Below are 144,179 nucleotides of genomic sequence, written 5' to 3'. Positions count from 1 at the left end.
CCGTGTATGACTTCATTTATATATAAAGTTCAAGAACAGCCGAACAAATACACGGTCATAGAAATCGCAACAGCAGTATGATTTTTTGCATGGTGACTGACAGGGACACAAAGGAAATTTCTGTAGTAATGGAACTTCTCTATATTTTGAATGGATGTAAATATCAAAACACACTGGAGTGTACATTACGAACTTACTTTTCACAGAATGCAGATTTTACTATAATTATCTTTTATAAAAGGAATCCAGAAACGGAGAGACGATATGCGTAATACATATATTCCATGATACTAATATCCAAAATATATAAAGAACTCCTAGAAATCAATTTAAAAAGACAGATACCCAAATAAAAATACACAAAATACTTGAAAATCTATTTCACAAAAGAGGATATCTGCATGTACACTAATCATATAAAAAAGTCCTCAACATCATTAGTCACCTGATAAATGTAAATAAAACAATAATGCCACTATACACCTACCATAATGTCTCAAATTTAAAACGCCTAAAATACTGAGTTTGGCAAGAATTTGGATCAACTGGAACTGTCTCACATTGTTGGTAAAAGGATAAATTGTTTGAGTCCCTTATAAAATATTCTGGCAGTTCCTGCTAAAGATAAACCCACACACAAATATACACACATACGTGCACATCTTATGACCTAGCAAATCACTCTTAGGCGTACACTGAAAGGAAGTGGGTACTTATGTCCAAGAGTCATGAACAATAATGTTCACAGTAGAGATATTCACAATAGCCCAAACCCCAGAATTATCAAATGCCTATCAAATCTAGAACAGGTATATGCATATTGGGATATTCATACAACAGAATACTACACAGCAATAAAAATGAAGTACAGTGACATGCATCAAATGTCACCAAGGGCTTCCAGTTTCAATTAGAATACAAGAGATTCCTTGAGCACAACAAAGCCTGGTCGCGCCACCCCTCTCCTTCCTCTGTTCTGCTCCTGCACTCTAGCGACACTGTGCTTCCTACCCTCTCTTGAACAAAGGAAGATGTGCTGCTCAGAGACTAGTTTCTGAAAGGTCCTTTCCTGGACTTCTGACATGTCTGATTTTTCTCTCCTGAAACTCATCTTTGCCTCAAGTACCCAATAATCCACCTCCCTAGTCACTCCATATCCTTACTCTAATTTCCCACATCAATTGTTATGCACTGGATTATTTTGTTAATCTATTTATTAATTTGTTTACTTATTAACTCCTTCCCTCAACTAGAATGTAAGCTATTTGAAGAAAGGAGTCTTTTCTTTTCTTTCTTTCTTTTTTTTTTTTTTTTTTGAGAGAAAGTTTCCCTCCATTGCCCAGGCTGGAGGGCAGTTGCTCACTGCAACCTCCTCTTCCTGGGTTCAAGCGATTCTTGTGCCTCAGCCTCCACAGTAGCTGGGATTATAAGTGCTCGCCACCACACCCAGCTAATTTTTTTGTCTTTTTAGTAGAGACGGGGTTTCACCATGTTGGCTAGGCTGGTCTCAAACTCCTGACCTCAAGTGATCCGCCTGCCTCGGCCTCCCAAAGTGCTGGGATTACAGTCATGAGCCACTGCACCCAGCAAAGAAAGGAGTCTTATATGTGTCTTTAATTACCCAAAATAGTCCCAGCTAGATTCAAAGCCTATTAAATATTTGCTCAATAAATCTATGGTTCAAGGGCTTACTCATTATATCAGTAGAATATTAGTTATAATAGAATATTATATATCCATCGAGAGTGATTTTAAATATTTAGTTAATATGAATAAATTTTCTTCTGAGAAAATAAAGTTAAAATGAAAATTTTAAATTGTATACTTAGCATTAGAAAAACTGTGCTGGACAAGGTAATGTATACAGAGCAGTTGCTGTAGTGCAGATATTGTACAAATTTCTTGAAATATGTGCATATTTGTCCAGCATTGTGTTAGGTCCTGAATAATTAGTTTAAAAAATCCCTGTCTCTACGTAGTTAGTATTTTATTAGGGGGGAGTGAAAAGATAGACTACTAACAAGTAAGGAAACATAGAATAAAGTTGTGATAAATATGAAAATATTATATGAAGCAATGGAAAGGACTAGAAGAATCCACTTTAGACAAGGGCCCGGGGAAAACCTCTCTGAGTGGGTAATATTTGAGCTGACTCCTGAAAACCGAGGACAATTCCACGATGTGTGTGAATTTCTGGGCGGAAATCTGAGCGGTCCATGCCTGAAAGGGACCAGAAACAACACAGCAAAATGTGTGAGAATTTAGCACTGGTCTGAACTCACGCAGGTGTGAGATGAGGCTCTGGGAAGCAGGCAAGTGGGGAAAGCGTGAGCATCACTGCAAAGCATTTAAAGATCAAGGGAGAGCTGAACCACAGCCCAAAAAGCGCACTGAGCTGTATTATGAACCTAAGCACTCTCTGTTGTTGTCTGAGGACTCTCTGTTGAAATAACAGGTGTGAAGAGTATCCAGTCTCATGATGTATAATAATACTCAGCACATTCAGGATACACTCCAAAGCTATTCATTATACCAAGGACTATAAACAATAAACTTGCACAAGAAAATACAATCTTTAGGCACCAACATTGAGATGAGACAGATGTTGGTATTATATGATGAGGATTTTAAAGCAACGATCACAGCAGTGCTCCAACAAGCAATTACAGGCATACTTGGAACAAGGGGAAAATATGAATTCATGGCAAAGAAATGAAAGATACCAGGAAGAACTAAATGAAAATTTTAGAAGTGAAAAAAGTAATAGAAATAAATTGCACTGGACAGACTCAAGAGAATGGAGATGACAGAGGAAAGATCAGGGATCTTGAAGACAAGTTTAATAGAAATTGTCCTGTTAGAATAGAGGAGACAAAACACAATGGAGAAAAGTGAATATAGCCTCAGAGACCTGTGGGAAAATAATGAAAGGTCTAACTTTCAAATGATTGGCTCCCAGATGGAGAAAAGAAAGGAGTACCTGCCGGGCGCGGTGGCTCATGCCTGTAATCCCAGCACTTTGGGAGGCCAAGGCAGGTGGATCGCTTGAGGTCAGGAGTTTGAGACCAGCCTGGCCAACATGGTGGAAACCCCCTCTCTACTAAAAATACAAAAATCAGCCAAGCGTGGTGGCGCACACCTGTAATCCCAGCTACTCAGGAGGCTAAGGCAGGAGAATTGCTTGAACCCGGAAAGCAGAGGCTACAGTGAGCCAAGATTGAGCCACTGAACTCCAGCCTGGGCAATAGAGCAAGACTCTGTCTCAAAAAAATAAAAAACAATAAAAAATAACATAAAAATAAATAAAATGCTCCTTCAAAGATCAAAGCACAACAGGCACTCCCATCACTGAGGAACAAAGAAGTAGGGAAGAAGTGTTCATGCTAATGATTAGGGAATATTCAGAGGAAGGATTCTACCCAAATAGCAATTTAACTATGATGTTTTAGAAACAGAGATAAATATATATAAACCAGATAAAAGAACCCATGAACTTAGGAAATGACATAAAGAAAACTTTAAAATCCTAGAAAAAATATGAGAGTGATGAAAAAAGATTAAGTATTCAAAAGCTGCTATATGTTACAAATTCAATTTATTGATAGAATTGTAATCAAGGAACAAATATGCTATAAAAAAGATATTCTGAAATTCATTTAGAGTAATAAATAGGAAAGTATCATCAATAAGTGATGTTGGAAAAGTTCATCATGAAAAGATGAAAAGTTCATTCATGAACTTTTGTATATGCAATGCATTTCATGTAGTAATAAGAAAGATAAATAATTAAGTTACGAGCATAGAAATAACCTGATAAATAAAAGAAATAGAACACAGAGAAAAGAAAATCATTATATTATAAAGAAAAATAAAGTACCTGATAATTTGATGCTATAAATTTGGTGGAAAATTTAGAATAATTTACTGAACGGTGTTGTGGAAACTAGGTAATTATTTGGAGGCTATAAAGTTGTTTGACAACTTTTACACACAAACAAAATAAGTTCTAAACAGCTGGACAATTAATTACATTATAATAGAAATTTCATGTTTTTTGAGAGGTCTTAGGATTTCTTAAGCAAATCAAAAAAGAAAAGAAAGAGGCCGGGCATGGTGGCTCATGCCTATAATCCCAGCACTTTGGGAGGCTGAGTCAGGCAGATCACTTGAGGCCAGGAGTTCGAGACCAGCCTGATCAACATGGTGAAACCTGGTCTCCACTAAAAATACAAAAATTAACCAGGCATGGTGGTGCACATCTGTAATCCCAGCTACTCTTGAGGCTGAGGCAGGAGAATTGCTTGAACCTAGGAGGCAGAGGTTGCAGTGAGCTGAGATCGTGCCACTGCACTCAGGCCTGGGAAACAGTAAGACTCTCTCAAATTAAAAAAAAAAAAAAGAAAAATTAAATGGATTAAATTAAAATAATTAGAAACTCTTCATGCATAGCACAGCATAATTAAAAAATAGACAAACTAGAAAAATATTGAAAAATACATGAGAAATACAAGGTTAAATTATTACATGGACCATTTATAAATCAATGGCTAAAGACAGAATGCACAGAAATACAAAATGAGGAATATATGAAATTACTTGCAACTTCATGTTGAAATGAGAACATTTTGTAACACTTTATGCCTATCAAACTGGCGAGGTAACATTTTAATTTACAAATCTGCTGTTGTAAAAATATAGCAATAAAATTATCCTTTTTTCTTTTACTATTGGTGATTCACTTGTTGTGGAGTGCAACTTGGCTACCGGCTTCAATATTCTTAAAGTGTTTTATATCCGCTGATCCCCCAAATTCAAGTACTAAAATGTAATTGCCAATGTGATAGAATTAAGAAGTTGCGCCTTCAGGGAGTGATTAAGTCATGAGGGTGGAGCCCTCATGGATGGGTTTTGGGCCTTTATAAAAAGACTTGAAAGGGTGAGTTTGTCCCGTTCCATCCTTTCCACCATGTGAGGACACAGTGTTATGCTCCTCTGGAGGATGGAGCAACAAGGCATCATCTTGGAAACAGAGAACAGCCCTCACCAGACATCAGTCCTGTTGGTACCTTGATCTTGGACGTCCCAGCCTTTAGAACCATGAGAAATCAATTTCTATTGTTTATAAATTGCCCGGTCTGTGGTATTTCGTTTTGGCAGCAGAAATGGACTAAGACAATCCCCCAAATTGTTTTTTAATATTCCAAGAAATAATCAGAAGCACAAATAATGACTTAAAATAACTTCATAATTCTATTTTGATGAATATAATAGGCAACACACAAAATGGGGACATGGTGTAATGAGCTATAATAGTATATTATGTTGCTATTATTTTTTGTTATTGTTGATGATGACGATGATATATTAGCTTGCAAATTTTGTTCAGTGCCGGGAATTGTTTTCAGCATTTTATACACAATAGGATATCAATTCTCATACACCCAATGAAGTAGATATAATCCCCTTTAAGGATGAAGGAAATGAAACTCAGGGTGCTTAAGACTATTCCTTAAAATCACATAGAATGTAAAATGATAGAGGCTGGATACAATCACAATCATTTTGACTGTTGTTTGTTGAATGTTTTTTGTATAAAATTTTTCAAAAACCAGAAATGCATTAAAAATAAGAGGGTATGAACCAGGCGGCGGCTCGCGGAGGCGCTTCTCTGAGCATGACGCCTGGACTCCGCTCCCGCAGCCCGCCCGCCCGCCGGTCCAGCAGGCGCCTCCCTCGCTCCCTGAGCCCGCCGAGCGAAGGCCAGAGGCCGCAGCGACGCGGCGCGGAGACGGCGGGCGGGCGGTGGGAGCGCGGGCCTCTGTATGGCGGCGGATCTGTCGGGCCTGGCTGTCCGGCTGTAGGGCTCGGCCGCCGCCCGCCCCTGTGGGGTCTTCTGCAAGGGGCTGACTCGCAAGCTGCTGTCTTCTTCCATCTGGCCTGGCGGCTGCGCATCAACTTCCCCTACCTCTACATCGCGGCTTCCATGATGCTCAACGTCCGCCTGCAGGTTCATACTGAGATCCATTGAAGGCCCTCCCGGACTGACGAAGGCGTGACCTCAGGCCCACCGCATCCAAGGACACGAAGCATGAGGGACAGGAGAGGGCCCCACGGCACCTGCCTGGCACAAGTGCAGTGGGCCGGAGGAGGTGACTCGGACAAACTATCATACAGCCTTAAGAAAAGAATGCGGACGGAGGGCCCTTGGCCTGCAGATGCACCCTCCTGGATGAATAAGCCTGCGGTTGATGATGGAAATTCACAGAGTGAGGCATTATCACTGGAAATGAGAAAGGATCCGAGCGGGGCTGGCCTCTTGCTTTCCGGTGGCGGCCCAGTTCTTCCATATGTGAAAGAATCAGTAAGAAGAAATCCAGCCTCAGCAGCCACTCTGAGCGCAGCCGTGGGTTTGTTCCCTGCTCCAACAGAGTATTTTGCTCGGGTGTCCTGCAGTGGTGTTGAAGCTCTGGCGGGGGACTGGCTGGGAGGAGGGCCCAGGGCCGCCCACGGCCACAAAGGAGAGCCTCGGGTGTCACGACTGCCATGCCATCAAAAACTGCCGGAAATGGGAAGTTTTCAGGATGACCCAACAAGTGCTTTTCCCAGTGGTCTGGGCTCGGAGTTGGAACCCTCTTGCCTGCATTCCATCCTGTCTGCAACACTGCACGCGTGTCCTGAAGTGCTCCTGAATGATGAGACGAAACGCATTTTCCTTGACCGTTTAAACCCCATGTTTTCAAAGCAAACAATAGAATTCAAGAAAATGTTTAAAAGCACCTCACGTGGTCTGCAGATAACACTGGGGTTACTGGCGCTGCAACATTTTGAATTAGCAAATTCATTATGCCATAGTTTAAAGTACAAGCAGAACAATGCAAGTAGATTAATTTTAAGAGTTGTCTTAGAATGATTTCTTTCGCATTAAGTCTGGATGCAAACTATCCAGCCCTTAGGTTCCTGGTGTGGTTTGTACGACCTGGCAGACTTAGGTGAGTTTTAAATTCAAAGCTGGTTGATGCCGAAGGAAATTTTTTAGCATGTGTTAAATTGTGCTTTAAAAGACATATAAAGAATTGGGAAACATTTCAGGAGACCATCATAGCCTGTATAAATATCAGATTAGAACATATGGATTTACCATGAAGTTCTGTCTTCAACACCCAACACTGTCTAAAAGGCCACTGTCCCAAATCCTGTGTGTCCCTTCGGCTTGTCTGATCACCCAGTGGAAGTGGATACTTGTGAGGTCTACACCGCTGTACTTGGCGTTAAATCTTGCTGAATTCATGGTAAGCTATTATCATTTCTACATTTTGTAGAATGATTTTGGTCTGCAGCAAAATTCTATTTCACTTCTCACACCCCTTTCCTTCCACTTGAAATACAATTTAGACAGAGGCCTTGTGGTGAAAGTTGCAATATTAAGCTTACCTTTAGAAGATCCCTTCTCAAACTCGGAACCCTAGCAGTGTTACCTTAAAAATGAGCTAGAGAAAAAAGTAGCTCAGTTACAGAGAAGCAAATCAAGTTATTTCCCACATAAAAATTTTCCCACATTCCAGGAATTGCAGTATCTTGTACCCTAAAATTTTTCCAGATGACTCCTTTTGTTGTCTGTTGATAACTTTGATAAAGGTCATTTAAGAGCATAAGATTTTAAAGACTTCCAAAGTGAGACTTAACCATTTTTGGGATTAGTGATTGCATATATCAGTTTATGCTGTGTGCTGAATTACTATGCCATGTGCTATTTTAGTGTTTGGGGAAAATGAAAAATAAAATTTGTTCTTTAGCTTAATAAATATGTCTTATTAAAAAATACAATGAACTGAATGACAATGAAAATGCAACACATCAACATTTGTGGGCATGTATAAAGCAGGGCTGAGAGAGAAATTCATAGAACTAAATGCATAAATTAGATGATAAGAAAATTATCAAGCCAATAATTTAAGCTCCCACTTGAAGTACATAGAAAATAAGAGAAAAAAAAAACACTCAAAATAAGAAGGGAGGAAATAATGACTATAATAGCAGAAATCAATAAAATTTAAAACTGAAAAACAATAAAGAAAACCAATGAAACAAAGAGCTAGTTCTTTAAAAAGATCTATAAAATTCACAAACATCTAGCAAGAGTGACAAAGCAAAAAGGAGAGAATTATAGATCATAAATATTAGGCATGAAACAGAAGGTATCACTAAAGACCTTGTAGATGTTGAAAGGATAATAAATGAATACTACAAACAACTCTAAACACATACATTTGTCAACTTAAATGAAATAGACCACTTTCTTGAAAAGCATAAACTACCACAACTTATCAATATAAAACAAATAATGCAAAGAGCCCCACATAAGATCTCCAGGCTCAGATGGTTTCACTGGAAAATACTGCCCAAAGCTTAAAGAATAATAAATACCAATTCTATATGTCCTCTTCCAGAAAAAAGAAATACAAGGGGCTACTTTTCAAGTGATTTTATTTATTTATTTATTTATTTTTACCACTATCAGAATAATCACATTTATTTACTTACTGTCTTATTCCACCATTTATATGTAAATTCTGTGGGTAAGGGCCTGCTCTTACATCCCACACCTCTAGGTCTACAGAGCCTAGAGACACGAGGTGTAAGGAAAGCACTCCGTAACCCTCCCTGGCCAGGCCAAATTAGTTCTGGATCTGAATTTAGAGCCACAGACTTTAAGCACTAAAATAAACCTGAGATTTTCTAGAGGCATTTAACTTTCTCCTTTTATAGACAAGAATGCGCCTAAGAATGGAGAGTGGCTTCCTGTAGTAACCCGGCCACTCAATAGAGACTAAGCCCACAATGACCTGAGTCAAAAAGTCTGCAACCTTTCCCCCCAAATCCCACCTTCTCCTTCTCTCAATTCGTTTTTAAAAGCTAGTATTACCTTGATACCAAAAACAAAGAGAGTTAAAAAAAAAACAAAACAAAACAGGAACTACAGACCAATATCCCTCATAAATATAGACACAGAATTAAGCGATATGTAAAAAGAATTATATGCTATGAGCAAGTAGAGTTTATTCCTGGAAAGCAAGGCTTGTTCCATATGTGAAAATCAATGTAACCTACCATATTAACAAGATGAAGAAGAGAATCACATAATCATATCAATTGATGCAGAAAAATCATTTGACAAAATGCATGATAAAAACTCTGAGAAACGCCAGGTGTGGTGGCTCACACCTGTAATCTGAGCACTTTGGGAGGTGAGGCGGGTAGAACACATGAGGCCAGGAGTTTGAGACCTGCCTGGCCAACGTGGCGATACCCTGTCTCTACTAAAAATACAAAAAAATTAGCCAGGTGTGGTGATGCATGCCAGCTACTTGGGAGGCTGAGGTATGAGAATCACTTGCACTTGGGAGGTGGAGGTTGCATTGAGCTGAGATTGAGCCACTGCACTCCAGCCTGGGTGACAGAGTGAGACTCCATCTGGAAAAAAAAAAAAAAAAAAACTCTGAGAAAAATAATAGAGAGGAACTTCCTTAATTTGATAAAGAGCTTTTACAAAAACTCCAACATTCAACATTATACTTAATGGTCAAAGAAAGTATGTTTTTCTCCTAAGAAAGGGAATAAAGCAAAGATATCTGCTCTTACTACTCTAATTCAATATAGCACTGGAAGTTTTAGTCAGTTTAGTAAAGCATTTTAAAAAAGGCATATTGATTGGAAAGGAAGAAATAAAACTGCTCACTTTTGCCAATAACATGATGGCTATGTGGAAAATCCAAAGAAATCTATTTGAAACCACCAAAATCAACAACTCCTAGAACTAGTAAGTGAATTCAGCAAGGCTGCAGGATACAACATAAACATACAAAAAAGTCAAGTGTGCTTTGAGTGATGAACACTTGGATATAAAAATTAAAAATACAATAAGTACCATTTATAATTGCTCAAAAAAGGAAATACTCATTTCAAATTCTAACAAAATATTCATAAGATTTGAATGCTAAACATTAGAAATTCTGATGAAAGAAATCAAAGATCTAAACAAATGACGAGACACACCATGTTCTTCAACTTGGAGACTCAAAATAGCAAAGATGTTAATCCTTCCCAAACTCATATATACAATTCCTATAAAAATTTCAGCAATATTTTTTTGTAGATGAATACAAGATTATTTTAAAATTGTCATGGAGATGCAAAGAACTAAAATAGCTAAAACATTTTTGAAAAAGGATTAGCAAGTTGGAAGAATCAATCTATCCCATTACAAGACTTATTGTGTAGCTATTGTAATCAACAGCACGTGGTATTGGTAGAGTGAAAGATACACAGACAAATTAAACAGAACAGAGAACTCATACCCACATAAATATAACTGACAGGTTATTGACAAAAGCATAAAAGTAATGCAGTGTGGGGAAAGGAAGTTTTTTCAACAAATATTGCTGGAGCATTTGCATATCCATGAGCAAAGTTTAATGGTGACATGAACCTAACACTCCATACATGAATTAATTCAAAATAGACCACGGACTTAAATGTAAAACTACAAATCTTTTAGAAAAATACATTAAAACCCTTCAGGACCTAGGGCCACGCAAAGAATATTTTAAACTTTACAACAAAAACATCATCAATAAAAGCAAAAATTGATAAACTGGATGCTATCAAAATTAAAGAAAAAAATTTTGTTCTGTGAATGACCTTGCTAAGAGTATGAAAAAACGAACTACCGACTAGGACAAAATGTTTTGAAAGCATTTAGTAGACAAAGGATTAGTATCTAAATAACATAAAGAACTCTCAAAACTCAATAGTAAAATAAACAAACAAAAAATGGGCAAATGATATGAACACGCATTTCACCAAAAAGCACAGACAGAAGTCAAGGAAGGACATTTAACATCATTTGCTATTATGAAAATTAAAATTAAAATTATGATGAGCTATTACTATACACATATGACAATGGTTAAATAAAAAATAGTGACAACTCCAAATGCTAGTGAGGATGAAGGGAAACTCTTTCCCTTATTTACTGTTAATGGGAATGTAAAATGGTACAGCCACTCTGGAAAAAAGTTTGGCAATTAAAAAAAAATGAAACTGGCAGTGCCACACAACTCAGCAACTGCATCCTTGGGCATTTTTCCCAGAGAAATGAAGACTTGGGTTCACACAAAAACCTGCACATAAATGTTTAGAGCAAGTTTATTTGTAGTGGTCCCAACTGGAAACAACCTACATGTCCTTCAGTTCGTGAATGATTAAACAGTCTGTGGTACATCCACAGCACAGAATACTATTCAAAATAAAAAGGAATACACTATTGATATGCACAACATCCTGGATGAATCTTCAGAGAATTACAGAGTGAAAAAAGCCAATGCCGAAAGGCTACAGAATGCATAATTCTGTTGATATAACATTCTTGACATGACAAAACTATAGAAATGGAGAATAGATTCAGTGGTTGTCAGAGATGAAGGAGGGACTGGGGGCAGGAGGGAACGGGGTGTAGCTAGAAAAGGAAAACTTGAGGGGGCTTTTACAGTGAAGGCAATGCATCTTGACTGCATCAATGCTAATATCCTGGTTGTGATATTGCAATATAGCTTTGCAAGATATTATTGTTGGTAGAAACTGAGTAAATGGAATGCAGATCTGTGTAAATAATATATTAAAATTGTTTGTGAATCTACGAGTATCTCAAAATTAAAATTTTAATTAACAATACATATGTTCTACCTCTATCCACTGAATATTCCAGGAAACAGAAATCTAGAAGCAACAAGCACTCCTGTTGTCTCATTGCGGACTCTAAATGTCACTTCCATCTAAAAGGAACTAGGGATCCTTAGAGAAATGGCTTGTTCCCTACCTGGTGCAGGAAATGTATCAGATGAGCCTGGAGCATCTTGTTATAACAGATGCCAAGGAGCCATCAAGGACTACTGGGCACACGTGTAAAGGGTCAAGACGCCAACATGAATAGGCTCTCACTGGCCAAATATGGGATAATTTGAGCTATAAAAATAAGAATTGGAATGTTTTGAAACACATCAAATATTTGAAAAACTCAAGACTTTATAATAATATTAAGAATGCTCATTAAGCAGGATGTGGTGGCTCGCACCTGTAATCCCAGCACTTTGGGAGGCCAAGGCTGGAGGATTGCTTGAGGCCAGGAGTTTGAGACCAGACTGGGCAACATGGTGAGACTTTGACTCTAGAAAAAATAAAAAAGTCAGCTGGGCATGGTGGCACATGCCTGTAATACCAGCTACTTGGCTGAGGTGGGAGGATAATTTGAGCCCAAAACTTCGAGGCTGCAGTAAGCAGTAATTGCGCCACTGCACTCCAGCCTGGGCGACAGAGCCAGACCCTGTCTCTCTAAAAAAAAAGCCCCATTTGTTTCCTTTGGAGGATGCTAGGGAACCAACTGATTGCTATGACAATTGGTAAATGAAGGAAAAGAATCAAGCAGTGATCCTACATTTCCTGCACAAACAATACTGAAGACTCAAGTGATGAGGGGAGGCTGCTGCACATACAGTCACCTCTTCCCTGACCTCCACACTTTGGCTGTTCAATCTATTCTCAGCGCTTCAGGAGATGTTCCTGTTAAACAAAAGTCAGATCATGTGACTCCTCCACTCAAACCTGCCAACGGCATCCCGGTTCACTCATGACATGGACCCAAGCCCTTCCATGAGATAAAGGGTCAACACCATCTGTCCCCACTGCCTCCTAACATGGGCCCCTCCCTCATTCTCATCAGCCATCCTGGCCTCTTGCTCTTTCTCACACTCAGCACATGCGGGCCCCAGGGCCTGTGCACTTGCAGAGCCTTTCCCAGATTCCCCTGTGGCTATGCCTTCCTCACTTACTCAACGCTTGGCTCAAGGGTATCCTTATTAGAGAGGATTCCTGTTTTGTGTATCCACCTGTGGTCCCAAACCTCACATGGTTCCATCTGATTCTACAGACCGCATGCTTCTCCACTAAGCTGGACTGTGTCAGGGACCAAGTGGAGAGCAAAAAGTCAAGGGGCTAAGTGGAGGGCAAAAAGAAGAAAAAGACATAGTCCCTGCCCTCCACGATCTTCAATTTATAGCAGAAAGCCAGGAACACACACACACACACACACACACACACAGCCTGCTCAAAGTGAGTCTGCCCTGGAACATGTGGGAAGCTGGCCTAGCTCTGCACAAGAAGGGAACCCTGTATAAACTGACTTAGCGGAGAAGGTCATCTGAGAGGAAATGAACCCTGTGCACTGAGCTCTGAAGAGCAGGAGGGCTGAGGTGGTGCAGGGGATGGTGGTGTTTGTGGGACTGAAAGTAAGATTATCTGGAATTATCTGGGTGGGTCCAATCCAATTCCAGAAGCCCTTAAAAGCAAAGAACTTAGCCCGGAAGCAGAAGACAGTTGCATGCATGTACTATAGTTTGGTTATTCACTTCCCAGTAGATGGACATTTGGGTTTCTTCTAGTTTGGGGCTGCTGTAAACACTTTTGTGCAAGGCTTTTTGTGGACAGGTGTTTGCATTTCTGTAGATGCTGTGGTTAAATGGAAGAGGTATGTATAAATGTTTTAAGAAACTTGCAAACAGTTTTCCAAAATGGTTGTATCATTTTACACCATACAGTAATGTATGAGAGTTGCTGTTGCATTAGCAGTGATTAACCTTTTTCATTTTAGCAATTCTGGTAGGTCTGTATTCGTGTCAGGGGGCAATTTTGATCTGCACTTCCTTGATGACTAATGATGCTGGGCATCTTTTAATGTGCTGATCTGCCATGTATCTTATTTTGTAAATTGTCAGTTCAAAGCTTTTATACATTTTAAAATTTGGATGTTAGTCTTTTTATTATTGAATTGTAGCAACTTTTAGAAAATATATTCTTAACATAAGTCCCTTGACAGATACATATGAATATTTTCTGTCAGTCTGAGATTGCCTGTTTCTTAAGAATGTCTTTTGATGGTCAGAAGATTTAAATTTTAATGAACTCAAATTTTTCAAAACAATGTGGCCAGTGCTTTCTGTCAATTCCTTAACAAATTTATGTCCACCCCCAAAGTCATAAAGATATTCTCCTACTTTTTCTTCTAAAAGCTTTCTAGTTTTACTTTATTTATGAGTAGGCCTGTGATCCCTTCTGGAATAATTTTTATATAGGGTGTGAAGTAAGGGTTGAGGTTTGTTTCCCCCTCATGTGGATATCTACTTGTTTCCACATCATTTTTTGAAAAAAATTGTTTTCTTTTCATATTGAATTGCTTTTGGGTTTTTGTTGAACAAATCATTTGACCATATACATGGGTTTATTCCTGGAATCTTTTTTATTGTCTTCACCACTACATTATATTGTCTTCACCACTACATTATAATCTTGAAGATTGTGAGTTTATTCTAAATCTTGAAGTCAGGTAGTTTAAGTCTTCTAAATTTCTTCATTTTCAAAATTCTTTGGGCTATTCTAGGTTGCTTTTCCATATATATCTTATATATTCTAGATTGAATTTCCATATATATTTTTAAATCAGCTTGTTAGTTTCTATTTTTAACAACCAACTAGAATTTGGAATGGTATTCCATTGCATCTATAGATATATTTGGAAAGAAGTCATCTGTTAACAGTAGTTTTATTTTTCTCAGCAAAGTTTTAGTTTTCATTAGTTTTCTTACACACTTTTGTTAAATGTATCCCTATGATTTTAGATGCTATTCTAAAAGGTATTTAAAATGTTTAATCTTCAAATGCTACATAATTATGCATGAATGTACTATGGGTAACTTTGGGTTTAACCAACATGGATTCACAGAACTTTTTGGATTTGTATATTTACATCTTTCCTCCAATTTGAGAAGTTTTTGGCCACTACGTCTTCAAATAATTTTTCTGCCCTTTTCTCTTTCTTTTGTCTGGGGACTTCCATAATGTATATGTGTTTGGTATATGGTGTCCCATAGTCTCTTAGGCTCTGTTTGCTTTTCCTCACTCTTTTCTTTTGCTCCTTAACTTGATAGTTTCAATGGACTTATCTTCAAGTTTGCTAATTCCTTCTTCTGCCTTTTCAAGTCTGCTTTTGTATCCTTCTAGTAAATTTTTCTATTAGGTTACTCTATTTTTCAGCTCCAGAGTTTCCATTTGGTTCTCTTTACAATTCCAATCTCTTTGTTGATATTCTTATTTGTTTATATATTGTTTTCCTGATTTCCTTTACTTCCTTATCTGTGTTCTCCTTTAGCCCTTTAAGCTTATTTAAGACAGCTGTTTTGAAATCTTGATCTAGTAAGTCTGAGACCTGTGTTTTTTCAAAGATGAGTCTGGATATTAATTTTCTTCCTTTGAATGGGCTATGCATGTTTTCCTATTTGCTTACACACCTTCTAAGTTTTTGTTGAAAACTGCAATTTGGATTAAATGGCCACCTCTCCCAATCTTTGAAGAACGGCTCTGCGCAGAGGAAGATCTTTGTTAATCACTGTAGTGTAAAGACTTAAGGTCTTTTGGACATACATCTTCCATGGGCCTATGTGTGTGCTATTTTTCCAAATACCCCACATAGACAGCTGTTATTAATGTCTTAATTTCCCTAGGAGATTCACTCCTGCCTCTTCTAGAGGCCTCAGCATTCTTCTTTAATCAAAAACCTCTTTCCGCTGGCATCTCTGGTTCTGTAGTTTGGTACATTTTTCACAAGCCATACTCACTGCTTCCTGCAGATTCCACTACCCTGAGATTTGAGCTAGTCACTTTTGCCATCTGAGTTCTGATTTAGGCCACACAAAGACCAACTCCTCAGCCACCCTCAACAGGTGAGAGTGTTATTTATCTGGTCTTCTCTGCATTTTATAAGTTGAGGTTTCATGGCTGCTAGGTATATTTCATAACTTATTTTATTGTATTTTATTTATTTATTTACTCCAGTATTTACTATTAAAACTTCCTAAGCCTACAGATATTTCCAAAGAAGGTCTTGGAGAAAATTAAGTAGAGGCAGTAAAAAGCTGACATAGAGATCCACATGGAGATTTGCAGGAAGTCATGGCATTATGATAGTAAAATAAAAGTTTCTTTGTCCTCATGCAATTCAATCATTCTTTTAACAGGCGTTTACTATGTGCTCACTCTGTAAAAGTCATTGGAGATAAAGCAGCAACAAAGTGGAAAAAAATCCTGCCCTCATGAAACTTACAATCTAGCGATGAAGGAGAGAAATACACAAATAATGATGGTATTTGGCATACTGAATGATAGTGAGAGCTACAAGAGAAATGGGGCAGGAAGTTAATAGGGGGTGGTGGTTTGGGGGTGGGTGTCAACACTGTTCCTAATGGATGATCACTACAAGTGATCTGGGGAGACATCATTGACAAGGTGGCATTTCAGCAGAGATTGGAACAGAAGAGAGACCATCATTTGGGTATCAGGGGTAGCAATTCGAGGCAGAGGGAAGAGCAAATGCCAAGCCCTGGGGCAGGTGCATCTTCATGCATTCAAGGAGCAGCAAGGTGACCTTTTAGACTGCAGCAGAGTGAGCAAAGGCCCAGCTCTGGAGTTAGATCAGAGAGATAACCAGTGGCCAGCTCAGCCTGGACTTCATGGGTGATGGGCATATTTTGGCTTCTACTCTGATGAGTGGAAATATGTTGGGGTTTTGAGCTGAGGAGTCACCTGGGAGGCTATTCTGGTGCTGGCTGGAGCACAGACTGGGTGCAAGGGCAGGAGAAGGAATATTGTTAGTAGGCAGCCACAGTCATCCTGTCAAGAGGTGATGGTGTCAAGAACAGATGAAGGCAAAGACGTGGTAAGACACAGGCATATCCTGAAGGTAGGGATAGAGGCTTTGCTGATGGGATGGAGAAGAGGCAACAGGGGAATAAGTCAAGAAATACCACAAAGCTGGATTCTGAACACCTGTCAGGATGATATTGCTTTCACAGCAAAGGGGTACTGAGGGACAGTAAGTTTGGAGGATAAGTCTAAGATTTGGTTCTGACATGTCAATTGTCCACATGAACAGTTAGTTTGAGAGGAGTTAGTTTTCAGGGGCCTTTTCAATATCAAAGTAGAAATAACCAGTGCTCAGGAGGATATAAGGGTCTGAGGCTCAAGAGAAAGGTCATAGCTGCAGTTACAAATGTGATGGCTCATCAGGGAGTGAGCTGTCCAAGTTCTGTGCAGATTTCAAGGGGTAAATTCAATGAGCCTGTTTGTGGCCACAGCCTTCCTCAGGCTTCCCAGTATCCAAATTACCACAAAAAGCCTCAATGGTGATCTACTTGATTCTGTCCCCACATGTTGGGGCTTGAGTTGTGCAGAATCCCCATCTTGCTCTCTTTCTCCAACATGACAAGAAGACCTCAGTTAGCCAAAATGTCCTGAAGAGGGCTGAGGAATTTGGTCTGAATCATCCCACAAATTCATGGTACAGGAAATAAGTGCTGCTCTTGTCGTTGACTCTAGAAAGATGATATCGGCCGGGCGCAGTGGCTGATGCCTGTAATCCCAGCACTTAGGGAGGCCGAGGTGGGCGGATCATGAGGTCAGGAGATCGAGACCATCCTGGCTAATACGGTGAAATCCCGTCTCTACTAAAAATACAAAAAATTAGCCGGGCATGGTGGTGGGTGCCTGTAGTCCCAGCTACTCGGGAGGCTGAGGCAGGAGGAGAATGGCGTGAACCCAGGAGGCAGAGCTTGCAGTGAGCTGAGATGGTGCCATTGTACTCCAGCCTGGGTGACAGAGCGAGACTCTGTCTCAAAAAAAAAAAAAAGAAAAAAAGAAAGAAAGATGATATCAACCAATGTTTTACCATAAGACTTTGCTTTGTATTGGGATTTTAACTCTGGAATCCGGCTCCAGGTCTCTTGCCTTCCTCTTTACCAGGTTAACTTGGGATGGTTAGCCATCCAACAAAGTCCTCATGTTTCTGAGAGTCACTCCCAGCCATATCATCCTATTAACCATTGAATCCACTGTCTACCACTGCCCAAGGCTGGGATGCAGTTTTATTTTTTGTTTGTTTTTGTTTTTGTTTTTGTTTTGGCTAGCTTCATTGAGATATAATTGACAAATAAAAATTATGTCTTTAAGGTGTACAATATATTTTGATATGTGTATACATTGTGAAATGATTACCACAACCAAGCTAATTAACATTCCCATCAACATACATAGCATTTTTTTTTTTTTTTTTTTTTTTTTTTTTGAGATGGAGTCTCACTCTGTCACGCAGGCTGGGAGTGCAGTGGCACAATCTTGGCTGACTGCAACCTCTGCTTCCCAGGTTCATGCGATTCTCCTGCCTCAGCCTCCTGAGTTTTTTGTGGTGAGAATATTTAAGATCCACTCTCTTAGCATATTTCAAGTATACAATACATTATTATTAACTAGAGTCTCTATGTTCTACATTAGGCTTCCAGAAAGTTACTCATTTTATGTTTAAAAATTTGTACCCTTGAACCAACATCTCTCCATTTTCCTCACCCCCTGACTGCTGGTAACCACTCTTCTACTTTTGGTTTCCATGAGTTCTTTTTCAGATTCCATGTATAAGTGAGACCATGTAGTATTTATCTTTCTGTGTGGCTTATTCATTTCACTTAGCATGTCTTCCACGTTCATCCACATTGTCACAAATAGTAGGATTTCCTACTATTGCTTGAACCCAGAAGGTGGAGGTTGCAGTGAGCCGAGATCGTACCATTGCACTCCAGCCTGGGTGACAAAAGTGAGACTTCATCTCAAAAAAACCCAAAAAAACAAAAAACAAAATTTGAAAAGAAGTGAGGATTTGAGGCTTGGCACAGTGGCTCATGCCTGTAATCCCAGCACTTTGGGAGGCTGAGGTGGGTGGATCATTTGAGGTCAGGAGTTCAAGACTAGCCTGGCCAACATGGTGAAAGTCCATCTCTACTAAAAGTACAAAAATTAGCTGGGCATACATCTGTAGTCCCAGCTACTCAGGGACTGAGGCAGGAGAATAGCTTGAACCCAAGAGGTAGAGGTTGCAGTGAGCTGAGATCACATCACTGCACTTCAGCCTGGGGAACAGAGTGAGACATTATCTCAAAATAAACTAAATGAATAAAAGAATAAAAAGAAATGCAGATTTGGGACAATGGGGACACTTAGCTGATGCACAGCACAGGTGAGCAGTCCTTCTTTTGTGACCATGAAGACACAATTCCCAGGAGCCCACCTTGGGGTCTCCTAGAAAAAGCATGTGGGCTGCTCACCAGCTGCATGTCCATCTTTCCTTTCCTGCACTCTCAGGAAGACGGGAGTTCTGGATTCAGCTGAACTGAGTTCAAGTTCAGACTCTGTGACTCACTGGCTGTGTAATTCTGGGTAAGTTACTTGCTCTTCTTGAGTCCCGTATCCTCCATGGTAAAATGGAGAAGTGGAGTTATTGTAAGGATTTGAAGGCAAGGCAAGAGTTAAAGAAAGACACACACACACACACACACACACACACACACACAGGCACACACAGAGATTGGCCGCTTCAACAGCAACACAGGTTTATTACTAGCAAAACCCTGCGGAAGGAGAAACCAGCTTAGTGTCAGCACCCACTGCCGCTCACAGGCTGGGGTAATCATGGGGCTGGGAGGGAGCACTCTGGACAGTATAGCTTGCTGCCCAGTAGAAGATGATAAGGATGTTCCTGAAGTCAGGCTGTTGGGCCTTTGCCCAGCAGGATGTGATAAGGATGTTTCTGCAGTCAGGTGGTTAGGATGCTTCTCACAGCCCGAGTTCCCATGGAATGTTTTACTCTGACCAGGATCTGCAAAACAGCAAGGGGTTTACCAAATAGTGCAGCTTAGATTAACAGTAACCTCTCCCAGGTAGACAGTTCTTCAACAGTAAACTTCCCTTGAGCACCTACACTGTACCAGACATGGTGCTAGGACCCAGGCCACAGGAGGAACGGGACAGATGAGGCCCCTGCCATCCTGGTGCTCATGTCTGATGAAGGAAGCTAACAGGTCGTAAGACCAGGTCAGATGGTGGTGGTAATGAAAGACATTACCAGAGTGAGATGAGCTAGAAAGAAACTGAGGGAGCTGTTCCAAACACAGTGACAGGGAGAGACCCCTCCAAGAGGTGACCTTTGAGCAGCAACCTGAGAGATGTGGGGTGGGGGGAGGCATGGAAAAGGAGCTGCCCCTGAAGCCATGCCAGGAGTAAAGACCCAGCACGAGGTGGGCAACAGAATGGCCTGAGCTGTGCGTCCTTCATGCTTCCTTCCTCAGTGGTGCCCAAACAGAAACATGGCGCAATTCCACGCAGGGTCCATGGAGGGAGCAGAAAGCAGCTGCAATGAAGAGCCACGGTGGGGATGAAATCTGGCCAAACAGTGAAGCTAGAAGCAGGTGCTGCCTACCACTCCCCACAACACAGGTCGTGAAGCATAACCAGCCCCTGAAGACACATCCTGGGCCAGACCAGCTGGCTGGGCTGCCAGCATCCTAGTAGAGATCCCAGGAGATCAGATAAGCTGGTTGAAGGTGGGGGAGAAAAGGAAAGCTTCAGAAAATTCCATAAGACCCATGACACTTAACATGAACTTCCCCTGAGTGGGATCTGTTTGGCATTGCTGGTTCTAAAGAGTTGGTCCCACCACCCGCACCTGCCCGGTGCCCGACCAGGGGAAAACCTGGGGTAAGGTCCACAGAAACAATCCCTGTGGAACGGGAAAGGGTGTTCTCATCCAAAACCAAGGGAGGAATCCCATAAAACACCACTCATAAGGAGCAGAGGGGCCTGCAGGGAGAAACAGGATTCTGCGGCTCATTGGGGAATCTGCTTTTCAGCAGGAAAGGGGAACATGCAGGATACAGAAGCAAAGTGGACCCTGAGCTGTGGGGTTAGGGGAGCTGGTGCTGACACTGTCAGGGATGAGCCACAATAGGAGGCTTAGAACCCCTTACTTAGAACACACTAACTCAGAGGGCACCTGAGTGTAACCTGAGATGGTCCCTGAAGACTTTTCATCCAAGCAGGATCCCTCCTTTGCCATCTCCAGACCTGCCCCACAGGCTCCCTCCCTGGTCTCCTGGCTCTTGTTCACTCCTTCCAGGAAGCCTTCCACAGTCATCTCTAAAACACAGCTGACTGTCCCTTTATCCAGAACCTTCCATGGTTCCCCAGAGCCCTCCAGATCAAGTTCAAGTTCTTTGATCAGACACTTGATCTGAAGCTGCATTCTACCTCCTGAATTAAGATCCCAGAGATGCCCACCTTGCTCGGCACAAGTGCATCAGTGAAGTCCAAAGTCTTGAATGTGGCCTTGGCCTTGAGGCCATCGACACCCTGGCTAGTGAGGGTGTAGCGCTGCTCCAGGACGATGGTGGCTAAAGTTGTGCACCAGTTCATAGGCCCTGCAGAAGCATCTCCCCTCATGAGTGAGGTAGTACAGGAAGTCCATGCACAGGCAGATCTGCTGATGCCACTATACTATGAGGTCATGGAGCTCCAAGATGGTGGCAACATAGTCACTAGAATTCCTACAGGGTAAGGCTGGGGAGAGGAAGTAGCTGCATAACACATAGGATAACCTGGAAGCACTTCCCAGCCAGAGTCTCAGGACCACATTACATCCAGATACAGGTGCCCTCTGAGCATACTTCTCTCTCTGCCTCCCACTCTGAGCTGCCTCCTGGCCCCACACGGGCAGCCTGGCCCAGGGCTTGGAGCCCAGCAGGTGTTCAGTCCATGGTGTTGACTGCTCCCTGGGCCAGGTGAGCCCTTGGTGACTCTGTGACTTCTCCCGTGGAACCTCTGACTCTGCCTTGGGACCTCCCAATTCCCATGGGAAGCCCCCATGGCTCTGGATTGCCCCACCTTGCCTGGGATCCTCCAGCCCCATAGGCCTTACTTGATGCCTTAGCCCTCCCACAACATGACGTTTCTCAGAATGTGGCTGATGTCCAGGGCCATCTGTGGGTGTTTGCTGGGGGCCTCTTGCTGTTCTCCTTTATGGTCTGTAGGGCAGGGCAAGGCCAAAAGGAGAAACCAGTCCAACCTCAGAATGGACAAAATGCTCACTGCTACAAATGGCAGCCACTTACAGTCAGCAGTGCTTCTGGAAAGAAAGGTTTCATTCTGCAAAACGCTCCTTGTTGGCTTCTTTCTGAAGCCAGGGAAGGGTACAAAGCCCAGCTTACCTGCGGTGCCTACATTAGCATCTGTGCCTAGGATGTGCGATGGGCCCCTGCTCCCACTGCAGGGTTGACGTTCCCTCCAGCTGGAGACCTGGGCTCCTGACACCACCTGGCCTGTTTGTCCTGCTCTGGATGAGGGTGGAAAGGCTGTATCTGGTATTTTCCTAGGTCCTTAATTTCCACCTTCTAGACATCCAGCAGGAGTGACCATGCCTAGCCCCACACCTGAAATGGGACTCCCTTGTAGAGCAGCTGAGACATCTACAGACAGAAGAGTGCTCTGGTGAGACAGGCCACAGGGGTCCCCAGGGAGGGTTGGGGGCCAGAAGATTCTGAAGGTTTCCAGTCTTGGGCTCTGTGGTTCCTCAAAGAGGTTAGGTTTACCTAAAACCAGGCCTCCCCTCCCACGATTCAAAGAGTGGATGAGTGCTCTTCGTCAGGAACTCTGATCTGGACTTATTTTTTCATTTAGGTCACCAAGAGACAACCCCTAACCTCTGAGCTAGGGATGGTCCAAGCTCTGGCATGAGATTTTCTTCTAGCAACGTGATGCTTACAGGGACATGTAGAAAAGCTGGTGATCAGGCCTGCTGTCCTCCGGGTAAGGACAGTGTGCCACCCACCCTCTGAGAGGCCGGTGGTGCCAGGCCACAACAGTGTGTGCCTGTACCCCTGGCTCTGCAGACACCGGTCATGGAGGCCCTCCCCTCTTCACATTACATTCTAGCTGCTCCTATATTTCTTCTAGTCATTAAACAATTTGGGCCATTTTTCTGTGCATCCGATCTGACATTTTTGCTCTCAGATGAAACATGATAAAGGAAGCCAAACCGCCAGCATTCCTGGAGGGGACCTTGGGTGCTGGGTCTTGGGCTCCAGGGTCCTAATGGGACTGAACCAGAAGGAGCCAGCGAAGGACAAACACCGAGGCTGAGGCCCTAGGACCCAATGGCCATTGGCGGCCAGGCCTTATGGCCCCAACACACCCTGTCCTCAGGCCACACACACCATGGGCTTCAGTCAGGTCCCAGCCTCCCAGTAGTGTCCTGGTACTAGCAGGTGCTGACCCCTGAGCCACAACCACAGTTCTGGGTTTTGGGTTTTGGTGAAACGACCTCAGGGACAGAGTTCTAGGGTTGGGTTTGGCAGGAACCATGGTGCCTCCCAGGGATGGTGTCACTCCTACTTGCCATAAAATGTGCACACAGGCTGTCCCACTGTCCAGCCCATCCTGCTGGACAGGATGGAGGAAGTCAGGGAACAGGTAGGGTGGACATCTGGGGTGCAGGGAGAGGCAGGTGCATGCTGGGAGGTCAGACCCTGAGAGGGCTGTGGGGGCATCAGGTGGAGTGGGCTCCAGGTGCACCCTCAATGCACTGGGCGGGTCTCAGGCCAGGCTCCCTGGACCCCGGCTGGGTGACGTTATCACTCCCTGGGGGACTGCTGTCAGGCCCTGGCCACCCACCCTGGGCAGCACCGTCCCATCTCAGGACTGGACTTTCTGAGTCCTGAGACAAAACAGTACTGTCCAGGCCTGACAGACTGGGAGGACCTGTTAAGTCCTCCATCCCTAGACCAGCCTCACACAGCAAGGAGAGTCTCTTAGCTCTACCTTCAGGGCACTGACTGATCCTGCTCACTCTAAGGCAACCAAGGCAGAGCTGAGGACCTGTGCCAGGCTGGGAGCCAGTCTCCTCCCTAAATGGGCCTGAGGGAAGCACCATCCCTGTCCCATTCCACTGCAAGTTTCAGCCCAGGAGACACATAGGGAAGGGAGGACGGAGCCCCTCTGCTTGCTGACACTGGAAAAGCGGGACCCGGGAGAAGAGGGAGCAGAAGGCTGGCAGGGGACACTCCAGGCCAATGGAGAGCTCCGGCTGCACCAAGGGGCTGCCCCTCCTGGGCTGGAGGCTGTGTCCTCTGCAGGATCTGAGAAAGTCCAGTCCTGAGATGGGACAGTGCTGCCCATGGTGGGTGCCCGGTGCCTGACAGCAGTCCCCCAGGGAGTGACCACATCACCCGACCAGGGTCCAGGGAGCCTGGCCTGAGACCCACCCAGTGCATTGAAGGTGCACCTGGAGCCCACTCCACCTGATGCCCCCACAGCCCTCTCAGGGTCTGACCTCCCAGCATGCACCAGCCTCTCCCTGCACCCCTGCTGCTCACCCTGCCTGTTCCCTGGCTTCCTCCATCCTGTGCAGCCCATAGACTGTGACCATCTATCTGGCCACTCCAGCCCTTCCTTTACCTTTGTCCTGTTGGAATCTCTGAGCAAGATCTCCCAGGTCCATCCAAACACCTGCTTTGTCCAGTTTTGACTGGGCCTTTGGGCACTACTGGGCCATCCCGACTGTCCACAGGGCCCTCGATAACGTGCATCGCACCTGACATCTCCCAGCAGTGCTCAGCAGCCCCCGCTGACCAGGTCCCTGCTGGCCATATCCCGCACATCAGGTCCTCCCTGTCCACACCCTCACTGATTAGAACCCCATGACCAGGCCCCACTAACCAGACCCTTGCTGCTAGGCCCACAGTGTCCAGGACCCCACTGACCAGGACCTTACTGACCAGGGCCTCGCTGACCAGGTCCTTACTGACTAGGCCTCATTGATCAGGTTCCACTGATCATGACCCCATTGCCTGGCACCACAGATGAGGCCCCACTGACCAGGCCTCCAGGGAACAGGCTGCCACTGACCAGGCCCCTATTAACCAGGCCTTAGGTGACCAGATGCCCCTGACTGTGACCCTAGCGAGTAGGCCCCACTGAATAGGCACCCACTGCTCAGATCCCCGCTGACCAGGTCACCCACAGACCAGTGCTACAAAAGCCACCACTGAATGCACTCGCTCTGAACAGGCCCCCACTGATTAGGTCCCACTGACCAGGCTGCGCTGACCAGGGCCCCACTCACAAGGGCCTCACTGATGAGGACATGGCCAGGAGGCCCTGCTGACTAGGTCCCATGTGACCAGGCCTCCACTGAATAGCACCCCTTGAGCTGGTCACCAGTGACCCAGCCCATGCTGACAAGGCCACCACGAAGCCCCAGCTGACCAGGTCTCCATTGACAAAGTCCCGCAGCCTAGTTTTACACTGACCAGACACCAAACAAGTGGCTGCCACTAGGTCTCCACTCACCAAGACCCCACTACTAGATCCCCCTAATGAGACCCTCTCTAAGCAGACCCCTGCTGACCACGCCCCCAGTAAATAGGCCTTACTGACCAAGTCCCAACTGACTAGGTCCACTGATGAGGCCCACACTGATCAGGGCCCTCATAACCATACCAGAAGGCCAAGCGACAATGAGATATTTCATATGGCAGGAGTAGGAGCAAGACAGAGAGAGAAAGGAGGTGCCACATCCTGTTATACAACCAGATCTCATAAGAACTCACTATCAGGAGATCAGCTTCAAGAAGATTAACCATTGGTGAAGGAACCACCACCCACACCACCGCCCACTGTTTGCGGGCAGAAGCCTCCTGCAGAGGCAGAGCCTCTTGGGAAACTTCTACCATGGCAGTGCAGAAGGGAAATATGGGCTTGGAGCCCCCACACAGGAGGCCACCATCCTCCAGACCCCAGATTCATAAGCCCACCAACAGTTCACACCCTCAGTATGGAAAAGCTACAGGCACTCCACACCAGCCTAGCCCATGACAGCAGACATGGGGGCTGAAGCCTGCAAAGCTGCAGGTGCACTGCCCTAGCAGAGGTTTCCCATGAGCCTCTGCCTCTGAAGCAGACTACTCCCCCTTCCTACTACCCACCACCCTCCCACCACCCTACTGCCAACCTACTTCCCACCCTACCCACCCCTTTTCCTTCCAACCCCAACCCCCTCCTGCCATGATTAAATCACCTCCCACCAGGCCCCACCTCCAACATTAAGGAGTGCAATTCACAGGAGTTTTGGTAAAGAAACACAGCCAAACCATATTATTCTGACCCTGATACCCCAGAATTTCATGTCCTTCTCACAGAGCAAAATACATTTATGCCTTTTCAAAAGTTTCCAAAAGTCTTAACTCATTCCAGCATTAACTCAAATGTAAAAAGTTCAACATCTCATCTGAGACAAGTCTACAGTCCCTTTCACCTATGAGTCCCTAATTGAAAAGGATGTTCTTTTCTTTCAGGGTACAATGATGGTACAGGCATTGGGTAAGCTTTCTCAATTCAAAGGGAAGAAATTTCCCAGGAAAAAACCACAAATAGAATCACAAGCCCAGTGCAAGTCCAAATCCCAGGAGGCCAGTATCCATTCAATCTCACAGCTCCAAAATCATGAAGAGAACTCACTATCATAAGCACAGCAATAAGGAGATGGTGTTTAATCATTTGTGAAGGATCCGCCCCCCACCACCACTTTTCACCCCTCACCCCCACCATAATCCCCTCATTCTCCCTACCCCCCACCTTCCAACCCCCACTCTCCACCATGATTAAATCACCCTCCACCAGGCTCCACTTTTAACTTTATTATTCTGTCCCTGGCTCCCAAATCTCATGTCCTTCTCACATTGCAAAATACAATGATGCCTTCCCTACAGTCCACCCAAATCTTGTATCATTCCAGCATTTATACAAATGTCCAAAGCTTAAAGTCTCATCTGACACAAGGCTACAGTCCCTTAGGCACATGAGCCTCTGAACTATAAAGCAACTTAACTACTTCCAAGGTACAATGCTTCTGCAGGCAATGGGTAAGCATTCTCAACTGAAAGGAAAAATTTTGCCAGAAAGAACAAAACACATACAGGACTTACAGGCCCCATGAAACTCCAAACCCAGAAGGCCAGTCATTCACTCCTACAGTTCCAAAATCACCCTTTTTGAAACCTCGTCCCACATCCAGGGCACAGGGACATGAGGGCTGGGCTCCCAAGGCCTTGGGCAGCCCTGCACCTGTGGCTTTGCAGGGTTTATGCCCCACAGCTGCCCCCATGGGCTGGGCGGGTGTTGAGTGCCTATAGCTTTTCCTGACTGATGGTACAAGCTGTTGGTGGGTCTATGAATCTGGGGTCTGCATGACGGTGGCCTCCAGTGTGGGGGCTCCAACCCCATATTTTCCTTCTGCACTGCCCTGGTAGAGGTTTCCTATGAGGCTCTGCGTTTTTGGGATGCTTTTGTCTGGTCACCCAGGCATTTCTGTACATCTTCCAAAGTCTACAGAGAGGCTCCCAAGCCTCTAGTCTCATGATCCATCCACCTAGTGGCTTAACACTATGAGGAAGTTACCAAGGCTTCTAGCCTGCACCCTCTGAAGCAGTGACCCAAGCTGCATCTGTGCATTTTCAGCCATGGCTGGAGCTGGAGCTGCAGGGACGCAGGCAGCAGTGCCCTGAGGCTGCACATAGAGGCGGGTCACAGGACTGGCCCAGGAAACCATGCTTCTCTCCTAGGCCCCAGGGCCTGTGACAGCAAGGGCTGCTGCAAAGGTCTCTGAAATGCCTTCAAGGGCTTTTCCCTATTATCTTGGCTATTAGCACTGGGCTCCTTTTCATGCAAATTTCTGAAGCCTTCCTGAATTTTCCCCCTGAAAATCAGCTTTTCTTTTTGACCACTTGGCCAGGCTGCAAATTTTCCAAACTTTTGAGTCCTGTTTCTCATTTAATATAAGAGTTGGGACTCATTTAATATAAATCCCATCCAGAGGTCATTTTCTCAATCACACATCAGAGCACAGGCTGTTAGATGCAGACAGGACACCTCTTGAGCTTTGCTTCCTAGAAGTTAGTCCACCAGATATGCACTAAGTCATCACCCTCAAGTTTAAAGTTTCACAGATCTCCAGGGCAGGGTCACTGTGCAGCCATGTTCTTTGCTACAGCAAAACAAAAGTAACCTTGGCTTCTGTTCCCAGTAAGTTCCTCATTTTTATCTGAGACCTTCCAAGTCTGGTTTTCACTGACCATTTTCCTGTCAGCCTTCTGATCACAAGTAGTTAACAATTCTTTACAAAGATCCAAACTTTTCCTCATTTTCCTGTCTTCAAAGCCCTCCAAACTCTCCTCATCTCTGCCTGCCATCCCCTTCTGAGCCTGCTTCTACATTATCAGCTATCTTTGTTGCAGCCTGGCAATGTGGTAAAGGAAGACAAGTCCATTTTCAGGGAGAAAATTCAAGAAGGCCTCAGATACTTGAATGAAAAGAAGCTGAGTGCTGATTGCCAAGACAATAGGGAAAAAGCCTTGAAGACATTTCATACATCCACTTCCCAGTACTAATTTTCTCTATGATCATAAAGAACCTCATGATTCTGCAGGCTGTAAGGAAACATACTGGCTTCTGAATCTGGGAGGACTCAGGAAGCCTCCCAATCATACCAGAATGTCAAGGGGCAATGAGATGATTCACGTGGCAGGAGTAGGAGCAAGACAGAGAGAGGAAAGAGGTGTCATGCCCTATGATAAAGCAGATCTCGTGGGAACTCACAAGGTCAGCATCAAAAAGATGGTGCTTAACCATTGCTGAAAGATTTGCCCCCCACCCCCAACTCCCACTGTTTCCAGGCAGAAGCCTGATGCAGAGGCAGATCCTCTTGGAAAACCTCTACTAGGGAAGTGTGGAAGGAAAATATGGGCTTGGAGACCCCATGCAGAGGGCCACCAACCTCCAGACCCCAGATTCATAGACCCACCAACAGCTCACACCCTCAGTGTGAAAAAGCTATGGGTAGTCAACACCGGCCCACCCCATGAGAGCAGCCACAGGGGCTAAACCCTGTAAAGTCACAGGTGCACTGTCCTAGTAGAGGTTTTCCATGAGTCACTGCGTCTGCAGCAGGTTACTCCCCCTTCCTACCACCCACCACCCTCCCACCACCCTACAGCCAATCCATTCCTCCCCACCCTATCCACCCTTTCTCCTTCCACCCCCAACCCCCTCCCATCCATGATTAAATCCCCTCCCCCAGGCCCCACCTTCAGCATTTGGGATTACAATTCCACATGAGTTTCACAGGGACACACAGCCAAACCATATTATTCTGACCCTGATACCCCAGAATCTCATGTTTTTCTCACAGAGCAAAATGCAATCATGCCTTTTCAAAATTTTCCAGAAGTCTTAACTCATTCCAAATGTAAAAACTTCAAAGTCTCATCTGAGACAGGGCTACATTCTCTTCTGCCTATGAGTCCCTGAATTCAAAAGGGATTTCTTTTCTTTCAAGGTACAATGATGGTACAGGCATTGGGTAAGATTTCTCAATCCAAAGGGAATAAATTTCCCAGAAAAATAACACAAATGCAAGTCCAAACCCAGGAGGACAGTATTCACTCAATCTTAAAGCTCCATAATCATCAAGAGAACTCACTGTCATGTGGACAGCATTAAGGAGATAGTGTTTAACCATTTGTGAAGGATCCGCCCCCCATCCTCATCTTTCAATGCCACCCCCAAAATAATCTCCACCATTCTCCCCACACCGCTACCTCCAACCCCCATGCTTCACTGTGATTAAATCACCTTCCACCAGGTCCCAACTTTCACATTCCCCATTACAATTCCACATGAGTATCGGTAGGGACACAGAACCAAATCATATTATTCTGACCCTAGTTCCCCCAAATCTCATATCTTTGACACACTGCAAGATACAATGATGCCTTCTCTACAGTCCCCCAAAGTCTTAAGTCATTCCAGCATTTACTGAAGTATCCAAAGCCCAAAGTCTTATCTGACACAAGACTGCAGTCTCTTCTGCCCCTGAGCCTCTGAAATACAAAGTAAGTTAACTACTTTCAAGGTACAAAGATTGTACAGGTATTGCATATGAATTCCCAGCCAAAAGAAAAAACTTTGCCAGAAAGAAGCACAAAATACAGATGAGACTTACAGATCTGATGCAAGTCAAAAACCCAGCAGGCCAGTCATTCCATTGTACAGCTCCAAATAATCTCTTTTCAATCCAAATCCCACATCCAGAGCATAGGGGTGTGATGGCTGGGCTCCCAAGGCCTTGGGTAGCTCTGCACCTGTGGCTTTGCAGGGTCTTTCCCCCACAGCTGCCCTCATGGGCTGGGCTAGTGCTGAGCTCTTGTAGCTTTCCACACTGAAGGTGCAAGCTGTTGGTAGGTCTATGAATCTGGAGTTTGCAGAATGGTGCCTCCATGTGTGGGGGTTCCAACTCTATATGTTCCTTCTGTAATGTCCTAGAAGTTTTCCCATGAGGGTCTGCCTCTTGGAAAAGCTTCTGCCTGGAAACCCAGGTTTTTCTGTACATGCTCTGGAGTCTAGATGAAGGCTCCCAAGGCTCTTGCCTTTTGCTCTGTGCACCTGCTGGCTTAACACTATGTAGAAGCCACCAAGGCTTGCATCTTGTACCCCTGAAGCAGTGACCCAAGCCATACCTGTGCATCTTTCAGCCATGGCTGGAGCTGCAGGGATGCAGGCAGCAGTGTGCTGTGGCTGAGCACAGCAGTGGGGCCTTGCAGCTGACCCAGGAAAACATTCTTCTCTCTCAGGCCTTAGGGCCTGTGACAGCAAGGGCTGCTGCAAAGGTCTCTGAAATGCCTTCAAGGCCTTTTCCCCATTGTCTTGGCTATTAGCACTGGACTCCATTTTATACAAATTTCTGAAGCTGTCTTGGATTTTCCCACTGAAAATCCACTTTTCTTTTTGACCATTTGGCCAGGCTGCAAATTTTCCAAACTTTTAAGCTCTGCTTCTCATTTAAATATAAGTTTCTACTTGAGGTCATTTATTTGGTCACACCGAAGACCACAGGCTTTTGGACACAGACAGGATACCTCTTGAGCTTTGCTGCCAAAAGTTCATGCCTATGATTTAGATACACCCTATGATTTAGATACACCCTAAATCATCACCCTCAAGTTCAAAGTTTCATAGGTCTCCAGGTTAGGGGCATCGTGCAGCGACGTTCTTTGCTAAGGCAAAACCAAAGTAACCTTGGCTCCTCTTTTCAGTAAATTCCTCATTTTCATCTGAGATCTTGTAAGCCTGGCCTTCACTGTCCATCCTTCTGTCACCCTTTTAATTATAACTATTTAACAAGTCTCTACAATGGTCAAAACTTTCCTTCATCTTCCTGACTTCTTCCAAGGCCTCCAAACTTTCCAACCTCTGGCTCTTACCCTCTTGTGAACCTGCTTTTACATTTTCATCCATCCTTATTGCAGCCTATCAATGTGGTAAAAAGAAGAAATGTCCATTTTCAGGGGAAAAATTCACAAAGAGATCCAATATCTGCATGAAGAGAAGCTGAGTGCTGATTGCCAAGACAATAAGAAAAAGGCTTTGAAGGCATTTCATAGCTCCACTTCCAAGCACTAATTTTCTGTAAGATCATAAAGAAAAGAGGTTGAACTGGCTCATGGTTCTGCAGGCTTTAAAGGAATCATAGAGGTCTCTGCTTCTGGGAGGAATCAGGAAGCCTCCCAATCATACCAGAAGCCCAAGCGGCAACGGGATGTTTCATATGGTAGAAGCAGGAGCAAGACAGAAGGAGGAAAGAGGTATCACACCCTGTTATATATCTCCTGACAACTCACTATGACAAAATCAGCATCAAGAAGATGACGCTTAATCATTGGTGAAAGATCTGTCCCCCCCCAACACCGCCACCCCACCACTGTTTCCATGTAGAAGCCTGTTGCAGAGCCAGAGCCTCTTGGAAAACCACTGCTAGGGCAGTGCAGAAGGGAAATATGGGCTTGGAGCCCCCACACAGGAGGTTACCATCCTCCAGACCCCAGATTCATAGACCCACCAACAGCTCGCACCCTCAGTATGGAAAAGCTACAGGCACTCAACACCAGCCCAACCCATGAGAGCCGCCATGGGACTAAACCGTGCAAAGCCACGGGTGCACCGCCCTAGTAGAGGTTTTCCATGAGGCTCTGCCTCTGCAGGAGGCTACTCCCACATCCTACTACCCACCACCCTCTCACCACTTTACTGCCAACCTACTCCTCCCCACTCTACCCACTTCTTTTTCCTTCTACCCACAACCCCCTCCCATCCATGATTCAATCACCTCCCACCAGGCCCCACCTCCAACATTCAGGAATACAATTTCCCATCATCTTTTGTAGGAAAACACACCAAATCATGTTACTCTGCCCCTGACACCCTGAATCTCATGTACTTCTCACAGAGTAAAATACAAACAAGCCTTTTCAGAGGTTTCCAAAAGTCTTAACTCATTCCAGCAGTAACTCAAATGTAAGATTAAAGTCTCATCCAACAAGAGGCTGCAGTCCCTTCTGCCTCTGAGTCCCTGAATGTAAAAGGGAGTGCTTCTCTTTCAAGATACAATGATGGTACAGGCATTGGGTAAGCTTTCTCAGTCCAATGGGAAGAAATTTTCCAGAAAAATAAAACAATTGAGACACAGGTCCAATGCAAGCCCCAAAGTCAGGAGAGTATGTATGCATTCATCATGAGAACTCACTTTCACGTAGACGGCATTAAGGAGATACTGTTTAACCATTTGTGAAAGATCTGCCCCCACCCAGCCCCATCTTTCACCCCCACCCCCAGCATAAACCCCCCAAACTTACCACACCCTCACTTCCAATCCCAACTGTCCACCATGATTAAATCACCATCTACCAAGCACCACTTTTAACATTCCCCATCACAATTCTACATGAGTTTTTGTTGGGACACAGAGCCAAATCATATTGTTCTGCCCCTGGCCTTCCAAATCTCACGTCACTCTCACTTTGCAAAATACAACGATGCCTTCTCTACAGTCCCCCAAAGTCTTAACTCATTCCAGTATTTACTCAAATATCCAAAGCCCAAAGTCTCATCTGAGACAAGGCTGCAGTCCCTTCTATCCCTAAGCCTCTGAAATACAAAGCAAGTTAACTACTTTCAAGGTACAATGCTTGTCCAGGCATTGGGTAAGCATTCCCAGCCAAAAGGAAGAAATTTGCCAGAAAGAAGCACAAAACACAGATGGGACTTACAGACCCCATGCAAGTCAAAAACCCAGCAGGCCAGTCATTCCAACATAGAGCTCCAAGTCATATTCTTTGAATCTACATCCCACATCCAGAGCAGAGGGTGGTTTGATGGCTAGTGTCCCAAAGCCTTGGGCAGCTCAGCACCTGTGGTATGGCAGGGTCTTTCCCCAAAGCTGCCCTCATAGGCTGGGCTGCTGTTGAGTGCCAGTAGCTTTTCAACACTAAGGGTGCAAGCTGTTGGTGGGTCTATGAATCTGGGGTCTGGAGAATGGTGCCTCCCAGTGTGGGGGATCCCACCCTATATGTTCTTTCTATACCATCCTTGTAGAGGTTTACCATGAGGCTCTGCCTGTTGGAAAAGCTTCTGCCTGGAAACCCAGGATTTTCCATACATACTCTGGAGTCTAGAAGATGAAGACTCTGAAGTTTCCAGTCTTGTGCTCTGTGCACCTGCTGGCTTAACACTATGTGGAAGCCACCAAGGCTTGGAGCTTGCACCCCTGAAGCAGTGACCCAAGCTGTAAATGTGCATCTTTCAGCCATGGCTGCAGCAGGAGCTACAGGGATGTAGGCAGCAGTGTCCTGAGGCTGCACACAGCAGGGGACCATGGGGCTGGGCCAGGAAACCATTCTGTCCTAGAAAACCATTTTTCTGTCCTAGGCTTCAGGGCCTGTACAGCAACGGCTGCTGCAAAGGTCTCTGAAATGCCTTCAAGGCCTTTTCCCTGTTGTCTTGGCTATTAGCACTGGGCTCCATTTTATGCAAGCTTCTAAAACTGTCTTGAATTTTCCCACTGAAAATCAGCTTTTCTTTTTGACCACTTGGCCAGGCTGAAAATTTTTCAAACTTTTAAGCTCTGCTTCTCATTTAAATATAAGTTTCTAATTGAGGTCATTGATTTGGTCACACAGAAGACCAGGACACAGACAGGACACCTCTTGAGCTTTGCTGCCAAAAGTTCATTCTGCCAGATACACCCAAAACCATCACCCTCAAGTTCAAAGTTTCACAGATCTCCAGGTTAGGGGCATCATGCAGCGACATTCTTTGCTAAAGCAAAACAAATGTAACCTTGGCTCCTGTTCCCAGTAAACTCCTCATTTTCATCTGAGACCTTCTAAGCCTGGCCTTCACTGTCCATCCTTCTGTCACCCTTTTAATTATAACTATTTAACAAGTCTCTACAGTGGTCCACACTTTCCCTCATCTTCCTGTCTTCTTCCAAGTCCTCCAAACTCTCCAACCTCTGGCCATTACACAATTCTCAACCTGCTTCTACATTTTCAGCTCTCTTTGTTGCAGCCTGTCGGTGTGGTAAAGGAAGAAAAGGCCATTTACAGGGGGAAAATTCATGCAGGCTACAGATATTTGCATGAAAAGAAGCTGAGTGCTGATTACCAAGACAAGAAGGAAAAGACCTTGAAGGCATTTCATACCTCCACTTCAGAGCACTAATTTTCTGTAAGATCATAAAGAAAAGATGTTGAACTGGCTCATGGCTCTGCAGGCTTTAAAGGAATCATAGAGGTTCCTGCTCCTAGGAGGAATCAGGAAGCCTCCCAATCATACCAAAAGACCAAGCAGCAATGGGATATTTTATATGGCAGAAGTAGGAGCAAGACAGAGAGAGGAGAAAGTTCCACACTGTTATACAATGAGATCTCATTAGAACTCAGTATCACAAGGTCAGCATCAAGAAAATGGTGTTTAACCATTGGTGAAAGATCCGCCCCCTATCACCCCCCACCCCCCACTGCTTCCAGGCAGAAGCCTGTTGCAGAGGCAGAGCCTCTTGGAAAACCTTATGAGGGCAGTGCAGAAGGAAAATATGGGCTTGGAGCCCTCATGCAGGAGGCCACCATCCTCCAGACCCCAGATTCATAGACCCACCAACACCTCACATTCTCAGTGTGGAAAAGCTACAGGCACTCAAGAACAGACCAGCCCATGAGACCAGCCATGGGGCTAAATCCTGCAAAGCCACAGGTGCACTGTCCTAGTAGAGGTTTTCCATGAGCCTCTGCCTCTGCAGGAGGCTACTCCGCCTTCCTACTACCCACCACCCTCCCACAACCCTACTGCCAGCCTACACCTCCCGACCCTACACACTTGTTTTTACTTCCCCCCCACCAACTTCCCATTTATGATTCAATCACCTCCCACCAGGCTGCACCTCCAACATTCGGGAACACAATTCCCCATGAGTTTTTGTAGGTAAACACAGCCAAACCATATTATTCTGACCCTGAGACCCCCTAATCTCATGTCTTTCTCACAGAACAAACTACAAAAATGCCTTTTGAAAAGTTTCCAAAAGTCTTAACTCATTCCAGCAGTAACTCAAATGTAATAAGTTCAAGTTTCATCCAGGACAACGCTGCAGTCCCTTCTGCCTATGAGTCCCTGAAGGGAAATGGGAGTTCCTTTCTTTCAAGTTACTTTCAAGTTATGATGATGGGTAAGCTTTCTCAATCCAAAGGGAAGATTTTCCCAGAAAAATAACACAATTGGGACACAGGCCCAATGTAAGCCCAGAAGCCAGCAGGAGAGTATTCATTTATCATGAGAACTCACTTTCACACAGACAGCATTAAGGATATAGTGTTTAACCATTTGTGAAGGATCTGCCCCCTCTCCCCATGTTTCACGACCACCCCCACCATGAACCCCCATTCTTCTCACACCCACACTTCCAACCCCCCACTATCCACCATGAATAAATCACCTTCCACCAAGCCCCAGCTTTAACATTCCCCATTACAATTACACATGAGTTTTGGTAGGGGCGCAGAGCCAAATCATATTATTCTGCCCCTGGCCCCCCAAATCTCATGTCCTTCTCACACTGCAAGATACAATGATGCCTTCTCTACAGTCCCCCAAAGTCTTAACTCATTCCAGCATTTACTCAAATGTCCAAAGCCTAAAGTCTCATCTGAGACAAGGCTACAGTCCCTTCTATCCCTGAGCCTCTGAAATACAAAGCAAGTTAACTACTTCCAAGGTACAATGCTTGTCCAGGCATTGGGTAAGCATTCCCAGACAAAAAGAAGAAATTTGCCAGAAAGAAGCGCAAAACACAGATGGGACTTACAGACTCCATGCAAGTCAAAAACCTAGCAGGCCATTCATTCTATCCTACAGCTCTAAATAATCTTTTCTGAAACTACATCTCACATCCAGAGCACAGGGTGGTGAGATGGCTGGGCTCCCAAGGCTTTGGGCAGCTCAGCACCTGTGGCATGGCAGGGTCTTTCCCCAAAGTTGCCCCCAATGGCTGGGCTGCTGTTGAGTGCCAATAGCTTTTCAACACTAAGGGTGCAAGCTGTTGGTGGGTCTATGAATCTGGGGTCTGGAAAATGGCGCCTCCCTCTATGGGGGCTCCAACCCTATATGCTGGTTCTGCAATGCCTGAGTAGAGGTTTACCATGAGGCTCTGCCTGTTGGAAAAGCTTCTGCCTGGACACCCAGGCTTTCCCATACATGCTCTGGAGTCTAGACAAAGGCTCCGAAGCCTCTAGTTTTGTGCTGTGTGCACCTGCTGGCTTAACACTATGTGGAAGCCACCAAGGCTTGGAGCTTGCACCGCTGAAGCAGTGACAGAAGATGTACCTGTGCATCTTTCAGCCATGGCTGGAGCTGGAGATGAAGGTGTAGGGGTGCACACAGCAGTGTCCTGAGGCTGCATATAGCAGTGGGGCCATAGGGCTGGCCCAGAAAAAACATTCTTTTTCGTAAGCCCCAGGGCCAGTGACAAGGGCTGCTACAAAGGTCTTTGAAATGCCTTCAAGGCCTTTTTTCCCATTGTCTCAAATTATTAGCACTGGGCTCCTTTTTTATGCAAATATCCAAAGTCTTCTGGAATTTTCTCCCTGAAATTCAGCTTTTCTTTTTGACCACTTTACCAGGTTGCAAATTTTCCAAAGGATTGAGCTCTGCTTCTCATTTAAATATAAGTTTCAACTTAAGGTCATTTCTTTGGTCACACATAATACCACAGGCTGTTCGATGTAGGCAGGACAACTCTTGAGCTTTGCTGCTTAGAAGTTCATTCCACCAGATAGACCCTAAATCTTCACCCTCAAGTTCAAAGTTTCCCAGATCTCCAGAGCAGGGACACGGTGAAGCCAAATTCTTTCCTAAGGCAAAACAACAAAACCTTGGCCCCTGTTCCCAGTAAGTTTCTCATTTTCATTTGAGACCTTCTAAGCCTGGCCTTCACTGTCCATCCTTCTGTCAGCCTTTTAATCACAACTAACAAGTCATTACAATGGTCCAAACTTCCCTCATCTTCCTGTCTTCTTCCAAGCTCTCCAAACGCTCTAACCTCTGGCCATTACCGAATTCTGAACCTGCTTCTACATTTTCAGCTATCTTTGTTGCAGCCTGGCAATGTGGTAAAAGAAGAAAAGTCCATTACCAGGGGAAAACTTCAAGAAGGCTTCAGATATTAGCATCAAAGAAGCCCAGTGCTAACAGCCAAAAGATTGGGGAAAAGGCCTTGAAGGCATTTCGTAGCTTCACTTCACAGCATTGATTTTCTGAATGTACATAAAGAAAAGAGGTTGAATTGACTCACAGTTCTGGAGGCTGTAAGGAAAGCATAGTGGTTTCTGCTTTTAGGAGGACTCAGGAAGCCTCCTATTCATACCAGAAGGCCAAGCAGCAATGAAATGTTTCATATTCCAGGAGTAGAAGCAAGTCAGAGGAAAGATGCCACATCCTGTTATACAACCAGATCTCACGAGTACTCAGTATCAGGAGATCAGCATCAAGAAGATGGTGCTTAACTATTGGTGAAGGATCCACCCAATACCCCACATCCACCCCCCAGTGTTTCCAAGCAGAAGCCTGAGGCAGAGGCAGAGCCTCTTGGAAAACCTCTACTAGGGCAGTGCAGAAGGAAATATGGGCTTGGAGCCCCCATGCGGGATACCACCATCCTCCAGACCCTAGAGTCATAGACCCACCAAAAGCTCCCACCCTCAGTATGGAAAAGCTACAGGCACTCAACACCAGCCCAGTCCATGAGAGCAGCCATGGGGGCTAAAGCCTACAAAGCCACAGGTGCACTGCCCTAGTAGAGGTTTTCCATGAGCTCTGCCTCTGTAGCAGGCTACTCCCCCTTCCTACTATCCACCACCCTCACACCACCCTACAGCCAACCTACTCCTCCGACCTTACCCACTTCTTTTTACTTCCAACTCCAGCCCTCTCAAGTACAGGAATAAATCACCTCCCACCAGGCCACACCTGCAACATTTGGAATTACAATTTCCCATGTGTTTTGGTAGAGACACACAGCCAAACCATATTATTCTGACCCTGATCCCCTGAATATCATATCCTTCTCAATGAGTAAAATACAATCTTGCCTATTCAAAAGTCGCCAAAAGCCTTAATTCATTCCAGCATTAACACAAATGTAAAAGGTTCAACATCTCATCTGAGAAAAGTCTACAGTCCCTTTTGCCTATGAGTCCCTGAATTTAAAAGGGAGTTCTTTTTTTCAAGGTATGATGATGGTACAGGCATTGGGTAAATTTTCTTAATCCAAAGGGAAGAGATTTTTCAGGAAAGTAACACAAATGGGATCACAGGCCCAGTGCAAGTCCAAAACCAAGCGGGACAGTATCCATTTAATCTTACAGCTCCAGAATCATCGCGAGAACTCACCATCATGAGGAAAGCATTAAGGAGACAGTGTTTAACCATTTGTGAAGGATCCTCCCCAACACCCACCTTTCACCCCTCACCCCCACCATAATCCCCCCATCCTCCCCAATCCCCACCTTCCAACTCCCACTGCCCTCCATGATTAAATCACCTTCCACCTGGCCCCACTTTTAACATTTCCAATTACAATTCCACATGAGTTTCTGTAGGGACACACAGCCAAATCTTATTCCGTCCCTGCCTCCCCTAATCTCATGTACTTCTCACTTTGCAAAATACAATGATGCCTTATCTACAGTCCCACAAGGTCTTAACTCATTCCAGCATTTACTCAAATGTCCAAAGCCCAAAGTCTCATCTGAGACAAGGCAGTCTCTTCTGCCCCTGAGCCTCTGAAATACAAACAAGTTAACTGCTTCCAAGGTACAATGATTGTCCAGGCATTTAGAGTTCCAAGCCAAAAGGAAGATTTTTGCCTGAGAGAACAAAACACAAATGGGACTTACAGGCTCCATGAAAAGTCCAAAACCCAGCAGGCCAGTTATTCAAACCCACAGCTCAAAAGTCATCCTTTTTAAATCCTTGTCCCACATCCAGGGCACAAGGGCGTGAGGGCTGGGCTCCCAAGGCCATGGGCAGCTCTGCACCTGTGGCTTTGCAGTGTTCAGCCCATGCAGCTGCCCTTATGGGCTGTGCTGGTGTTGAGTGCCTGGGGTTTTTAACCCATGGAGGGTGCAAACTCTTGGTGGGTCTATGAATCTGGGGTCTGCACGATGGTGGCCTCCAGTGTGGGGGCTCCAACCCCATATTTTCCGTCTGCACTGCCCTAGTAGAGGTTTCCCATGAGGCTCTGCCTTTTTGGCAGCTTTCTGTCTGGACACCCAGGCACTTTCATACATCTTCCAAAATATATATGGAGGATCTCAAGCCTCTGAACTAGTGCTCTGTGCACCCACTGGCTTAACACTATGTGGAAGCCACCAAGGCTTATAGCTTGCACCTTCTGAAGCGGTGTCCCAAGCTGTACGTGTGCATCTTTGAGACAAGGCTGGAGCAGGAGCTGGGGCTGCAGGGATGCAGGCAGCAGTATCCTGAGGGTGCACACAACAGCAGGGCCATGGGGATGGCCCAGGAAACCATTCTTCTCTCCTAGGTCCCAGGGCCTGTGACAGCAAGGACTACTGCAAACATCTCTGAAATGCCTCCAAGGCTTTCTCCCCCATTGCCTTGGCTATTAGCACTGGCCTTCATTTGATTCAAATTTTTGAAGCCATCATGAATTTTCCCCCTGAAAATCAGCTTTTGTTTTGACCACTTGGCCAGGTTGCAAATGTTCCAAACTTTTGAGCTCTGCTTGTCATTTAAATACAAGTTACAACTTGAGGTCATTTTCTCGGTCACACACAAGGGCACAGGCTGTTTGACACAGAGAGGACACGTCTTGAGATTTGCTGCCTAGATGTTCATTCCACCAGATATACCCTGAATCATCAACCTCAAGTTTAAAGTTTCACAGATCTCCAGGGCAAGGTCACCCTGCAGCCACGTTCTTTGTTACAGCAAAACAAAAGTAACCTTGGCTCCTGTTCCCAGTAAGTTCCTCATTTTCATCTGAGACCTCATAAGCCTGGCCTTCACTGTCCCTCTTTCTGTCAGCATTTTAATCACAAGTATTTAACAAGTCTCTACAATGGTCCAAACTTTCCTTCATCTTCCTGTCTTCTTGCAAGTCTTCCAAACTCTCCAATCTCTGGCTGTTAGCCACTTCTGAACCTGCTTTTACATTTTCAGCTATCTTTGTCACAGCCTGGCAGTGTAGAAGGAAAAAAAAGTCCATTTTCAGGGGCAAACTTCAAGAAGGCTTCAGATATTTGCATTAAAAAGAAGACCAGTATTAATAGCCAATGTGATGGGGAAAAGTCATTGAAGACATTTCATAGCTTCAATTCACAGTACCAATTTTCTGTATGATCATAACAAAAAGGGGTTTAATTGGCTCATAGTTCTTCAGTAGGCTGTAAAGAAAGCATAGTAACTTCTGCTTCTGGGAGGACTCAGGAAGCCTCTCAATTATACCAGAAGGACAAGCAGCAATAAAATGTTGCATATGGCCAGAGTAGGAGCAAGACAGAGAGAGGAAAGTGGTGTCACACCCTGTTATGCAACCAGATCTCATGAGAACTCAGTATCACAAGGTCAGCACCAAGAAGATGGTGCTTAAGCATTGGTGAAGGATCCACCCCCCAACACACTTCCACCCCGCACTGTTTCCAGGCAGAAGCCTGCTGCAGAGGCAGAGCCTCTTGGAAAACCTCTACTCGGGCAGTACAGAAGGAAAATATGGGCTTGGAGCCCCTATGCAGGAGGCCACCATCCTCCAGACCCCAGATTCATAGACCCAACAACAGCTCACACCCTCAGTATGGAAAAGGTACAGGCACTAAACAACAGCCCAGCCCATGAGAGCAGCCACGGGGCTAAAGTCTGCAAAGCCACAGGTGCACTGTCCTAGTAGAGGTTTTCCATGAGCCTCTGCCTCTGCAGCAGGCTACCCTCCCTTCTTACTACCCCCCACCCTATGCCCAGCCTACTCCTCCCCACTCTCCCCAGCCCTTTTTCCTTACACCCCCACCCTCCTCCCATCCAGGATTAAATCACCTCCCACCAGGCTTCACCTCCACAATTCAGGATTACACTTCCACATGAGTTTTTCTAGGGAAACACAGCCAAACCATAGTATTCCGAACTTGACCCTTCCAAATCTCATGTCCTTCTCACAGGGTAAAATACAATCATGCCTTTTCAACAGTTTCCAAAATCCTTAACTCCTTCCAGCATTAACTCAAATATAAAAAGTTCAAAGTCTCATCCGAGACAAGGCTACAGTTTCTTATGCCTATGAGTCCCTGAAGTTAAAACAGAGTTCATTTCTTTAAAGGTACAATGATGACACAGGTATTGGGTAAGCTGTCTTAATCCAAAGGGAAGAGATTTCCCAGAAAAATAACACAAATGGGACCACAGGTCCAATGCACATCCAAAACCCAGCAGAACAGTATTCATTCAATCTCACAGCCACAAAATCATGAAGAGAACTATCACAAGGACAGTATTAAGGAGATAGTGTTTAACCATTTGTGAAGGATCTGCCCCCCACCCCTGCCTTTCACCCCCAACCCTGCCATAATTTCCCCCAATTCGCCCCACCACCCCCACCTTCCAACCTCCACTCTCCACCATGATTAAATCACCTTCCACCTGCCCCCACCTTTAACATTTCCCATTACAATTCCACATCAGTGGGACACAGAGCCAAATCGTATTATTCTGTCCCTGCCCCTGCAAATCTGTCTTTCTCACATTGCAAAATACCATGATGCCTCTCCTACAGTCCCCCAAATCTTAACTCATCCCAGCATTTACTCAAATGTGTAAAGCCCAAAGTTTCATCTGAGACAAGGATACAGTCCCTTCTGCCCATGAGTCTCTGAATTATAAAGCAAGTTAACTACTTCCAAGGTACAATGATTGTACAGGCAATGGGTAAGCATTCCCAGCCAACAGAAGAAAAATTGCCAAAAACAAAAACAAAACACCGATGGGACTCACAGGATACATGAATGTCCAAAACCCAGTAGGCCAGTCATTCAATCCTACAGCTCCAAAATAATCCTTTTGGAATCCTTGTCCCACATCCATGGCACAGGATTGTGAGGGCTGGGCTCCCAAGGCTTTGGGCAGATCTCCACCTGTGGGTTTGCAGTGATCAGTCCCCGCAGCTGCCCTCATGGATGGGGCTGGTGTTGAGTGTCTGTAGCTTTCCCACATTGAGGGGGCAAGCTGTTGGAGGGTCTATGAATCTGGGGTTTGAAGGATGGTGCCTCCCTGTGTGAGGGCTTCAACCTGATACGTCCCTTCTTTCCTGCCCTAGTAAAGGTTTCCCATGAGGCTCTGCCTCTTGGAAAGGCTTCTGCCTGGACACCCAGGCTTTTCTGTACATCCTCTGGAGTCTAGACAGAGGCTCCCAAGCCTCTAGTCTCTTGCTCTGTGCACCTCCTGGCTTAACACTATGTGGAAGCCATCAAGGCTTGGAGCCACCTCTGAAGCAGTGACCCAAGCTGTACCTGTGCATCTTTCAGCCATGGCTGGAGCTGGAGCTGCAGGGATGCAGGCAGCAGTGTCCTGAGGATGCACACAGCAGCCAGGCCATGGAGCTGGCCCAGGAAACAATTCTCTCCTCATCCCCAGGGCCTGTGACAGCAAGGGCTGCTGCAAAGGTCTCTGAAATGCCTTCAAGGCCTTTTCCCCATAGTCTTGGCTATTTGCACTGGGCTCTTTTTTTATGCAAATACTTTAAGTGCTCTTGAATTTTCCCCCTGAAAATCAGCTTTCCTTTTTGACCACTTGGCTAGGCTGCAAATTTTTCAAATTTTTGAGCTCTACTTCTCATTTAAATAGAAGTTGCAACTTGAGGTCATTTCTTAGGTCACACATAAGAACACAGGCTGCTGGACGTAGAGAGGACACCTCTTGAGCTATGCTGCCTAGATGCTCATTCCACCAGATACATCCTAAATCGTCACCCCCGTGTTCACAGTTTCAGAGGTCTCCAGGGCTAAGGCCAATCAAATGTAACTTTGGCTCCTGTTCACAAGATGTTCCTCATTTTCATCTGAGACCTTTTAATTCTGGCCTTCACTGTCCATCTTTCTGTCAGCCTTCTGATCAAAAGTATTTAACAATTATTTTCAGTGGTCCAAACTTTTCCTCATCATGCTGTCTTCTAAGCGTTCCCAACTCTCCTGACCTCTCTCTTTTACCCACTTCTGAACCTGCTTCTACATTCTCAGATATCTTTGTCACAGCCTGGTAATGTGATAAAAGAAGAAAAGTCAATTTTCAGGGGGAAAATTTACAAAGGCTTCAGATATCTTCATGAAAAGAAGCTGAGTACTGATTGCCAACACAATGGGGAAAAGGTCTTGAAGGCATTTCATAGCTCCACTTCACAGCACTAATTTTGTGTACAATCATAAAGAAAAGAGGTGTAATTGGCTCACGGTTCTGCAGGCTGTAAAGGAAGCATAGTGGCTTCTGCTTCTGGGAGGACTCAGGAAGCCTCCCAATCATACCAGAAGGCCAAGGGGCAAGGAAATGCTTCATAAGGCAGCAGTAGAAGCAAGAATGAAAGAGGAAAGAGGTGCCCATCCTGTTATACAACCAGATCTCATGAGAACTCAGTATCACAAGGTCAGCATCAAGAAGATGGTGCTTAACCACTGGTGAAGGATCTGCCCCCCGCAACCCCCACCTCCACCTCCACCTCACACTGTTTCCAGGCAGAAGCCTGCTGCAGAGGCAGAGCCAGATTCATAGACCCACCAACAGCTTGCACCCCCACTGTGGAAAAGCTACAGGCACTCAACAGTAGCCCAGTTCATGAGAGCAGCCGTGGGGGCTAAAACTTGGAAAGCCACAGGTGCACTGCCCTAGTAGAGGTTGTCCATGAGGCTGTGCCTCTGCAGCAGGCGACTCCCCACTCCCACTACACCCCACCCTTCCACCACCCTACAGCCAGCCTCCTCCTCCGCACCCTGCCCACCTTTTTCCTTCCACCCCACCTGCCTCCCATCCGTGATTAAATCACTCCCATCAGGCCCTCATCTTTTTGTCATTTTCCAATCCCTCCAAACCCTCCCAATCTTTGTTAGCCACTTCTGAACCTGCTTCTACTTTTTCAGGTCTCTCTATAGCAGGTTGGCTATGTAGTAATAACACAAAACCCGATTTAAGGTGGAACATTCAGGAAGACTTCAGAAATTTGCATATAAAGAAGCCCTGTGCTAATGGCCAAGACGAATGGAAAAAGGCCTTGAAGACATTTCACAGCTCCTCTCTGCAGTTCTAATTTTCTGTATTATCCTAAGTAAAAGAGGTTTCATTGACTCAGGGTTCTGCAGGCTGTGAAAGAAGCATAGTGTCTTTTGTTTCTGGGAGGAGTCAGGGAGCCTCCTAATTATACCAGAAGGCCAAGGGACAATGAGCTGTCTCCTATGGCAGGAGTAGGAGGAAGACAGAGTGAGGAAAGAGGTTCCACAGCCTGTTAAACAACCAGATCACATGAAAACTCACTCACTGTCAGGAGGACAGCATCAAGGGGATGGTGCCTTATCATTCGTGAAAGATCTACCTGCACCATTTTATGACTAAATCTTTTTCCACCTAGGCCCACCTCTAACGTTAGGGAGTATAATTCCACATGGGTTTTGATAGGGATATAGAGACAAACCATATTATTCTGTCCCTGACCTCACGAATCTCTTGTCCTTCTCACATTGCAAAATACAATCATGCCTTGCCAGCATGAGTCTTAACTCATTTCAGCATTAACTCAAAGTTACAAAGTCCAAAGTCTCATCTGAGTCAAGGCTACAGCCTCTTTTGCCTATCAGCCTCTAAAATAAAATGCAAGATCACCGCTTCTAAGGTACAATGGTGGTACAGGCATTGTGTAAGCTTTCCAAATCCAAAAGGAAGACATTTTCCAGAAAGCTTCTTATTTCTATCTGAGACCTCCTCAGCCTAGCCTTCATGGTCCATGTTTCTGTCAGGATTTTGGTCACAACCATTTAACCAGTCTCTAAGATGGTCCAAACTTTCTCATCCATCTGTCTTCTTTTGAGCCCTCCAAACTCTTCCAACCTCTGTCCATTACCCAGTTCCAAAGCTGCTTCCACATTTTGAGGTATCTTTATAGCAATGCTCCAGTCCTCATTTGCCATTCTCTGTATGATTCATTTTGAAAAAGAGGTTTAATTGGCTCATGGTTCTGCAGGGTGGACAGGAAGCACAGGGCTTCTGCTTCTGGGAGGCCTCAGAAATCATTCAATCTTTGTGCAAGGCAAAGAAAGAGTGAGTTGTCTCAAACAGCAAGAGGAAAATGTGCAGAGTAGGGAGGTGACATAGAGTTTTCAATGACCAAGTCTCATGAGAAGTCACTCATGATTGTGAGGACAGTAGCAAAGGGATGGTGCTAAACCATTCATGACAGATTTGCCTTCAGGATTCAATCACCTTAGACCAGGATCCACCTTCAACATTAGGAAATATAATCCAACGTGAGATTGGGTGGGGACACATACTCAAATTGCATCATCAATCTTTGAATATAGACATCCAAAGCAGGCTTTATCCAGCCAGCTTATTTGAGATTCTTCACAGGGTTTGAGGTCTACAGCATATACACTAAAATATTCATACTTCAAAAAGCAATAAAGTTAAGTGGTATCATTCTTTCAAAAGTTACAATTGTAGTGTAGGAATTCATAGCATGGTTTAGGTCATGTTTGCTACTGTTTCTATTCTATTGCCATATTAACTGTTTCCTACACAATTCTATATTCAGCCTAGTTTCAATTGAGAACAAAGCCATCCTTGTACTACTGTCAATACCTGGCATCAGCTCTTTGCTAGTGTTATTATTCTGCTGTAGAAAGCATCCTTGAACTGGAAACAGTGCACAATCGAGTATCTAGTCATTCAACACTATCAATTCCTGGGTGACCTTTTGAAAAGATAGTATCTCTTGTTGCAAGAAATGCTGCAACTGTGAGTCCACGTTTCTCACTGGAATTGGATGGAAGTGGTGAATTTCAGCCACAGTGTCCAAAGAAATCCTGTTCCTGTGATTCTGACATCATCAGCCTCTGCACCTCTGTCTTCCCTTCTGCCACATGTTGCCTGCTCTCCATGACTTTGGTAAGAGCTTCCTTGTGTATGTGGATGATGTCTGGGATGTTGACCTGGTGTCCCTGAGACAGCACTAACAGGTCCATGACTGGGTCCAGTTCCTGGATGGGCTGATTGGCAAAGAACTCACCGACGGTGTTGAAGGCATCTCTGGTGAAGTGATGGCCTGGTCCAGCTCCAAGACCTGGCTGAGGCTGAAGAACTGGCCACCTTCTGATGCTCTTAAAGCCTGTCACCATAATCTGCTTGCATGTCAACTCATTGGCTGAGAAGTTGAGCTGAGTGCCCTGTGGTCCATCTTCTTGGTGAAGCACTCGAAGCCATCAATTTTGCTCTCCCACTCTTAAAGGTTGAGGGCCACCTCGGGGGTGGGCTCAGGGTCAGGAAGAAGCTGGAATTCACCATCTCATCCTTCTCAGCCTTCCTCTTGCCCTGTCTCCAGGCTGTCTCTTCAGTGCTGGTGTGACACATCAGGAAGTGATGGAAGATGTGGCACTGTGCCCGCACCCAGAAGCTGGCAGTGTGGTTCATCCACCAGATTGGGCCCTTTCTGCACTTGAACATGGAGTCCTTCTCAACATGGCCTGTGGTCTGCCTCGTGGCACCCAAGAAGCCCACAGTGCTGTAGGAGCCCTCATGCATGGACTGGAGCCCCAAAGGCGGTGCACACCCTGCTCCTGAGCCTGCTGCTCATTTCCTCTATGTGTCTCTATCTGCAGCACAGTGGTTGCACTGAGGCCTGTGCATGCCAGGCAAGGCCAAGCTGGCTCAAAGAGCAACCAGCCACCTCTGCAAGGGTGTGCCAGGAGCAGGTGGGCCAGCCACCAACCTCACTCGCTGCCAGTCAGGGTAAATCAGTTATTCTGCCCTGGAGGTAGGACCCCAGTGCCATCTGCTTTTCCTCAGGCCTCTGCTCCATCAGCCGTCAAGTGGCAGCCCCTCAGGCTGTGGGAACCTGGTCACCCCTGCTTCCTTGAGTGGGTGAGGCTGGTGGCTGGTCCATCTGCTCCAGGCACACCCTTGCAGAGGTGGCTGGTTGCTCTTTGAGCCAGCTTGGCCTTGCCTGGCATGCACAGGTCCCGGGTACCGACACCCTGCTCTGAGTGAGCTTGTCCTGTCTTGGGCCAAATTCTAACTCTGGCCAGGGCCACAGAAGGCTGAGTTCCCTGGGTGGTAATGCTGACTGCTGCTGGGGGGCCCATAGTGCCCCTCCCCTCCCAGGGCCACAGAAGGCTGAGTCCCCTGGGTGGTAATGCTGACTGCTGCTGGGGGGCCCATAGTGCCCCTCCCCTCCCAGGGCCACAGAAGGCTGAGTCCCCTGGGTGGTAATGCTGACTGCTGCTGGGGGGCCCATAGTGCCTCTCCCCTCCCAGGGCCCAGGACGAGGCCCGACTGGGCCAGGACCCTTTAGGTATGGATCTCGTTCCCCAGCAGGGGGCCTCTGTCCAACAGGTTGGATGAGAAGATGCTGCTGGTTGCCAGGGTTGTTCGGATGCCACGTTCACCCTTCCCTCCAGGGACATCAAAGTTTCCAGCTTCCCCTTTGAGAATGACTTCCCAAGGCCCAGGTGCCATCTGGGGCTGCAGGGCAGCTGGCTGCATGCTGCTCTGGCTTCTTCCATGTTGTGCTGGTCACTACCCACCAAGGGGGGTCAGATGCAGGCACCAAGTAGGGTGGTTGTCTCTGGACCTGCTTCTTGATTATCATGGAGCCAGACTGGGCCTGGTGACAGGGCCATGATGGGGTTGTCCTGGTGGTCCTGGGGGTGTCCAGAAGAGATGCAGAATGGAATTGCTGCAAGGATGAATGAGATGACTGTCAGCACAGAACAGGCACCCAGTGAATGCTCAGGGATTACCCTCAATAGCTGCCCAGAGGCCAAAATCACCCACTTGATAGTGACTGTCCCCAAGCCAGGAGGAAGAGAAGAGAGCAGGTCCCACTCACCTGAGTCTGATCAGTCAGCTATGTTGAGATGTGCCTCTCACCTAGAAAACAATCCTTCATGCAGAGCCACTCACAGAGACTGCTGTGTGTCTCTAACTGCTCCAAAACACAGAGGCGATGGGAACTCAGCAAGAGTGACATCGTGGGGTGACACAACCCACCACAACGGGAGCCTGCTTGGGTCAAGAGGGCCCAGTGTCAGTGTCCTCTATCCCCTGAACTGACATGTGTGCATGCATTGTGTTTATGTATGCGTGTGTGTGTGTGTGTACATATGGGTGTGTTTGTCTTGCTTCTCTGGCCGGGCCTAGCTGCTCCACTCACAGGTGCACCCAGGTCCTCATCACTGTCACCACCAGGGCCCAGGGCCAGGATTAGAGCCTCCCACAGGTGCTCCCCAATTTCTGCCCTCCCCACCGAGGGTGGTCTTGGGGATGCAGAGAGAGGAGGGGCGCCAAGCAGAGCAGAGAGGGCTGGCACCCTCTCTAGGTGGAACCCAGGTCGTGTGTAAAGTTGGAGGTCTGCCAAGCAGCGCTGAATTCAACACATCTTCTCACATTCTCTTTCCAGCCACCCTCCAGGGTGCCCTGACTCACCTTCCCTACAGATGGAGGCAAGGAGACTCCACAGACAAACCCCCTGCCTGAGGTCACACATCAGCTAACTGGCCAGGTTCCTGCTGACCAGGTGCCCCCAACGAGGCCCCTAATGAGCACTCCTCCATTGACCAGGTCCCACTCACCAAGTCCCCACTGACCATGTCTCCCTAACCAGGCCCCCATTAGTAGGCCTCATGGACCAGACCCCACTGACCAATTTCCCACTGACCTGGTCCCCACTGACTGGGTTCCCACTGACAAGATCACAATTTATCAGGTTGCTGCTCACCTCACCCCCACTGAATAATTCTCCATGGATCAGTCCCCAGCTGACTGAGCCCCCTCTGACCAGGCTCTCACTGACCAGGCTCCAAGCCACTAAGGCCCCACACTGACCAGACCCCTAATATACTGAATACACCCCACCGACCAGTTTTTTATTGTTTATATTCCAATCAATCAGGCCCTACTAATAAGACCACCACTGACCAGCTCCCCACTGACTAGGCTTCCAATGACTAGGTCACAAGGTACCCACTGGGTGAGGCCTTCACTGAGGAGGCCACCGCTAACCAGGTCCCTGTGATCAGGTCTCAACTGACCAGGTCCTGATGGCTAGGTCATCTCTGACCATGGTCCACTGATGAGGCCCTCGAGCAGCTGTGTTCAAAGTCTCATTACAATGCCGCCATCAGCTCACAGACCCTCCCTCCCTGCATGTGTGCCCAGGGTTCAGGCCCTGGGGGTTTTCTTGGGCCGCAAGGCCTCTCCTCCAAGACACAGGGAGGGAGTCAGCTTCAGGCTCCAGGTACCCAGCTTCACACTCACCCCGCAAGGCCCTCTGGGCCCATCTCAGAGGAGACAATGAGGTGGCCTGGCTCTGCCTGGACATGCCATCTTCCCTATTCCTGAGTGTCAGAGTGGGAAGAAGGGAGGGACATTTGGCAGACAAGACACGCTGTGCTGCTGGGTCTCCCAGGGCCCTTCCTGCAGAGCCCTGATCTAGAGACACAGCACAGAGGCTGCAGGGAGACAAATCAAGAACCCTTGAGGCTGAGCCAGGGACCACATGAGGACTGTCCCCAGACAGCTAGAAGGCCCTTTGCTAGTTTCTTGGTACTTCAGTGGATGTGGCAGTGGTTCTTCTGTTGGGGACTAGTGAGCGCGTGATGAGAAGGGCTCGCCTGTGCTTCCTCGGTGGTTCCAACTCTGCTTCTAAGAAAAATTACTCATTCTCGGGCTGCTGCAGAGAAAATACAACATTAGTTTAGAACACCTTGTGCCAGAAAGTCAAAAAGTGCTGACAGAGTAATGGGGACAAATCAAAAAGACATAAAGTCAGCTTGAAATGTCTACCACTGGCCTAATCTTGGGGAACTGGAGCACCAGAATCATGAGCTTTCCCTTCTCCTTTATTTATTGGTTTTATTTCTCCATGTAGAACAAAGAAGAGAATAAGAAAAATAATCATCTGGCAACCATCACAGTAATACTTGTTCAAACACAAGTCATCCATGAAATGCTTAATCTAGTGGGTTTTGAGGAGTAACCAGATATTTACAGAGCTTCAAAGTATCTCCACACAAAATACTATTGAACTACAAAAAGAAAATCGTAACATTAGTATGGACAAACCTGGCAGATACTCTTTAAGTCTCCTACTATATATGGTAATAAAAACTGTAAAATGCAAAGAAGCCTTCGATGACCTTTACTAAAGGATCAATGATGACTTGGTTGTTTGGCTGTTTAAACAGCTGACATTCAGGCAATTTGAATAGGCCAAACTCAATAATACTGGTGTTCATTTGCAAGATCCACTTAAAACTTAAGGAGGCTAAAAAACATCATTTAAAATAACATATAAATATACATCATATATGATATGAAAATATTCTACTTTAGTAAAGACTGTGATGTTTTATATTTTATGAGAAACAATTAAAATTTCATGTAAATAGCCCAGTAATAAAGTTTTATGATCTTTTAAATCATACAACTTTTCCTTAAGATTTTATGGTTAAATATTCTCTTCATTAGATGTGGCTTACCAGCGGATTCTAGAGAAGAAAGTAGACGGGAGCAAGTGCCCATCACAGCAAAAGCTGGAAAGAAAAAGAAAGGATTATGTTCTTTACCTAAAACATTTCAGTTAACGAAGTGTAAGTTTAAAATGTAGAGTTGAGAACGTTATCAGAGTTAATAAGAATGAGAAATATGTACGTGCAATTACAATACAAAATTACTATTAAATCATTTAAACATGGCATTAATTCCAATTGTGGTTAAATATCACAGCTTTTTCATTCTTCATTCATGTATTCAACAGCCACGTGCTAAGGTACTAGAGCCAGCACTGGAATTACAAGATGAAGATGGCACGGTCCACCTCCCAATAGTCATATGCTATAACCTAAAAGACAGGCAGGTAATGTCCATATAGAGTCATAGATACCATGACAGGTATACAGCAGGGCACTACTGGAACATGCAGAAGGGACATCTATCCCACTTTTGTGTCAATATCATGGGCTTTCTGGTGGAGGGGATACATAGGTTGATGACTGAAGGATGAGGAAAATCTTGCCAGATAGACAGAAGAGGCAAAGGCAAAGATCCTGAGGTAACAAAGAGCCCTGCGGAGTTCTACTCTGTCCACTTTGGTGCTAGAGCAAAGGGCAGAATGCAGTAAGTGGCGAGAGACAAGGCTGAGTAACCTGACAAGAATTACACTGACGTGGGTGTTTTTATTTCATGGTGAAATTTTTGGAACTTTTCCTGAGAACAGATGTAAGCCAATTGATGCCTTTGTTTTTGGAGAATCGTTTCAGTGTGCTGGCTGACAGTTCCATGAGGATGGCAAAAGTAAACAAATTGTAGAGCCAATAAAAAAGAGATAGATCCACTTCTTGGAAATTTTTTAAGCTATGGAACATGATGAATTAATGGTGCATAAGTATACTCTTCACTGTGAAAGTTTTTGTTTTCATATCTTTCATTAGATGTGTGTAAGAAAGATACTGAACGTAGTATCTACTAACCCAACAATGAAAAGGAATGCCATTTGCTATTTACACTTTATTACTAAAATAAACCTAAATTTAATTAATACATTTTGGCAACATACTTTTCTTTGTGTCTGTAATTATTTGTTCTACACAGTCCAGCTCCATCTAAAACAAGTAAAAAATAATAATAATAATGTTTAAGTTAAACAAGAGACATTATCATAAGATTAATATATCACTTACAAAATGTGGCCTTTAGTATTTTTAGTGACTAGACATAACACGAAGTTTGCTTAAATAGAAAAATAATCACATAAGTAAAATTTCTACTTATTCTAAGTTTAGATAATAGAGGATGTATGTGTGTAATGCTGTTTAGAGTAATCTGACAAAAATAGATAATATTGGTCTATTGGATATACATAATTTTAGAAAGGTGGTGTTTTATTAGTACAAAGGTTAAACAATGGCCGGGCACGGCAGCTCATGCCTGTAATCCCAGCACTTTGGGAGGCAAATGTGGGCAGATCACGAGGTCAAGAGATCGAGACCATCCTGGCCAACATGATGAAACCCTATCTCTACTAAAAATACAAAAATTAGCTGGGTGTGGTGGTGCATGCCTCTAGTCCCAGCTACTCAGGAGGCTGAGGCAGGAAAATGGCTTGAACCCAGGAGGTGGAGGTTGCAGTGAGCCGAGATCATGCCAACGGCACTCCAGCCTAGTGACAGAGTGAAATGCCATCTCAAAAAAAAAAAAAGAAAAAAAAAGGTTAAACAATTAAAGTCATATTTTGCAATGAATGCATTGCTTTGAAATTCTTAGCAAAACTCTGTCCTTTATAAAAGTTTAATCCATGGTTTACTTCAACAAATTTTTTCTTAAAAAGAAATTTATATCCTTTACTTACTGAAAAAAATATGTAAAGTTTTCTTTTTTTTTTTTTTTTTCTAGTTTGTGTTCTAAATTAAAGTGGTACCTGTGTAAATTTCTTCCAAAAGTCTATTGAGGAATGCTGAGGTTTGGAGTACAATTGAACCCATCACACAGGCAGTGAGCATAGGACCCAAGAAGCAGTTTTTCAACCCTGGCCCACTCTGTCCCTCCCCATTCTTATTTCCCAGAGTCTATTGTTCCCATGTTTATGTCAATGGGCACCTAATGTGTAGCTCCCACATATGAGTGCAAATGAGATATTTGGTTTCTGTTTCTGTGTTAGTTTGCTTAGGATAGTGGATTCCAGCTGTATCCATGTTGCTGCAAAGGACATGATTTTGTTCTTTTCATGGCTGCATAGTATTTGGTATATATGGAATTTTCCAATCTACCTTGGATTTTCAATCTACCTTGGGTGCACCTGCCTTGACTCCATGTCTTTGCTATTGTGAATAGTGCTGCAATGAACATACATGTGCATGCATCTTTTTGTTACAATGATTTATTTTCCTTTAGGTATACCCCTAGTATAGTAATGGGGTTGCTGCATGTGGGATTACAGGTGCCTGCCACCACGCCTGGCTAATTTTTGTAGTTTTAGTAGAGACGGAGTTTCATCATGTTGGCCAGGCTGGTATCAAACTCCTGTCCTCAGGTGATCCGCCTGCCTCGGCCTCCCAAAATGCTGGGATTACAGGTGTGAGCCACCACATCTGGCCAAGCACAAAGCTTTTAACGGAAAAATGGAAATGAACCTTTCAGTATTTTGTTTATTTAATTCATAAAATGCACTTATTTTGGGTTCTATTAAATAATAAATATCTATATGTTGTCAAGTGTTTGGTTGCCTGTCATTCACTTGTGATTATGGGTGGAAAGAGTTAAGTTGGTGCAAAGAAACTTTAAAAGTGGTATGGGCTGGGCACAGAGGCTCACCCCTGTAATCCCAGCACTTTGGGAGGCTGAGGTGGGTGGATAACAAGGTCAGGAGTTCGAGACCTGCCTGGCCAATATGGTGAAATCCCATCTCTACTAAAAATACAAAAATTACCCAGCTGTAGTCCCAGCTACTTGGGAGGCTGAGGCAGGAGAATCACTTGAACCCAGGAGGTGGAGGTTGCAATGAGCTGAGATCATGCCACTGCACTCTAGCCTAGGCAACAGAGCGAGACTCCAGCTCAAAAAAAAAAAAAAAAAGAAAGAAAGTGATATGAACCACAGACAAACTACAATCAAGTAGAGAAAGACAAAGCATTTCAAAGTATACCATCAGTTATTAGGCAATAACATGCATTTTCTAAAACCTAACTTAAATGCAGCTTTTAAAGAAATTTTAAATGTGTCAGTTTAACCACATTTATTGAATAAAGTTAGCAAATGTGTGTCTCTTGAAAATGAGAGCTCCAGGGAATTAAAAAATGTAAAGTTTCCATTTCCTTTCTGTGTTAACACAGCTAATTATAATCTTTACTTAACATGCATAAGTCAACAGAACAACTCAGTATTTCACCAAATTATAAACAAGAATTATATTAGAGAAATGAAACCCAAAAGAGAAATGGTCATATAACTAACCTCATTCAAGGAGTTCTTGCAGGTATTTGAAGTCTGTGGGTTTGAAGTAGGAATTCTTATGGCCGTTTTGGGAATGTATTTTCTGTCAAGTCCTATACTATTAAGATTTTCAACACAAGGTAACTCTGGGTCTGGCTTTGTACGAAGAGTGCTGAGAAAATATTTCATCCGCTGTTTCTCCATAAAGAGCTTGGTGCTGATCACTGCTATTTTCTTATCCGATCTGTAAAGAGAGCAAAGACAAATGCTTAGTATTTCATTTTTCCTTGAACGATTCTTAATGACTTGCATTTTTAAAAAAGTTGCCCTGAGAGTAAACCAAATTACCCGTTAAACAGTGTTTTCACACGAAGATGTGTGAGAGCATACCTCTTGTAAGTAGCGGTAATTTTAAAATCATTCTAAATAAGTATATGTGTTTCTAAGGTGATTTCTACTGAACAAGCAGTTCATAGTAGACAGGCAAGAGAAATGGCTATCAGTGATGTACGGCTCAACAGATAACCTAGCTGCCTTCTAAAATAGCTCTACTTATGAGATTCTAAAGATTCCTTTAGAAATACCTGTATTTAAAGGGTAACTATGTGGGAAAATGATTATGTTAATTTGCTTGACTATAAGAACTACTTCACTATAAATAATTATATGAAAACATCATGTTGTACTCCTTAAATAATGTAGATTAAGAAAATTAAAATGAACAAAAATAATCTAGAAATACTTGTGTTTAGTAAACCAGTTTCAGGTTTCACCCTTGTACATTTCATCCATTATCTAAGAACACTTAAGTATTTGGCACTGAGGAATAACTCAGAGCAACAACTCCTGGGGGAGAACTAGACTGGTTGGTTGGTGATCAAAAAGAACTAAAGCATCTCTGAAGGCAATTAGCCCCCAGCACTGTGACCAAGGCACTGGAGGTGGGGCTTGTTCTTTCTGCTTCCACACACCCCTTCAGGCTGAACAAGGTGTTATTTTTGAACCACCTTGTGGATTACACTTCTTTTCATTCCTGTGATAATTATTCCCTCTTTCACAAGGATGCCTTTATGTAACACCTTGAAAATGTTACACAAAGAGTCTTTCTTGAGGCACCCTCTAGTGATAACACCTAAAGATCACAATCAAAAACAGTCCCTGCCTGAGTGCCAGGATGTGCCCAGAGTAGCAGTATCACTTGATACTTTGGGTTTAGGTTGTGATCTATGAAAAAATAAATTAAACTCATTAATATTCCCATTTAGGGAAATTCTGACAAGTAATTTTATAACAAGATCACTTTATTAATCATAAAGCTTCAAAAATACTTAGTGAAAAAACTAACAGGTCAGGTTAACTACATGAGACTTTTCAGGGGAAAAAAAGCCACACAAAAACAAAAAAAGAGAAGAGAGACAGAAACTATCCTTGATGAACATTTTAAAGGTAGGATTATTTACTAACATTATTTTCCAAATTACATTATCAAATTAGCATTCACTTCCTACTGATCTCCTGAAGCCATCTCACTAAAAATTATGATTTCAAAACAAATTAATGGGCCTAATTCATTCTCTATGAGTATATGTTTTGACTTACTTCGTTAATTTTTTTGACATGGAATTGTTAGCTTTCAATGTTACTGCAAAGGCTTCCTTATATTCTTCTAATTCAGTTGTAACCTCTTCATAAGCAGTTTTCATTTTGGAGAATTTACATTCCACATCTTTAAGTGTGAGTTCCTTCTTTTTTAGTGAAGCTGTATTATCCTTGTTTAACTGCTCTAATTGTTTTTCATATTCTGCTTTTTCCTAAAACAAATGAAAAGAATACACTTTTAAAACAATTATAAGTTAATTACCATATGTTTGTTGCCTTTCATTTTGAATCAGTGATTCGAAGAGCAATTTTGAATATGTTAAAAAGAGGCTAAAGCTTAAAATATTTATCAGCAATATCAACAAAACTAATAATTGAATTCAGAATTAAGTCTGATTTATAAAAATTTGAAATCATAATTATGTTACTATTAATGTAATCTGGTCCTATAAAAAGTAATAGAATCCATTTATAATTTTAAAAAGTGAACAATGAACAATGTTGCTTAAGACCAATTCAAAAGTATCATATAATTTCTAAATCACAGTTTTCTCTTATGCCAACTGGTCTTAATCATCAAATTCCCCCTTTTACACTATAGTGAGAATCATTACTTTGAAAGATTGATTTTGTTATAATAATAATAATGGAAATTTAAATATTTAAAAGGAAAAAAGTCACTTTTTTCTAGAACTCTACAAAGGAGATTGCCCTAAGAGAGGCAGAGGAAACACAATATATACATATCCAAAATACAGTTTGCAGTGAAATAAATGAAAGCCCATTACAGATAAACTTACCTGATTTTAAAAACTAACCTGTAAATGGATTTCTTCTAATTTTTCTATTGCCTTCGTTGCCCTTTCATCCAGCTCCGATTTATATTCTTGTACTTTGCCAAGTTCTACCATATCTTTTTCCATATGTGTCTTAAGATTTAATACTTCTTCTTCCAACATCTTTTTATCCTTCTCAAGTTCTTCACATTTCTCTTGTACTTTTCTCATAGATAATAACTCCTGATGAAGAACTTCATTGTCTTTGGCCAAATTGACACATTTTGAAGACACAGCTTCCTTCTCGGCCATAAGATCATCAAACTGCATGAATAAAATAATAGAGCTTGATAATGAAGCAGGCTGAGAATAATCTAATACAAAACCAATAGCAAGTTTTGAAATGCATTGACTTGCAATAAAATGTTATCTACAATGTAGTAGATTCTTCAAAGGTGGACGCTTAAATTACTCAGAATTTTAAGAACAAAGTTAAAGCTACCATGAGTCACAAAAATATGCTTTACTGTCATCATCTTTCCACAGAACTTTTGCACTTGCTTTTACTTTTTTTTTTTCTGATAATTCGTTTTTGTTCCTCCTTAAATTGCACTAAGTTATCTCTTAGTAAAAAGTGTCTAACCACCTTCCCTCACCATCATTCCCCAAAATTTGTCAAAAAAACTTTCAGAGATATCATATTGAGTTATTTAGGCCAAAGTCAATAAATGGCTCTCAGAATAAGACTTTGAAAATAATGTAATACTCTACGCTAGGCATGGTGGCTCACACTTGTAATCCCAGCACTTTAGGAGGCTGTGGCAGAAAGATCACTGGAGGCCAGGAATTTGAGATCAGCCAGAGCAACATATTGAGACCCCTATCTCTACAAAAAAACAAATTTAAAAAATTAGCCAGGCATGGTGGCTCAGGTCTGTAGACCCAGCTAGTTGGGAGACTGAGGCAAAAGGATGGCATGTATCCAGAGTTCAGGACTGCAGTGAATTATGACCACATCACTGCACTTCTGCCTGGATGATGGACAAAGACCATATCGCAAAAAAACACAAAATAATGAATCCTGTAAATAAGGATTCTGATGCCATAAGCCTTTCCCTAAACCGCAAACGTTTCATGCTAATTTGAATTGCATTTTAAGAAGTAATGATTCTTGGGGTAAAGGCCACAGAATACAGCACCCAGAAACAAATCCACATATTTACAGCCAACTGATTTTGGAATAAGGTGCCAAGAACATACATTGGGGAAAGGACACCCTCTTCAAATGAATGGCACTGGGAAACTATCCATATGAAGAATGATACTACCTTCCTATCTAACACCATATAGCAAAATAAACTCAGAATCCATTGAAGACTGAAATGTAAGGCCCAAAATTATCAAACTATTATAAGTAAACAGAGGGAAAATGCTTCAGGACATTAGTCTGCACAAAGATTTGTATAGGTAAGACATCAGAAGCATAGGCAACAAACAAATGATAGACAAATAGTACTACAACTGAGTGAAGAGAAAATCTGTAGAATGGAAGAAAACATTTTGAAGCTATTCATCTAATAAAAGACAAATATCCAAAATACACAAGGAACTCAAACACCCTGACAGTAAACAAAAATAATCTGAGTTCAAAACTAGGCAAAAGATCTGATTAGATATTTCTCTTTTTTTTTAAGAGAAAAAAAAGAAATACAAATGGCCAATAAATACATTTAAAAATGTTCAGTATCACTAATCATCAGGGAAATACAAATCAAAGCTACAATGTGATATAATCTTGCTCCATTTCAATAAATGGCTATCATAGAAAACACACAAAAAAGTGCTGGTGAGGTTTCAGAGAACAGTAAACTCTTACATGCTGTTGGTGGGAAGGTAAACCAGTGCAGCTACTATAGAAAACAACATGAGGTTTTCTCAAAAAATGAACAATGGAATTGCCGAGGGATCCAGCAACCCCACTACTGGGTATTCAGGCAATAGAAAAGAAAACAATAGATCACAAGGATACTTGTCCTCATATGTTTATTGTAGCACTATTCACAACAGCTAATGTATAAAATCAACCTACATGTCCATCAACAAATGAATGGACAAAAAAATTGTGGTACACATACACAGTGGAATACTCACCATATAAAAAAAATGAAATCCTCTTACTTGTAGCCACGTGGATCAGTCTGGAGGATATTATGTTGAGTGCAGACACAGAAAGATAAATACTGCACATTCTCACTCATGTGTGGGAGCTAAAGAAAAATTGAGGGCTGGGCAACATGGCTGATGCCTGTAATTTCCTAGCACTTTGAAAGACCGAGGCAGGAGAATCACTTGAAGCCAAAAGTTCCAGAGCAGCCTGAGCAACATAGAGAGACATCTCTACAAAGTGAAAAATCAGACAGGTACAATGGTGCACGCCCATAATCCTAGCTGCTCAGGAGGGTGAGGTCGGAAGATCACATGGGCCCAACAGTTTGAGGCTGCAGTGAGCTATGATCAAATCACTGTCTCTAGTCTGGATGACTACAGTTGCCCAGAGCCCAGACTACACTAGCAAGACCCTGTCTCTTAACAACATAAAAGCTCATAGAAGTAGGAGAGGGGAGTCTGGTTAATGGATACAGAATTACAGTTAGATAAGAGGAATGAGTTCTGATGTTCTGTGGCATTGTAGGGTGAATATGGTTAACTATGATTTATTGAATATTTTTAAAAAGCTAGAAGATTTTGAAAGTTCACAATTCAAAGAAATGAAAAATCGTTGACGTAGTAAGAAGTAGTAAATATGCTAGTTAGCTTGATCATTATGCACTATATAAATGTATCCAAATGTCACTCTATAGCCCATAATTATGTATATACATGTCAATTAAAACAAAAGAGAATCTATATTCATCTCATTAAAAGAATAGAATATGGGTCATCCTTACTGATGGCCTTCTCCTAATGAATAGAATGCAGTAAAAGGGATACCATGTGGCTTCCCTATCTCAGACTGCTTTCCCTTTGAACCCAGCCCCCAGATTGTGAGAGAGATCAGTCCACAAAGACTGCCTGGGAGTGCCAGTGTCAGTGTTCATGCTGCCTGCCCCAGCCGAGGTTCCCGCCAATGGCCAGCATCAACCATCAAACACATGGGTGAGCAAAGCTTCAGATGATTCACTTTCTCCAACTTCCTAGGGAAGCTGAGGGGAGCAGAGACAAGCTGTCCTGGCCAATCTTTTTCCAAACCACAGGTTCATGAACAAAATAAATGTTTTTCTTTTAAGCCACAAAACTCTGGGTAATTGTTAGAAAAATAAGTTTTAAAAAGAGACAACAGGAAACATAACTTATGTAGCAGAAAAGAGTCCCTTTAAAGTAGGATCTAATAAATATTGAGATTAATTTATTGATGACAAACATTATTGAGAAGCAGCAGACAACCAGGAGAGAGATGTAAGCTGCTGAGGAGGAAATTTTCCTAAAAACCCCTCAATGATGAACTCTGATAATAAGACAAGGGTGTCTCCTTACAATTTCCCCTCAAGTTAGGAAATAAGACTGCAAAGCAAGAAGACATATGATTTGAAAAACAACTGGAAATACTTGGTTACATAACCAAAATCAGACATTTACCTGATTTCAATTAATGAAAATTCTAGAAGAAGAAGCTTTGAGTATTTATTAATCAATCTAGTGTTCGATTTTCACTTTCCTTTTTCTCAATGAGGAAATAAGGAGGAAATTATGAAATGACTTTTACTCTTCACAGAAGTAAAATAAACAGCATACTTTGAGTGTTAAGACATCAAATGCAATTTCTCCTTTACCTTACTTCACGTTTGTTTGTATGGAGAAGTTAAGACCATCCCATCTCTATATTAGACCACAATGCTTCTCTATAGCACACAACTTGGCTCTGAAATTTTGAAATTCAAAATACAAATCTACTACTTGTCTCTGATAAATTGCCTGAATATTACCTGATTTTTAAGTGCTGCACTCCTAAAACTTTTTCTTGGAATGAGTTAAACTTTTTATTCCAAGAATCCTTCACTGAGCTAGAAAGCAGAGCTGGGCATCTCTGTTTCAGTAAAAGGAGGTCAATACAGAAACTGTGGTTTCTGAGAATGCAAGATCTGCACCAAGAAAAGGATTAGCCACAGTGTTACACAAGAGAACAAGATGCCAGGTGGAAAGAGGATCTGCGAACTGAAAGACGATGACTTCACTTGATTTCCACTGAGGAAAGCTGGCAGCTCAGACTTAAACTCCTCCTTCCTGGATGGTAAACATCTATGGATGATTCTATGAATTATAATGAGATCGTAAAACATAAGGCACTCAATAGTAGACTATTTCAGCAGATCCTGTGACCAAAATTTACTGAAAATGAAACTATAGAGGGAGGCAGTGGATAAGAGACTAAAGGTTTAAATGGAGAAAGAAAGAAATAGTGTGTCTCGTAAGCCTGACTTGCCATGATGTCTCAGAGTAAGTACGGTATAAGCTGGCCACAGACTCCTCTGAGACACAAAAGGTGAAGTTAAAGATATTCTACTACATTTAATTTTTATTATGACATAAGACAACTGGTAATATGCAACACGATTGAAAAATTTTTCTCAGTAAATTCAACTTGGTCCTGGTATAAGAATAGACATAAACTAAGAATAGACATAAACTAAGAATTGATCATCTAAAAATAAACCTGCACATTTACAGTCAATTGATTTTATACAAGGTTAACAAAAAATCAGAATGGGAAAAGAACAGTCTTTTCAATAAATGATATTGGAACAACTGGGTATCCATGTGCAAAAAAAATTATAAAGTTGGACTCTCACCTAATACCATATTTAAAAATTAACTCAAAATACAACAGTCAACTGTAACAGCTAAAACTATAAAACTCTCAGAAGAAAACATTGGTATAAATCTTTGTGACTGCATTTGGCAGTGTTTTCTTAGCTATGACTCTAAAGGAAAAACGGATTCAATGAACTTCAAAATTGAAAACTGCTGTGCCTGAGAAGACAGTATGAAGAAGTGAAAAGGTAAGACATTGAGTGGAAGAAAGTATTTGAAAAGCGTCTATCTGATAAGGGACTTACATATATAGGATATATAGAGAACCCTTGCCATTCATAAATAACAAGATAACCCAATTTAAAAAATGGGCAAAGAATTTGAATAGATATTTCTGCAAAGAAGATGTAAAGATGGATAATAAGCACATTAATAGATGCTTAATGTAATTAGTCATTAGGAAAATGTAAATCAAAACCACCTTGTATCACTTCACACCACAGGATCAAATCTTTGTTCAATAAAAAAGAGAAATTAAGTGTTAGGAAAAATGTAAAGAAATTAAAGCCCTGATCCAATGCTGCTGGGGATGTAAAGTGGTGCAGCCACTTTGGAAAACAAACTGGCAGCTCCTCAAAATGTTAAGCATGAAGTTACCATATGACCCAGAAATTCCAGTCATAAGTATATACTCCAGAAAAATAAAAACATATGCAAGCACAAAAACTCATACATAAATGTTTACAGCAGTATTATTATTATGTTTTTTTTGAGACGGAGTCTTGTTCTGTAGCCCAGGCTGGAGTGCAGTGGTGTGATCTCAGCTCACTGCAACCTCTGCCTCCTGGGTCCGGGTTCAAGCAATTCTCCTGCCTCAGTCTCCTGAGTAGCTGGGATTACAGGCACGCACCACCACGCCCAGCTAATTTTTGTATTTTTAGTAGAGACAGGGTTTCACCATGTTGGCCAGGATGCTCTTGAACTCCTGACCTCGTGATCCACCCGCCTCGGCCTCCCAAAGTGCTGGGATTACAGGTGTGAGCCAACACCCCTGGCCTATAGCAGCATTATTAATAAGAGTCAAAAAGTGGAAAGAACCCAAAGGTCCATCACCTCATGAATGGTTACATAAAATGTTTGATGTATCCATACAATGGAATATTACTCAGCAATAAGAAGAAATTAAGTACTGATACTGATAGAAGTAGGAGACAGCAAAATGCCTAGGCAGATATGGAAGGGTTCCCAGAGAATCTCCAGGCCCACAAGTGTCTACACCAGATAAAACATCTGGTGCAGATCAGGGAACCTGCACAGGGGCCTGCCTGGACATGCCAGCAGCAGACTGGAGGCCCACATGCACTGGGGGGGTTGAGGTGGAGCCACCAAGAATTCACGCCTTATGCAGAGGAGGAGCCTGGCCTCTTCAGCTCATGTGTGCTGGTCCTGGTATTCAATTGTGAGGTGGAAATCTGTTTGCAGGACCCCTCTCTTTGCTGAGAGCTTCCCTTTCACTTCATAAATTCTGTCCTTCTCGCCCTTCAATGTATCCACGTGGCTAATTTTTCCTGGTCATGAGAGAAGAACCCAGATTTAGCTGAACTAAGGAGCGAAAGCCCTGCATCAACACCTGCTACAGCACAGATGCAGCATGAAAAATTATGCTAAGCGAAATAAGCCAGTCCCAGTAGACCACTTGCTTTTTATTTCAGAGGCTTATAGGCAAATCTGTACAAAGAAGGTGGGTGGTCCCCTAGGGCTGAGGGAGAAAGGGAAAACTAGTGAAGATGGCTAAATGATGTGGGGTTTGTTTTTAGGGTGATGAAAGAGTCCTAAAATTGATTGTAATGATGATTACATAACTCTCTGAAAATACTAAAATTCAATGACTTATGTATTTTAAATGAGTGAATTGCATGGTGTGTTAATCACTTCTCAATAAACCTGTTACACCCCAAAATTTATTTGGTACTGGTGATCTGGAGACATGGGCTGCTTGGTTTCAGATCACTGGCCAGGGTTCAAGACATCAGAGAATCAACAGCATGTCTTTTGTATAGAAAAATATATACATATATATATTTTAAAGTATCCTTTTTATTAGTATCAAGTCTGTAAAATTAAATGAAAAATCTTTCACTGCTTAAAGCACTGAGAGATTTATATTGAGGAGCAAGACCTTGTATTCTTTTGCCCCAATTTCTATCTAAAGGGTCTGGGAATCACACCCTTCAAACAATCAGATCTCATCAGATGGGTTTGATTAACTCTTACAATGTGGCTTCCTTTCTAACCTGATTCTGGTACAGCATCACAGAGAGAAGAAGCTGAAAAAAATCAAAGTATTTTACCCCCAAATATATATTTTTTGACATATTTTGAAATGGCTGTTGCAGGGCCAAAAGATTCAAATGGCCATACAAAGCTGTCTTCTGTGGGGGAATTTGCATCTGCAAGAAGTCTTCATTAATATAGCCCAATCTCTCCCCTTCTAGGTCCCTAGAAGGTCTCCCCTTCCCAGATCTAGGGAAGATTAACTCAGATCCTGATGCATTTAAAGTCTGAAAAGATATATTTACCCTCTATTTTCTCTGAGGGCTGCCAGCTAGGAGGCTTCATCTACATAATAAGAATCTTAACCTCCATAATCACCTTATCTTAATTAAGGCCTTCCTTTATACCTATTTCCAGTTTTAGACAACAGATTTTCTTTATCAATTGTCACTTAAGAATCCTTAAAACCCACCTATGACTTGTTAGCCCCTCCTTTTTGATGTCCCACTTTTAGGCTCAGCCAGTGTATGCCTTCCTCATATTGATTTATGATTTTCCCCACAACTCTGTCTGCTGGAAATGTACAAAACCAAACTGTAATGTGACTGTCTCATCAAACATTCTCAAGAGCTCTTGAGATTGGGTAATCCAGGGCCACAGTCACCATACTGGCTCAGAATCAACCTCCTTAAACGTATTTTGGCTGAATTTGGGTTTATCCATCATTAATATTTCTCCAAATTACATAATTTTAATCCCCAAACTGATTTAAAATTACCTTATATTTAAATATAAATTATTGTATTATAAAGATACATGCATTTTTATGTCCATTGCAGCACTATTCACAATAGCAAAGACATGGAATCAACCCAGATGTCCATCAACGATAGACAGGATAAAAAAACGTGGTGTATATACATCATGGAATACTATGGAGCCATACAAATGAATGAGATCATGCTTTTTGCAGGGACATGGATGAACTCAAAGCTGTTATCCTCAGCAAACTAATGCAGGAACAAAAAACCAAACACTGCATCTTCTCACTTGTAAGTGGGAGCTGAATGATGAGAACACATGGACTCGGGGAGGGGAACAACAAACACTGGGGCTTGCTGGGGTCAGGAGGGAGAGCATCAAGAATAATAGCTAATGCCTACAGGGCTTAATACCTAGGTGATGGATTGATACATGCGGCAAACCATCATGGCACACATTTACCTGTGTAACAAACCTGCACCTCTTGCACATGTAATCTAGACCTTAAGATAAAATAATAATCTTTTAAAATTACCTTCTGTTTTAGCTTCTTAATCAGAATATCCATTTTCAGTTGATCTGTATTTAAGTCTCCATGGCAACTGAAGTCTTCATTTCCAAATGCATTTAACATATTTATTGTCATTTCTAGGCATTTCTTGTACCTGCAGAAATGTAAGAACTAGTAAGTCAAGTATTTTTAAGAGTAAATATTTAATAATTGTTTAAACAGATATTATGTTATGGCATATCAAAGAAACAAATCTATAAACTATGATCCTCTCAGTTTCAACTGAACATAGTTTGAAAGCATTCTATATGAAATTATAATCTTAGATAAATAATATGAAGAACAATTTTATGGTATATATAGCAGGTAAAGTGATAATAGCCATACAGGGTTTTTTTTGTTTTTTTTTTGAGATGGAACTTCACTCTTGTTGCTCAGGCTGAAGTGTGATGGCGTGATCACGGCTCACTGCAACTTCCGCTTCCTGGGTTCAAGTGATTCTCCTGTCTCAGCCTCCCAAGTAGCTGGGATTACAGGCATGTGCCACCACGCCTGGCTAATTTTGTATTTTTAGTAGAGATGGGGTTCACCATGTTGGTCAGGCTGGTTTTGAACTCCTGATCTCAAATGATCTACCTGCCTTGGCCTCCCAAATTGCAGGGATTACAGGCATGAGCCACCACACCAGGCCTAACCATACAGTTTTTTATAAATAAACTATTCATATCCATTTTGGTATGCTAAGATGAAATAACATATTAGTAAATATAAGGCATAACTGAGAGATGAGTAACCAAGATTTAAAAAAAGTAAAACACATATATGTTTGAAAAAGACACAAAAATACATTTTGATATCCATTGACCACAGTCTATAAGAAGAAAAAAAAGTACACACAAAAAGCACAAGGACATTATTCAATGTAGAAAAAGAGAAGAAAACATCTTTAATGTCTGAATTGAGGAGAAAAAGAAAACAGGCAGTTTTAGGAAAAAGGAAAGGTGGATATGTGATGATTTAAAGACTTTGAAGAAGAGATCTAGAGATCTTTACTGACATAATGTCAACAAAATGAAAGACACAAAACCATGTAGAGAAAGACAATGACAGAAAAATTTTGATTAGAATCAGAAAACCAAATTAAGTGCTCAGTAAATACATAGAAAAGCAGCTGTGTTCAGGGCTTCAAAGACACATTCCATTTTTTTTTTAAAATCTGTGATCAAAACATGAATGCTCATTTTACTCTTTTTCTTTAGGTTATACTTTTTTATATATAAAATTTATTTCTGTAAAACAGAAGTTTAATAAGATGTACACTTCATGTATACAATGGAGGTACCCATGTAAAATGAGTAAATTTCCATGATATGTTTTATATCTAAAAGAAAAACAAAGAAACAGAAATAAAATACAAGCTATATATCAAGATAAATTTTGATGTTAAAGAAGGACACAAATAGGTCTTTAAAACATTTGAATGCAGCAGAGAAGAATATTACAAAAGGAAGAAAAGATGACCAAATACAGCAAAAATATCTTCAGAAATCAAAATTCAAACTAGATAATGAAGAGTGCACTTGACATTACATGTCCAAAGCGTTGTCATTATTGTTTTCAAAACCATTAAAGAATACGTTGCGAGGCGAGGAGCCAAGATGGCCAAATAGGAACAGCTCCCGTCTACAGCTCCCAGAGTGAGCAACGCAGAAGACGGGTGATTTCTGCATTTCCATCTGAGGTACTGTGTTCATCTCACTAGGGAGTGCCAGACAGTGGGCGCAGGTCAGTGGGTGAGTGCACCGTGCGCCAGCCGAAGCAGGGGCGAGGCATTGCCTCACTCGGGAAGCGCAAGGGGTCAGGGAGTTCCCTTTCCAGGGGTGACAGACGGCACCTGGAAAATCGGGCCACTCCCACCCGAATACTGTGCTTTTCTGACGGGCTTAGGAAACGGTGCCCCAGGAGATTATAGCCCGCACCTGGCTCAGAGGGTCCTATGCCCACGGAGTCTCGCTCATTGCTAGCACAGCAGTCTGAGATCAAACAGCAAGTCAGCAGCGAGGCTGGGGGAGGGGCGCCCGCCATTGCCCAGGCTCGCTTAGGTAAACAAAGCAGCCTGGAAGCTTGAACTGGGTGGAGCCCACCACAGCTCAAGGAGGCCTGCCTGCCTCTGTAGGCTCCACCTCTGGGGGCAGGGCACAGGCAAACAAAAAGACAGCAGTAACCTCTGCAGACTTAAATGTCCCTGTCTGACAGCTTTGAGGAGAGCAGTGGTTCTCCCAGCACGCAGCTGGAGATCTGAGAATGGGCAGACTGCCTCCTCAAGTGGGTCCCTGACCCCTGACCCCTGAGCAGCCTAACTGGGAGGCACCCCCCAGCAGGGGCAGACTGACATCTCACACGCTGGCCAGGTATTCCAACAGACCTGCAGCTGAGGGTCCTGTCTGTTAGAAGGAAAACTAACAGAAAGGACATCCACACCAAAAATCCATCTGTACAGCACCATCATCAAAGACCAAAAGTAGATAAAACCACAAAGATGGGGAAAAAACAGAGCAGAAAAACTGGAAACTCTAAAAAGCAGAGTACCTCTCCTCCTCCAAAGGAACGCAGTTCCTCACCAGCAACGGAACAAAGCTGGACGGAGAATGACTTTGACGAGCTGAGAGAAGAAGGCTTCAGACGATCAAATTACTCCGAGCTACGGGAGGATATTCAAACCAAAGGCAAAGAAGTTGAAAACTTTGAAAAAAATTTAGAAGAATGTATAACTAGAATAACCAATACAGAGAAGTGCTTAAAGGAGCTGATGGAGCTGAAAACCAAGGCTCGAGAACTACGTGAAGAATGCAGAAGCCTCAGGAGCCGATGCAATCAAATGGAAGAAAGGGTATCAGCCCTGGAAGATGAAATGAATGAAATGAAGCGAGAAGGGAAGTTTAGAGAAAAAAGAATAAAAAGAAATGAGCTAAGCCTCCAAGAAATGTGGGACTATGTGAAAAGACCAAATCTACGTCTGATTGGTGTACCTGAAAGTGACAGGGAGAATGGAACCAAGTTGGAAAACACTCTGCAGGATATTATCCAGGAGAACTTCCCCAATCTAGCAAGGCAGGCCAACATTCAGATTCAGGAAATACAGAGAATGCCACAAAGATACTCCTCGAGAAGAGCAACTCCAAGACACATAATTGTCAGATTCACCAAAGTTGAAATGAAGGAAAAAATGTTAAGGGCAGCCAGAGAGAAAGGTCGGGTTACCCTCAAAGGGAAGCCAATCAGACTAACAGCGGATCTCTCGGCAGAAACCCTACAAGCCAGAAGAGAGTGGGGGCCAATATTCAACATTCTTAAAGAAAAGAATTTTCAACCCAGAATTTCATATCCAGCCAAACTAAGCTTCATAAGTGAAGGAGAAATAAAATGCTTTACAGACAAGCAAATGCTGAGAGATTTTGTCACCACCAGGCCTGCCCTAAAAGAGCTCCTGAAGGAAGCACTAAACATGGAAAGGCACAACCGGTACCAGCCACTGCAAAATCATGCCAAAATGTAAAGACCATCGAGACTAGGAAGAGACTGCATCAACTAATGAGCAAAATAACCAGCTAACATCATAATGACAGGATCAAATTCACACATAACAATATTAACTTTAAATGTAAATGGACTAAATGCTCCAATTAAAAGACACAGACTGGCAAATTGGATAAAGAGTCAAGACCCATCAGTGTGCTGTATTCAGGAAACCCATCTCATGTGCAGAGACACACATAGGCTCAAAATAAAAGGATGGAGGAAGATCTACCAAGCAAATGGAAAACAAAAAAAGGCAGGGGTTGCAATCCTAGTCTCTGATAAAACAGACTTTAAACCAACAAAGATTAAAAGAGACAAAGAAGGCCATTACATAATGGTAAAGGGATTAATTCAACAAGAAGAGCTAACTATTCTAAATATATATGCACCCAATACAGGAGCACCCAGATTCATAAAGCAAGTCCTGAGTGACCTACAAAGAGACTTAGACTCCCACACATTAATAATGGGAGACTTTAACACCCCACTGTCAACATTAGACAGATCAACGAGACAGAAAGTCAACAAGGATACCCAGGAATTGAACTCAGCTCTGCACCAAGCGGATCTAATAGACATCTACAGAACTCTCCACCCCAAATCAACAGAATATACATTTTTTTCAGCACCACACCACACCTATTCCAAAATTGACCACATACTTGGAAGTAAAGCTTTCCTCAACAAATGTAAAAGAACAGAAATTATAACAAACTATCTCTCAGATCACAGTGCAATCAAGCTAGAACTCAGGATTAAGAATCTCACTCAAAACCACTCAACTACATGGAAACTGAACAACCTGCTCCTGAATGACTACTGGGTACATAACAAAATGAAGGCAGAAATAAAGATGTTCTTTGAAACCAACGAGAACCAAGACACAACATACCAGAATCTCTGGGATGCATTCAAAGCAGTGTGTAGAGGGAAATTTATAGCACTAAATGCCCACAAGAGAAAGCAGGAAAGATCCAAAATTGACACCCTAACATCACAATTAAAAGAACTAGAAAAGCAAGAGCAAACACATTCAAAAGCTAGCAGAAGGCAAGAAATAACTAAAATCAGAGCAGAACTGAAGGAAATAGAGAGACAAAAAACCCTTCAAAAAATTAATGAATCCAGGAGCTGGTTTTTGGAAAGGATCAACAAAATTGATAGACTGCTAGCAAGATTAATAAAGAAAAAAAGAGAGAAGAATCAAATAGATGCAATAAAAAATGATAAAGGGGATATCACCACTGATCCCACAGAAATACAAACTACCATCAGAGAATACTATAAACACCTCTACGCAAATAAACTAGAAAATCTAGAAGAAATGGATAAATTCCTCAACACATACACCCTCCCAAGACTAAACCAGGAAGAAGTTGAATCTCTGAATAGACCAATAGCAGGAGCTGAAATTGTGGCAACAATCAATAGCTTACCAACCAAAAAAAGTCCAGGACCAGATGGGTTCACAGCCGAATTCTACCAGAAGTACAAGGAGGAACTGGTACCATTCCTTCTGAAACTATTCCAATCAATAGAAAAAGAGCGAATCCTCCCTAACTCATTTTATGAGGCCAGCATCATCCTGATACCAAAGCCTGGCAGAGACACAACAAAAAAAGAGAATTTTAGACCAATATCCTTGATGAACATTGATGCAAAAATCCTCAATAAAATACTGGCAAACAGAATCCAGCAGCACATCAAAAAGCTTATCCACCATGATCAAGTGGGCTTCATCCCTGGGATGCAAGGCTGGTTCAATATATGCAAATCAATAAATGTAATCCAGCATATAAACAGAACCAAAGACAAAAACCACATGATTATCTCAATAGATGCAGAAAAGGCCTTTGACAAAATTCAACAACCCTTCATGTTAAAAACTCTCAATAAATTAGGTATTGATGGGACGTATCTCAAAATAATAAGAGCTATCTATGACAAACCCACAGCCAATATCATACTGAATGGGCAAAAACTGGAAGCATTCCCTTTGAAAACTGGCACAAGACAGGGATGCCCTCTCTCACCACTTCTATTCAACATAGTGTTGGAAGTTCTGGCCAGGGCAATTAGGCAGCAGAAGGAAATCAAGGGTATTCAATTAGGAAAAGAGGAAGTCAAATTGTCCCTGTTTGCAGATGACGTGATTGTATATCTAGAAAACCCCATCGTCTCAGCCCAAAATCTCCTTAAGCTGGTAAACAACTTCAGCAAAGTCTCAGGATACAAAATCAATGTACAAAAATCACAAGCATTCTTATACACCAATAACAGACAAATAGAGAGCCAAATCATGAGTGAACTCCCATTCACAATTGCTTCAAAGAGAATAAAATACCTAGGAATCCAACTTACAAGGGATGTGAAGGACCTCTTCAAGGAGCACTACAAACCACTGCTCAAGGAAATAAAAGAGGATACAAACAAATGGAAGAACATTCCATGCTCATGGGTAGGAAGAATCAATATCGTGAAAATGGCCATCCTTCCCAAGGTAATTTACAGATTCAATGCCATCCCCATCAAGCTACCAATGACTTTCTTCACGGAATTGGAAAAAACTACTTTAAAGTTCATATGGAACCAAAAAAGAGCCTGCATCGCCAAGTCAATCCTAAGCCAAAAGAACAAAGCTGGAGGCATCACACTACCTGACTTCAAACTATACTACAAGGCTACAGTAACAAAAACAGCATGGTACTGGTACCAAAACAGAGATATAGATCAATGGAACAGAACAGAGCCGTCAGAAATAATGCCACATATCTACAACTATCTGATCTTTGACAAACCTGAGAAAAACAAGCAATGGGGAAAGCATTCCCTATTTAATAAATGGTGCTGGGAAAACTGACTAGCGATATGTAGAAAGCTGAAACTGGATCCCTTCCTTACACGTTATACAAAAATCAATTCAAGATGGATTAAAGACTTAAATGTTAGACCTAAAACCGTAAAAACCCTAGAAGAAAACCTAGGCATTACCATTCCGGACATAGGCATGGGCAAGGACTTCATGTCTAAAACACCAAAAGCAACGGCCACAAAAGCCAAAATTGACAAATGGGATCTAATTAAACTAAAGAGCTTCTGCACAGCAAAAGAAACTACCATCAGAGTGAACAGGCAACCTACAAAATGGGAGAAAATTTTCGCAACCTACTCATCTGACAAAGGGCTAATATCCAGAATCTACAATGAACTCCAACAAATTTACGAGAAAAAAACAAACAACCCCATCAAAAAGTGGGCGAAGGACATGAACAGACACTTCTCAAAAGAAGACATTTATGCAGCCAAAAAACACATGAAAAAATGCTCACCATCACTGGCCATCAGAGAAATGCAAATCAAAACCACAACAAGATACCATCTCACACCAGTTAGAATGGCAATCATTAAAAAGTCAGGAAACAACAGGTGCTGGAGAGGATGTGGAGAAATAGGAACACTTTTACACTGTTGGTGGGACTGTAAACTAGTTCAACCCTTGTGGAAGTCAGTGTGGCGATTCCTCAGGGATCTAGAACTAGAAATTCCATTCGACCCAGCCATCCCATTACTGGGTATATACCCAAAGGACCATAAATCATGCTGCTATAAAGACACATGCACACGTATGTTTATTGCGGCATTATTCACAATAGCAAAGACTTGGAACCAACCCAAATGTCCAACAATGATAGACTGGATTAAGAAAATGTGGCACATATACACCATGGAATACTATGCAGCCATAAAAAATGATGAGTTCATGTCCTTTGTAGGGACATGGATGAAATTGGAAATCATCATTCTCAGTAAACTATCGCAAGAACAAAAAACCAAACATCGCATATTCTCACTCATAGGTGGGAATTGAACAATGAGAACACATGGACACAGGAAGGGGAACATCACACGTCGGGGACTGTTGTGGGGTGGGGGGAGGGGGGAGGGATAGCATTGGGAGATACACCTAATGCTAGATGACGAGTTAGTGGGTGCAGCACACCAGCATGGCACAGGTATACATATGTAACTTACCTGCACATTGCGCACATGTACCATAAAACCTAAAGTATAATAATAATAATAATAAATAAAAAATAAAAAATCAAATAAAAGCTCAAATTAAAAGAAAAAAAAAGAATATGTTGCTAAGCGCAGTGGCTTATGCCAACTTTGGGAGGCCGAGGCAGGTGGATCATGAGGTCAGGAGTTCGAGACCAGCCTGACCAACATAGTGAAATCCCATCTCTACGAAAAATACAAAAATTAGCCAGGCAGGGTGGTGCACACCTGTAATCACAGCTACTCAGGAGGCTGAGGCAAGAGAATCACTTGAACCCAGGAGGCAGAGGTGGCAGTGAGCCGAGATCGCATCATTGCACTCCAGCCTGGGTGACAGAGCCAGACTCTGTCTCAAAAGATAAATAAATAAATAAATAAATAAATAAATAAATAAATAAAAATAAGTGTAATGTTTTGGCATTCAAAAAAATTTCAGATTGTGTTGTAAGTTTCTTTTTTCACATATTTTTAATATAAATTTTTTCATCCCAACCTCGCCCCAGCAGCTCAGCTGACTCCCACCCCGTTTCTCCCTTTCCATTGGACTCTATGACACACGGTCTCATCCAGAGATCTATTTTTCATCACTTATTGTGTTTTTACGCTGAAATTTGATTTTTTTAATAATTCCAACAAAAAAGTCCAAGGGTCATAGACTCCCACTCACATGCCTATAAAGTTGTGTTGTGAGTTTCTGAAATACATTTTAAAATAGAATTCATTTAATTATGAAAATGAAGACATAAAATGAATTTGTATCAAGGTTTTAGTCAAGTAAAGTTAGAGTTAAATCAATTACTAAATGGTTACAATGTTCTACAATACGAAAACCATACCCAGTTGCCTCTTGTTCTAATTCATGATTTTCCTTTCTTATTTGATCCACATTATAGTCCAGTGATGATATTAACTCAAAAAGTTTTCTGAATTCTTCACGTTTTTCTTCAGACTTGAAAAAAAGTGTTTAAAATTATTTTTGTAAAATCTAGAGACCCTCTTCTATCTTAAAAATATTATTTCTCATAAGTTGATGAATAATATGTATTTAGGCAGTTGTATAAAGTGCATTTTACAAACCTGATGCCAATAATGACAGATTTCAAAACCAGTCATTTTCTTAAAACAGCTAAAAAAGATTCACACTTTCATCATTATCTTTTCTGAAATTTAAACTGTCAAAAATGTTTGTTAAAAATGAGAGTTTTTACACATAAAGTACTAAGGTTAGTAAGATAAATTAAGAGTAGTTATATTTACATTTTAGTTTTTAAAGATGCTCTAGAAACATTGTCATTAATAGTTTAAGATATTCCAAGTTAAATTACATCTTACTAAGATGATTTTTAGAAAACTCTTATCTAGTTCCCATTACATTTTTGATCCTCATCTATCTTCAGGCTGAGCTAAACACTGTCATTCTCTGTAAGTATTCACCTGTAGGTTTCAGTTTTTCTCTGTCTCTTAACCATTTCTCTTTAAACAAAGTTTATTTTTTTCTATAATAAACAAATAATAACTTTTGTCTACTTTTTGTGGCTTTTCTATTATCCTGTTTCTCCCCTTCCATTGGACTCTATGACACAGGGTCTCATCCAGAGATCTATTTTTCATCACTTATTGTGTTTTTATATTGAAACTTGAGATAAACCAGTGCAAGGCTCTTTAGAGCAAAACCTAGATAACAGACATCTGGGTTGCTTGGCAAAGGTCATGTGTAATCCTAAGTTATGAATCTGTCACAATTTAATTAATTGTTCTGCCTCTGTATCCGTGCTTTCACACCGCTGTAACTGTAAGCCTGCTTCAAGCTAGCCCACCCCATTTTTGAAGTGTGTATAAAAGTCAAGTGCTGTCTTTGTTCTGGGCCCAGTTTGTCAGATGTTGAGTCAGCTGGGTCTGAGTACACTCGATAAGGATATCCTCCTGTATACACTCCAAGGTCTCTCTCTGGTCCTCCTGATTCTGCAACAGCGTGATCTCCACTCACTGCAACCTCCGCCTTCTGGGTTCAAGCAATTATCCTGTCTCAGCCTCCCAAATAGCTGGGATTACAGGTGCCCACCACCTCGCCCAGCTAATTGTTTGTATTTTTAGTAGAGATGGTGTTTCACAATGTTGGCCACGCTGGTATTGAACTCCTTACCACATGATCTGCCCTCCTCGGCCTCCCAAACTGCTGGAATTACAGGCGTGAGCCACCATGCCCGGCTGCTACTCTTCTTTTTAAATTCTCTCAGAACTCCTAAAATCTCAAAACGGTAACCCGGATTCCCTAATATAAATTTCCGGCTCTGACCTTTTTACTGAGGCCTCTTCCCTCTAGTACACATATTATAGACAATATTCTCAACCACACACTTATACATTGCTACCTGGAGCAGATTACTTTTGTAGATAGTGAATCTTATCTATTTTATGTTGATTCTTATAGATGTTACTTTGAGTACAGTGTTATTTTCTAATCTTGAAGGGGGGCTGTCTTACCCTTAGGATATTCACCAGTATAATTTGTCCTTTCTTTTTCTTTCTTTCTTTATTCCTTTCTTTTTTTCTTTCTTTCTTTCTCCTTCTCTCTCTCTCTCTCCTCTCTCTCTCTCTTTCTTCTTTTTTGGACCAGTATATTTTGTCAATTTTTTTTTTTTTTTTTAGATGGAGTCACACTCTGTCATCCAGGCTAGAGTGCAGTGGTGCCACGTCAGCTCACTGCAACTTCCACCTCTTGGGTTCAAGTGATTCTCCTGCCTCAGTCTCCCAAGTAGGTGGGGCTACAGTTGCACACCACCAGCTAATTTTTGTATTTTTAGTAGAGACAGTGTTTCACCATGTTGGCCAGGCTCTTCTTGCACTTCTGACCTCAGGTAATCCACCCACCTCAGCCTCCCAAAGTGTTGGGATTACAGATGTGAGCCATGGCGCCCATCCCTTTTTTCTTTTATAATGAAAACTTTCCCATGAGAAACAGATTATCAATTGTTTGCCTTTGTTTTCTTTTAAAGAATTTCCTTTTCCATAGAGATATGGCATGATGAACATCTTATTCTAAAGTTTCTTTTGGGGGACACTCAACTATGTCATTGGGAAGCTCCAGTCAAGTAGAGATCTCCCTTCTTCCTAATTGAGATTCTTCATCTCAGAATGGTGTCCACCAAATGTCTTAATCCAGGTAGTCTCCTGCTTAGGAATTCATGAAACAAGAACCTTCTGGAGAAGTTAGAGGCTATTGATTGAGATGGTTTAAAGCTGCCCCTTATTATATGTTTTACTCCCAAGGCAGACATCAAAGTGGCTAATAATTCTATGCCTGATGTCTAACTCAATTCTATGGGAATCTATACAAAACGTTTTATTTATGAGACAGAGTCTCGCTCTGTTACCCAGGCTGGAGTGCAGTGGCTTGACTACTGCTCACTGCAGCCTTGATATTCCGAGCTAAAGCGACCCTCCTACCACAGCCTCCAATGTAGCTGGGATTACACGCATGCACCACCATGCCTCCGCTGTTTAATTTTTTTTTTTTTTCGTAGAGTCAGGATCTCACTTATATTGTTCTGGCTGGTCTCAAATTCCTGGGCTCAAGCACTGTTCTTGCCTCAGCTTCCCCAAGTGCTAGAATTACTGGCATGAGCCACCTCACCAACCAGGTGTTCCATGGAATGGTTTGAGAGGCAGTTCTACACAGAAGCCAGAAGGGCTGGGTCTGCATCCCAGATCTACCAGATACTAGCTGTGTGACCTTGAGCAAATTAATTTTCTGTGTCTCTGGTTCTGTATCTATGAAATGGAGAGAATAATACCATCTATTTCACTGGGATGTTGGGAAGATTAAACCAGGGACTGACATGAAGCACTTAGAAGAGTACGTGGTGCATGGTGAGCTACAGATAAGATTTGCTTAGAAGCACTTAGAAGAGTACATGTACATGGTGAGCTACAGACAATATTTGCTACTAGCATGATAATTTTTGCTGTTTTTTATCTCTTGACCATTGTATGTGTTAGGTGAGTGGCATTTCAATGGAAGTGGTCTCCTATAGATGCACTGAATCAATCTTCACACCACTGAAAGTGGCAGCAAATGGGGAGTGTATAATTTATAGCTTACTCTTCTCTCTGTCTGACTCAGTGGGCAACAGTCACGTATGTACTACAATGTAAACAGCACCTCCTGGACTGAGTAGTACATAACCGACATGACCAGCAGAGACAGGCTGAGCCACGGAGCTGAAAACCCTGGAATCTACTGCTAAATCAGTCTTCTGAATCAATTCCCCCCAGCAGCTGTTGCTGTGGCACTGGCTTCACGAGTACTCTGCTGAGCGCTAGGATTAAGGAGTTGTGCTTTCTTTCATCAGACAAGCTGCAGCCAGAACTGTTCAGCTGACAAACTGGCAACCATCCAGAAATACAGTTTTGGCTGCAGAGTGAAGGAAGGCAAATTTAGATTCTTTTTTCATACTGAGAAAAACATGAGCATTTGATTGAACAATTCTCCTCTATTAGACTAATTGGTTTTAATTTCATATTTAATTGCTAAAAATACACTTAGAATAAAAGATTTACTGTATTAATGTCTCAAAGAAGAAATAATTGGTATGGTATATTTTGTTCTATGCTGAAAGCTGCCAAGCTAAAATATTTTCAATTTATACAAGGACAGGTGACATTCATGTCACATATTATTTTCCCTTTAAGCAAATTTATGTTAAGACAAAATTATCTTCCATCAAAAATTAAAAGCCATGTCAAATTAAGGGCTAAGTTGTTCTGCAGACTGGGCAACAAGTGCTGAGACATAAGGTCAGTGAGAGTCAGAACAGTCAGAGAAAGCTTCATGAAGAGGAAATTGCCTGCCAGGTCTGAATGAATGAGGCTAGATGAGCAGGAACTGAGAAGGCAGGAAGGACCGCATGGGTAAAACTGGTGCTGACATCTGCCCAGTTAACTCTGAGGATAGAGTCCAATGGCAGGGAAATAAAAACATATGTCCATAGGATAACCCGTAAATGAATGTTTGCAACAGCTGTTTTCATAATAGCCAAAAAGTGGAAACAACCTAAAGGTCCATCAGCTGATGAATGAATGGAAAACTGGTGTAGCCATGAAATAGACTATTATTTGACAGTAAGAAGGAATAAACTACTGATATGTGCTACAACATGGATAAAATTCTGAAAACATTCTGCTAAGTGAAAGAGTCAGTCAGAAAGGACTTCATATTGTATGACTTGATGTATATAAAATATGCAGACCATGCAAATCTATGGAGACAAAAGTGGATGGTGGTTGCCTACAACTGGGGTAGGTGGAGAGACATCGAGTGGGGTTGCAGTCATGGCTAAGAGATGTAGGGTTGCTTTTCAGAGTGGTGAAAATGTTCTAGCATTGAATGTGCTGATGACAACACAACGCTGTGAATGTACTAACACAACGCTGTGAATGTACTAACAGACACTAAGTCGTACATTTTAAATGGTTGAACTGTCTGACATGTGAATTCTCTCTCAGTGAAACTGTTTTTAAAATCCCATGGTAGGATGAAGACAATTTTCTGAGCTCTCTATGTTGGATGTACATACACTATCAGATCTGAATATTTCTATGCCATTACAGTATATTTTAAATGAAAGGAAGATGAAGGCAATGCCTAACTTTTCAAGTAGTTTGTAAATTAACCTAAAATGTGTGCAGTTCAAAGAACAGTATGACGGCCTTTCGGTACAAGTTAACCTAGAATCCATGAAATGTATAGGCACAGCTTCTGCGTCCATTCACAAAAGTGAAGAAATAAGACAACTTTCTGGAATATTCCATTAAACATTCTCTTCTGACTTAATCTGGTTTGCCTCGCCAAGGCAATAAGGAAATTAACTAAAAATACTGTTTAACAGGAAAAAAGTCAACTTTGTGTGAGGAATGATGTATCATTCTCAAGTTTCCAAAGAGTAGATATTATAAGAGAAAACATATGCAACTATTTTTCAAAATGGCAGAACAAGAGCCAGAGTTGAAGAAGTACGTACATTATAAAGATAATAAAATGGTAATGATCAATTATAATGAAAATACAAAATCAAGCTGTCCACTGAAATTAGTATCCTAAAACACTTTATATTATTCAACCAGCTACAGATTAACTGTCTACATGTTAAATTCCATACATACTTGACATTCTACTTGAAATAATTTCTTCTTTGAAGCCCATGTCTCATCCAAATTAATATGACAATGTGATGTACCTTCCAGTGGAGACTCTGCCATAGAAAATTTTTTAAGGTGATTGGCCAGTTCTTCTTGAAGTTGTCTCACAATCACCTGACAAAATATTTTTGTTACCAATTTTATAAAGTGACTTATTAAATTGTTAATAATATTTAACTCTAGCATACATCCTTTGAAAATTATTAGCGCACACACAGATTCACTTTCTTTTCCTCATATGTACACTTTCTTCTTTATTACTGAATTCAGTGAGGGACACAGAAGGTGCTATCTTCCTGCCAAATCGGTATTCTCCTATGTGACAGATGGATTCAGCCCGCTATTCATTCAGCTTAGACCCTCAACTCAACCTGAGTTCCTCGCATATTCAGTCGCCTGTTGAAATCCTTCCAACAGATTCCTATCTCAGAATAAAAGTAAAATTCCAACGGCCTTCAAGGCCCTAGGTAACAAGGCCTCTACCTCCCTCCCCGACCTCAGCACCTACAACTCTGTCCTCTACTCACTTCAATCCCACTCTCTGTGAACTCTGCCACCCCTCATTAGGGTGAAAATGGGGAGTCAATGTCAAACTCATAAATCACAGACAGCTACAAGTATCTTTGTACTGGAAAGAATTCTATCCAAATAGTAGTCATTGAGACTTAAAATGTAAATTATGAGCTAATTATTCATAAAAATATTCACAGTAAATTATAAATACCTACCAGTGGGAACACTACATCAAATATTTTTTGCTAAAATTTGCCACATTTATTCCAAATTGTGATTTTATAACAAGTAGAAGTCTTTAAAATACTAAGTGGTCAGAAAAATACATAATGTGAGACTGACATATTTTCAGACTTAAGTCACATTGGTATGAATCAAAACAAAGTTATACCAACTAAAATACATAAAAGAGAAAGCCACTGAAGGAAAAGCATCACAAGACACAGCAACACACTTCAGTTCATCTGGAAAATCTAGAATTAAGTGTCAAAGTGGCTCACTTAATTCAATCTTAATTTCAAAATACACATTTCAGGTACAAGCATTTCCACTTACCCACTTCATTATGGTCTTAAAATGCGGCAACATAAAGACGTTACATTTATTATTTCAGTAGTATAAGACTACATACCTTATCAACACTGCTCTGCATCTACTAAAATTTCATAGGTGACATAACGTCTTTACTCAAAGGAAAGCATCTGTCAGCTCTACCTTTTACCTCCTGGAAACAAAGTATGTTTCCAAGCTGATACAGTAAACACTTTTTTGGTTTACTAAAACAGCTTTGTTGAAATATGATTTTTATTAAAACAGCTTTGTTGAAATATGATTTTTATTAAAACAGCTTTGTTGAAATATGATTTATAGAGTTTATGTTTCAACAAACAGTTCAAAGATTTTTAGTAAATTTACTGTGTCGTGCAACCATCTCTACAATCCAACTTTAGAACATTTTCATCACTCCAGGACAATCCCTAATGCCCATTAGCAGTCACGACCCACTTCCAGCCCCAGGCCTACACAAACATTCATCTTCTTTCTGTCCCTATACATGTATTTCCTGGATGATTCACGTAAATGGAATTATACAGAATGGTAAACACATTTTCATCTATTTATTTTTATATTGAACTAGGTTCAACATATAGCCAGAATGAAATGTCTAAATTTTCTTTCCAGAAGGTTATAGGTTTCTTCATACTTACTTTTCCTTCAGCTTCTTCTTTTTCATACTGAAACAGTTTTTCTTTTAAGTAATTATATTCATTCATTAATTCCTTATTTTTTTCTTCTGGAAGAAGAGCTTCCTTTCCATTCTCAAGACAGTCTCCTTGGATATTAGTGACTATCTCTTTGTTATTGCCTTCCTTATGAGCAGCCTCTAGTTGTCGTTCAAGCAAGGGATTTTCAAGTTCTTGTTGACTTATTCTCTCCTGTAAAGAGTTCTGCTTTCCAATGGATTGACTCTCTTTAGCTTCCTCATTTGGATGCATCTGCTTCATTTCCTTTATTTGATGCTGCGCTTGCTTTAGGTCCACCTGTACACTTTCTAAAGCCAATGTCTTTTCCCTGAGACCATCTCTTGTCTCACGGAGCTTACCTTTTAAGGTATTGAACTTCACCCGAGCTTTATGGAGCTGTTCAGTAAGAAACTCATTCTTATCTGTTAGTTGAGAAATATTAGAACCCATTTTTTCATGTCTAGAAACATCATCTGCTTTCCATAAAACTAGTTCTAGGTTTTTTCTTTCCAAAATTTCATTGTAATTATTAATAGCAGTGGCCAGGCTAGAATGGAGGGATTCAACTTCAGCTTCTAGTCTTTCTTTCTTGTGTTTTTCCTTCTCCAATTTTGAATTCAGCCTTGCATTCTCAGCTTTCAGATCATTAAGCTGTTGCGAATACTGGGCCATTTTTTTTGTTATCATTTCTTCATTGAGTCTTGTACTCTTTTCAAAGTTAGCATTTATTTCTGTAATACTTTTAATTTCCTGAATATATTTCTCTTCCTTTTTGAGACTGTCATTTTTTATTGCGTATAATTCCTGTTTGAGCATGGCAATGTCTCTCTTCAACATATAATTTCCATACATTGCATCCTTTTTTCCATAACTTTGAGAATCCTAAATAAAACAAAACCAATTGATAGTTAGCACTCAATAAAATAACATATGATGGTTATTTCTGAAGTGAAAGAACAACCTGTACATTCATGCAGTTAAAAGTTGCTGTAAGTGGATATCCAACTGGAGAAAAAGTTGAAGCAAAACCTTGAACCTTAGAGAACATACATTTCAAAAAGTTCAAAAATGTATTTGAAGTCAATGAATCCATAAAATACACACACACACACATACACTCTAGAGAATTTTTAAGAATATCAGAATTGGAAAAGCCTTTCTCTGAATTACAGCAAACTCAAAGCATAAAGTTCTTAAAAAATTTGACTAAATTAAAATCTTGGAAAAAGGAAATTGCATTCATACTCTGATATCTAACCCAGACACCACCCTATAGTAAGAGCTTTGCCTCCACATCTATTCGGACAGATAAAATCTCTCAAAGTTTTAAAAGTTCTGTTTCCCTGATCATATTCTATTGTGATTTGATTCAACATTTTTTAGTCAGTTGTAAGAATTACATTTACTAAATCATAAATCTAGACATTGTACTAAGCACTTCTACATATATACATTGATGAACTTATTTAGTTATCACAATCCTTAATAAAGACAGGTTAAAAATATAAGCAAGCTGCAGGATTTTCCTCAGGGCTTCTGACTCTACTTCTAGTTCTCCATCAGATCACAGTTACTTATGTGGTGTAAATCTATCAACACAAAAACAGAGAAACAAAAAGACACAGGCATAAAATGTGTCTTCTGCGTTTGTCACCTGGATTCTCCAGGAAATAGCCAGATTGATAGGATGTGACCTTGTGGGGCTTCAGAAACAGAAAAGAAGCTTTCCCTTTTCTGCGCTAAGATATTCTATTCCCCACTGCCTTTTCTCCTTATTTTTTCATTTGGTTCCTGCGATATCAAAAAAGTGAAGGTGCTCACTGAAATAGAGGAACCAAAGTTTGCCACAACACAAGGAGCCGAGTGAAACTGCTGAGTTGCTAGTGTGGAATCCTGGAAAATGAGATGTTCCTCAAATTTACATTCAATTACCACAAAAGTTTATATCTGGAAGATATACAGTACAGTTGTCCACTCTAGCCCCATTATCTACTTGATAATGGAAGTAAAACCAAGAAATATTAAGTAACTCACCCAAAGCTCCTAAGGTGGCATTCCCTAGCATTTCATGGCACCGAAAGGGAAGAACAATTCCATATCGCTGAATTACATACATTACCAGATAAATACATCAAATTCATCAAATAAATTAAAAGTGTGACTTTGGCAAAACAATTTAATGGCTCAGAGGGTGGTCGGAGGCCTCATCTGCTTTTACTTTGAAAGAAGAAAATCTCTAGATATTTGTCTATCTTTGGAACACAATGTACAGAACTCAGCCTTCTACCATAGAGTCAAATGCTAAATTTTTGGCTGAGGAGTTACGCTACTTATATGATAAAATCCTACATGTCAAAACCTACCGTATTTTATTAAACAACATCATGTAAAAGTCTGATTCAACAGAAACATTGGAGAGTGGTGATTTTCTTAAATATGTGAAAGTATGTGTATTTGTTTCCAAAAATATGTAAAGTGGCCACGATGGAATTAGAAGTGTGCACAGTTTGAGTGAAACAGATAAACTTGCGTGCATGAAAGCACACTAAACAGACTTGTTCGGCCGGGAATATTTGTCGCAACTCTCAAGGGCAGATACATTTTCATGTCTCTTCTCAGTCATTGCTTTCCTCCCATTGGATTACCATTTTGTCATTTAAATAAATGTAATTCATCTTTAAATGAATATAGAAAAGAGAATGTAGACAGTATCTCCTTAGCAATTTCCCTTATGCTTACCTGGTTCAGAAGGTCACATGGTATACGGCTAAATAACTTTCCAAGCCCATATGCCACTTGGAAAACTCACAGTGAGACTTAGGTTGATGAATGAACAAAGATTATGAGAATGTTTTCCAGAACTGTCATTTAGATAGCAGCACTAATCTACTTTGACACATAATTACACATTTAGATAACCCCACTATAACTATACACATGAGATTTTCTTGAGTAGAAAACCAGAACGAATCAGATAACTTATAATAAGAGAAACAGCAAGGGAACCTCTTTTATAGTTGAACTGTTTTTCTTCAAAGCCAGGAACTCTACTTGTAACAAGCCTATCTCATTCTTAAGCCTTTGCATATCTTGCTGTAAGTCTTCTTCTAGATATGCTTTTGATGTTCTGTCACTATGTGGTGGAGAATAACTCACATTTTCTAATTCAGGTTTCATTCTTTTATAGATATTAGCAGTGGGACTGTCACATGTGGGTCCCTGAAACACACTTGCTAAACACCTAAGCTTTAGAAGAGCTTCTAAGTTCCATGTGGCTTGTGGAACAAGTGCTATATTGGTTTTCGGTTTTTGTAAGTGTCTGTAACAGCAGAAATACTGTAGCTTTCTATTCGTATCACATGCTTCCATTCTTTGGAGTGAGCAAACCACAAATCAAAAAGACTTTTTAGATCTCCAGACTGAGGCCAATGTCTAATGACTAATTTCCAATCTGTGGTATTTTGGGTTATATTTTCTTGTATCTGCATATCAAACTCTTAGTCTTTTTTCATTTCAGCCATAACTACTGGGTTCCTTAATTTTTCAATTTCTGTATCATTACAACAATTCTCTTTCTTCTTCATCTCTGTGAGAAACAGGCTACATGTCTGCTTTGTTATAATTTTTACAGTCTGATCTATGTTCATTTGAATAAAGCTTAGAAGATGACTGGCAAGTGTGTTGGAGGGACCCAGAGTATGAATACAATGACAAGACCTGAGTGAGATGGGCTCCTTCTGTTCAGACAATGCCTGGAATACTACAGAGTTAGACACTCCAGGTGCATCTGCTTCCTCACCATCAGGGATATGATTCATCAGATTACGGGGCACTCCCTTTAAGTTTGTCCCTCTTTAGAGTTACAATGTAAGAGCTCTTCCTCAGGACAAACAGTAATTCTGGATTTTTCAAAACTTTCACCAATCTTCAGTTGAACTTTTTTGTAATGAATTTTTTTTTTTTTTTTTTTGAGATAGACTTTCACTCTTGTTGCCCAGGCTGGAGTGCAATGGTATGATCTTGGATCAACACAACCTCTGCCTCCCAGGTTCAAGCAATTCTCCTGCCTCAGCCTCCCGAGGAGCTGGGATTACAGGCATGCACCACCACACCCGGCTAATTTTGTATTTCTAGTAGAGACGGGGTTTCTCCATGTTGGTCAGGCTGGTCTCAAACTCCTGACCTCAGGTGATCCACCTGCCCCAGCCTCCCAAAGTGCTGGGATTACAGGTGTGAGCCACTACGCCCAGAATTGTAATGAATTTTAAAGGAAGTCCTGAATATACAGATTTATCCTCTTTATTACAATTCTTACTCAGTTCTGGTTCTTGAGACATTTTTTTGCAGGTGCAAAAGTGGAAAATTAATTTGCTTCTTTTGTTTCTCAGATGCCTTTTCTGACAGGGTGCATGTTTTAAAATTAACTTTATTCTAAATTGTTTCTCAGATGTCTTTTCTGACAGGGTGCATGTTTTAAAATTAACTTTATTCTAAATTAAGTATGAACAAAGAAAAAATAGAAAATAATTAAAATTGAACTGTGAAACATAATCTATGTTTTACTACTCCTAAGTTACTGGATTATAACTAAGAAGTAAAAATAATTTCCCTTGGCTTAATATAGGAGAAAAACATGAACCACGAAGCTTAACTCTCACTGTTTGTTTGGAGTAAACTTAATTCATTATCAATTAAATATGACAGAAATAGGTTCACAGATGATATGTAGTATCTAAAGGCTTTCTCTCTTGAAAAGATTTTTACCTCAGCATACCCTAAATAGTGAACCCCTACAGTGAATTCATATTTCTAAGATTAATTAAAGAGTAGCCAAATGCTAAATTATTAGAAGCCAAAAGGAATACCAATCAGAAAGAGAAGAAAATTTTTAGATTCTACTTCAAATGTTATACTGTAATATGATATCTAGATAGGTTATCTGCTTATATCCAGGTCTAATATATTCTAAGCTCCACTAGTGACAGCAGTTTAAAAATTTTAATAGCATTTTCTACTTATGTTAAAACAAGAAACTTATTGTTTGCACCCTGACACCAAAGTCCCATTCTGGAAAGCATAATTCTCTCAATAGGCAGTTGGATTGCTTTTATGACCCCATCTTCTCCCTGAACATAGACACTGAAGGCAACCAAAAACCAAAAAACAGAAGAAGTCTTTAACCTCAGCACTGATGACTGGCAACATAAAATTGCAGTTTGAACCACCGGGAATGATGACTCCTTTAACGTGAGGTGAACTCGGTGGCCATCACTGTTCAATTGTTCATAACTTCTCTTGCTTAGTAATACAGCTCAATTTTTGATGTTACCTTCTTTATCATGAAGAAGATTATAAAAATAAAAGAGCAAAGAGAGTTCTGGAAATTTCTGGCCTCAATTCCAAGGGTACAGATAGCTGTGAGTTACTACAGACTATAAGAATATTTTAAATTTTATAACAGGCTAAAATATTTTAAAATTCAATATGAAATTATGCTCTGTTGGATTCTAAAAGGATAGTCTAAAAGGTCACTTCATTTGGACTATGCTATGTTATTAAAAGAAAAACAAAGAAACAAACCAATATCAAACCAGAAATTTAAATTGTTATATACCTGTGGCTGTTTATTTTCACTTCTTTCAAGCATTTCTTGCTTTTCCTCTGAAGCCACTTTTAAGTCGTGTTCTGCTGACAAATCCATATGTTTAGTTAAAATGAATGACTTAAAGACTATAATCTTTATAAAAATTGATACAAAACAACATACGCTTTTCTTTTATAAATTGAGAGTTTAAATGAAGCTTAATGTTTACTGGAATATTTACATTTTTAAGAAACACTTCTAATTGTCTAAAACTTTAACAAACCACTTGGGGAGACACTAGATATCAGCAGGTTCAAGCCACGCAAAAGTCTCAGGGTCACCCAAAAATTATTCCACCCAATATAAAAAAACAAAACTGCTGGAAACAAAACAAAATTTAAAAATACAGTAAAAACATATAAAGTAACACTTTACTATTCTCTACTTCGTAATAGTATCTTTTTAACAACATGCTAAGCACATTATTTACTAATAATTTGCAAAATTTTTGTTACTGTTATACCTTTAGAGTGTACACAGTTTTTTACATCTGAAATATTTTCCTCTACAATTCTGACGAATTGATTTTTGTGTTTTAAGGCTCAGAATGTAGGCTGGGCACAGTAGCTCACACCTGTAATCCCAGCACTTTGGAAGGCCCAGGTGGGATAACTGCTTGAAGCCAGGAGTTGAAGACCAGCCCAGGGACCACAGTGAAACCCTGACTCTGTAGCAAATTTGCCAGGCATAGTGATCTGTGCCTATAGTCCCAGCTACTCAAGAGGTTGAGGAAAGAGGAGCTCTTAAGCCCAGGAGTTTCAGTTTGCAGTGAGTCTCGATCATGCCATTGCACTCCACCCTGGGTGACAGAGTAAGAACTTGTTTCCAAAAACAGAAAAAAAAAAAAAAAAGGAAAAAAGGCTGAAAATGCTATGTGAAGTCCTCCCTGAATCTGGCTTTCTCCACATACACAGGTGTCTCCTTTCTTGGGGCTCCCTTAGTACTTTTTGAATTTTTCTAGTGTCACTTCACCATCTGGCTCCCTACCCAAGAGCAGTTCCTTGTTGTTTCTTGCTGGAGAATCACAAATCTATGTGGATATTTATTATCCCAATACCCCTCCTCAGCTTCAAAACATAAGTGATTATTCTAAGCTAATCACATAACTACATTTGCTTTCCCAGTGCCTGGTTTAGGAATGAGCACGTGGTGTGACCCAGCTAATAAAATATTACAGAAAGGGCTGAGCACGGTGGCTCATCTCTGTAATCCCAGCACTTTGGGAGGCCGAGGCAGGCAGATCACGAGGTCAAGAGACTGAGACCATCCTGGCCAACATGGTAAAACCCTGTCTCTACTAAAAATACAAAAATTAACTGGGCGTGGTCACATGTGCCTGTTGTCCCAGCTCCTCGGGAGGCTGAGGCAGGAGAATTGCTTGAACCTGGGAGGTGGAGAATGCAATGATCTGAGATCGTGCCACTGCAATCCAGACTGGTGATAGAGCGAGACTACATCCCTGAAGGAAAAAAAATTACAAAAAGTCCCCTGCATGCTTCTGAATTTTCTCCCAATTTAAAAGACACATGTGAAGAAAAGCAGCCCTTCCAGCCTTTAGATACTGTCTTATGAGAACATGATGTTTGGAGCTGTTGCTAAGTAGCCAACCATGAAGGGAGACATGAACAAGACACTGCCAACAGCATAGCTGAAAGAAGAACAAGTGGGATCCAATAATATCACCGGACAACCAAAACAAGTCTGGTTCTTATGGTTTTGGCCACTGTTAGGTCTTCTAGTATTTGCAGCCAAAAGCATTCTACCTCAGAAGTTTCCCCTGGCCTACAGGATAAGATCTACTCATTTCTGTACTATTAGAAGTCTTTTATTGAACTTGTTTCTAGACACAGGTAAAACAACAACAAAGTCTTTCCTAAGCATGCCTTCACTGACACATACTAAACATAATAAATAATAACTATAAGCTATTTTCACCTCATTACCAAGCACTCCATATATATTTTTTTGCACTAGTAAATTTGAACTGCTCATAGACTCTACAAAGTTCACTCAGGTGTCCTACCTTTTGAACTTGCTCCTTGTGTTTTAAAACTTTCATTCTTCGTGGCTGCTGCTTCTTAGATACTCTTTCTGCCAGGCATCATCCCTCTGCCTCCTTACCTGGCAAAGTTCCACTCACTCTGCATGCTTACCCTAAGTCCCACCCACATTTTAGAAGACTGCGTTCATCACCACAAACGTAAACGTGCCTGGCACATATTGAGCATTATACATACATAATAAATAATAACTATAAGCTCCCAGATGACATTGGACACACAGTAAGCACTATTTCAGGTAGTAAATAAAATAAATAACAGTGGTAATAACAATCTCCTAACTGTATTTTTTAAATGTATTTTGTAACATTGGAAAAATGCTTAGTCTATAACAGACACATGATAGTTATTATTTAAGTGGACAAGTATTTGAATGAATTAAAATATTTTTCTTAAAAACTCTGTTGAAAAAACACAAAAATTAAATAGTTATCTATATTCTATTATGAGCACCTTAAAGACAAAAACTATGTCAATTCCATCTTTGTCTCCTGCAATTTGCCAAACCTAACTTATAGAAGTGGTTTGATAATTATGTACTAAATTAATGGTGTCTTTATACAGTTCAGATTGTACAATGCATTAGGTGTTACATTTTTGTTATTGTGACTCATTTTTATAATTTTATGATAATTTTTTGAGCCTAGAGTTTGGCTATTGGAATATTTATTATGATTATCTCTTGCCTAATGGTAACAGAGCATTTTTTTTTTTTTTGAGATGGAATCTTGCTCTGTCACCCAGGCTGGAGTGCAGTAGTGCATTCCGGCTCACTGCAATCTCCACCTCCTGGGTTCAAACAATTCTCTTGCCTCAGCCTCCAGAGTAGTTGGGAATACAGGTGCCCACCCCCATGCCTGGCTAATTTTTGTATTTTTAGTAGAGATAGGGTTTCACCATGTTGGTCAGGCTGGTCTCAAACTCCTGACCTCAAGTGATCTGCCTTCCTTGGTCTCCCACGTGCTGGGATTACACATGAGCCACCACGCCCAGCCTGGTAACAGATTATCTTGTTCCAATAAAATTACTATTATTATGATAATTATCCAGCATATAAAAAAACACAGCCTGTTCTAAGAAGTGAATATATCTCATGAGGTTCCAACTTATGGTGAATAAATTAAAAATAGACCTGGTTTGTAGAAGAATATGTAACATAACTTCTGCTTCTTGGAAAGGAATTACTTTTCTGTTTTCTGCATTCAGTAGGTATCTTCAAAAATAATCTCCTTTTTGTATGGGTGCACATTGGCTCAGTTTTATGGTTCTTATTGCCATTTGTTTATGGTATCAGAAAGGGATTGTTGAATTCCTAGTTCTAAAGACAGTTACTTTCTTAGTGACACAAATTCCCATGTAATGCAGTTGACCCTTCAACAACAAGAGTTTGAACTGCAGGGGTCCACTTATATGCAGATTTTTCTTCTGCTTCTGCAACCCAGAGACAGCAAAACCAACCATTTTCTTTCTCCTCAGCCTAATCAACCTGAAGATGATAAAGATGAAGACTTTTGGGAGGATTCGCTTATGTTTATGAATAGTAAGTATATTTTTTCTTTTCTATGATTTTCTTTATAACAGCTTCATCTCTCTAGCTTACATTATTCTAAAAGCATAGTATATAATAATGCAATACATACAAATACGTGTTCACTGACTGTTCATGTTATCAGTAAAGTTTCCAGTCAATGGTAGGTTATTAGTAGTTACGTTTGGAAGGAGTCAAAATTATACTCAGATTTTCAACTCCACAGGGATCAGAGTCCCTAACCCCCACAATATTCAAGAATCAACTGGAATTAATATTTATTTACTAAATGTAAACCATTTACTATAAAAATTAAATAGAAGATCCATTTGCATAACAAGTCCAATAACAATGTAATTATAGAGGAAATTGCAACATATTAACTTAATCTAATTTCTTATTTATATTAATACAAAAATATGTAGAATTTCAGGGATCATAAGTAGGTAAATGAATTTTTTCAGACAATACTGTTTGAGACTGAGAATTAGCTACAACTTCTTAAATAACTCTGAATTCTAAACTAAAGAAATTAAATTTAAAAAATTAATTTATATATAAACATATATATTTTAAACTGCTCTTTTATGATTAAAAATATGTAATCTTACTTTTTTTGTTTTCTTTGGAGATAGAGTCTTGCTCTTCCATCCAGGCTGGAGTGCAGTGGTGCAATCTCAGCTCACTGCAACCTCCACTTCCCGGGTTCAAGTGATTCTCCTGCCTCAGCCTCCCAAGTAGCTGCGATTACAGGTGCCCACCAGGATGCCCAGCTAATTTTTGTATTTTTAGTAGACATGGGGTTTCACCATGTTAGCCAGGCTGGTCTCAAAATCCTGACCTCAGGTGATCCACCCGCCTCGGCTTCCCAAAGTGCTGGGATTACAGGTGTGAGCCACCATGCCTGGCCTGTAATTTTGCTTTTTAAAATCAGTAAGATCACCAAGGGAAACGAGAAATTTACTATCAGAAGTCTTACCTTGATTGTCGTTTCGAAGATGATCTTTAAGTATCTTATTTTTATGTTCCAAAATTTGTTGTTGGATGCTATGCATAATAAATGTAATAAAATTAGTATTTTAATAGTGATACGAAAAATATTTACCAAACAGATTAAATTCTTAAAGCATTTCAGACAATATCAGAGCTAATATCAGAAATCTAATGTTTAATACACTTTAAAATTTTAAGCTTCTAATTAAACAAGAAAAACAGGAAGTACTCATAAACTGAGAAAAGCATAGCTCAGTAAATTAATTCTAGTTAGCTTAACAGCCTGGAAACTGTCCTGCATTCACAGTAAGTCCTCGCTCTGTAACCAATAGGTATTTTGTTTTCAGACCAGTTGCTTCTCTTAGCCTCCATGGCTTCTTCTAAAAAATAAAGGTTTTACTACTTGACTTCACTAGGTCATTAGGAGGATGCAATGAGAAAACACGTTTAGATGTTCAGAGAAAGAGTAAAGCAATGGAAAAATTTATTCTTGAACTGCATTGCTGAAACCATTTTGGAATCTCAAATAAAACCTGATGAGTGTTTTTCCATAGTTTCTAATATTTGAGTGTCACAGTTTTCAGAGAATGTTATTAAGTGCTAATTTTGGTTATTAGTTCTATTCATTGTGGCTTGTAGTTCAGAGCATTTTAGCTAGTTCATAACCTGTAACTAAATTTATATACAAATATATTATTATCTCATTAAAACATATACCCTAATTGTCCCCTATTACTGAGCTCATCAATCACACCAAGGGCAGAAAACTAATAGGTGTCAAAACCTGGCTGGGACAACTACCATTCCTTCTCTACCTCCTCAAACTCAGAGGCAGCAGGTCTGTGTTAGAGGCTGCATCTTTTTGGTCCTCTCCAACTGACATACAAGACAAAGCCCTGCTTGTATTGTTTTTCAGTTCCATGAAAGAGATGCAAGTTGATGTTTCCTCATTTCCAAGTCATGTCCTCACAACATATTTTCATGTAACAATCTCGTGTGCTACTCAGCTCTGTTCTCATTTCACAGATCACCTTACATGAATATTTTTATAATGATTTTCATTATAATATAAGAGATTATATAATCTATACAATTATATTGTATAATAATTATATAATCTATAATTACATAATAATTATATAATCTATAATTACATAATAATTATATATTATTTATAATAATATTAATATAAAATATAAATAATATAAATATAAAAATAATATAATTATATATAATATTATATAATAATTATATAATATATAGATTATATAATCTATATGTAATATAATCTCATATAAATATAAGAGATTTTCATTATTATGGAAACACATTACTTGAGGGGCCAACTCCAAGTTGGTCCCCATTACTCTATTGAAGGATAATGTACACAGGTCAGAAAAAAGCCTCAAGCTACAGATGTGATAACAAAAGGCAAAGGGACCTCTGTTCTCTTCCTGCAACATTATTTGAACATCCCTAACTGCTGAGTACAATCCCAACTAATATTTGCTAGAGAAAAAATGGACACTGGTCTCAAAGGATAACATACCATGAAGGTATTGGCTAAGCCTAGCCAAAAGGTGGGCTACAAATAAGATTTTTAGTGTTGGGGGAAGGTCAATTTACTCACTATGTGTGTAGGTAGAGCCAGGAGGCCTCGCTGCCAGAGCAGGTGCTGGGAACAATGGCTGAGACTATGTACATGAACTAAAAAACACTGTAGCTGTGGGCTGGGTGTGGTGGCTCACGCCTGTAATCACAGCACTTTAGGAGGCTGAGGCGGGAGGATCACAAGGTCAGGAGATCAAGACCATCCTGGCTAACATGGTGAAACCCCGTCTCTACTAAAAATACATAAAAAATTAGCCAGGGATGGTGGCGGGTGCCTGTAGTCCCAGTTACTCAGGAGGCTGAGGCAGGAGAATAGCATGAACCCAGGAGTGGGAGCTTGCAGTGAGCCGAGATTGCACCACTGCACTCCAGCCTGGGCGACTGAGCAAGACTCCGTCTCGAAAAAACAAAACAAAACACTGTAGCTGTGGACTCTGTGTATGAGTCACCATGAAGAGTGAGGGATCTGAATCAGTAAGGGCATCCTGGTGGCAAAAGTCAATCATTACCAGACTGCAGGACCAGTTACAATGGCAGCAATACAGCAAGTCAATCAATGGAAAAAACAGAATGACTAGAATGGCCTTTTCCCCTCTTCTTCTGACTTGTAAAGCAAGATTGTCTTCCTTGGGCTTAGGGAACCCCTTAGCTTTTTGAAAAATTCAAAGGAGGAAGGCATAGGAGGTAGCCCCAGGGGATAATACAAGATTTTCTGCTAAAGTGGACATTTCAAGACCCAATAACTAATTAGAAAAGTCAGGCCAGGCATGGTGGCTAGCAGTTTGCGAAGCCGAGGCAGGAGAATCACTTGAGCTCAGGAACATGAGCAACATAGTCAGAACTTGTCTCAAAAAAAAAAAAAAAAAGGAAGAAAGAAAGAAAAAGCAAAAGATGTGACATTATTTCTATCTCACATATAAGAGTTATACTTGGAATAAAATGAACAACACTGAGATTCCTAGGGATAAAGGTCTTTAAAAGTTTGGAAAGAATCTTGCACTCATTGCTACTTCTAACTAATCTAGCTTTCTGTGTGATTTCTCACTAAAAAAGTGGACTAACTTGTTGCCATTCCAAACTACCTCAACCAAACTATGAACTGTCACCTAATGTACAAGGTGCAATAGTTATAATTATTTTAAACCTTAATTTAGTATTAACTGGTCTTTCAATATAAGCACATACCTTCTCAAATCACAACAAACAGCATAATCCTCGGCAGTTTGGCCAGACATGTCTTGAGAAGAGATAGGTATATTTTGTTGAAGGAGGAGGCTGACGATACTTGACAAGTTATGCCATACTGCAAGTATGAGGGCTGTTCTAAAATAATAGAGAAATAACAGCACTCAAGAACTTTGATAAAGATATTTAATTAGCAAATTGGATACACTTTACCAATTTCATATCTTGCCTGTCAGGATAGCCATAATAACCATTTACATGTACTAGCTTATGTGTATAAGCATCTTGGGTGCTCAAGTGTTCATCTTGGTAAATTACCACAAAGGCTAAAAGGCAGGGACAACAAGCAAGTTTCGTGTCCCATTGGGATATGACGTAATACAAGTTGCTAATTTATAGTCCTTTGATGGCCAAGAAACTGTGCTGAGGTCACTTATCTAAAGTAGGCAAAGATTTAGGTGAAGATTTTCCCATTGCTTTCCTAGTCTGATATATTGTAATTCAAAGTCAGCTAGGGATCAAATAAGTAAGAGCTATCTGCAGGCTGAAAACAACAGCAACAACAACAACAGCAACAACTATAATAATAATAATAATGATAATGGTAATAGTAGTAGTTGTAAACTGAAAGTTAAAGTCTACACTTCATAAAATTCATGAAATACAAAACCCCTTTAGCTAATACAAGATTATAGGACCAAAAACATCAAATTACAAATAACAGTCTATAAGAGAAGATGAATCCTACTATATACTGTTTTTTATGTTGCTCAGTCCAAATAACTGCTTTTCTACCTAACTGATTATTCGTGTTATTTTTTACTATATGCCAATAATTATAAGTTTAATCTCATTAACATATCTGACTTGAGTGACTGTTACCGCTCTAGAACACTCAGATTTTTAGGAAAAAAGAAAACAAAAAACAAAAACTATTGCACCTTTTGAAATTGTCAACGGCATGTATATTTGCCTGGTTCTTCAATAAAAATTCCACCATATGCTGTCTCCTGGAATTTATAGCAAACAAAAGTGGAGTGTTTCCCTCCTGTAAGAAAGCAAAAACAATTTATAATTCACAAAATTACGTATTTCTCCACTGAACTAAAAATCTTCTATAAGATGCTATGAACTTGAACATGCAATATAGAGAGAAAGTAAATGCAAAGCAATCCCGTCCTTTTCACTCCTCTGTGCTTTCCCACACACTGCCTTGAAACACCCCTCCTCTGCCTCCCCACGTTAACTTCGATCATCTCCAAAACTCACTTTATTTACCAGTCCCCAAAATCCTTGCTTCTATCTCAGCATTTAGCACAGTACATTGTAATTATTTCGTTGTTTCCCACTGAAACCAAGAGATTCTCGAGGGCAAGGGCTGTATCTTTTTTCTCTGTAACACTAAAACCTAAGACATAGTAACGAATGCTTTAAGTTTTTAAAATAAATTGATCTAAATTATTATCTCTAGAGCAGTGTTTCTTAAACTATATTTCAAAGAATAGTTGTTTTACCAGAAGAACTGTACCCCAACAAAAAGATTCCATGATCATCTGCATTTGAGAAGTATCACAAAACTCTATTACACGGCCAACAATCTAGGAATCCCTTGAACTTTGCCTAATCTCAATTTGACAATACTTTTTGTGGCAAACATTAACATTTTAGGAACTAGAGTTTCAGGGATACAGTTGCCAGAGCTTCCCAATACAAGTGGAGCTTTCCTCTGGGTGGCACAAACTTGCTTGATTTACGTCTATCAATGGTCTCAGGATGCCAATGTCAGGCACTCCTGATCCAAAGGGGCCACTAAGGAAATGAGCTCTGAATTAAGAGAGATTGGCTTCAAATGCACTTATTTTGCTTATTATTAAATACTCCATGGGATATCTCCTAATGCAAGAGGATAGATTTTTATCCTAACTATTAGAAAGCTCAGTATGTTCTGTGTAAGAGAGACCAGTTAAAATTTTTTGAAAATAAATATTAAAAAGCAAAGCTCAGTAAGAAATTCTATTCTCAATTATAATGATAATCCTGGGATGCTAATGCAACTTTACTTTTTAAATCCATTTGTATTGATTTCCATTTAAATTGCTATTTAACATTTTTTTTTACTTTAGGCAAAATATAAATCAGAAATAAAAATACAATGGCTTATCAAAAAAAGTTCTAATACTGATGCATAGGGCTTATTTCTAGCATAATAAGAGCCAATAAGTCACTTGCATTTTTTTCTTTCTTTTTTTTTTTTTTTGAAATGGGGTCTCACTCTGTCGCCCAGGCTGGAGTGCAGTGGCATGATCTCCGCTCATTGCAAGCTCCACCTCCCAAGTTCATGCCATTCTCCTGCCTCAGCCTCCCAAGTAGCTGGAACTACAGGCACCTGCCACCACACCTGGCTAATTTTTTGTATTTTTAGTAGAGTTAGGATTTCACCGTGTTAGCCAGGATGGTCTCCATCTCCTCACCTCGTGATCTGCCCGCCTCAGCCTCCCAAAGTGCTGGGATTACAGGCGTGAGCCATCACACCCGGCCGTCACTTGCATTTTTAAGGGACAATGCTGAGAAGAAAGATATAATGTCTGCAATATTCATAATCTATCCACTTCTCAGCAGGAATAACCTAAAAGGGCTTCTAGGTATTCTTATGAGCAGATGACTATTTGTGGTATAGATATAAAAAAAAGAGTTAAAAAACTTCTGAATTCTAAAATTCAACTCTATAATTGAGGGATTTATATAAACTCTAGACTATATATTATGAACCAATATATGCTGTCTTGAAAACCTTGAAATCTTTATGAAAATATACTATAAAAAAGGAGTTGTAAACTCAAATACTTATAAGGATGAAGGAGGTTACCTAAGTAAGTGAAGTACTCAGGTGGGCACAGTAGCAAACTGGAGAATGTGCCTCCTACACAGGGCAACCTCTGCGTAGCAGACCAAGCAGTGATGTGGTTCAGCGGACACCAGACTTGTTTCTTAAGCCTGAGGTCCAGATTTCTGCATGAGTCCACTAAAGTTTACATGTTGACTGAATTCAAAGAGGCAAAGAACAAATCTATACGCCACATTTAGACTATAGCCCTTGTATTTTTATATTTGCTATGAATGTGTTGCTAAATGATTGTGTATAAACCAAGTATTTGCATGTGGAACTTCTTCTTTGTCTAGTATCATACGTTTAATTAAAAAACTCAGGCCCTGATATATACATAATAAAAATTGCTGTTAACACTCATAATACCCACCTCAAGAATTTTCCCAACATTTATTCATTTGCAATCTGTGTGCATATAATTTTCCCAGATTGTTAACCAAATAGACAATTAGTTCTTAGGAATGCTGAAACTAAATTATTAAAAGAATTTCTATTGTATTCTCACTAACTTCAAGGATTTCAGTGTTTAAAACTGACATCCTGATAATGCCAAAGCTCTGTAAACTTAATAGACATACTGAGATAGCCCCTAATACAACTGCAACTGAAAAAAAAAGGTTCAAGATTTGCTACTGATCTGAGAAAATCTCACTTGTAATGAACATTTGTTGACACATAATCACTTGAATGGTGACAAAGGAACATGCAATTGTGAAAGGGTCAGCCTCTACTTATTGAAATTTACCCACAAGTAAATTGCTAAAGACTTTCTGAATGGCAGTGAATGATTCATGGTGGGAAGCAAAAGGTGTTATTCTGTAAGCTGAGAGCTATTGCCAATGATATTTCCTTTCACTTCCCAGTCACAAACGTAGAGAAAGACAGATAAGTCCGTTTAATGTTATTGGAAAAGGGAACTTTGAAGAAAGTAGCACCTATCAAATGCCAACTTTTTTAGACATTTCTTATGTCTTTGAGATACAGGAATTTATATCCTGCACTGATCTATTCTGTGCTTCTTAATCAGGAGTGTATTCGAACACTGAGGTTTTTTTGTTTTGTTTTGTTTTTGCTCTTGTTGTGGTAAGAGACAAGAGTCTTACTACGTATTTTTAGTAGAGACGGGGTTTCACCGTGTTAGCCAGGATGGTCTCCATCTCCTGACCTTGTGATCTGCCCACCTCAGGCTGGACTCAAACTCCTAGGCTCAAGCAATCCTCCCACCTCAGCCTCCTGAGTAGCTGGGACTACAGGAACATGCCACTGTGCATGGCTTCAAGAAAATAGTTTTATCCATACATGTTCAGAACTTATTAGATCTATCACATCAAAATCCTCAGGGGAAAGCCTACACTTGTAGACTTTTAACAAAATTTCCCCAGGTCATTGTAATGCACAATTCTAGCTGAGAATTACTGCAGCAGACATCAATTCAGTTTCCTCTCTCACCCACATGGCCAATATCCTTTATCAGCTTGGGATGCGGCCAGAGAGAAGAGTATGAGATAGAGTTATGTATTAAAACTCCAGTTAATTTTCCTGGGTGTGGGTATAACAGGGACAAGTAAACTCAAAATCCCAGTTGATTTTGCTATTTATAAGCTGCTTATCTCCCACCTTCCCACCAAGATATTCTAGATTTGAAAGGAGAGTTTAGACTCTTATCTAAGTGGCTGTTTCTGCCAGGATGGGTAATAAGTCAGTTACTAATTTGTTCCACCCTTTGCTGAAGTGTTTCTCACTTCATCACCGTATATTCACTGCCAATCTGGTTTCCTCAGAGTCCTCTAAAAATTAATCTTTAGGCAAGTTTCAGTCACTCTTTTTACCAAACCAAAAATGATTACCCCAAAGCTGAAGAGCGCTTTGTCTCAATACATAAACTGGAAAAACAACAAACTAAAAAACAAAACCTCTTCTTGGCATTTTCCCTCATTACCTAATTTCCAAGTGACCTGCATGCTTTTGATTGCTCTCCTTTTCCCTCCCTATTTTTCCCTCTTAAACACCTTGCCCATGAAAGATACATCCATTTTGTTAGAAAACCGTCAGCAGCAGCAAGACTTCCATTTATTGTAAGTTGCTTTAGTTTTGAGTTTTAAGATAAAGCCTATTACCAGGGCAATTTTTTTCCTGTGATGTTTTTACACTAATTCGAAAAAAAATACACCTGGGGTAGGAAACAAATACTTGAAAAGAAGAAGTTTTACCTTAACAAATTCACAAATACTTCCCATAAGTGCACTAAAATAGCTGTGCCCTCTAATGCTTCTTTAAAAGTATCAACATTTAAAGTAAAATTTTAGACAATTAAGTTATTTCAAAACATTTTCATTCAGGAATACTTGAGTTCCAAATATGAAAAATTGACTCTTACCTAGTCAATATTAAAACAAACATTTTGAAAAGAAAGTTGATTGATCTGTACCTCGTTCAGTGCTTCAATATTTGCATGGTGGGAAAGCAGTTTTTCTGCCAGTGAAGTCCCCTTATTATACACGGCATAATGGAGAGCAGTGTTGCCGTAGATATCTTTAATGTTTGGATTGGCGCCATGTTCCAGGAGAATAATGGCACAAGCCTCTTCCTGGCAGTGTACAGCCTATTAGTGTTAGATAAAAAACTAGACTGTAAATTCTAAGGATTCAAAATACATATTCCACAGGTTTCACCAACTACTTATATTTAAATGAGACAAATTCATTTGAGTTCTATGTATTTAAATCAAATCCATTTCATGCTGAAAGAGTTGGCTACTATATACCTTCATTAAAGGTGTCCTGCTGAGTCTGTCACAGATGTCGATCTGGCATTTTCTTTCCAGCAAGAGGGTGACCACTTCCACACGGCCATAGGCACAGGCCAAATGTAGAACAGTCCTAGGAGAGCGAGAAGAGTTTTCAGGAAATTGTAATGCAGTATGTCAAAACCTACAATGGGTTCATGTAATTGTAAACACTGAATGGCATGTTATTCCTCTGCCTTCAAAACAAATAATTTTCTTTTGAAGAAAGTACAATATTTATTAGCTCTTACTGCTCCCTACCTTAATGAAACAGCAGCCTATTTGGATAGAATGAGCTTGGTGTTTGGATTCAGTTCAACTAGGGCTTGAGTTCTACTTTGAACTTGGTCACGTACCAGCTATTGCTTAGCCTTTCTGTGCCTGAATTTCCTCATTAATAAAGATGACCACAGCAGCTAGCTCACAGGACACCACTGTGATGCTTAAATGAAAATCTATGTAAAGCATTTAGAACTGTTTCCAGAACAAGCAACAACTCAATAACTGTTAGACTTTTGTTTGTTGAGACAGGGTCTTGCTCTGTTGCCCAGGCTGGAGTGCAATGGTGTATTTATACCTCACTGCAGCCTGGCACTCGTAGGCTCAAGCAATCCTCCTGTCCCAGCCTCCTGAGTAGCTAGGACCACAGGAGTGCACCAGCATGATCAGCTAATTTTTAAAAATTTTTTGTAGAGTAGGAATGTCACCTTGTTGCCCAGACTGGTCTCAAACTCCTAGCATCATGGGAACTTCCCACCTCAGCCTTCCAAAGTTCTGGAATGACAGATGTGAGCCATGCATCCAGCCAGATGTTATAATTATATTACTACTATTTAACAAAAATATTTTAATTAAGTAAAATGATACATTATTGCTATTTTGCAGGATGATTTAAAGATTAGGTCACATTTTAGCATATCTGATATTAGAGCGGTATTTATAATTCATAATTTTTTATAACTATAATTGGTAGCATTTAAAAATCATCTTCTTAATATAGAAAATAGTAGGGTATCACACAATCCATGAGGCCTTACATTAAGTAGAATACTGTATACACAGCAGGTCTAGGGCAATTCTAGGCATCTAATTGACACTTAAATACATTTGAATTCCTAAAAGTACCATGGGGAAAGAGCACTGAAATAACAACATATTTTTTAAACAAATTACTTCTTACTTTGATTTTTAAAAACGTGAAGCTGGCCAGGCACGGTGGCTCATGCCTGTGATCCTAGCACTTTGGGAGGCTGAGGCGGGTGGATCTCTAGGTCAGGAGTTCAAGACCAGCCTGGCCAACATGGTGAAACCCCGTCTCTACTAAAACTACAAAAATTAGCTGAGCATGGTGGCAGGCACCTGTAATCCCAGCTACTTGGGAGGCTGAGGCAGGATAATTGCTTGAACCTTGGCAGCAGAGGTTGCAGTGAGCTGAGATCACGCCACTGCACTCCAGCCTAGGCGACAGAGTGAGACTCTGTCTCAAAAACAAAAACAAAAACGTGAAGCTAAAGGAAACTCATGAATGAGATGAACAGGTATGGCTCATTTTAGTCAACACTTAGATTTACAGAATATATGCAAATCAGACTTTCCAATGATTAATATTAGTATTTAAGACTGATAAATTTTCAAAAGGGCAATTAAAGGTTATCTCTTACTGTTTTCTACCTTCAGAAATGCTTTTGCTTGAAAGGTGGGAGGAAAAGCTTCAATGAGATTAAGTCCTACTATTCCCATTTTAAATCTCTCATCTTGCTCAGGCAGAACAGGTAAACATAAAGTTTTTAAGTATGGAAGGGTCCTGAGAGATAGTGCAAAATGTCTTCTACATAACATATTCAAGTTATGTTTGATGAATAAATGGATTGATAGAATACAGGTGGGGAGCTCAATATTTTTAAATACAACTTCTATAAACCAATATTTTCATGATAGTAATAATATTTGCTATGTTATTTTGATAAGACTACAACTATAATGAAATGATTAATCTATCATTGTTTGCCTATATGTAACGAATCTATACATAAGAAAAACATATATACATAATAAAGTATATACATAAAATCTGAAAGCACAGATAAAAAGATTCCCTTTCTACTTCTGAAGAAGCTAGAAGTTCAAACCCTCACAATAATAATGATAAAAATAGTGAGAAATTATTTTTATCTGTACAAGATTCATATTTCTCTTCCCCAAATTTATTCCATTAATAATAAATTTTTACTAGAAATTTTATAAATGCTCACTTCAGAAATCAAAGGTAAGAAAAAGGAACAAAAACTTTAAAATACAAATGCTCAGAAGTTTCAAATTTTATCCTATTTTGTACATAGTTTTGCCTAACACAAGACCATAGTATGTTTGTGTGTATGTGCAAGTAAACTGATTTTTTTTCCTCACTGGGTATAACAAAGTGCATCTTCACACATCAACATACATCTCCACCTATTGCCACCTTCAATGGCCACATATCCATTCTATGGGTTCTTGTTAACATAAATGCTGGGGAGAAAAGTGCATGCATCTCTATTTTCTAAAGGTATTTTAATACAATGGAGTTGATGGGTGAAGGGCATACACATTTTTAAAATGTGGTAATTATCTCCAAATTATCCACTTGAAAAGTCATCAGCAACTTAAACTTCAAGCAGCAGTGTAAGTACCACTGCTCTTCATTCTCACAAACACTGTGGATAGAACACAGTCTCACTCTTTTAACTTAAATTCTCTTATGAGAAACACTAAGGATTTTTTCCTATGTACATAAGTAACTTGTGAATCTACAAAAAGTGCTTTGCTCACTTCTAGAGTTCTTTTCTTGTGGATTTGATTGGAAAGAATTCCCTGTAAAATAAAGATGTGCTTTTTATCTGTATATATATAACTGATATATATATAACATATTATATTAGTAATATATACAATTTGTTATACATATAATCAGTAATATATATTATATATAATAAAGAATAAATTCCCTGTAGGATGAAGATACACTTTTCATCTGAATATATATTTTTGTATATTAGTAAAAATATATATAGGAAATATTTTTCGAGTGTGTTATCTTTTGTTAATTTTTTTCTGATACACAGGGGATTTTAATTTTTAGTTTGCTAAATCAACCTTCAGAATGCCTGCTTGCGAGGTCATTCTTATGAAGGCCTTTGTTAACGTAAAATGTACCTGTATAAATAAGTCTTTGTGTTTTCTTCTGGTACTTTTCTCATTTTGCATGTGTAAAAATTTCAGTCTGAATTCCATCAGGAACTCATTTTTGTGACATAAAGTTTCATGAGTTTTCTTCACACAGCAGGCATTTTATTCATAACTCATCCTTTCCCACTCATCTGAAATGTTACCATTATCCATCCCTATGTATATATCTTACATATATTTCAGTGTTTTTGGATTTCCTGTTCTGTTCCATTTGTTTATCTGTTTTCAGCTGTTAGTAAATAATTAATTGTGGGAATTAATAGCACATTTTGATATCTAGAGGAGCAAGTCTTTTTTCACTGCATTATAAACATTTTTAAATGTCATCACAATGGTAAGATAGACAGCAAGTGTCATGCAAAAACGATAAAACCTTGATATTTTCATTCAGTTTATGTAAAACTGATAAACATGGAAACAGTTCACATTTTGAGAAAACTGAGTCTTCCCATTCAAGGAACCCACCTCCCGCTTCCCAGTGTCCCTCGAAGAAGCCTCAGTAAAGAACCTATCTATCTAGGTGGATTCGGATGTAAAACCGACACAGGGTTTTATCTGAGAACTCTTCGCCTACTGAAAAAGGCTCATGGTATTTTTGATAGGGGAATGAGTTCTCATTAGGCACCTCCCTATCATGTATATGGCCCCATGTTTTAAACGTGGATATGCCTAACTTCGGGAGTTAAATCGCTCAAATTCTCCACCAAGCGCGACGGACGGGGAATTGCCAGCGATGGAAAGCAGCTGAGGCTCCATCTGGCACCGCTGCTCCGAGGGTGCCCGGCGCCCTCCAAGGCCCCCGCCCCAGGGGCTGCAGGGCTGCAGGGAAGCCGGGCTTGGGGCCCCCTCCCACCGCGGGCTGAGTCCCCGAGCTACCTGTCCCTTCTGTCACGGGCGTCCAAGTCCTGGAACCTGCGCATCAGGCAGCGCTCCACCTCCGCGGCGTCGCCCTTGATGGCAGCCCTGTGGATCTTCCGCAGTTCCCAGTCCCGAATGTGGTACTTCCCACCGGAGTACTCTTGGTCCGTGGAGCTCAGGAGCGCCTGGCCCAGGCGTCTCCCGAAGCTGAAGAGCTTCATCATGGTGGCGACTTCTCAGACGCCCACCACCCGCTCCTGAGCCGCGGCGGCTCCTCGTGGCCTTTCCACCCCCACCCAGCTCCAAATCCGCGATCCCCCCCGCAACCCGCGATCCACCCCCAAATCCCAGATCCACCCCCAAACCCGCAATGTAGCTCAGAATCCGCGATCCAGCCCGGTCCACCACAGCCTTCAGCAGCGACACTCGCAGCCTCCGACCTCTCAGACCGAGTGAGCCAGTCAAGCCGTTAGGCGCGCGCCTGAACCTCAGCGCTCCGACCTCTCAGACCGCGTGAGTCCCCGCGATGCCAGTGAGGCGCGCGCCTGAACCTCAGCGCTCCGACCTCAGACCGCGTGAGTCCCCGCGATGCCAGTGAGGCGCGCGCCTGAACCTCAGCGCTCCGACCTCAGACCCCGTGAGTCCCCGCGATGCCAGTGAGGCGCGCGCCTGAACCTCAGCGCTCCGACCTCAGACCGCGTGAGTCCCCGCGATGCCAGTGAGGCGCGCGCCTGAACCTCAGCGCTCCGACCTCAGACCCCGTGAGTCCCCGCGATGCCAGTTAGGCGCGCGCCTGAACCTCAGCGCTCCGACCTCTCAGACCGCGTGAGTCCCCGCGATGCCAGTGAGGCGCGCCTGAACCTCAGCGCTCCGACCTCAGACCGCGTGAGTCCCCGCGATGCCAGTGAGGCGCACGCCTACAACTCAGCGCCAGCCGGGACTCCGGAAGCCGCTCCCAAGCCCTCGTGGCCGGCAGGGGGCGGCTGCAGCTCGGGCGCAGGCGTCGCTGGCTTGCGGGTTCTCCTGGGCTCGCGCGGGACGTTCCGGAATCCCAGGAATGCATCCCTTCCGGCCTGAGACCCTGCCTGGCCCTGACTCCCGACCCGCTCCTCCTCCGAAGAGAGATCGGGGCCGCTGACAGGGGCCCTCCGCAGCCACCGGGGATGGGACTGGGGATCGGTTCCCGTCCCGGTGCAGCCGCCGCCGGGCAGACCGCCTGGCTTGGCCGCAGCCAGGGCGACATGTAGCCCCGGTTCTGCCAGGCTGGGAGCGCCAGCCATCTTGGAAGTTGCCAGGCAGCTGTCGCCAGCAGGTAGAGGGCGCCTGCAGCTTGGTCGCCCAGGTGGTGGAGCACGGCCTGGGCGGCCTCTGGATCGCGAGTGCACCTGGCCTGAGAGCCCGCCAGGCCCTGCCCCCGCTCGGCTCCTCCTCTGCTGAAGCTCGGGACCTGTAGCCAGTGGCCCTCTGCAGCCACGGGGAATGGGGCTGAGAGCCGGTTCCCGCCGCAGGGAAGACCACCTAGCTTAGCCGCAGCCACAGGGACATCTGGCCCCGGTTCTGAGATGTGGGGAGTGCTGACGGGCTCGGGGGTTGCCTGGAGGCTGCTGCCTGCACACAGAAGACGGCTGCAGCTTGGGTGCCCAGGCGGGCTGGAGGTGCATGGCCTGGTAGGCCTCGGGATCGCCAGCGCGCCCAGCCTGAGGGCCCCCAGGCCGTGCCTCCCGCCCACTCCTCCACCGGAGGGGGATCGGGGTCGCTGGCATGGGCACTTGGCAGTCACCCCAGATGGGGTTGAGCAGGGGTTCTCAGTTTTCGCCCCTGTGCAGCCGCCGCCGGGCAGGATGCCTGGCTTGGCCTCAGCCATTGCGACACCTAGCAGGTCGGGCGGGCCAGGGGGTGAAAGCGCTGGGAGGCGGGTGCCTTCTCGCCCTATGGCGCCTCTGGGCCCCACGGCTTGTCGGCCTCCGGCGCGCAGGGCTCCCCAGCATCCTGGGCGCCGGCCCGCTGCCCGCACAAAGTCAACTCAGACAGGATGAACTCCGGTTGCCTTGTCTGGCTGGGCTGCAAGGCGGGGCAGCTGACCTGCTGATGGGGTGACTTTCTTCATCTTCTTGCCCAGAGGACAGCGGGCTGGGAAGCCAGGGGCCGCCGGGACCTGGGGCTGGAAACCACATCTGCCCACAGCCGCAGCCTCCTGCACCTGTCATCCTGGCGGCGCCCTGACGTCGGAGAAGCAGCAGGCGCGGAGCTCCTGCAGCTGGCACCGCTGCAGCAACCCGACCCGGCGTAGGCGGCAGTGGAAGGCGGCCTGCTAGCACCGCTCCCGCGGCCCCAGGACCAGGGGTGCGGCCAGCACCGCCCTCACTCCCCGCGTCTCGTGGATGTTGCCCTCCCTGGAGGCGGCTGGACCTAAGCGAGGCTCGCAGCGATCGGCCCCGCGAAGACTCACATGCAGGGCTCAGGATCCTGCATTCTGGCGCCGCCGCACCGCACCTTTCAGCAGCCCTGCTCCTCTTCTTGTTGTTAAACTTTTGTCACTCTGCCATGAAAAGCATCCAGGCGTCCTTGATTTCGACACTGCGTGCACGCTCAGCCGAGCTCATCGGACGGGCGGTTGTCCCCAGAGCCCGCGGGCAGCTTGTTCCCGGGCGGCGGCTCCTCCTGGATGCAGCTCCTTGTGGGCCTAGCAGGCTTGGGGGAGACAAGGCCCGCCGCGGCCAGCAGACCTGTGGAGAGGAAGAGTAAGGCGGGCTCTGCAGGGCAGTGGGCCGGGACCATAAGAGAGGCGGGTCAGTCTGGGCTCCAAGCTCAGCCTCTCGGATTCCCCGGGACCCACGGCTTATAATGCGCTTAAATCCCACGCCTCGCCCGAGAGACAGCACGTCACCGTCACCGCCTAGCGCCCCCGACCCGCTCCCACTCTCGCTGCAGCGGAGGGTGTGTGAGGGAGAGAGGGACGCAGGGAGGGAAAAGCGTTGAGAGGGCGAACATCTTTTCATAAGTTTTTCCCCTTCTATATGCCATCTCTGATGGGAGCCTCTTTAGATCTTTCGTCCATTTACTAATTGGGTTGTTTGATTTCTTATTGTTGAGTTGTAAGTGGTTTTTAATGGTCTGGATGCCAGACAGGTGTTTTGCAAATATTTTCTCCGTCTGTGGCTTGTTTCTCCATTCTCTTACTATTTCCTTTCCCAGAGCAAAAGTTTTTAATTGTAACGACTTCATACCAATATCTTCTTTCATGGTAGAAATTTGTCTTTTATGTACTTTAGTGTTGTATCTACAAAGTAATTGCCAAACCCAAAGTTACCTAAATATCCCTTTTGTTATTTTACAGAAGTTTTACAGCTTTTGGATTTAAATTTAGGTCTAAAAATTGAACTCATAAAAGTAGAGAGTATAATGATGCTTACCAGAGGCTGTGTTGCTGGGGAGAAAAATGGGAAGTTGTTCACAGGTGCAAAGATTCAGTTCAACATGAGAAATGCGTTTTGAAATCTATTGCACAGCAGGATGACTATAGTCAATAATAATGTACTGTATATTTAAATAACAAAAAGTAAATTTCAAATATCTAACCACAAAAAATAAAATTGAGGTGATGGGTATTTTTTATTTTATTTATTTATTTATTTATTTATTTATTTATTTATTTATTTTATTTATTTTTTTTTTTTTGGGAGAAGAGTCTCGCTCTTTCGCCCAGGCTGGACTGCAGTGGCAGGGTCTCGCCTCACTGCAAGCTCCACCTCCTGGGTTCACGCCATGAGGTGATGGATATTTTATCCTCGATGTAGTCATTCCTGATTTTATACACATATCCAAGCATCACATTGTACCCCATAAATGTATGCAATTGTGGTTTGACAATTTAAAATATTATTAACTTAAAAATGTATCCTTAGAGTTAATTTTTGAGGAGCAAGATCTGTGTCTCAACTCTTTTTTTTGCATATATGTATATATACATACATGCAATGGATTCATCACTGTTTTTGAAAAAGCTACCCTTTCTCCATTGAACTGCCTTTACCTTTTTGTAAAAGATCAGTTGACTGTGTTTGTGCACTCTTATTTCTGAGTTCTCTATTCTGTTCCATTTATCACTTTGCAAGTCCTTGAACTTTGTTCCTTCCCTACAATATTGTTGGCTATTCTTGTTAGTCTGTCTTTCTATATAAACTTGAGAATTAGTTTGTCAATTTCCACACAATAATTTGTTCATGTTTTCACGAGAGTTGTAACGAATTTGTAAATCACATTGAAGAGAACTGACATCTTAACAACACTGGGTCTTATTTTGTGAATACAGATGTCCCTTCATTTATTTAGATCTTTAATCCCTTTCAACAGATTTTATAGTTTTTCTCACATAGACCCTGCCCATATTTTGCTAGATTGTGTCTATTTCATTTTCTTGATGCTAATGAAAATGGTATTGGGCTTTTAATTTCAAATTCTCATTGTTCATTGCTGGATGTGGGAAAGCAATTGATTTTGCATATTAACCTTATACTGTGCAACCTTGCTATAATCCAGAAGGGTTTTTGGCTGATGCTTTGAGATTCTCTATATAGAAAATAGAAAATCAGGTTATCAGCAAGCAAAGGGCATTTTAATGCTCCCTTTCCAATCTGTATACCTTTTATTTTATTATCTTTTCTTATTGCATTAGCTAGGATTTTAGTATGATGTTGAATAGGAGCAGTGAGAGAGGATAACATTTCCTTGCTTCTTTTGTGTAAAACATCCCATTTTTCACATTATGTATGATATTGTCTGTAGGGTGTTCTTTTGGTATATGTTCTTTATCAGTTGAGGAATTTCCCTTCTATTTCTAATTTGCTGAGAGTTTTAACCATGAATGGGCTTTGGATTCTATAAAATGCTTTCTTGATCTATTAATATAATCAAATAACTTTTCTTCTTTAGCTAGTTATCTGAGGGATTGCCTTAACTATTTTGTGTTAAGCCAGGCTTGCATACCTGAAATAAATCTCACTTGGTCTTGGTGCGTAATTCAACAATGTATTGCTAGATTCAGCATGCTAATATTTTGTTGAGAATTTTTGATGAGAGAGATTTGTCTGAACATTTTTCTTTAAATGTCTTTTTTTGCTTTTGGTATTAGAACTTCATAAAATGAGTTGGGATATGTTCCTTTTGCTTCTGTTTTCTGGTAGCAATTGTAAATAATTGGTATCTTTTCTTCCTTAAGTGTTTCATATAATTCGCTAGTGAAACAATCTAGGCCTGTTGCTTTCTTTCTTGGAAGGTTGTTAATTATTCATATATTTCTATACTAGATAAAGAGTTATTCGAATTATCTATTTCTCCTTTTGTAAGTTCTATGGACTAAATTTTTGTGTCTCCCCAAAATTCACGTGCCAAAACCAGTCCTCAATGTGATGGTATTTGAGGTCCTTTGAGAAGTGATTAGGTCATGAGGATGGAGCCCTCATAGGTGGGATTAGTGGTTTTTTCTAGAAAGGTTCCTCACCCCTTCTGTTATGTGAGAACATATTGAAAAGATGGCTTCCATGAGCCAGAAATTGAGTCCTCAGCAGACGTGAAATCTGCTGGTGCCTAGAATTGATGTTGGATTCCCCAGCTTCCGGAATTATGAGAAATAAGTTTCTGTGTTTATAAGCCACCCAGTTTATGGCATTTTGGTATAGCATCCTGAACAAACTAAAGGAGTTTTGGTAGTCTGTGTCTTTCAAGATATGGATGCATTTTGTCCAACTAATCAAATTTGAGAGCACACAGTGTTTATACTATTCATTTATTATCCTTTTAACACCCATGGCATCAATACTGATAATCTTTCATTTCTGATACTAGTAATTTTTGTCTTCTGTCTCTGTTTCTCATTTGTCTCCTCTCCTTCATTTCCCATCCTCTTTCTGCCTCTTCTTCATCCCCTTCTCCTCCTCCTCCTTTTCCTCTTTCTCCTCCTCCTCCTTCTTCATTGTCTTCTTCTTATCCATTAGATTATATAAAAGTAAGCAAAATAGAGATTTTATTTTACCTTCATGTATTCCTTCTCTAAGCTCTCCCTTCTTTATGTAGATCCAAATTTCTTATAAGTTTTCTTCTTCCTGAAACTCTTCTTTGAAATTTTTTACAAAGTAGGTCTGCTTGTGACACATTTCTTCATTTCTGTTTGTATGAGAAAGTATTTTTTCTCCTTCACTTTTGAAGGATAATTTTACTAGATACAAAAATATCAGTTGATTATATTGTTCTTTCAACATTCTAAATATTTCACCTTACTCTCTTTTGATTGGATGGTTTCTGAGAAGAAGTCCTATGTAAATCCTATTCTTGCTTCTTTATAAATCAAGTATTTTATTCCATTCACTTTCAACAATTTGTCTGTCTTTGATTTTCTAAAGTTGAAATATAATTTGCATATGTGTATGTATTTTTGGTATTTTTCTGGACTTCCTGTATTTGTGGTTTCAACACTTAATGTTGGAAAATTCTCAGTCAGTATTACTTCAGATACTTATCTGCATTTTTTCCTCTTTCTTCTCTTTCTAGCAATCCCATTGTGCATGTGCTACATGGTACAACAATTACTGAATATTCTGTTCTTTTTTCCCATTGTTTTCTCTTTGCATGTCAGTTTGGGAAGTCTCTATTGACATATCTTCAAGATGACTGATGTTGTTCTTGACCGTGTTCAGTTCACTGGTAAACCTATTGAGGACATTCTTCATTTCTGTTGCAGTATTTTGTTTTCTAGCATTTTCTTTTTTCTTTTACTTTTTTCTTTTTTTTAAGAAAAAGGGTTTAATTTATGTCACTGAGGCTGGAGTGCAGTGGTATGAACATAGCTCACTGTAGCTTCAACATCCTAGGATTTAGGAATTCTCCCACGTCAACCTCTGGGACCACAGGCATGTGCCACTATGCCTGGCTGGTTATTTGGTTTTGAGTTTTTTTGTTTTGTTTTTTTTTTAGAGAAGGGTCTTACTTTGTTGCCTATGCTGGTCTTAAACTGGACTCAAGCGATCTTCTTGCCTCAGCCTGAGATTATAGATGCGAGCTGGGATTATAGATGTGAGCCACTGCATCCAGCCAAAATTGATACATTTAAAATATACTGTTTTTAATATAAATGGAAGATGGAGAATCACTATGAGTATTTCATTAATATTTTGTGGGAAGCCTAATAAAAATGAAATTTCCTGTGAGTATATATACCTCACCCTTCCAAATGTTGAGCGACTTCTCCAAGGAACAGTTCTTTGGCTGATTTTTGGTGTTTTATCTTCCGCCAGTAGTAAAATGAATGACATGACTTATAGCCCAAGGCTTTACTCAGAAGCTTGGTGCCTGTTACCAGCGCTGCTGGGAGCTCCTGAGGTAGACACAAAGGCCAGGTGTCAGGGAGACTACCCAAGAGCAAAGAGCCGGAGAGGGGAGGCATGTGCTGTTGGACAGAGTTGCCATCACTAGGCGGGTACTGTGAATCCAACATAGATCTGAGTCAGGTTCCATATGCAGGGTCCGGGGTGAGTGCCTGGGATCACTGTGTGGCTGGAATTCTCCAGAAACCTGGTTTATACAGTGTAATTGAAACTTGAAGCAGCATCTGATGCACCTGGGGCAAGGCTGATTAGAACTGGGTGATTGGAACACGGTCTGGCTAGGAAGGAAGGGACCATGCGCATCAGGGCGGAGACTGCAGGTGGGCAGATGGCCATCACAGCCCAGCGGGCTGCCCTTTACTCTCCTCCAGGCCCAGGAGACTAAACACACTTGAGTCGGAACTGCCTCTGGGCGTGGGAACTGTGGTCTTGTTTCCAGTCACCTGTCCCAGCAAGAAGGAGCTTCCGTTGTGCTTGCAGACTTGACCCTACTAGTCTGGGCTGGGGAGTTCTGTGTCTGCCCATGGCTGGTCATTATTGTCTACAAAACCTGCTGTGTGATCTGTAAGAATTTTTGTGACTAGCTAGCTCAAGGGCATGATGACATGCCTATGCTATTGCTGAGAGAATATCTCTATTTTCAGGTGAAGATTGTTTCTAATTTTATGTTCAGAATTACATACAAGAGGCACAGTGGAGGTATATAAATGAAGATCCACCAGCATTCTTTCAAAATACCGAACCACACTTTCTGATAGACATTGGGGTGGGGTGGCTGCAAGCAGAATGTCTGGGTTGGAATTCTCATTCCACAGCTTCATGCGGTGTGATAGTGAGTAACTTACTTTCCCTCTCTGTGTCACAGTTTCCTATTCTCTAAAAACAGATAATAATAATGACCTACCTTATAGACTGTTATGAAGATTAAATTAATTTATATATGTAAATAAGACTTGGAACATAAATTTTCTGTAAATTTGTTTTTGTTTTTTTGAGACAGAGTCTCACTCTGTTGCCCAGGCTGGAGTGCAGTGGCCAATCTCGGCTCACTGCAATCTCTGCCTCCTGGGTTCACGCCATTCTCCTGCCTCAGCCTCCCGAGTAGCTGGGACTACAGGCACCCGCCACTACACCCGGCTAATTTTTTGTATTTTTTTAGTAGAGGCGGGGTTTCGCCGTGTTATCCAGGATGGTCTCAATCTCCTGACCTCGTGATCCGCCCGCCTCGGCCTCCCAAAGTGCTGGGATTACAGGCGTGAGCCCCCGGCCCGGCCCATTTTCTGTAAATGTTAGCCATTGTTGTTGCTCCTATTGACCCGAAGTATAAAAACAGAAATGTGACCCTGGTCCTTGACCTTGGGTGGAATCACAAGATAAGCAATAGTTTAGGGAAAATGTTTGTACCGGGTATTTTCATTATTTAAAATATTATTAATAATAATGTGCTATTAAGATAATGTTACAAAATTAAAATATTGAAAAGAAGCCTATGGTACAGAATCAGAAAGTCTTACTGTGCATGTGTGTATTTTGGCTTTCTATAATTCCTCTGTCAATCATAAGCTTTGCAGATTTCAGTTATTTGGGTCAACTTGCCAGTAATAACTGCTTTGGTCTCCCCGTCTCTAACGCACCTCATGATCTATGTGCTGTCCTGCTGCTACGGTAACCCTGCTGCAGTTCTCTTACCTGAAGATCTTCCTTTCCCAGCAAAACATTTCACACTTTCCCTCACAACACATCACACACACACACACACACACACACCATAAACACCCCCCATACACTCACACACCACACACCAAAAACTCACACATTCTACACACATCACACACATGAACACCCCAGTACACACATATTCATACCATAAATACCACACACACCACACACACATCACACCCACCAGCTACACTAACATACATACCACACACACACACCAAACACACATTCCACACACACATACTATGAACACCCCAATACACGCACACTCATACCACATGCACACCACACACATCAAACTCATACACACCACACTCATTTCCTACATCCACACACACCACATACACACACCACAAACACTCCCGCATACACTCACACTCACGGTATTACACAATACCATGCACTGATGCATTCCACACACACACCATAGACACCCCAATACACACATACTCATACCACACATACCACGCATACCACCCCCACACACACCACATCCACATCACGCACACTCTCACAAACACAACACTCACTACCTCCACTCACACACATGCCACACACACACACCATACACACCACACGCATAAAACACACACCAAAAACACTCCCTATACACTCACACTCACATACCACACATAGAAAACACACACATTCCACACACACACACACCCTGAACATACACACACTCATCACACACACCACACACATCACACAAACTCTCACACACCACTCATACACACACACCACATACACAGACACCACACACACCACCGCCATCCCTGATACACTCACACTCACATACCACAAACATACCACACACACCTTCCACACACACACACACCTTCCACACACACACCTTCCACACACACACACCTTCCACACACACACACACCTTCCACACACACACCACACGTCCTCATACCACAGTCATCACATATACCACTCACACACACCACACGCACATCGCACACTTACACACACCACACATCACACTCACCATCTACTCACACACATTTCACACACACACACCACAAACATCCCCCATACACCCACATACCACACACACACCACACACTCCACACGCACACCATGGACACCCCATACATACACTCATACCACACCCACACACCAAGCCCACCACACTCCATATATACTCACATACGCCACATAAACACAAACCACCCACACCCACACTCACACACATCACACACACCCTCACACACACACAAACTCACACTCTCACAAACACACACACCCACACTCACACACACTCACACTCACTCCTTGAAACCCTTCTCTTCACTTACTGATCCCTTCCTGACTGTAATCCACACCCACCAGGCTCCCCGGGCTTTCTTCCACCAGGACCTCCATAGCCCCTCCCTCCAGGGGCTTCTCTCCGCTCTGGGCTCCCTATGGAGCCTCTGTTCCTTCTGCAGCTCTCGCTCCCCACCTCCCCACGCATTTGCCTCACTGATTGCGCTGGACCATCTTGGTGGTTTTTCCAGTGTGTCCCCCGTGGTAGGTCTCCTCACATACACTGCAGGCACCTTTTGACAAGCCCAGATCCTGGCACCGGCAGTTCCTTGGGCATTGTACATCCCTGCATGTAGGACCGCATCTGGCACACAGTGTGCACTCAGCTATAATTTCAGAGCATGAATGCTCGTAGGTATTAGGATCAACGTTCAGAAGGTGCTTTCCTTTTTACTGAACCTGTGGCCTACTTGATTTACCTGATAGCTTGTAATTCAGTTCATTAAATTTCTGTTAAAATATTAATACACCAGGTGAATGTCAATATTATTGCTGCAAATTATGTTTTCATTAAGATGGACAAAGACTATTAATAAGCCACATGTGCAGGGCACTGAGTTAGAGAATTAGCCTAGAAGACTGAAGTCTTCAGTGATTTCTGTTTATATCAACATACAGAAGAAAAAGGATAGAAAAGACAAGTATATAGAAATGAGATTAGAAACTGAAAAAAATTAATAGTTTTGTAAAATTAGCTAGGTGCTGTACAAATTCCATATAAAATCTCTATTTTTCATTTGAGGTGCAGTGTTTCAGGATTTTTGCTTCCTAACTGACTAATTGGAGTGTTGTACCATGATTACATTGCCAAAACTAATAGCATCTGCACTAAATTTTTTTTTGAGATTTTGTTGAGGTTTACTTGACATATACAGAAAAGCACACATTTAAAATGTGCAGGCTGGGGGTGGTGGCTCACAGCTGTAATCCCAGCACTTTGAGAGGTCAACACAGTTTGATTGATTGAGTCCAGCAGTTTGAGACCACCCCGGGTAACACAGAAAAAAACCCTCCCTCTACAAAAAATACAAAAGTGAGCAGGACATGGTGGCCCCCGCCTGTGGTCCCAGTTACTTGTGAGGTGGAGGTGGGAGGATGGCTTGAGCCCAAGAGGTCGAGGCTGCTGTGAGCCATGATTGCACCCCTGCACTCCACGCATCCTGCCTGGGAGACAGAGTGAGATCCTGTATTTTACTAAATAAATAATAAAAGGTTCAATTTGGTGAGTTTTAACGTAGGTATAGAACTCTGAAACCATTACAACCATCAAGATTACCAACATATTTCTTGTTTTCCTTTTTTTGGGGGGGATGGGGTGAGAGTGTTTGGCTCTGTCACCCAGGCTGGACTGCAGTGACATGATCTTGGCTCACTGCAATGTCTGCCTCCCAGACTCAAGCGATCCTGCCTCCTTAGCCTCCCCAGTAGCTGGGACCACAGGAGTGTGCCACCACACCCTGCTCATTTTTGTGTCTTTTGTTTGTTTGTTTGTTTGTTTGGTGTGTGTGTGTAGGCACTGGGTCTCCCTGTGTTACCTAGGCTGGTCTCAAACTCCTGGGCTCAAGCACTGCACCCACCTTGGCCTCCCAAATCATGCTGGGATTACAGGCGTGAGCCCCTGTGCCCAGCTATACATATCATTTCTAAGCACTTCCTTGCTTCTCTTTCCCGCCACTTGTCCCAGCCTTCCTCATTTGCATGCAACAACTGGAAATAATTTTGATTTAGAATATAAACACACTTTATATGTCTAAAGAGATAACAGGGAAAATGGAAACAGTAAGAGACTTATTTTTCATATCAAAATTATCAAGTAAAATTGAAAAAACAGTATTTAGAATGAAAATTGAATTACGGAAATGAAGAATTTAGTGGATTCTGAAACAGCAGATCAAGCGTACATGAAGAGAGACTCAGCAAATTAGAAGAAAGCTCTGAAACGGCCAGGAGCAGTGGCTCACGCCTGTAATCCCAGCACTTTTGGAGGCCAAGGCGGGCAGATCGCGAGGTCAGGAGATCCAGACCATCCTGGCTAACACGGTGAAACCCCGTCTCTACTAAAAATACAAAAAAATTAGCCGGGCATGGTGGTGGGCACCTGTAGTCCCAGCTATTCGGGAGGCTGAGGCAGGAGAATGGTGTGAACCCAGGAGGCAGAGCTTGCAGTGAGCCGAGATCGTGCCACTGCACTCCAGCCTGGGTGACAAAGCGAGACTCTGTCTCAGAAAGAAAAAAGAAGAAGAAGGAGAAGGGGAAGGGGAAGGGGAAGGGGAAGGGGAAGGGGGAAGAAGAAAGAAGAAGAGGAAGAGGAAGAGGAAGAAGAAGAAACAAGAAAGAAGAAAGAAGAAAGAAGAAGAAGAAGAGAAAGAAAGCTCTGAAATAATTAACCAGCATGCACAATAGAGAGAGAAGAATTGGGAAATGTGGAAGAGATGTTAAGGGACGGGGGAAGAGGAAACACTGGAGAGATAATCTTCAGGAATGTCCATCTATGTGACTAGAGATGGGCACTGTTGCTGTAGCATTGTACAGCATCGCACTGTGGAAGGGAAAGCATCTCTACAATGAGAAATTGTATGGGCTCATTCACAAAATGTTTTGTCTAGTCTAGAAATATTATGTATCTTTATCACAAATTCTCCTTTTAAAAATATAGGTAATTATACATTAAGAGAATTTTGTAAAGAACAGTATGGATAGCTGAAATATATTTGGCAGCATTTATTGAACACTCCCTCTGCATATTAAAGTCTGGGTCACACAAACAAAATAGTCACATAGGGGCTGCTGTCAGCCAGTGAAAGAAATACTAAATCTACTGACTGAACTCAACACGCTGACAGAAAGGCATGCTGAAATAGAAAAAGTGTAAGAAAAAGTCAATTCAACCAAAACAAATGTCCCTAATCAAATAGGAAGCTTGGCTTTCAGCAAAGTAATTTCGGGAAAATGAACACATGATTTGCCCGCTCAATCATATCATTTGTCTATCAACCCAACATTCTCACCTTAGGCAACACAGAGTACCAGATTCTTCAAGGAAGATGAACAACCATCATTACATGGGAATAACTCATGCAATGTTACACACCGATTGAAAAAGGGAAAGTATTTCTGTGAATGATGTGCAGTAACTAAATCAATTTTTTTTTTTTTTTTTTTTTTTTTTTGAGACGGAGTCTCGCTCTTTCGCCCAGGCTGGAGTGCAGTGGCACTATCTCGGCTCACTGCAAGCTCTGCCTCCCTGGTTCACGTCATCCTTCTGCCTCAGCCTCCCGAGTAGCTGGGACTACAGGCGCTCGCCACCACACCTGGATAAGTTTTGTATTTTTAGTAGAGACGGGGTTTCACCATGTTGGCCAGGATGGTCTCCAACTCCTGACTTCGTGACCCGCCTGCCTCAGCCTCCCAAAGTGCTAGGATTACAGGCATGAGCCACTGTGCCTGGCATATGTATTTCTTTCTGAAGATTTGTTTTTGTTGGCAAGATTGTTCTTTTTTGTTTGCTTGTTTTGTTTGCTTATTTGTTTGATGATATATTTTTCTTTCTTCCCTATATGCACATTTATTGAAGTGTAGCAAACTAAAAAGTGCACACATCATGAATGTCTAGCTCTACGGTATTTTTCCAAGGTGAACCACCAGGCAGACTAACTCTTAAGAGAATTATCAGCATCCCAAAGCATTCTTGTATCTTCTCCCAGTCACAATTCTTTCCTCCCATCTTGCCAAACTATGTTAGTTTTATATCTTTTTTAAACCTTTTTATAAGTGAAATCTTCCTATGTATACTATTTTGTTCAACATTATGTTAGTGAAATATATTCATGTTATTGTTTGCAGTAGTGTTTCATTTACTTCAATATCTAGAGAATATATTATTATTTAAAGCTTACAAATTTAGGATTGTCGTATCACTTCTTTGATGGCTGTTATTCTTTTTTTTCTTTTTAGCAATATATCTTGCATTAATGTCAACTTTGACTTATGATTATAAAGCTATACATTTTTTTCTTCTCTTGTTTGGTCTTAACAAAGACTATATTTTTCTAACCTTTGACTTTCAACTATTCTATGTATGCCTACTTAGTGTTTGTTTCTTGTAAGTATAAAAGAGTTGTTTTATTTTCACCCAATCAGTTTTACTATTTATTTAGAATGTAATTACTGATAAATTAGAGGTTTTTTATTGCTTTTCTTTTTGATCAATACATTTCCTTTTAATTATCTTTTATGTCTGTCAGCTTGTTTCACTTTCCCAACATTTCAAGGACGCCATTCTGTTTACCTCCTTTATGTATATTGAGACACTGTCTGTCAGCCTTATATTGATATTTTCTCTTTTGAAAATAACATTTCTTTGTTTGTGCTGCTTTTAAAATGTTTTCCTTGCCCTGTTTTTCTGCATACTTATTATAATGTACTAGGTGAAGTTTTTCTTAAATTAATTTGCCTGCTTTGTAGAATTTCTTAAATCTCTCTTTTACTGTCTATTGTCAGTTTGGGGAAATTCTTGGTGATATAGTCTTAAAATATTGCTTATGTCCCAATTCCTCTCTCCCTTTCTTCTGGAACTTCAATTACACAAATATTTTCTGTACATACTATCAATTTTTTTCTGCTTCAGTTAAAATGTTTCCTACTAATCTATCTTCCAACTCAACCCATATGTATGCATTTTGTATTTCAGATATTTATTTTCAATTCTGAATTTCTATTTGGTTCATTATGGTTTCCAGTTTTCTGCCAAAAATCTGGATCATTTGTTTCTTTTCTAAAACACATGAATCATAGTTAACTATTAAAGTTCCTGTTATTATTGATAACAGTGGTATCCAGATACACTGCTCCCTTTTTTTTTTTTCAGACGGAGTCTCCCTCCGTCGCCCAGGCTGGAGTGCGTGGAGCAATCTTGGCTCATTGCAAGCTCCACCTCCCAGGTTCACGCCATTCTCCTACCTCAGGCTCCTGAGTAGCTGGGACTACAGGCGCCCACCACCATGCTTGGCTAATTTTTTGTATTTTTAGTAGAGACGGGGTTTCACCATGGTAACCAAGATGGTCTCGATCTCCTGACCTCGTGATCCGCCCGCCTCGGCCTTCCAAAGTGCTGGGAGTACAGGCGTGAGCCACCGCGCCCGGCCCCTGCTCCTTTCTTATTGTGTCTCTCTTGGTGTTGGGTCATGGGATGCTGTTTCTGGATGTTTCAGGTGAGTTTGCATTGATTCCCAAGCTTGGCTGTGCATTCTTGTCTTCTCCAGAGAGGACTTGATTTTCTTCTGGCAGTCAAAGGACCGCCTTGATCCAGTCAGTCACGGGACTGAATCAAGACTACATTTCAGCCTAGTGACTTTCCCAGTGCTTATCTCTTTTTAAGTCACAACTCCAGAGACTGTGATTTTTCCAAGCAGATCTCCTTTAAAAGATAGGCCATGAACTCCCACCTCTGTCTCCCAGCACCCACAATTCCAAATGCTCTGCTAAGCTTTCTAGACCACTGAAAGCACCTCTTTTATTTGGTTCCTTTGCTTCTAATCTTAGAAAAAAAATTAGGATTGGGCAAATCTATCAAGAACCGAAAGCCAGAGAGATGTCAGGCTCACTCTCTTGTAATTCTTCCTAGATAATAGGTCCCTCAAACTCTCACTGCTTGATAGCCCAGTTCAGGGGCTCTCATATCCTGTGTCTCCCAAAACCACTTTATCTGAGCTGCAGATTCCTGTTTGGCTGCAATGCCCTAAACTGAAACTCAGCAGCAAATCCCCTGAAAAGAAAATGATTTGCAAAATATGAAAATAATCTTAATAGATATGCCTGTGTCTTGATTTTATTTTAATTTTTAATTTTTTTTTTTTTTTTTTTTTTTGAGGCGGAGTCTCTCTCTGTCGCCCAGGCTGGAGTGCAGTGGCGCAATCTCGACTCACTGCAAGCTCCACCTCCCAGGTTCATGCCATTCTCCTGTCTTAGCCTCAGAGTAGCTCCTGCCTCAGCTCCCAGAGTAGCTGGGACTACAGGCGCCCGTCACCATGCCCGGCTAATTTTTTGTATTTTTAATAGAGACGGGGTTTCACTGTGTTAGCCAGGATGGTCTCAATCTCCTGACCTCGTGATCTGCCCGCCTCGGCCTCCCAAAGTGCTGGGATTACAGCGTGAGTCACCGCGCCCAGCCGCCTGTGTCTTGATTTTTTGACTTTAAAAATCCTGTCTGCCTTTTATCATTCTCCTAGACCTTAAAAGATTTGCTTTTCTGTTATCATTATATTCAGATTTCAAAACTATTCTCAGTGGGAGTTAGGTCTGAGATATTTGGGGGGGGAGGTGGTTCCAGTTACAATTTTTTGTTTTGTTTCGTTTTTTGTTTTGTTTTGAGACTGAGTCTCTCACTGTCGCCCTGGCTGGAGTGCAGTGGCGCGATCTCGGCTCACTGCATCCTCTGCCTCCCGGTTCAAGCGATTCTCCTGCCTCAGCCTCCGGAGTAGCTGGGATTACAGGCGCCCACCACCATGCCCGGGTAATTTTTTGTATTTTTAGTAAGACGGGGTTTCACCATGTTGGTTAGGCTGGTCTCGGACTCCTGATCTTGTGATCTGTCCGCCTCGGCCTCCCAAAGTGCTGGGATTACAGGCGTGAGCCACGACGCCAAGCACCATTTTATTTTGTTTTGAGACAGGGCCTCGTTCTGTGACCCAGGCTGGAGTGCGATGGCATGATCACAGCTCACTGCAGCCTCGACCTGTTGTGCTCAAGCAATCATGCCTCCTCAGCCCCCCAAGTAGCTGGGACTACAGTCATGTGACACCACACCCAGCTAATTTTTTTTTTTTTTTTTTTTTGTAGAAATTGGTTTTTGCCACGTTGCCTAGGGCTCAAGTGTTCGTTCCTCCTTCCTCAGCTTCCCAAAGTGCTGGGATTACAGGTGTGAGCCACTGAGCCTGGCCCCAGTTGCTCAGTTTTCTATCTGGCTCAGTTTCTGTTTCTTTCTTTCCTTCTTTGGTTTACTATTCCTTAAGTTATGTGAATATATAAAGGAAAAAAAATGTATCTTAAGTCAAATTCATGGCTTTGGGTGGAAGAAGAGGGAAGAAAGAAAATGTATTGTTGGCCGGACGTGGTGGCTTCTGCCTGTAATCCCAGCAATTTGGGAGGCCAAGGTGGGCAGATCACGAGGTCAGGAGTTTCAGACCAGCCTGTCCAATATGGTGAAACCCCATCTCTACTAAAAATACGAAAATTAGCCAGGCATGGTGGCATGCCCCTGTAGTCCCAGCTACTCGGGAAGCTGAGGCAGAAGACCCGCTTGAACCTGGAAAGCAGATGTTGCAGTGAGCTGAGATTGTGCCACTGCACTCCAGCCTGGGCGACAGAGTGAGATTCTGTCTCAAAAAAAAAAAAAAAAGTATTGTTTTATTTTACAGTTAAAAAAGAAAGTGTTCATAGCCATTGATTTTTCCCAAATGGTAATATATTCGTGGCACCTGGGTCACATGTGGAGTTATGGGAAGAGAGTCCTTTTCCCTTCTCCTAGGCTGGAGTGCAGTGGCACCATCTCGGCTCACTGAAAGCTCCGCTTCCCAGGTTCACACGATTCTCCTGCCTCAGCTGAGTAGCTAGGACTGCAGGCGCCCGTCGCTACGCCCGGCTGATTTTTTGTATTTTTAGTAGTGATGGGGTTTCATCGTGTTAGCCAGGATGGTCTCGATCTCCTGACCTCGTGATCTGCCCACCTTGGCCTCCCAAAGTGCTGAGATTATAGGTGTGAGCCACCTCACCCGGCCAGTCACATCTGCGTTCCCCACTTCCACTCGCTTCTCCCTTGTTACGTGCCTTTGACTTTGAGACTCATGCCACCATGCGACGTGACTCTACTGATGTCCATCATAGTCCTCTCCCTTCCTGTAGCCCTGGGCTTCTTGTCACTGCTCCCTATGGGCAGTCTGATAATTCTTGTAAAGTGACTCATGGTTCTTCGACTCTTTTGACCCAATAACTTTTCTCTCCACTCCACTGCAAGGTGTGACATCAAGATGCAAGATATCAAATCACTGGTCATACCTTGCAACTTCCTACACTTCATCATAAAAATCTTAAGCACCTAACCAGTCTTTCTGTCCATACTGCCATGTATTTTAACTGTCGTATGCTTGCACTTCCTGAAACACTTTCCCAATACTTGGGGACCTCTATTAATGGTTTTGTCAAATTTTTACCCAGCCTAAAGAAAATAATTAAAATACATTCAGTGTAGTCTGAGTGTACTGTGTCTATAAAGTCAGCAGTAGTGTACACTAATGTCCTAGGCCTTCATGTTTACTCACCACTCACACACTGACCCACCCAGAGCAACTTCCAGTCCTGCAAGCTCCATTCATGGTAAGTGTCCTATATAGGTGTACCATTTTTTGTCTTTTCTACCATATTTTTACGACACCTTTTCTCTGTTTAGATATGTTTGAATATACAAACACTTACCATTGTAATACAATTGCCGGCAGTATTCCGTATAGTAACATGCTATGCAGGCGTATGGCCTAGGAACTACAGGATATACCATATAGCGTAGGTGTGTAGTAGGCTTTATCATCTAGGGTTGCGGAAGTGCACTCTGTGGTTCACACAATGAGGAAATTGCCTAACGACATGTCTCGGAATGTATTACTGTCATTAAGAGATGCATGGCTTCATATATTTTTTACTCTGTTCTTATGCTTCTCTCTATAGAACTCCAGTGGCACAAATGTGTCATTGTATTGTTACACAGATCCTTAAGGCTATGCTCATTTTCCTTCAAACGTTTTTCCTCTCTGTTGCTTATATTGAATACTTTTTATTGATCTATCTTTAAGTTCACGGACTTTTTCCTTTGTCATTTCTGTTCTGCTGTTGAGATCATCTTGTGAATTTTTAATTTCAGTGTTTTTATTTTTAGTTCTGAAATGTAACTGTCTTTTCACTTGCAGGTTGAGATTTTCCTTGTTCTTTACATGCTGAACCATTTTGGATTATATCCTGGATATTTTGGATATTATCTTATGAGACTCTGGGTTTTGTTGAAAACGTCAGGACAATGTCTTTCACTGTTGTTTTCAGTGGCAATCAGCTAGATCAGATTCAATATGCAAATTCCCCCAGTGGGCTGTAGTGCTATTGTGGTTCAGAGCCATGTGGTACAAGCACACAGAGAAAAAGAGCAGTGAAGATTCACTCTGAACTCCTGGAACCATAGATTCTCAGGTAAGAGAGAAGGGTTTCTTCCTTCAGAGTTGTAGGTGCTTCTTGTTGGTAGCTGTTGGTCTTTGCCCAGTTGCAACCACTGAATCACCACCACGGTATTGCTTAGGTTATAAAGAAAGGAAAGCAGAAATATAGGAGAGAATTCATCCCCCTCTTTCTCACCTGTAGGGGCTCATTTTCCTTCCCCTCAGATCAGAAAGTGAGAATCTTTGGGAATTCTTTTTGTCTGTAACCAAAATGTATTTCGTTTCTTTAAGCCTCCTCTGATTGGCCAATTTTGCATGTTACTATTTTTCAGTTTTCAAAGTAAGAAAAATCCTATGATTCTCCTGATGCTTTATAAGTCTGTGCTTTCAGATTAATGCAAAAGATTATTTAAAAATAAGCTTTCGGTAAAAATGAAGAGCATCCAAAGAAGCCTGCTTTCCACTTGCCTTCTGGCCATCTTTCCTTTCTGCGGGTGTTCAAGAGCTTGGAGGCATTGGATCTGGTATCGGAGTGGTCACCGTCCCCTCTGACGGGGAAGTCCCAGAGGCTTTAGGAATAAACGAAGCTGGTACTGAGGAAAGGGAAGCTGAGAGGACCGAGGAAACACTGACTTTACACACCTGCGGACTGCAGGAACCATTTATGGCACAAGCGGGTCTTTATTTATTTTTTTATTTTTAAATTTTACTTTAAGTTCTGGGATACATGTCCTGAACATGCAGGTTTGTTATGTACACAGGTATACATGTGCCATGGTGGTTTGCTGCACCTATGAACCCGTCATCTAGGTTTTAAGCCCCGCATCCATTAGGTGTTTGTGCTAATGCTCTCCCTCCCCTTTTCCCCACCCCCTGACAGGCCCTGGTGTGTGATGTTCCCAGGAGTGGGAGTCTCTAAGGGGTGAAAGGAGAGAGAAAACATGCTGGGCTAGCACTCTGCTGAGTTCTGCACTGCACTGGGTACCTAACTTTGTGCTATTTGCCGCTGTCTCCCCCTGCTCCTGCCCCTGGGTTCACTTCCTAGAACAGAGCCCTGGGGAACCCGGGAGCTGTGGAAAGCCAGGTCTCCCTTGTGGTTCAGGAAACACAGAAATTCAGCTGGCCAAGAGACGAAGAGAAGTAAAACCAGCACACGGAGATAAGAAAGTGAACATAACTTCAGAGCACTATCATCAGGCCTGGTGAGGCATGCTTGGGTCTTGACACAAAAATCCGTCTTCGACTTGATCTGGCTCTAGTATGGATCTTTCACTTTAGCCCAAAATGCCTCCTTGAACTCTCAAATGCATTCTGAGCTGAGCACGATGGTGATTTGGGGTCAATCATGATATTCCCCATGGGGGATTTCTCTCTCTCAGAGCGCAGACCTCATGATGACCCCGGTGACCCACCTCCTAGAACCGGGGGCTCCGAGGAACGCCTGATGTGCCTCGGGACAGAACAGGTATGGTCCACCACCACTTGTGCTAGCCGTGGAAACAAAGGGTACATGGGGTATAGCTCAAGGGTTATGTGCAATCTTATCAGAAAATAAATGCAATTTATTCTAACACTGAAAAATGAATTAGGTCCTCATGCTTCTTTTCTTCTTCTTTTTTTTTTCCAGACTAGGTCTCACTCTGTCATCCAGGCTGGAGTGTAGTGGCATAATCATGGCTCACTGCAGCCTCGACCTCCCTGGCTCAAGCCATCTTCCCGTCTCTCCTCATGTTTCTTATGTCTGATTGACAGGGGGATAAAAGCACATATCTGGCACCTCTCCTTGTCTGGGAGGACTGACCACAGGGTCATTTTGCAGAAGTTGGAGAGGAGTACACTAGATGGGGCTGTTGGCTTGCATTGTACAATTCACATTGCATGGGGTAGAGAATTGAATTTCACATTTGAGAAATGGGAAAGGAGGAAATAAAAACATGGAATGCCCTAATCTTTCTGAAAATCCAAAAAAGGCCCAAGGAAAGCTAGTTCAATTATTCCTACCATGACAAACTATGATATGGTCAGACATGCGCACTCTGATGGGGTGTTCCTAGCCTGGGCTGCCCAAGAGGTGGCAGCTATTCTAGGACAGATGGAGTGTGGACCCCTTCCCTGTAGTGAGCTGGGAGCTGGGATCACTTAGGAATGACCATCAGCCCAGAGCTGTGGGGCTTATTAGATGCAGGGGTGAGTGGGGCTTGCAGGAAATGGCCCGCCATCAGTGCTCTGATGTCCGAATGCCACTCTTGTCACCTCGAGATTTAGAGGCAGACCATCCTGTGTGGCCTGTTGGTGAGACAGGGACTCAGAGGAACACAGGAACCACCCACACCTTTGCCCTGCGGTGGCTACCAGCCACCCTGGCATGCCTGGTTCCCTTTGAGTTCGCCATCCTCGTTGCCACATCCCTTCATTTTCCAGACACTTCTATTTTTTTCTCACACCTGGAAATTACACCTGCTGGCAGTCTTCAGAATTTTCCAGAGAGTTGGCAACTTGGGGCTCCTTTGTTTCTGCTCATTTTTATTTAGTTTTTCAGATGTGCTGTGCTCCAGGCAAGACATGATAGTAGCTCATCAAAGAGAGGCTGTTTTGGGGAAGTGGAGCAGCCGCCGCTGATTTTGGAGCTGGGGTAGCTGCCACTGCCACAGCCACTGCAGTGGCCTAAGGAGTCAGCTTGGGAAGGTAGTGGTCACCAAGCTCAGAGCTTTGCTTGGAAGTGACAATGGATAAAAGTGTGCTGGTACATACAGAAAGCCAGGCCCGCTGAGCAGGCTGAGCACGGTGATGAGGTGGCTGCAGCTGGGAAGGCAGCCATGCCACAGGGGCATGCACCCCCAGCTGAAGACAGCAATCTGCCCTCTGCCGCCTACAAGAATACGGTGAGGCCCGCCGTTCTTCTTGGATTCTCATCTCCAGCACCGAGCGGAGAACAGGAGGAATGAGAAGCAGCAGATGGGCGAAGAGTACCGTGGAAGACAGAGGCAGAGCTGCTGGACATCTGCAATGAGGTTCCGGAGCTGTTGGACAAGTCTCTTATTCCCCATGCTACACAACCTGAAAGCAAGGCGTTCTGCTTGAAAATGAAAGGAGATCGTTTCAGGTATCTTTCTGGGGTGGCGTCTGGAGACAATAAACAAACCACACTGTTGAACTCCCAGCGGGCTTACCAGGAAACATCTGAAATTAGTTAGAAAGATATGCAGCCTACACACACAATTCGACTGGGCCTGGCACTTAATTTCTCAGTCTTTTGCTAAGGGATTCTAAACTCTCCTGAAAAGGCCCGCAGCCTGGCAAACATGGCATTTGATGAAGCAATTGCTGAGTTGGATACACTGAATGAAGAGTCTTATAAAGACAGCACTCCCGCCATGCAGTGACTTCGGGACAATCTCACTCTGTGGACATCGGGAAACCAGGGACATGCAGGAGATGCTGGGGAGGGAGAGAACTGTGTCTGCCATGCCTCACAATCTGTTCAGTGTCACCCTGTACCATCCACATAAATCCCTTTGTGAGATTAAAAAAAAAAAGAATTGTACCTTGTCTTGCGATTTTTCACAGCCTCAGCCTAGCAAGAATGGTTCATAGGATAAACAGCTGGCGTTTGTATCTAAAACCCAGATTGGTTGCATAAACACCATGGCATTCTGAAGTTTTGGTTTTGATTGACATTGGCAAGATTACTGTGTGTTTAATTTTCTTAAAGCTGAACACTGTGGTGATGGGTTTTGTAATTCAGCATAATTCTTACTGATAGGAAAAATAGACCTGAATGTTGTGTAACTCTTTGGAAAGTTTAATCCAATATTAAAATAGTCACTGAAATACAATTTCATTGTAAAGTCGTACAGAAAGTTATAGAGGTTATGTTGTGATGCTGGGATGTGGAGTGAGACACCATCATTTGGCATTCAAGTTTAATGGTAATTCACAGTGATGCTGCCTGTTCAGAGCTTATAGACACTGGACCTGTTTGGGCTATTGCCACTCAAAAGTTCATGACCACAAATGTCCACAGCGTCTTCCTCTGAGGAAATGCAAATCCTGAAGCTGAAATACCTTGTGACAGATAACTGGCTGTGACGCCGTGGAAAGTTCTGGTGCTCATATGACACACCTGACTAAATCCCCCTTCCTACAGCAATAGGAATATGTTACTGATTTGAAACTTGTGCCTCAATAATGGAATAATTTTTCATTGTTAACACTGAGCTAAAAAAACGCTGTCTGTTTTATGAATGCTCTTTTCTGTTTCCTGGCTAATATCTCCTTCTTTTTTTTTTTTTTGGTGTGAGGAATTTAATAAGATAATGCATACAAAGTGCTCAGAACCCCAGCAGATACACAGCATTCACTGAGTGTTAGCCAGTCTCATTATAGCACAGATGTCCCTTCCTCCACATGCCTTTGCCCCACATTCCTGGATAATACCTTTAAGAATAATGTTCTGAGTCAGGCATGGTGGTGTGTGCCTGTGGTTCCAAATACTTGGGAGGCTGAGGCAGGAGGATCACCTGAGCCCAGGAGTTTAAGGCCATAGTGTCCTGTGGTTGCACCTGTGAGTAGCTGCTGCACTCCCGCATGGGCAACATAGCAAGACCTTGACTCCAAAAAAAAAGAAGAATGTTCTGTAGAGATTGCCTTTCACTTGAGGAGTGCTCAGTCTTCAAGTTCTTCCTAGATTGGGGCTTTTATTTATTATTATATTTTATTTTATTTTATTTACTTATTAATTAATTAATTTATTTATTTATTTTGAGACAGGGTCTCCCTCTGCGGCCCAGGATGGAGCGCGATGGCACAATCTTGGCTCACTGCAACCTCTTCCTCCTGGGTTCAAGCAATTCTTCCGCCTCAACCTCCTGAGTAGCTGGAATTACAGGCACGTGACACCATAGGCCACCTAATTTTTGTATTTTTAGTAGAGATGGGGATTTATTTTATTTTATTTTATTTTTTTTGAGATGGAGTCTTGCTCTGTCACCCAGGCTGGAGTGCAGTGGCACGATCTCGGCTCACTGCAAGCTCTGCCTCCCGGGTTCAGGCCATTCTCCTGCCTCAGCCTCCTGAATAGCTGGGATTACAGGTGCGTGCCACCATGCCCAGCTAATATTTTGTATTTATAGTAGAGATGGGGTTTCACTATGTTGGTCAGGCTGGTCTTGAACTCTTGACCTCGTGATCTGCCCGTCTTGGCCTCCCAAAGTGCTGGGATTACAGGCATGAGTCACCGTGCCTGGCCTTTTGTTCAATTTTTTTTTTTTTTTTTTTTTTTTGAGACAGAGTCTTGCTCTGTCACCCAGGCTGGAGTGCAGTGGCGCGATCTTGGCTCACTGCAAGCTCCACCTCCCAGGTTTACGCCATTCTCCTGCCTCAGCCTCCCGAGTAGCTGGGACTACAGGCACCCACCACCATGCCTGGATAATTTTTTTTTTTTTTTTTTTTTTTGTATTTTTAGTAGAGATGGTGTTTCACTGTGTTAACCAGGATGGGCTCAATCTCCTGACCTCGTAATCCACCTGCCTCGGTCTCCCAAAGTGCTGGGATTACAGGCGTAAGCCACCACACCCGGCCTGTTCACTTTGTAATGCTATATATGGGCAGGGGTGAGAGACATGAGTGAGCACCTTGGTGAGCAAATCTTGCTGTAAAGAGTTGAGAAGAGCTGCCCGCACCACAGCTCTGCCTTCCTCCAGTTCTCAACACAGTGTTGCTCTGCAATCACACCATGATCTGAATCAAAAAAGTATTTTTAAATACCCAGGATTTCTCCCTGTATTGAGGCTGACCCTGATCGTGCTTGCAAGTACCTGTCACCAGGTGTCCCAAGTGCACTCATCCAGCTCAGCTCTCAGAAGTGCTTAAACAAGACGCTACCACTCAGGGCAGTTGTGTGGACACTGCAGAGGAGAGGTTGGAGAGGATCCAGGCCCATCAGTCTCCCAGGGTTTCCCCTCCACCTCTGACATTCCAACTGGCTGCAGGGTCCATCTGTCCATCCGCGGAAACAAGAAAAGAAAAATTCATGCACTGACTGAAAACAAACCAAAAGAGAAAAAACAGTCTCTACTAAAAATACAAAAAAAAAAAAAAAAAAAAATTAGCCAAGCGTGGTGGCGGGCTCCTGTAGTCCCAGCTACTGGGAAGGCTGAGGCAGGAGAATGGCGTGAACCCGGGAGGCGGAGCCTGCAGTGAGCCGAGATCGCGCCACTGCACTCCAGCCTGGGCGACAGAGCGAGACTCCGTCTCAAAAAAAAAAAAAGAAAGAAAAAGGAAAAAACAACATTAAAAATCCCTCTTTTTTTTTTTTTGAGACGGAGTCTCGCTCTGTCGCCCAGGCTGGAGTGCAGTGGTGCGATCTCGGCTCACTGCAAGCTCCGCCTTCCGGGCCATGCCGTTCTCTTGCCTCAGCCTCCCGAGTAGCTGGGACTACAGGCGCCCGCCACCAACGCCCGGCTAATTTTTTGTATTTTTAGTAGAGACGGGGTTTCACCGTGTTAGCCAGGATGGTCTCGATCTCCTGACCTCGTGATCCGCCCTCCTCAGCCTCCCAAAGTGCGGGGATTACAGGCATGAGCCACCGCGCCCGGCTCTCCTTTCCAGCTGAACAGAAAAATGTGCTTTCGGTTAATACCTGCAGCTTGAAAATGAGTAGTGAATGTGCAAACAAGCTTGTCTTGTGTATCTGGTAGCTTTGTTTTTCCTTACCAGTTTTCTGCCTAATGTTTGCTTCTGTGATAGTTCTATTGCCTAGCAAGCATACCTGTTTTTGGGAAAATAGAATAGCAAAAAAGAAAAAAAAAAAGAAAAAATGCCTGGTTATTGATGTACTAGATTTGTGTATGTCTTTTAAACAGTTATTGTTTCACCTTCCATGGAATAATCAAGAAAAACGTAAAAACTCAAAAGTGAAATAAAAATTTTATCAGTTAAGAGAGACTTTTAATTTTCCTTTTTAGGTGGCACTTAGAACACTTCAATTATATATTCTATTATTACGTGTGGATGTTAGCCAATTAACCTGTTGAGTAAAAGGCTTGACTTCCTTACATCCATTTAAAAAATTTAGTTTCAATTTTTGTGCCTACATAGTAGGTGTATATATTTATGGGGTAATGAGATATTTTGATACAGGCATGCAATCAATGCATTGCATCAAGGCAAATGGGGTATCCTCTTCACTTTTATTTATTATTTTTATTTTATTTTATTTTTTGAAATGGAGTCTTCCTCTGTTGCCCAGGCTAGAGTGCAGTGGCACGATCTAGGCTCACTGCAGCCTCTGCCTCCTGGGTTAAAGCAATTCTCTTGCCTCCGCCTCCCAAGGATCTGGGATTACAAGCATGCGCCACCACACCTGGCTAATTTTTGTATTTTTAGCAGAGATGGGGTTTCACCATGTTGGTGAACAGGCTGGTCTCGAACTCCTGACCTCAAGTGGCCTCCCAAAGTGCTGGCATTAGAGGCATGAGCCACCACGCCTGGCTTTCCCCTTTACTTTTAAATGAGAAATATTTTTCTACTTTTTCCATCATGGAGTTTATGATTTAAAACAGAAGATGGAAAGCCATCTTACTCTCCTGCACTTACTGTACTATTAGGTTCATTTAAAAGAAAACATATTTCTTGACGATATTGGCTGCCCAAGTTTTAAAATCTGAGTGGAAAGGTATCCCATTAAGAGGTTTTGGATTATGAATTTTAGGGAAATTATTCACTGGACACGGCTAGGTGTCCTGTTGTGTATTGTTGCAAAGTATGAAGACTTTGTTTGGATCTTGCCCCATTGAACATATTTTTCTCTCTTTGGAGTCTTTAAAATCTACCAGGTGAATATACGGTGAGGACAAGGCAAATGTGCCCTGCCTGTAACATGCCAGTTTAATTGCTCATGGCATTTGTGAATGACGTGGAATGAAAAGTGAGGGGAGAGTGAAATGTGGGGATGGAAATCTCAAGAGCTGGTCTTGACGAGGTGTGACTTGCAACAGTCAGGCCAGGTATGGTAGCTCATGCCTGCAAGCCTAACACTTTGGGAGGCTGAGTGGGGAGGATCACTTGGGGCCAGGAGCTCAGACCAGCCTGGGCAACATAGCAAGTCTGTCTCTACAAAATAAGAATAAAAATAAAAATTACCAGGGTATGGTGGTGCCTGTGGTCCCAGCTACTTGGTTGGCTGAGGTGGGAGGATCCCTTGAGCCTAGAAGTTCAAGAGTACAGTGAGCCCTGATGGTGCCACTGCACTCTAGCCTCGGTGACAGAGCAAGACCTTGTCTCTAAAAAATAAAAAATAAAGAGCAAACCTATGTGAATGGTGGAGTTCATTGGCTTTGTTCAAAGATGGGGATCACTTACAAAAGGGGGACCCCTTGCTGCTAGATTAGCGTGGCTCCATTGTGACATGTTTTCAGAACTCCTGCACGTTGCCATTTTGGAGGGTTGCTGTGGCTATTAGTGTGAGAATTTGGTTATCATCTTTCTCCCCAACAAGACTAGAACCCTGTGAGCCCCAGGGCTGAGCCCATTTTGCTCATCGTGGTATTCCCACCACCCAGCCCAGTGTCCAGCACAGGGAAGGTGCTCAGTGCACTTAGAATCAAAGGCATATCCTTTGCTGTGGCTCACACAGCTGTGTGACTGGCCTCAGCCCCTTCAGCCTCCCCATAGTTCTTGGAAATGACTCCAGAGAAGTGTGGATGTCTGGACTGGGAAAGGGGAGATGGGAAACTTTCCTGTATGGCAGAAGAGAAAACACCACACCTACTCATTGTTTAGTCAGATATTGATTAAGAGCTTTTGATATGCCTGGTACTGGGGAGACAGTGGTGACCTAAACAGACATAAGCCTTGCTACATGTTTTTTGTTCTTCTGGAATTTACAGCCTAGTGAGGGAGATAGACTGTAGTAAAACAGCCACAGACATGAGTGTACAATTACAAACTGAGGGCAGCAGGTCAACCCTGTAAAGTCAAGAAACAGGCATCCATAAGGGTATTCATCAGTGGAGCCCAGCGTAGACCTGAGGAGTCAGGGGAGGCTTCCCATAGGCAGTGACACTTCTGCTGAGTCAAAGGGATCTGAAGCAGAGGGGTCTGTGCAAAGGCCCTGTGTCCAGAGGAAGCCAAACTTCTTCAAGGACCTGCCAGAAGATGAGATGTCTGGAACCCTGAAAGTAGGGGAGCCTAGTGGCCAGGTGAGGTGCAGAGGTCAGCAGAGTCCAGGTCACAAAGGCCCTTAGGTGTCAAGGGTTTTAGTCTTTATTCTTAAAGAATGGGTGATCTTGAAGTAAAGAAGAGTGTGGTATAATAGGTGTATCAGTTATCCATTGCTGGGTAACAAATTACCCCAAAGGGTAGTGGCATAGAACAACTTATATTATTATCTCACAGTTCTTTGGGCTAGGAACTTGGTCATGGCTTAGCTGGGTCCCCTGTCTCTGGGTCTCCCGCGAGGTTACCATCCAGTGTCAGCGGGAGCCGCAGCTATCTCAAGGATTGCCTAGGGAGAGGATTCACATTCAACGTCACCAAGCGGCTGTAGGCAGACCTCAGGCCTTTGCTCACTGCTGGCTGGAGGCATTTCTTCATTGTCTCATGGGCCTCTCCCTAAGGCTTCTCACAACATGGCAATTTGATTCCCCCAGAATGGGAAGGCAGGAGAGAGAGAAAACATTATTTTTGTAACCTAATCTGAAATGTGACATTCGGTCACTTTTACAATATTCTATTCATAGAAACAAGTCACCTGATACGGCCCACACTCAGGAGGAGATTGTACCACAGAGTGAATGCCAGGGGGTGGGAATGTCTGGGTGCCAGTGGAGATGCTGCCTACTGCAGTGTGGAGAATGGATTGGAGGGGTCAGAATGAATGTAGAGAGAATTCAAAGGCTCCTGCAGGAGTCCAAGCAAGAGGATTGCAGATTGTAGCCTGGAAGAGGCCAGTAGCTGTGGTGACAATGGACACCAGGTGGATATGTTGGAGAGACACTTAGAAGGTAAAATTGACGGGTAGTAGCTTAGAGACGGGTTGAATATGAGAGAAAAGGAAGAGCGTGTTACAGAGCATTCTTAGGTGTCTGTCTTCTACACCGCGTAGACTGGTGCCATTTGCGGAGTCAAGGACTATGAGACGAGGACCAGGTTAATGGGGAAAGATCAGCGGTTCCGCCTTGAAGAGACTGGCATTGAAACAATGCACAAGCAACTTAAGACTACGAGTCACTTTACTGGACATCCTGTGCATGCAGGAAGATGTCTCAGTCTTGAGCTCAGAGGTGTAGGTTTGAGATTTAAGAGTGGGAACATCAGCAGGTTGCCTTGTGAAGAAAGTTCAGGGTGATGAGGCCTGGATCCAGGCCTGAGTCTTGGTAAGCTCTCCATGTCATGTAGGGTAGAGAAGGAGGAGGCTAAAAGAAGATAGATGATAGGCCGGGTGTGGTGGCTCACGCCCCTGTAATCCTAGCACTTTGGGAGACCAAGGTGGGCAGATCACCTGAGGTCAGGAGTTTGAGACCAGCCTGACCAACATGGAGAAACCCCGTCTTTACTAAAAATACAAAATTAGGCCGGGCGTGGTGGCTCACACTTGTAATCCCAGCACTTTGGGAGGCCGAGGCGGATGGATCACGAGGTCAGGAGATCGAGACCACGGTGAAATCCTTTCTCTACTAAAAATACAAAAAATTAGCCAGGCATGGTGGTGGGCGCCTGTAGTCCCAGCTACTCGGAGAGGCTGAGGCAGGAGAATGGCATGAACCCGGGAGGCGGAGATTGCAGTGAGCCGAGATTGCGCCACTGCGCTCCAGCTCGGGCCACAGAGCGAGACTCCGTCTCAAAAAAAAAAAAAAAACAAAATTAGCTGACATGGTGGTGCATGCCTGTAATCCCAGCTACTCGGGAGGCTGAGGCAGGAGACTCACTTGAACCCAGGAGGCAGAGGTTGCAGTGAGCCGAGATCATGCCGTTGCACTCCAGCCTGGACAACAAGAGCAAAACTCTGTCTCAAAAGAAAAAAAAAAAAAGACAGTAGATGAGGTGGGGCTATATCAGAGAGACAAAAGTCAGGGAGGGGCGATTTCAGAGGCACAGGGAGGAGAACATTCAGGAAAAGGGAGTGGCTGACAGCACTGGGGCTGCTGGGAGGCCAGGTCAGGTGGGGGCCACTGACGACCATCACTCATCAGCAGACAGTTACAGAGCACCTGCTAAGCGTCAGGCCCTGTGAACACAAAGATGAAATGTCTCCATCTGTTGTCACCTTCCTGCACATCTCGGAGTAGGGGCTGTGTGGGAACCGAACACACTGACGTATACTTTTAAATCCCCCAGCCACAGTGTTAGCTGCCAAATCAATGTTAGCAGCTGCTTGACATCTCATTTTTTCCAAGGGCCTCAGTGGGTGACTGGATGGGGTGACTATTTTGCATGCAGGCCCCTAGCCTGGCTACATAAGGCTGGGAACTTTATAACAAAACAGACACCAGGACCGTGGTCCCAGGAGATTCTAAGTCAGTGGGTCAAAAGGAACTAAGCAACTGATTTTTAAATAATCACGGTTTTTTTCTGGTGCACAGGCAGGATGGAGAGCCCCTCAGAGGCCTGGACTGAATTCCAATTCCTCCAAAAGTTAGTGCTTTCCACCCCGTACGGGTCACTTGCTGAGCCTCCTTTTCCTGCCATGTGACATGAGGAGGATAGCAGCTGCCGCTAGGTTGCTGTATTGAATGGGATCCTGTTTGTGGAAGCACTGGAGTAATCCCTCAAAAGAGTCCCAAACTCCAGGGTGGCTGAGGATGGTGCCACTCAGGCATTAATGTGCACAAAGCACCTGCAGATCCTGTAAAATGTACATTCTGCTTCAGTCGCCCTGGATGGGGCCTGTGAATCTGCCTTTAGAGCACACTCCCGTATAAGTCAATGTTCTGTTGTGTGAACCATGGGTCCTTTGAGAGGTAAAGGTTGAGGAAATTTGCATGTGGTGTTATGCATGACCTCCTAGTTGAGGTCTTCATGATGTTGGTGTTTGAGAAGATCATCACAAGATTGCTTCATATTTGATAAATGGTATCTTCTGCAATACTAATAACCAAAAAAAAAACCATTCTAACCCCCAAGCCAGCAATCATAGAAACAGTGAACCCTCCAGCTCTGAGCACTGTGATAATAAAAAGCAAGCAGCCCATTAGAGCACTGGCTGGAGAAAAATAGAACAGTCAAACTTGTGATTGTCGTAAAGCACTGCATAAGCAGCATACGTTGCATAGGCAGATGAATAAATCAACCCCACCCACTGCAAATGCAGCCTATTTCAATATGCTTCATACCAAAGTACTTTTGATTAGAACGTTTATCCAGGAGGTAAATGCAAATTACTCTGGATGTGTTCCCTTCAGCCAGCTGTTGAGGAATCTTAAGTGCAAGGGTTCAGCACCCGTAGATTTTATTTCGTGCAAGCCCAATGATGCACTGTTTTCTTAGGCAGGGATTTTGAGTATGTCTTTCAGAGCTGCAATTTTCAGCAGCACAGCCAGGGCACTTAAAAGGATGATCATGAGAATGAGATTCAGGTGATTGGAGGTGCTCACAGTTTCACGAAGAGGGTTATTCTTATGGGATACAGCCCAGGATGGCACATGCCAGACCTCTTTTAAGTTGATGACATTTGCAACAGGCTCTAACAAGCAGAGCATGTCAAGAAATAAAATACATTCTGAAATCATGCAGGTAAAAGAAATCAAGCTTTTCGTTGCAGAGAGGGCTTGAGAGCAGAGAGAGGAGAAAGCAGAAAGGGTTTGCAGAGGCCCCAGTATTCCAGAATAGCCTTGACTTCAAGGAGACTGCCCTAATGTCCCCATAATCACCCCAGTATTTGTCACACCAAAAATATCATTACCATGAGGGGCAGGCACTAACATTTATTTGTGCTCATGTTGTTTCCAGGCACATTACATTCTTTTTCTTTTCTTTTCTTTTTTTTTTTTTTTTGAAGACACGGTCTCGGTCTGTTGCCCAGGCTGGAGTGCAGTGGCACAATCTCAGCTCACTGCCAGCTCCGCCTCCCAGGTTCAAGCAATTTTCCTGTCTCAGCCTCTCAAGTAGCTGGGATTACAGGCACATGCCACCACACCTAGCTAATTTTTGTATTTTTGTATTTTTGTGTGTGTGTGTGTGTTTTTTTTTTTGAGATAGAGTCTCACTCTGTTGCCCAGGCTGGAGTGCAGTGGTGCACTCTCGGCTCACTGCAAACTCCACCTCCCGGGTTCAAGCAATTTTCCTGCCTCAGCCTCCCAAGTAGCTGGGACTACAGGCACCTGCCACCACACCCAGCTGATTTTTTTTGTATTTTTAGTAGAGACGGGGTTTCACCGTGTTAGCCAGGATGGTCTCGATCTCCTGACCTCGTGATCTGGCCTCCTCGGCCTCCCAAAGTGCTGGGATTACAGGCGTGAGCCACCGCACCTGGCCTAATTTTTGTATTTTTAGTAGAGACGGGGTCAGGCTGGTCTTGAACTCCTGACCTCAAATGATTCACCCGCCTCGACCTCCCAAAGTGCTGGGATTATAGGTGTGACTTTTTCTTATTTAATACTCAAAGCAGCTTTAGGAGGTGGGACTATTATTATTCCCACTTTGGGATGTGAAAACTAAGGTTCAAAGTAATGTAGTTAGAAGCAATGGGGACAGGATCCAAGCACGACTGAGCAGCATGTGGAATTCCATTGCATGGAATTGCACGATGCTGTTTCCTCTCTGCTCACGGGAGCCTGGACCAAGACACAGCAGCAGCCTGGCCAGTGTTGTCCCCACTTTCTACTTCTGCCATTTACTGCTTCCCACTGATGACAGCTCTGCCACCCACACTTCTCCAAGGTCTTGTCTTGTCTAAGAGTGGTGTCCCTGATGTATTTTAAATAAAAAGTGGCATTTTTACAAAATGCATATGGCAGAACTCCATGAAAAGGAACCACCCTCAAGTCTGTGTGTGTGCATGTGCGTGCCCGTGTGGGTTTCAGATCCCTTGCATTTCCCTCCACTTTGAAGAGGGAATGGGGAGGTTGTCCCAATCACGACTGTATTTTGAGCCTGTTGTGATAGAGCCCAGAATGGAAGTTAATTTGTTTTAGAGAAAATAATGTGGCATTTTACATACACACAGCAGTGAAGTCAAAATTTCATTCCAGTTACACATGCAAAGGAGACAGACTGACTCCAAACACCGGAGTTTGTCCTCAGTTTTAGCTTCTGCTGTGTCCCTTCTGCACCAAGGACCTTTGTTGATTTCTCCACTGGTTGTTAGCAATGCTGCTGACTCCAGAACGCTTAATCACTCTCGAAGCGACTCAACTTGGAAGAGAACTCTGGAGGGGTAAAGATGGAGAATGTTTCACGTCGGTATCAAAGAGGAGGCTGTGCTTGTGTCTTCTGGGGTCAGGTTTTTTTTTGTTTTTTTTTTTTGTCTTTTGTTTGTTTGTTTGTTTTTGAGACAGAGTCTTGCTCTGTCACCCAGAGTGGAGTGCAGTGGCGCAATCTCGGCTCACTGCAAGCTCCACCTCCCAGGTTTACACCATTCTCCTGCCTCAGCCTCCCGAGTAGCTGGGACTACAGGTGCCCGCGACCATGCCCGGCTAATTTTTTGTGTTTTTAGTAGAGACAGGGTTTCACCGTGTTAGCCAGGATGGTGTAGATCTCCTGACCTCGTGATTCGCCCTCCTTGGCCTCCCAAAGTGCTGGGATTACAGGTGTGAGCCACCGCACCTGGCCTTCTGGGGCCAGTTTCACAGAAATTTTGTCATGTCTGACTTTCTGAAGACTGCAGTGCTATAAATTCTTTGTTCCTTCCCATAGCTTTCATCAATTGTAAGGTTTTGTCCTTTGTGAGAATGTAAAAGCTGAAGTCTTCATTATATCTTACTGAGAAAGATCTTATTGATTTTTTTTCTGATGGGAGGTGGTGGGTGAAGCAAGCAGAACAGAGGGTCTAGGAATAATCTGGACAGGAACCGAAAGGGTGGAAGGGGACTCTAGTGAGCCCCAGAGGAAATAGCCTGGGCTCCCTTTTTCCAGGTAGAATAGGGCCAGTTGGGCTAAGTTTGCAGGGAAAACAAACAGCAAATATAACATTTGACTGTGTTAGTTATGGTGAAAGGGTCTGAACTTAATCAGAGAGGTGAGTCCATTTTGGGGCTTGGCTGTCACACTTAAATGGTTACTCCTGGGAACTGTGAAATAAAGCCTTTCTGTCCTCTATGTACCAGAATCATTGCTTTTGTCTGCATATTTTCTGAAAGGTGCTTCTCATCCTATTACCCTTTAATTATCAGCGTCACCAGTGGGAACATTATGAATGAGTTTTATGCCCTGCACAAAATATCATTGTCAGAAACATATTCTGAAGCAGGGAACATCAGATAAAATCAACAAGGGTTGGAGGAGACCCCTCCGTCCCCTCTGCCACCACCTGTGTGCAGGTTCTCATTGCCTCTTTCTAGACCACTGCAATAGCTTCACAGCTCCTCTTCTTCTTGCGCCAGGTCTCTTCCTGTGAAAAATCTGTGCTGCTCTGCACAGCCACTCAGGGACACATGCTTCTGGCACATTGTAACTGGGAGTCCTCTCCATGCAGCCACGAGATGAGGAAAGAGCCAGTAAAGAGCTTGTCACATGCCATTACCGAGAACCTGTGCACACGGCCCCACTTAACAGTGACAGAGCTTGGGAAATGTCATCCATCTCTGTGTCCAGGGAGAAGAGGAAGGCATGGGTATTGGAGAGCACAAGCAGATTCTGCCACAGGGGCCAATCCTTCGCAGGCTGGCCCCAGCCTGCCCTCTTCCTCGTTCCCCCATCCCCAGCCCCAACTGTGGGACTGCATGTCTTTGTTGATGCTCCTGCCCACAACTCTCATCTAACTCCTGTTCTAGGTGTGTTCCACCTGAGTATCTCACTCTTGTGAAACTGCCCTAAAACACCCAAGTGGAGAAACACTTTTAAGTGTAATGGGCTGTGTTTACTCATGAAGTTGCAGCCCGTTCAGAGATACAGTGCTTTGTATTTATATAGAATTATAAAGGATCTTGGATAGTCAAGGCAAATGTTAAAGAATAAAAAAAAAGTTGAGGAACTCTCAATGCCAGATTTCAAGATTTGCACTAAAACTTTGTTAATGAGGACACTGTGGTATTGACAGAAAAACAAATAGTCCAATGGAAGAGGCTGGTGAATCCAGAAATACACTGCACATAAATGGTCACAGAATCTACACAAAGCCACTCCTACAGTTTAGTGAGTGAAGATTTTTTTTTCAATAAATGATGCTACATCAACTGCATATCTATATGGAAAATATGGACTAAGTTCTTAGCTCACCCCATTTACAAAAATTAATTTGACATGGATCACTATCTTAAGTTGAAGGTTCAAACGATGATTTGAGAAGAAAATATAAAAGAACATCTTCATGACCTTGGGATAGGCAAAGATTCCTCCCATAGGCACCACCCATCAGCACTAACAATAAAGAAGTGCTAAATTGAACTTCATTAAAATTAAGAAACTCTACTCTTTGATATACACTGTTGAGTGAAAACACAAGCCAAAATCTTGGAGAAGATAATCACAATGCATATGTCCAACAAAAGACTCATGTTCTAAGTATGTAAAGAACATGTTCAAATTAATAAGACAATTTTTTAAGGCAAAAGAATTAACAGGCACATCCCCAAAGAGGATATACAAAATAGGCAAGAAACATATGGAAATATGTTTAATATCATTACTCATGAGAGAAATGCAAATTAAACCCACCATGAAAAATCACTGTACATTCAACAGAATGAATAAAATTAAAAAGACTGACGATGCTGAGTGCTGGCAGGGATGCCAAGTATACGGAACTCTCACACGCTGCTGCACGGGGCAAAGGGTGGACCAACTGCTTTGAAAAACTGGAACTACCTGCTAAAGCTAGACCTATGCCTGTCTTATGACCCAGAAATACCAGTTACCTGTAGGTGTTGTCGGGATTAATTCAAGTAGGCTAGAATTAGCCTGAGCTCTTTTGCTAAAGCACCCGCTGACCCCTAGTCAAAGCATGAAACATAATGATTAATTAATGGTAGTGCATTGCACCCATGGATTTGAGGGGCATTGTGTGAGTTGTGCTGGCTTGTCATCGTGGTTCGTTGGTAACAGATGATTTGTACCTGGTGTTGCTGAGAATCCTAGAGGGCTCTGCCATTGTAGCCATGCTGTTCTGAAGTGTCTGATATATGTTAAAATTAGAGGTAGTAAAATAACATGTTTTGCAAATATCTTTTTGTTAAAATTCATATGAAATGTTGTTTTTGGGGAAGAATGGCCAAACCACCTGTTGAGTAATACACAGTGCGTTTGAGCCCCGGTTCAGGGGGGTCAGGAGAAGGGTGAAGTGGAGAGAGCTCTGTGCCACTGTGCTTACAGTGAGGCAAGATGAACCATTATCTCTATGTCTGTGCATTTTGTTTTACTTATCTCTGTATACAGTGTGTATAAAGGACAAACGAGTCCAGTTTACATCTAGTTTTTCTAGATGTTAAAGAGGTTGCCAGTGTATGGCAAAAGTAGATTAGTGAACTAATGTATTTTGTACATTTTGTTTTAAAATTCCTAGGAGAGACTGTCTTCTGAAAATCTGAGCATTCTTTCTCACTGGGTTGTTGGAGCTGGGAAGGGTCCTAGGCCAGAATGTCCATATTTCAAAGACTCTTTCAAATTATAACTATGGTTACATGTGTGCAGTTTATTCCAGACTACTGTGTACATAGAGGACAAATTAACTCCTTACCTGAAACATCTAGTTTACCTAGTTACTTTAAACATCTGTTTAAAGTGCCTGATATATGTTAAATATAGAGGTGGCAACATAGCACTTTGTAAATATCTTTTTGCTAAAACTAATAGGAAATACTGTCTTTTGGAAATTGAATTGTGAAGCCACCATTGTGAGCAGTAGAGTACTGTCTATACCTGTTCAACGGCTTAGAGGAGGTGGGAGGGAAGAAATTGCAAAAGCTAATATGCTAGTGTGTTCATACTTGGACATCTTCAGACACCATTTTTTCTCTATGTTTTCTGCATTTTGTTTTTCTCTGTATATAGTGTATGTTATGAAAAAATGAGCACTAATTTTGCAACATCTAGTCTCCAGATGTTAAAGATGTTGGCAATGTATGACAAAGTACTTAGAAAATTAGCATATTTTTATGCCTTGTGTTGAAATTAATAGGAAAATTTGTCTTCTGCAAATGACTTTTGGATAGAAATTTGTTCATCTCTAAGCATTACATGTGTCTGCACTTGTCCACTGGATTGAAGGCAGAGAGAAGGAAGTGAGGAGAGAATGGTTTGAGGCCAAAATTGTCATATTTAGAAGATACCTCAGATTATAACGATTGCTATGTGTGTGCAATTTTATTTAACAGTGCTGTGTACACGGTGAACAAGTTATCTGAAATATCCAATCTTTCTAGATATGTGGAAGTGCTTGATTATTCATTTATTTATTTATTTTTGAGACAGGGTCTCACTCTGTCACCCAGATTGGAGTACACTGGTGTGATCTCAGCTCACTGCAACCTCCACCTCCCAGGCTCAAGTGATTCTCCTGCCTCACCCTCTTGAGTAGCTGGAATTACAAGCATGTGCCACTACCACCCTGCTAATTTTTGTATTTTTAGTAGAGATGGGGTTTCACCATGTTGGCCAGGCTGGCCTTGAACTCGTGACCTTAAATGATCCACCTGCCTCAGCCTCCCAAGTGCTGGGATTTTAGGTGTGAGCCGCTGCACGTGGCAGGTGATTATTTAAAAGCAGAAGTAGTATAATCACATTTTTTTGTAAATAGCTTTTTAAAAATGGATGGGAAATACTATTTGGAAGTGGAGTTGTTGAACTACCTCTGCGAACAGTATACTCTCTCTACTTGTTCATTGGGTTGAGGGTGGTGAGAGGGAAGAAACTGCAAAAGTTGCTTTGCTAGTGTTTATTAGCACGTTGTGCACGTGTACCCTAAAACTTAAAGTATAAGAATAATAAAATTTAAAAAAAGGTTTTAAAAAAAAGAAAATTTCAGCTTAATCCATTGCCTGTATGTTACATGCGTTTCATTTACCTTTGCTATACTGTATATATTGTGTATATACTGAACAAATGAGTCCTAATTTTATAATATCTAGTTGAGTCTCTAGATAGTAAAGAGGTTGCCAATGTATGACAGAAAGAGAGTTAGTAAACTAACGTATGTTGTACACTTTGTTAAAATTCATAGAAAGACTGTCTTCTGAAAAGGACTTTTGGGAGTGAAATAACATCAGCTCTAAGTGACTCATGTGCCTATATCCACCTGGTTGGTGGTGAAGAGGAGTTGAAAGGAATGAGGGATTCTAGGACAGAATGTTCCTATGAGAAGACACTTTCGGATATAACCACTGTTACACGTGTGTAGTTTATTCAACACTACTGTGTGTATAACGGACAAACAAATCATATTTAAAACATCATCTAGTCTTTTTAGATGTTTAGAAGTGCACAAAGTATGTTAAAAGTAGAGGTAAATAACACATTTTGTAGATATCCTTTTGATGTGAAATATTGTCTTTTGGAAATTGAGCAAACCAATTCCCTGACCCATACACATTATTATATTTGTGTCAGTTTGGGGAGGAAGGAGGAGCAGAAAGTACAAAGGGCTTTTCACCAGTGTGTTTATGGTGAGGCACTTTGACCATTATCTCTTTTTTTTTTTTTTTGAGATGGAGTCTCGCTCTGTCACCAAGCTGGTGCGCAGTGGTGCAATCTTGGCTCTCTGCAATCTCCGCCTCCTGTATTCAAGCGATTCTCCTGCCTCAGCCTCCCGAGTATCTGGGACTACAGGGTGCGCCACCACACCCAGCTAATTTTTGTATTTTTAGTAGAGACGGAGTTTCACCATGTTTGCCAAGATGGTCTTGCTCTAAGTCTGCATTTTCTTTGTGCTGTGTAGATAGCGTACATAAGAGGACAAACCAATCCTAATCTATATCATCTAGTCTTTGTAGATTTTAGAGAGGTCCAGTGTGGGACAAAAGTAGAGTTAGTGGATTAAAACACTGAGTACATTTTGTGTTAAAATTCATAGGGAAGACTGTTGTTAAAAACACAGAAGTGGGCCGGGCACTGTGGCTCAATCCTGTAATCCCAGCACTTTGGGAGGCGGAGGTGGGCAGATCACCTGAGGTCAGGAGTTCAAGACCAGCCTGACCAATATGATGAAACCCTGTCTCTACTAAAAATACAAAAATTAGCTGGGCATGGCAGCAGGCACCTGTAATCCCAGCTACTTGGGAGGCTGAGGCAGGAGAATTGCTTGAACCCAGGAGGCAGAGGTTGTTAGAATCCTTTCTACACAATACATTTGGCTTATAGCTGTCCACAGGGTGGACAGAGGTTGGAACAGGAAGGGTTCCAGGCCAAAATGTTCAGGGGAGGGGTGCTAGGCCAGAATGTTCCTATTTAGAAGACACTTTCAAATTACAGTCTATGTTATGCATATGCACCGTTTATTCAATGCTACTGTGTATATAGGGGAAAACCTAAGCCCTCTTTGAAACATCTAGTCTTTCTAAATGTTTAAAAGTGCACAACATAAGTTAGAAGTAGAGGGCTAAAGTGACACCCTTTAAGCATTTTCTTCATTACTTTTTAGGAGTGTTTGCATTTGGAAACGGAATGGTTAAACTTGATGCTTTGGACTGTTCATAGGGTGATGGTGGGTGTAGGAGGAGGAAGTATGCAAAGGGAAGGGTTCTGTGCCCATGAGTTAGATTAGTTCACATGGTCTAACT

General features: G+C 42.3%; 2 protein-coding genes, 1 long non-coding RNA gene and 2 pseudogenes across 4 annotated transcripts; 3 read left to right on the top strand and 2 right to left on the bottom strand.

Moving 5' to 3' along the window:
• The first annotated feature begins 5,822 nt into the window (after positions 1–5,822).
• On the top strand, positions 5,823–6,028 carry LOC129047784 (small integral membrane protein 10-like protein 2A; annotated as a pseudogene).
• Positions 6,029–6,088: 60 nt separating this feature from the next.
• Positions 6,089–7,824, top strand: LOC129047783 (putative protein FAM220BP). Its single transcript, XM_054519682.2, has one exon. It carries the CDS (start codon positions 6,089–6,091, stop codon positions 6,908–6,910), a length of 822 nt encoding a protein of 273 aa, XP_054375657.2. The 3' UTR covers positions 6,911–7,824.
• Positions 7,825–19,521: 11,697 nt separating this feature from the next.
• On the bottom strand, positions 19,522–24,121 carry LOC129047782 (uncharacterized). The gene is made up of 2 exons (XR_008509533.2): positions 21,262–24,121; positions 19,522–19,804 (listed from the first exon to the last, which is right to left on the bottom strand). It is a non-coding gene; the product is annotated as an uncharacterized LOC129047782 (long non-coding RNA).
• Positions 24,122–47,677: 23,556 nt separating this feature from the next.
• Positions 47,678–104,990, bottom strand: ANKRD18A (ankyrin repeat domain 18A). Of its 2 annotated transcripts, XM_063714139.1 has the most exons (20): positions 103,722–104,990; positions 99,600–99,714; positions 99,264–99,437; positions 94,890–94,996; positions 93,949–94,086; positions 91,139–91,206; positions 88,595–88,648; positions 86,542–86,615; positions 80,892–81,809; positions 79,135–79,284; positions 73,809–73,921; positions 65,359–65,488; positions 57,021–57,302; positions 56,203–56,414; positions 54,625–54,847; positions 52,232–52,277; positions 51,156–51,209; positions 49,933–50,347; positions 48,506–48,678; positions 47,678–48,352 (listed from the first exon to the last, which is right to left on the bottom strand). In XM_063714139.1, the coding sequence occupies exons 1-18, from the start codon at positions 103,925–103,927 to the stop codon at positions 50,334–50,336; spliced, it is 3,078 nt and encodes a 1,025-aa protein (XP_063570209.1). In that variant the 5' UTR covers positions 103,928–104,990; the 3' UTR covers positions 47,678–48,352; positions 48,506–48,678; positions 49,933–50,333. The 2 variants fall into 2 exon arrangements, with proteins under 2 accessions (XP_063570209.1, XP_054375654.2); XM_054519679.2 differs by lacking the exons at positions 47,678–48,352; positions 48,506–48,678; positions 49,933–50,347; positions 88,595–88,648 and having other exon boundaries at positions 51,091–51,209; positions 86,542–86,612.
• A 19,679-nt stretch (positions 104,991–124,669) lies between these two features.
• On the top strand, positions 124,670–126,821 carry LOC100445471 (14-3-3 protein beta/alpha-like; annotated as a pseudogene).
• The last annotated feature ends 17,358 nt before the right edge of the window (positions 126,822–144,179 follow it).

This window comes from Pongo abelii, chromosome 13 (genome assembly GCF_028885655.2).
Source record: "Pongo abelii isolate AG06213 chromosome 13, NHGRI_mPonAbe1-v2.0_pri, whole genome shotgun sequence".
NCBI lineage: Eukaryota > Metazoa > Chordata > Mammalia > Primates > Hominidae > Pongo > Pongo abelii.
Note: the sequence above shows the minus strand (reverse complement) of the source record. Positions and strands in the feature narration are given on the sequence as shown.

Excerpts from the sequence above, each read along its gene's own strand:
- LOC129047783 (XM_054519682.2), top strand. The coding sequence starts at position 6,089 with ATGAGGGACAGGAGAGGGCCCCACGGCACCTGCCTGGCACAAGTGCAG.
- ANKRD18A (XM_063714139.1), bottom strand. The coding sequence starts at position 103,927 with ATGATGAAGCTCTTCAGCTTCGGGAGACGCCTGGGCCAGGCGCTCCTG. Across the intron at positions 88,649-91,138 it reads TCTTCGAAACGACAATCAAG|AAGCAGCAGCCACGAAGAAT; the intron begins GTAAGACTTCTG and ends AGAGTATCTAAG. Across the intron at positions 81,810-86,541 it reads GTGAAAATAAACAGCCACAG|GATTCTCAAAGTTATGGAAA; the intron begins GTATATAACAAT and ends TGTTTTATTTAG.